We start from the raw sequence: 107143 nt of genomic DNA on the forward strand, positions 1-107143 counted from the left end.
TGTTTCTTTAGGTGTAGGTGGATGCCCTACAGTACAACACCCTCCAGTTGAACCCACAGTATCTTAATCACAGGTGGTATTTGGCACACTTAAAAAAGCATAACACTTTCCAGAGCAGTCTCATCTCCCATGCAAAGATCTCAACATGCTTAAAAAAAAATGATGAATTAAGTTTCAATACCCTTATCAGCTAGGGGGTTATTAGCCACCACTTCACAAACGGGGAAATGTTTTACACCTGCAGGGCCGGCTCTAGGCTTTTTGTCAACCCAACCAAAAAATTTGCTGCCCCAAGCTCCGAGAGCACAACTGCCCAAGCAAAAAAAAAAAAAAAAGGTGGCCACAATGCCGCCCCTGGAATTGTGCCTCCCCAAGCACATGCTTGCTTTGCTGGTGCCTAGAGCCAGTCCTGCTGTATACCTGTGACTTATCCATGATCATACTACAAGTCTGGTAGAGCTAGAACCCACCTTTCTCTGACTCCAATGCTCTCTACGCTCAATACTTAAACACAAGACCCACCTTCCTTCTAGTAAGGGTATGGTTTTCTATCACCCTCTCTTCAACCTCCAACTCCTTATGCAAAGGCTCACACACAAAGAGAATTGTGGTTTGTATTTAAAAAACAAAAAATTGCTCTCCAAGTTGTAGGAATTCCATATGTTTAGGCTCATAAAAAATATGCTATGCATGTAGCTTGTTCAGTCACTTAACACAGTAGTAGCAGCCGTGTGAGAGAGTGAGAGTGATGGGTCGTCCTTCAGGATAGGTTGTAGATCCTTGATGATGCTTTGGAGAGGTTTTAGTTGGGGGCTGAAGGTGATGGCTAGTGGCGTTCTGTTATTTTCTTTGTTGGGCCTGTCCTGTAGTAGGTGACTTCTGGGTACTCTTCTGGCTCTGTCAATCTGTTTCTTCACAGATTAACACAGACTGAATGTATGCCTGCACATAAACCACTACAGTGCTGTGCCACTGTAGCACTTTGGTGAAGACCCTACTTACATTAACAGGAGGGGTTCTGCTATTTGCATACCCACCTCCCTGACAGGCAGTAGCTACATCAATGAGAGAACTCTCCCGTCGACTTATCGCTGTCTATACCAGGGTTTAGGTTGGTTTAAGTGCGTTGCTCAGGGATGTGGATTTTTCACACCTCAGGTGACATAGTTATACCAACCTAATTTCCTCGTGTAGACCAGGCCCGAGAGTATGCACTTGGTATGCTTGCTCATGCCATTTTTCTCACAAATGTTGGAAGATATGCTCATCCACCATGACATGATGGAAGCCAGCCAAATTTAGTGTGCTGGAAGGGCTGTCTTAGTAATTTAAGCAGTCAGTATAAAATATCTATACTCCAGAACTACAGATTCAAAGCCTGATAGGGATCACCCAGCCTCCTTTGAAAGTAGTCCAAGGCATTGTTTAAAGATCAAATAATATGAGAATAGGGATTTGCCCTACTTCCTTGACTAAAATTTTCTCTCCCTCACAGTGTTGTGTAATATATGGTGCAGAGCTAAGAAAAAACTGCCATGCATCCATATGGGAACCTCTGAATAGATCAGGGGTGGGCAAACTTTTTGGCTCAAGGTCCACATCTGGGTGGGGAAATTGCTTGAAGGGCCATGAATGTAGGGCTGGGGCAGGGGGTTGGGGTGCAGGAGAGAGTGCAGGGTGTGGGAGGGGGTGCGTTGTCCAGGAAGGGGCTCAGGGAAGGGGTTTGGTGTGCAGGAGGGGGTGCACAGTGCAGGATGGGGCTCAGGGCAGTGGTGCAGGGAGGGGTACAGGATGGGGCTCAGGGCAGGGGGTTGGGGTGCAGGAGCAGTTCGAGGTGTGACGGGGCTCGGGGCAGGGGTGCAGGCAGGGGGCTCAGGGCAGGGAGTTGGGGTGCAGGGTGCTGCAAGGGATTGGGTTGTAGGCACAGGGCTCAGGGCAGGGAGATGGGGTGTGGGGTGCAGGAGGGGTTCGGGCTCCAGCCCGGCGCCGCTTACCTAAAGCAGCTCCAGGGTAGCAGCGGCATGCACTGGGGCCAGGGCAGGCTCCCTGCCTGCCTTGGCCCCACTCCACTCCAGGAAGCAGCCAGCACCACATCCCTGCAGCCCCAGGGGGAGAGGGGGCAGAGAGCTCTGCGCACTGCACTTGCCTGTTGATACCTTCCTCGAAGCTCCCATTGGCCGGGAACAGGGAACCACAGCCAATGGGAGCTTCGGGGGAGGTATCAACAGGCAAGTGCAGCACGAGGAGCTTTCTGGCCCCCTGCACCTCAGGGCTGCAGGGACGTGGTGCCGGCCGCTTCCCAGAGCACCTGCGGATGGCAATCCCATGAGCCGGATCCAAAGCCCTGGAGGGCTGGATCCAGGCCGTAGTTTGCCCACCCCTGGTATAAATACTATTCTTTTCTCTAGAATCTCAGCATTCTTATTTTTTGTTAAGTAAGACTCTAAATGTTAAGGTTGTGGATAAAAACCTCAAAAATGTGAACCAAATATAACTGATATAGAGATGAGTCAGCAGAAGGCCTGAAACAATCTTGTCATTGATCTGTGACAATTTAAACCAGCTGAGGATCTGCCCCATGAGCTCTGAGAGGTATGATCTGCCTCATTCATCTCAATGAGGTATTACCCAGTGACAATAATTTAAATGCCAACATTGTTAACTATTTCATTCCTCATGGAGTGAAATAGAATGGAGAGGGAATATCTCTCGTCTGGACAATTTACTTCTTGTGGTGTCCCAAGTGGATGGGATTTGGGAGATACCACTGCTTCCCCTCCCTATCAAAGAGCCAAGACCAAGGGCCTGTAGAGCCCCTGGGCATAGATACACAGATTTTAAGGCCAGAAGGGACCATTCTGATCATCTAGTCTGACCTCTTGCATAACACAAGACATAAAATTTTACCTAGTATTCAAACTGCATCAAGAGGGAGCCAGATTTTAAAAAGGAACCAAGCAGCACAGACTATCATATTTTGAATATCTGCAAATCTACTGTGTGTGTTGTCTCATGTTTGCGATTCATAGGATGGAGCTATTCTATTCTAAAGAGGCTCCCATACAATCCTCATCACTGTAGTATCCGAGTGTCTTCCAATAGAGTATTAAATCACATGACTAACATTTCTCATGTATTGTTTGTTCTTTCTTTTATCCTCTTCTCAGAGGGATAATTGTGTGTGTAGTGTAGTGTTTAGTACACACTGCTCTGTGTTTATATTAGAGAAGGCAGGATGAAGAAGTGCACCTTGTACTTGGAGCAGAAAGTCATGAGGTTAATCATGATCTTTAGTTCCTGTGGGTGTTTGTTTCACAGTCTTAGACCAGCCCGCAACAAAGCTTTGTCTCCAACACAAACAAGGTTTATCCTTATAATAAAACGTTCCATTGTACCAGAGGAGGGAAGTTGTCAGCAACAGTCTTCATCCTGGAGCTTTAGGCGATCTTTTAGATATGCTGGGACCAGGCCATTTAATACTTTGAAGAGAAGGACCAAGACCTTGAATTTGACTCAATATTCTATAGGAAACCAGCGAAGAGAGTAGAGAACAGGTCTGATGCATTGCTAAAGCGATGCACTACAGCATTATGTACCAGCTGGAGTCTCCAAAGGGCTGATGGTTTCCTGCCCAGGTATATTGCATAGCTGTAATCCCATGATGAGGTGATGAAGGCTTTTATAACTGAGGCCAGGCCACTATATGCCAGGAAGAGATGGAGTCTCCTAGCCACGAGAGGTGGTAGAAAGAGTTACTGAGGAATGCTGTTATGTGACAGCTTAGCAGCACCCAGCAATCCAAGAATACTCCTAAACTAAGGATGGAATTGACTAGTTGTGGGTGTGTACTTTCAAATAAAGGAGACTGTACAGTGGCTGCAAACTCTTCAAAATGTTTTCCTCTTGCTCGGGTTCATGCAGCTGTTCTTCATCCATGAGCTGATCTTATCCAAGCACTATGCCATCTTGGTCACAGTGGTGTGGTCAGATGTGGTTAAGGATAGAGTGAACTGTGTGACATCTGCATATTGCTGGCTGTGAGTTCATGGCACCTGACCAGTTTGGCTGCATGAAGATGTTGAATAGGACCAGGAAGAGAATTGATCCTTGTGGGACTCCACAAGCAAGGGATCTATTGGCAAAGGTGCAATTTCCCATCATTGCTGTTTGGGTGCAACCCTCTAGAAAGGAGTCAAACCCTTTTAGTGCATTCCCATGGACACCTGCCCCTACTCAGGTGGAACCGCAGAATCTGGATGCAGTAGGCTGGAAGAGTACTACCACATGTACCTGAGGCTGTGTGCTGGCTGACGGCCACTTGCCAACAAAACAAATTAAAGCAGAGTACTACAAAAAACAGAGAGAAAACTATCATAAAAAAATCTGGACAAAAGGCATCTTGGCATTATTTATTTACACTTTGTTCTGGTGAATACAGGGTGACAATCCAATTCTGGTAGACATTATCAGATACATGTTCTGTGAATTACTTTCAAGTCATTTATACCATACCCTCCATTTTCATTGATCTGACCAGCAAAGCACCATATTTTTTGCCTTAGTCACAAAGATTCGATTGCAGCTTCAGCTTATACAGATTTGTTGTTTTCTTGGTAGCAAAAAATAAAGATAACAGATAAAAAAAAATCAAGAAAACACAAAAGATACACAAAAGACAAAGTTATATTCCTGATCAGCTAAAATATGAGGTCAGTTTGGAGACATAATTGCAGATATTGTGCAGCTGTCATCATACAATTCTTAGGAAAGGCTGTCAGTGTAACACTCTTGCAGTTATGGAGCAGATTCTAGTATTTTCCAGTCAGTGGAAATGCAATTGCTTGGAAAACTGATCTTTCCTCAGAGCTGCTGATTGAAAAAGCAGCAAGACAGCATAAGTAGCAATGCAAGTAGACACCTGTAGAGTACAGATCAAGTTGTTGGAGATTTTCTTTCTTTATATCTATCCATCTACATACAAATTGCCATAGTGGAGCAGACCAGTGCTCCATGTAGTCCATAACCTCTCTCAGACATGGCCAGTGTGACGGGTTGTCACCCCCGGGGTGCAGTCTGGGAGCTGGGGGAACAGCTGTGGGCTCTCACTCCCCAGATGGGAGGCCTCTCTCACACTGCTTTGTTGGAGATTCAGCCAACCTCACCAAGCCCTGTTATCACCCAACACGGCAGCAGGTGGCACCACACACCCAACTGATTTACCTGAGTGCTTTACCTAAGCCACTAAAGGACATAAAAGCCAATTTCCCAGCTTCCCAGCCTTGCACCCCTGCTGGAGTATAAACCCAGAATTATACCATTTTACACTGCTCAGGGATTTGTACAATGTAAGCTCATTAATATAGTTTGCTTTCCCCTCAATGTGGGAAAGATATGCACACCAAGCTGGTGTTACCCAAGCTGATATTTTCCCCAGAAACTTCACTTAAAGACACTCAGGTTTAGATGAAACATAAAACAAGTTTATTAACTACAAAAAGATAGATTTTAAGTGATTATAAGTGATAGCAAAGAGATCAAAGCAGATTACCTACCAAATAAACAAAAATGCAAACTAAGTCTAACATACTAGATAGATAGGATTTAAATTAGCAATTTCTCACCCTGACTGATGACACAAGCTGTCATGGTTCCTTCCCCACTCTGAACTCTAGGGTACAGATGCGGGGACCTGCATGAAAAAACCCTTAAGCTTATTTTTACCAGCTTAGGTTAAAACTTCCCCAAGGTACAAACTATTTTACCTTTTGTCCCTGGACTTTATTGCTGCCACCACCAAGCATCTAACAAAATATAACCAGGAAAGAGCCCACTTGGAAACGTCTTTCCCCGCAAAATCCCCCCAAGCCCTACACCCCTTTCCTGGGGAAGGCTTGCTAAAAATCCTCACCAATTTGCATAGGTGAACACAGACCCAAACCCTTGGATCTTAAGAACAAGGAAAAAGCAATCAGGTTCTTAAAAGAAGAATTTTAATTAAAGAAAAAGTAAAAGAATCACCTCTGTAAAATCAGGATGGTAAATACCTTACAGGGTAATCAGATTCAAAACATAGAGAATCCCTCTAGGCAAAACCTTAAGTTACAAAAAGACACAAAAACAGGAATATACATCCCATTCAGCATAACTTATTTTATCAGCCATTTAAACAAAACAGAATCTAACGCATAGCTAACTAGATTGCTTATTAACTCTTTACAGGAGTTCTGACCTGCATTCCAGCTCTAGTCCCGGCAAAAGTAGCACACACACACAGAGAACCCTTTGTCCCCCCCCCCCCCCCCACACACACACACAGCTTTGAAAGTATCTTGTCTCCTCATTGGTCATTTTGGTCAGGTGCCAGCAAGGTTATCTTTAGCTTCTTAACCATTTACAGGTGAAAGGGTTTTTTCCTCTGGCCAGGAGGGATTTAGAGGTGGTTAGCCTTCCCTTTATATTTATGACACAAGCAGTTCAACAAGTTTCTATACACAGGTTAGAAATCCCTTTAGCCTGGGACCAGCACTTACCCCAGTTCAGTCCTTGTTCCTCAGGTGTTTCCAGGAGTTTTCCTATGTGAACAGTGAGGCCCAGAGATGATGTCACACCCCAACTTATATAGCTTTTCCATATGGCGGGAATCCTTTGTTCCAAGCTCAGTTCCCTGTGCAGTTTGTGGAAAAGTACAGGTACCAAAATGGAGTTCAGTGTCATGTAATCTGGTCACATCCCCTTGCATGCCTTGTTGAGTCATAGCAGCCATTATCCATAGACTATGTAGACTGACTGGCTCACCAGGTTGAGGGATAAGCTTCTCCTAAGGCCTATTGTTTCCCTAATGGCACATTACCTTGAATGGGCCCTTCACTACCAGCTGTCTAGACTAGAAGCATTTTGCCTAGTGGGTGTCACCCCGGGGTAACCACATTTGAAGTACAGATACATAGTCAATATTCATAACTTCAGATACAAAAATGATACATGCACACAAATAGGATAATCATATTCAGCAAATGATAACTTTTTCAATGACACCTCACAAGACATATCTTGTACCAGATGCATCATAATTATGTTATACTCATTTCATAATAATATCACTATGACTAATATGGGGTGTAGGGTCTCAGCCAGGACTTAGATGCTATGGGGAAGATCCATAAATCTCCTTAACAGGCAATTATGGAATAACCAACCAATAGGGGAAGTTTCTTAACTCTATAACTTTAGTTCACTTATGCCTTGGATCAAGAGCAATTACATCCCTTATACTATTTTTATGCTATTCAATATAACTGTCTTGTTTTCATTATCCTTATAAATGTCTAATACCTTGCTTCAGTAAGGAACTTAAACTGTTTCAATCTTACTGAGCTCTTGGACTCAGTGTCTTATAGTAGTGAATTCTACAGGTTAAAGATCTATTGTGTAACTGTGTTAAAAAGTACTTCCTTTATCACTTTTAAATGTGTTGTCTTTCAATTGCATTGGATAGTCTTGTGTTATGAGACAGGGTAAATAGAAGCACCTAATTGTTTTTTTGTATGTCTTTCATGATTGTATATACCACTGTCAATAGTCATATTTGTCTCATAAGGAATTCAGGGCCCCATTGTGCTAGACACGGGCAAACACTTATTAAAATGACAGTCCCTACCCCAAAGAACTTTCAGTCTATCTTCATGGATGTCTTTCAATGCCTCTACTAATTTTCATTGCCCACTTCTGGATCCCTTCTATTTTTTTCTATAACTTTTTGAGATGGGGCATAGGTGCTGGAACTAGAGGTGCTGGGAGTGCTGCTGCACCCCGCCCTACCCCCAGCTTGAAGTGGTTTCCATTATATACAGGGCTTACAGTTTGGTTCAAGGGCTCTCAGCACCACCACCCCAATAAAAATTGTTCCAGTACCCCTGGCTAGGCGTGACTAAAAGTGAATCCTGTATTTTAGGTGGTAGCATAACATCAATATATACAATAGCATTATAATTTGCTTAGAACTATTTCCTATCTCATTCTCTGTACAGTCTATCATTTTTTTTTATTTTTTTGACCACTGCTTGCACATTTAGCAGATGTTTTCCTTGAGCTGTCCAGAATGACTTCTTAGTTCTCTTTCCTGAGTGGTTACTGTTTATGTAGAATCCAGCAATGAGTTTGAGTAGTTCTAGCTAATCTATGTTTTATTTATATCACACACATCACCATGGTAGCTGAACGCATTACAATTTTTTTTAAAATGGGAGGGGGACTGACGTGGTTTATATCTTAAGTTGCTCGCATTCCCTCCTACTAAACAGGCTTTATTTCTTTGCTTTTGATTTATTATGGGAAAGCTAAATCAAACAAGTGAATTATGGGGCCGAGCCTCAGCTGGTATAAATTATCATAGGCCCATTGACTTCAGCTCACACCAGCTGAAGATCTGCCCCTTCATATGTTGCCCTGAACACCATGAGAACTGAAGTCAGTCTAATGTGATCTAGGAGTTAGTTCCACAGTTGAGAACCATCTGCCAAGGAAGCTCTGGCCCTTGCATTCATGAGTCTCATTCTTGTAAGTGACACTCTCCTTGTTCTAGCTGAGGGTAGCTGTCATCAACATTTATGGTCATATAGAGAGGCAATTCCTCATGTAACCTGGGCCAGTCCAGCAGAAAGCTATGAATATGCCTCCCATGCTCATCTTTCCATCTCTTAGCTGTGTAATGCAGAAATCTTTTAACAGCTATATAATCCAAATTTCAAATGCATCTAACATTGCTGCATTACAGAAATAAAAGAATGGAGCAAGCAATTTTGTATCATATACTCAGGGTGCAGTGTAGTCCGTGATTCTGCACCCATAGAATTTGCCACAAAATTAATCTCTTGCTGCTAAATAGTGCTCCACAATCTAATCCCTCATGTTTGTGAAGGAAACCTTGAAAACAGTGTTGTCTTCCTGAATCTACAGAGAGCCTAAACAATAACTCCAAAGAAGGTGTGAATCACTCCATTCATCCCCATTTTCCCCTTGACAACATCTGAGATGTAGTTATGATTTGTCCATACAAATATTTGCCCATATTGAAAATGGGAAAATTGGGGGCAACATAAAATAAATTAAATTTAATAACAAATGTCTATCTATCTTTGGTACTTATATGGACTCCATTACCGTAGTATCTGAGTGTCTCATGATCTTTAATGTACTTATCCTCCCAGCACCCCTGTGTGCTAAAAAAGTAGCATTATCCCCATTTTACAGAGTGCAAATAAAGTATACAGAGGCTAAGGCCTAGATCCACAAAATGGATTCAGCATCACAATGCCCATGTCACAGAATACAGATTTCACACAGCCTACAGCACAATCACAGAACCTGAGAACAACTCAGATATATTTAGAGTCTACATTATCATTACTTTCATCCTACAGAAAAAAAAAAGATTATAAACTCACAGCTGGAGAACATTAGCAATCTTCTCAATGCAGGTGAGGCCTGATACACCTGTTGTTTGTTTAACTGGAAGGGATTGGATAATCTATGGGGGGAAAATCAAATAAATCTATTTTTTGTACTGGGGTCACCATGTGGCTGTTACTGTGAAGCCAGTGTTATAATAATCACCCAGCAAAGGTTTTCTGGGCCAAGCCACCGATGCCTTCGAGAGTCCATCATGCCAGTGGGAAAGTGCATCCTACCACAGGAATGAAGTAAAATAACTGTTTATGAAGAGGGGAGCATGTAGCAGCCACCTGCCTTGAAGAACACTCACAGGCAGAGTGCAGCATGCAAACATCAGTATACAAAGAAGAGAGGTATATCATCAAATAATGGAGGGGTTGTCACGGCAAGGGGCACATCGATCTTTGCAAAGGCCAAGGCACATGTGCATCCGATGAAGCGAGCTGTAGCTCACGAAAGCTGATGCTCAAATAAATTTGTTAGTCTCTAAGGTGCCACAAGTACTCCTTTTCTTTTTACACCCAAGAGTGAATTCTTGAAATCAATGGCTTAGATCAAATTGTTGGCTGAATGACTTAGATTGTGCAATGTGAAATCCTATTGTTCATTTTCAGTACTACATGCTGTCAAGAGAGAGTGAGAGAAGAAAATACTGAAGATTCAGATAAATAATCAACAAAAATTTACCTTGAAGTAACACCATCAATGTTTATTGATTCAAAATTGTTACCATTTCATCCAGTTTTACCTCCTTTTTAAAGACATATGCGGCACTACTTACAATGAAATTAATCTGCCCTGTTTGTGTTCCTCTGTCCCCTTGTCTGTTGAAAGTCTGGAAAGCATTTAGTGCTTTGTAGCCACTTCTGTAAATAAATAATAAGAAAAATCCTCCAGATTATAAAGCTTGAGTTTTGTTTTATATTTAAAACTTAAAACTCCTTTGCAGATAATTTTTTAAAATAGCTTCTATTTTTGTAGGAGCTAAATAACTCATTTATTTATTTAGCTACAGAGCTAAAATCTGTAGCCCTTAAATTAAGCAAAACTTCACTGACTTCAGTTGTATGCAGTGTTGTTGTAGCTATGTTGGTCCCAGGATATTAAAGAGAGAAGGTGGATGAGGTAATTAATATATTTTATTGAACCAACTTCTATTGGTGAAAGAGACAAGTTTTCGAGCTCAAAGAGAGCTCTTCTTCAGGTACTCAGGGTGCCACAGCTAAATACAATGTGGAACAGATTGTTTTAGCATAAGGAGCTAACATGTTGTAAGAGACAATTCAAAGTGAAGTGGGCAGTTAACACCCCTGCAGTTGTAGGACAAAGGAGGGTTAGTGGGTTATAGATTGTAGGCTATATACTACACAGCTTTTAGCGACATGGCTGTGTCACTACAGCCGTGCCGCTAAAAGTCATGCGGTGTAGCCCCTGTTTGTCGGCTCTCCTGCCGACAAAAAACTTCCACCCCCAATAAGCAGAGTTAGCTTTGTCGGCAGGAGAGCTATGCTAAAGTGCTGCTCACACCGGCACTTGTCGTAGGCAAAACTTATCTTTCGGGGTGTGTGTGTGTTTTTTAACACCTCTGAAAGACAAAAGTTTTGTCATTCAATTACCATTGTAGACAAAGCCATAGTAATGAGCCATAAATCCAGTGTTTTTATTGAGTCCATGATTTTTAGTGCCTAACAAAGTTATGAATTTAAGCTGTCATGCTCATTTTTTGAAGGTGTTGTGCTGGTTTCCTGTGAGGGCAAGGACTGGGTGGTCAAGTATGAAATGACTGTTTTGTCAAAAATGTTCACACACAGGTGATATGATGTCTTTGCCTTTTATCATTTTTCTATGTGAGTACATTTGAGAGCGTAGTGATTGTCTCATTTCACCCACATAGTTGTTATTAGGGCATATAGTACACCGGATGAGCTGGACTACATGTTGTAATAGGCATGTGTAGGACTCATGGATCTTGAAAGATATGTTGTGGAGGATGTTGATCATCATAGTAGAGATATGTCTGCAGCATTTGCATCTTTTGTTATGGCAAGGTTTGGTGCTGCTTTGAGTTGCTGGGTCCTGGTCTGCAGGGAGTTTGCTTCTGATGATGAGCATGGCAAGGTTGGGGGGTTTGTTTAAAGGGCAGAAGAGGAGATTCAGGAAAGATTTATTTCATACTTCAAGTATGGATTGTAATTGTTTAATGATACTCCACATGAATTCCAATGCAAGGTGGGTAGGTGACAAAAAGGAATATGACATCAGAGGGGTTTTTGTGTGTGTGTGTGTGTGTATTGAAGCACACAATCTCAGGGGTATTATGGCCCGTTCCAAGATGCTATGTACTCTGGTTGAGAGTTCTTGTTTGATATATCCAAGCTAGTGCTCATATCCAAGACTTTGTTAAGGAATGTATCAAATGCTTTACTGTAGGCTGATGTATTATGCCAAACACATTTCTGGTGCAACTCCATTGACTTCAGTGACTCCATTGACTCATCAAGGATGAGTTTGCCTACATACCTCCTGCATTTGCTTCATACATGATGGGGCTGAAACTGCCCCCAGTGAAATAATGGTAAAATTCTCAACAATGATCAGAGCAGGAGCAGGCTCAGGCTATGGATTGTCCCTATTGAATGTGCATGTCAGATTTATTAATACCTTTCTTCCAGTAAAACTAATCTCTTTTTTAGCACATATAACTCTTTATTATTGTGAGGTGAACTTTAAAAGATTAACCAGGCTAAATTGACTTTTGTTTCACTAGAGGATATGCAAACATAGAGTCAGATCATAAAGCCTGGTCTACACTAAAAAGTTAAGTGGACTCAGTTACATCACTCAGGGGTGTGAAAAATCTATACTCCTGCGTGATGTTGTTAAGCCAACCTAAGCTCCGGTGTAGACAGTGCTTGGTCAACTGTAGAATTCTTCCATTGAGCTAGCTACCACCTCTCAGGAGGTGGATTACCTACACTGACAAGAGAACCTCTTCCATTGGCGTAGGTAGGGTCTACATAGAAGCACTGCAGCTGTGCTGCTGTAGCTTTTCAAGCATAGACAAGCCCGAAGAAGGCTGTTTTGTGCTTCTCTACCTTAATAGAATTCTTTGAGGGCTACACCATCTCTTTGCTAAAGTAGGGCAGAAAACAATCTTCCCATTTATAATGGAGCCCTTGGAGGGCCAGGCGGTCTAGTGAGTAAGGCACCCAGTACCGTCTCTCAGTGGGAGGGCCTTTCAGTTCAGTTCCTCACCCAAGGATGGGCTTAGCTTCACCCCAGCAGGCTCTGAGTCGGGGCTCTGTGAGGGTTAACAGTGTCTGGTACCATGGGGTGCCCTTGGAATTACCTTCCCTGGGTCACTTTCTACCATCTCTCTCTCTCCATGGCTTCAAGTCCAATATAAAGTAACAAAAGAAAAAAGACAACTAAACCTTCAGCCCCAGCTGGGCTCAGCATTCAGTTCTGTTCCTCACACAGGAAAACTTCTTTGGCACCCTTATTCAGGAGCCTTCAGGGTAGGTCTGCCTTCCTCCTGAGCTCCATCTTCTGAGCTGAGTTGCTCCCGTTTAAGTTTCCTCTCCAGTTGGCGCATGCACTGCAGGTCTGGAGGGCAGGGCTATTGACTCAATATTGTCCTTTAACCCCTTCAGTACCAGTGTGGGGTCTGTACACTCTATCACACCATCCAAGCTTTACCAGCCTAAAGCAGGACAAAATCTCAACAAATTTTTGCAACTTGACAACACAAAAAAAAAATTGGTTTGGTTCAATCAATAAGTTTTGTTTTGACATTTTCAAAATGTTATGTTTTAAGCTTGATATTTTTAATTTGTTCCACTACAATTAGCTTAAGTTTCTAAGCAAAAATGGTCAAGACAGGACAGTTTGACAATTTTAAAACCTTTTTCCAAAAAATTTATGAACCGAGAAATTTATTGAAACTGACCCTTTCCAGTGAACAGTTTCAGTTTCGACAAATCAGCATTTTAAAAAAAACTTTTTGTCAAAAAAATTCCCAACCAGCTTTACTCTGCTGGTGTTGGGGAACTGGCATAGGTTGCCAGAGGAGGAGGAGTGTGGCCAGAGCATGCTGTTCTCCAGCAATCCCCACCTCCTGTAACTGCCCCATGGGGGCTTTTGTAGGTAGCCATAAATTAGGGGATCCTTGAAGCTGCTGTAATTTATGCCAGGGATTGGCTTAGTTCCCCACAGCCCAGTCCTGCAAAGGTGGGATAGAGCCCCTTTGCCCTGCACTTCTGGTCCTGCACCAAGTGCAGTCTGTCTGGACCCTAGAGGCAGGGTCATAGACTTCTAGATAAGACAAATCTAACAGAGTTCCTACTGGCTAAGCTATAATGAAACTCACCTTTTGGCTCATCTAACTGGTCCCTGTGGACCAGAAGGGAAGTGTTTTGATCCTTGGCTGTGGGAACAGAGGTTGCACAGACTTATGCTGAGTCCAAATTTGATCCATAGAACAAGTCCAGCTACTGGATGAGAGACTTGGTTAAATTCACTGTAGTGTTTGGTCCCCAGCTGGTAAACAAAACAGTTGCTTAATGAAAAATAAAGCAACAGATTCCCTTAATGCAATCCAGAGTACTATCGCTGGGTGGAAAGTGTGGTCTAGCTTGAATAAAAGTTAATATCCCTCTGTAGAAATAGACCTTTTCCTATTTTTACTGATAGTAGATCTGACAGCTATTATCCTATTTATATTTCATGCCTCCTAATTCTAACATATGGTGACACTTCACTTCCCAATATCCAATTGACATTCTTTTGATGTATCTTTTGGGCTGCTGCCTAAGTACATTTGCAAATAGTTTAGTACTCAATTTAAGATGAATATATTCCCAGAATTCCTTCGGCAATCAATTATTTATTACTTACAAATGTTAAGATCAAAAAGAAAAGAAATAGATGTATATTTTATTCTGACAGGAGGTCTATGGGGATTACAAAACCCAGAAATGTTAATGCTAAATTTGTGTAAAAAGGGTAAAAATGGGGATTCCCTAGTCAGTTTTCTTCCCTTTAAGGGAGCAAATGGCCTGGATTAATCAGTTATTCTTCTTGTTTTTATTCAGTGGTTAGACATAAACATTGGACATTATTTCTCAGTATTATTTGACTGTATTTCTCACTATTTTCAAAGGACAATCAGGGCAAATTCTGTTCTGCTACATCTGTGTAACACTCAATCTCACCCTCAGCTACATGGATGCATCTCTGATTACCCTTCTTGTGGAACAGTGAAATGTAAATCTGCAGGAGAGCTTGTGCCAATTGCTTGGGAAGATCATGCTAGATGAATAGCTCTTTTGTTACATTTACAAAAATTGCTTTTTATAAGGGGCATAAGCTGTGACTATGTAGCATACATTCCAGTAGGGTGGTGTGGGGCGGCGCACAACAGGTGGACTTTAGGAAGATCATTTCCACTTCACTGAATAGCAGGGCAGCCATAGCAGAGGACTGAAGGACACTTTCAGAAGAGCCTTTAATTAAGGGATGATCCTGTGCCATTGACTTCAATGGGTGCAGGATCAGGCCTTTCATGAGTATCCAAACAGCCATAGAGGAATACAGGCCTGATCAGTGAATTCAGAGGGATTTGGATCAGACCCAAAATGTCCAAAATGAAATTTGACAGAGAGGTAGGGTGACCATCCATCCCGTTTTTAAAGGGACAGTCCCATTTTTTGGGACATTTTCTTATATAGGCGCCTATTACCCCCCACCCCCATCCTGTTTTTTCACAGTTGCTATTAAGCGTTTTTGATAAAGCATTCACTCACTCTTGACTGCTGAGAATCTTACATAAGGACCCTAAAATAAGTCCATTAAACCAGATTACGACCCAAATAAAGGCAACTTTTGTAGAAGTAACAAAAATCATTCTTCCAACGTAATGTAATTTTCACAAAACCAATATTCTCCCATACTAGTTAATCACTGTGGCAAGGAGCACCTATCTGTTCCACAATGAGGTGGGGCAGAGCTGCTTTAAAGGAGGAGAGAAGAGGAGTAAAGGTGATAGCCTGGCATGAACAACAAAAGGATCATTCCAATTCAGTAATGCAAAATGGTGAAAACTGGCCTTTAAGAATAGGAAATGTTTTCAAAGTATGAATTGGCACATAGACCTGATTCACTGTGATGTAACTCTATGATCTGCAGTATTAAGAATATTATTAGCAATGAAATAGAAAAGTGTCAAGAGTCCAACTATGAAATCTTCACATAGCAAATGACAGAACTCACTCAAGGCCTCAGATCCTTTTCACTAGAAGTGACATGGCTATCAATGGACTAAATTTTCTTTTTGGTTGATATTTTCTATTTTATACAGCGAACTCATCATACTATTGCTAAAATCCATGAGGTTGCATCAGTGTAATTGAGACTGTCATGAATGGAAAAATGCAGCTCTCCTCAAAGGTGAAAAGTGTCAGGAAAGATCCTGCTCAGGAAAGAGCGAATGAAACCCACTGACAGATCACGTCAGTGATCACAGAATTTTTGGAACACTGGGGCAGAGAATTGCCACATGAGACTGGAAGCAGAAGAGGTGCACCAAGAAATGAGTAGTAGTTCCCTGTTCATTCTGCCACAGGTGTATTCAGTGTCTGCCTGAAGGTTTCCTTTTTTTATTCATTCTTATTGCATCTTACTTACAGCTCTGAGATAGGCTTTACTTGGAAAGCCTGGCATTTTCTCATAGATGGGTAGATTACACACACAGAGGAAATTAAACTTTTCTATTGTGTCTCTCAGGGTAGTTCTGCTACCTAATGAATTTGGGGCTTTCAATTTGTTATGTTTGGAGTAAATGTATTTAATAATCTAGGGGTTAATTAGAAAAATAACAACTGACTTTATTAAAAGAGCTCAATTCAACACTATGAATGGAGAATCTTCTCCAAGCAGGACAATTCAAGCCCAAACCAGTGCCAAACAAATGTCACCCATACAGTTCCACCAAGCGAACATTAAGTGACAATACACATAACGAAACTCCTGTTGGAACAAACTCATTGGCAGAATGAACATTGAAGATAGGTAGCTCTTACTTAGCTCACTTTAATTCCAGTTTCTAACTTAGCTGTTACTTAACTTCTGAGGGTTGATGTCTCTTATTGACTGAGCCTTTCACAGATGTCTTTATACCCATATTATTAGATTCTTAGTGTGTTTTTGCTTCCTTAATGCTTTTGTTTCTTGCTTTTAAATACTTAAACTATATCTTTGTTCACGGAATTTATGGGAAAATGTAAAATTTGGAACAGAACTGTAATAATTCTTCAATGACCAATTGTTGATTTAAAATTAAGCTTTATTTGAAAAAAAGAACTTTTGCTGTACTGAAGATTAAATTCTGATGTCTCTAGAGCACTCAGAGAGCTGTGCTGGCCTTTTCCTCCCCAGGATCCATACTAACCACATGACCCAAACTAACTAGCATCCTTCTATTGGATTAAACTAGTTGTGACTGACATATAATCTTCAGTAGGGAAAGAGCAGAAACCAGCAAACTCATTTTGCCTAGGGCTGTAATTCAACTTTAAACACTTTCTTCGCAAGCACTGATCCAGTACAGTGAGTATCTTAAACATGGGCAATGGGAAACACAGAAACTCACCATGCAGGATGCTCACTCTGTTTTCCAAACCTGTAAAATCCGCATTGAGTGGGAGGGAGATACTCCAGTAAACAAGTTCAGAAAGAAAGAGATGCATGCCCATAGCATATGCTCTCCCTGCAGAAAAGCTATTGCTTTGGCATCTTTTGCAGCTGTAACTGCTACGCAAGCAGTGCTGATGCTGTTACATAGACAGTGCTGATGGCTCAAGGGGCACCCTCAGGCTGCTTACATGCCAAGCAGAAGCAGCCTAATTTCCTACTTCAATAAATGGAACTGCTGGTGTGCAAGGTCCCTGGACACTATATTTTTCTGTCTGGCCCTTCTGCACTAAAGGAGGATTCTATTTTGTAAAAAAGAGAGAGAAATGGAAGTGTGAATAGCCTCCTCCACTCATGCAGTATATTATCTTTCTGGGCTACTACTTGAGAAATGTGGAGGAATGCAAATAAAACTAAAGAAAAGGAGCAAAGATTGAGGGTGAAACCTTGGCTCCAATGAAGTCAATAGGAGTTTTGCTATTTACTTCACAGGTCCCAAGATTTCACCCTGAGGGAGCAAAGACAGTTGGCAGAGATGTACTGTACAAGCAGATTTAAGATCAGAGAGGTCAGTCAGTGGATGAAGAGTCAATGGAGAGCTTTGAAAAACAGCAGAGTGTTGAACTGGATAAGGAGTTAGTGAAGATGACTGCTGAAGTTCAGAGGGTAGCAATTTAGGATGATAATGAGATGTAAGCAGAGTCAGGATGAGCTCCACCCTGACATCTGGCGGTGAGTTGTGGCAAGTTGTGGAAAAGAACTTTAGGGGCTGATCTCATTTCCATAGGCACACCCACCCCACCTAGCATGAGCCCATAACTGCCCAAATGGTCACTTTGGCTGCTGTGGGATCCCCAATTTCTCTGTTATTGGGGCAGGAAGAATAAATTGTTATTATCTTGATTATGTGAATCAAGGACAGTGGAACTGTACTTGGCCTTTTGATATGATGGAGGGACTCGCCATCAACTAAATAGCACTCGCTAGATAACGGATATGGGTTCCAAAACTCAGTGAACGGAGAGAGGCTGAGAACAGCTATTAATACTTGGTGGTATGGGCCCCCTGTTGAGGGGCTTACATGCTAATTGCACTTCCTCCTCTTTCCACTGTGGAATATCAGAGCTAATTTTGATTCCATTAGGAGTCTAGTCTAGGCTGCTGAGCTGAATTCACTTTGGGCCAATGGTGCACCAGCACTGAGGCTTCCCTACTACAAGCTGAAATCACTGAGTGTTGTGTTAAGTAGTGGGGGAGCCTGAAGATATATTGCGGAGCAGTTTGCGGGACGGCTGGCAGAGCAGAGTGGCTCTTGGAGCAGAGCAGTTTGTGGGATGGCTGGAGCAGCTCATGGGGGTGGCTGGCAGAGTGGAGCAATTCGTGGGACAACTGGTGGAGCAGAGCCCCATGGAGAGATTGGGGCAATCGGCTTTGGACCACGTAAGGTGACCCTTAACCCCCCCGCCCCATCTCCACCCAGGTTGGGAGGTAAAACTCTGCAGATAAACTTTCGAACTCTGGTGCTGCACTGACCAGGGACGGAGACTTTTGGGTTGTTGGGCTTTTGGGTCTTTGGGTGACTTTGGGTTGCTGGACTCAAGAACCAAAGGGAAAGGTCACGTCCCAATTTGCTTGGGGTGGGTTTTTTTTGCTCATGGGTTGTGTTATGAATCCTGTTGGTGGTGTTGCCCCAACATAATGCCACATTGTTTCTCTCTGTTATTAAAAGGCTTTTCATAGAACCATAGAATATCAGGGTTGGAAGGGACCTCAGGAGGTCATCTAGTCCAACCCCCTGCTCATAGCTACACTCAGACTCTGTGCTTGCGAGAGGGGAAGTATTGCCTCTTGGAGGCACCCAGCGGGGGTGGTATATATTTGTCTCAGGTCACTGGGTGGGGGCTCGAGCCGGTTTTGTATTGTTTATTGGAATGAAACGCCTAGATACTGAACCCAGCCCTTGTTGCTGCCAACTCTGATGGGCAGAAGGGTTACAGAAATATTTGGGCAATAACTTTATTTGCATTAAGGTTTGATACTTGCATCATTGTCACTATCAGATTGTCACATCTGCACCCAAAGAAAAGATAATGATATTGATAATTAAATGATAAAAGTATGAATGAAGGGGTTTTTTTCCCCAAAGTAGAAGCAATGTCAAGGTAACAATGAATTTTGCTAACTGTATAGTACCAAGCACATTGTCTTCTCTACAGAATAAAAAATAACAACATGCTACAGATGATGAAAGACAGACTCATAGACTCATAGATATTAAGGTCAGAAGGGACCATTATGATCATCTAGTCTGACCTGCTGCACAATGTAGGCCACAGAATCTCACCCGCCCACGCCTGCAATAAACCTTTCACCTATGACTGAGCTACTGAAGTCCTCAAATCACGATTTAAAGACTTCAAGGTGCAGAGAATCCTCCAGCAAGTGACCCATGCCCCATGCTACAGAGGAAGGCGAAAAACCCCCAGGGCCTCTTCCATCTGCCCTGGAGGGAAATTCCTTCCCGACCCCAAATATGGCAATCAGCTGAACCCTGAGCATGTGGGCAAGATTCACCAGTCAGATACCCAGGAAAGAATTCTCTGTAGTAACTCAGATCTCACCCCATCTAACATCCCATCACAGGCCATTGGGCCTGTTTACCACGAATAGTTAAAAATCAATTAATTGCCAAAATCATGTTATCCCATCATACCATCTCCTCCATAAACTTATCGAGTTTAATCTTGAAGCCAGTTAAGTCTTTTGCCTCCACTGCTTCCCTTGGAATGTTATTCCAGAACTTCACTCCTCTGATGGTTAGAAACCTTTGTCTAATTTCAAGTCTAAACTTCCCGATGGCCAGTTTATATCCATTTGTTCTTGTGTCCACATTGGTACTGAGCTTAAATAATTCCTCTCCCTCTCCGGTATTTATCCCTCTGATATATTTATAGAGAGCAATCATATCTCCCCTCAACCCCACTAGTCTGTGTCGGGACTGGAGGGGTGTAAATTGTAGAATGTTCTAAAGTGGTGTGTTCTAAGTGCCCTGTGTAGACCCTGCTGGCATGCTCTAAACGGTACCTAGGCCATGTTAAAGTAGTTCTGTTTAAACAGAACTACATCAACTCAAACTAGGTACTTTTTAGAGTGCACCAGCAAGGTCAGTTAGAGCGCAACATTTTAGAATGTTCTCCAGTCACCACAGCCTGTAGCTCGGGCAATGAATCTGCCACCCCAAATCCCATGGAAATCGCTGCCTCTTTGCTTCCTATGTAATCTTGATTGCACAATCCGTGCACATGCCACAGAGGCTGTGGAGCAGACCTTGCTGCTGTGCTAAATACAAATTGCAAACACAACAAGTCTATAGCAGGCTAATATAAATTTGTTGTATTTGCAATTCATACTTAATGACACACACATGATGGGTGCTTGTCCCAACAACCTCTATACAAAAGCTGCTACTGGTCTGGCTAGTCCTTTGCATATCTTTCCTCCCCCGACTCTGCCAACTTTGGCTGCTGTAGATCTTCATGATACTTCCTTTCTTTCTTCCATGTTTTAATGAGCAGTGACATAATTAGCAACATTGGCATTTAAAGTATCATCACTGGACTCTGAATTAGCACCCACTGAAAGGTAGATATAATGAATGATCTTGCTACTATTTTCCACCTTTTTGCACCTGTGTAAGGAGAGGTCTTACAAATGAGCTTCCCATGTCTCCCTACAGTCTATCCTCTCTCACAACTGGAGCTACACAGCCACAAAAGATGGGCCATTCTAGATCATAAAATTGGCCCTTCAAGTCAAGTACAGTATCCTGCCCATAGCTTCTGGTGAAGGCACAGAAAAATCTCCATAATGTACATAGTTTCCTGGACTATGTTTCAGATCCCTGCAGTGATCAGTGTATGCCCTAAAGCATATGTACATCCCATTTTAGCCTACATAATTCCAAGACAAATATTATGGCTTGTAAAAATTTCCAGACCCTTTTCAAAATCAGCTATAGAAGTGAATTCCAGAGGTAAAAGCTATATGCCGCATTGAGAACTATTTCCTGTCTCATTCAATGTGTGCCATTAATTTTATTAGACAATGCCCTTGTTTCTCAGAATTCACCTGTCAAGTAATGATAGTCCCAGGATGTTGTCAGGATTAAGTCAGTAATGTTTGCAAAGTGCTCTGAGATCTTCACATGGAACATGCCAGATAAGTATGGTGTTAGAGTCCCACATTTTAAAATGAAAAGGAGAACTTGTGGCACCGTAGAGACTAAGAAATTTATTTGAGCATAAGCTTTCGTGAGCTACAGCTCACTTCATCGGCTGCATTCTGCATTTTCCACTGTATGCATCCGATGGAGTGAGCTGTAGCTTATGCTCAAATAAATGTTAGTCTCTAAAGTGCCACACGTTCTCCTTTTCTTTTTGCAGATACAGACTAACACCGCTGCTACTCTGAAACCTGACATTTTAAAATGTTACCCTACATTCCTGCCTGATGTAATTGCCTTCAGTGGGAGTTGCATGCACTTTGTCAGGGCTGCTTTTGGCCCACTGTTTCTATGTCACATGTAAGTATTTCACTCTGGCCACCAAATAATAAATTAAACATCTCCCCGCCCCCTTAACATTACTGGCCTCTGACGATGACAGAAGGTAATTTAAATAGAGCAATGACCATTCAAGGTGCGTAATTAACCCCGCCCCATGACAACCTTAACCCCACCCAAGAGCTCGCGCGTGCCGAGCTGCCCCAAGGAACCGACTCAATCGCGTAAGGCGCAACCGCAAGAGAACAAAATACTGCGACACCGCGCATGCGCAGCATGAGCTTCCCCCCCCGCCCCCGGCGAAGAGCGAGTCGTGCCCGTCTACGCTGGCGAAGTGCGCCCGCTGGGATGTGATACACTGCGCATGTGCACCGAGCAGGCGGTTGGGCGGGCGGTGCTGCTGCTGGGCCCATCCCCACCCCCTCCTCAGCACTATGAGTGACGGGTTCCGGAAGGCGGAGTCGGGCACTCAGGTGAGGCAGCGACCCCTTCCCCTGCCTGGGAGCGCCGCCACCCTGCCCCCGGGCCTGGCCTGGCCTCTCCCGCACCGCCCCCACGCGGGGCTCGCAGTAGCGCCGCACGGGCATGGCCTGTCCCGGGTGGTGTAGCGCCGCCCCCGCAGCACCATGGCCGGCCGGTAGGGGTTCCCCTTGGGCGGGCTGGAGACGGACACGTTGGAAGCCTAGGACGTGGGTGCTGCCAGCTCTGGGGTGGGAACCGAGGAGCTGCCGGCCGCGGTCTCTGCCCGCTGGCGCGTCCGTTTCTCCTCGCTGCAGACGGCATCCTGGCCCGGAGGCGGCGGGGCTGCGTCCCAAGGGCTGGCGGCCCCCCGAAAAGATGCGCCCTGGGCCGCTCCAGCCCCGCCGCCAAGTGTTGAAGTATGTGCTTAATTCCTGTGGAAGCAAACGGGACTGAAGTATGTGGCTAGAATTAAGCAACTGTTTAAATACTTTGCTGAATAAGGTGAACTGCTGAATCAGGGCCCGTATTTCCCCCCCCCCCCCGCGCGCACTGATATTAACCATACAGGTTTCAGAGTAGCAGCCGTGTTAGTCTGTATTCGCAAAAAGAAAAGGAGTACTTGTGGCACCTTGGAGACTAATGAATTTATTTGAACATAAGCTTTCGTGAGCTACAGCTTATGCTCTAATAAATTTGTTAGTCTCTAAGGTGCCACAAGTACTCCTTTTCTTTTAACCATACATGGGACTTGTCTACACTTGTAGCACTTTAGTAATGCACCTCCCCGAAAGGTGGTAGGTTGACAGAAGAATTGGGGCTGGCTACGTGGGGGGGGCTAGGTTGTCTTAACTGCTCAGGGTGTTGGATTTTTCACACCTTTGAGTGACATAGTTAAACAGACCTATTTTTATAGTGTAGACAAGGCCTCACAATAAACCTTGAGAGACTGTTGTTCACCTTAATGGTCGTGAAGGTAAAGATGAATTGTAGCCACTTAAGCACTTTTTTAAAAACTGGGAAGATTTTAAAATTGCCCTGTAAAGTTTTGCTCATAGCAATAAGGCTTATGTTTCTTTAATTCTTCATCCAGTTTTTCTCTGCCCTCCCACCACCCACCCTCTTTCTCTGACCTTGTGACCCTGACGATGCACTGGAAATCTTTAAATTTTGCAGCAACGCTTCCTCGTAGAATGTTGTGTAGCTTATAAGTAAAAAAAAAAATTCTGTGCCAAACAAATAATTCTTCAAAAATCTCATAAAACGAGTTTTGTAAAAACGGAGTGACAATGGAAGCTATAAGAGGTGAAGGTAGTAAAGGAGAGTAAGTGAATTTTTATTAAGCAAATAGCTTGTGAAAGGTAAAAATGTCTCTTTTTTTTGACTAGTGGGTCTCTTAACACTTTTTTTAATCGCTATCTGATGGTGTCCTGTATAGCATATATTACTTAGAAATGTTGCATATTATTTAATGGCACCCAAAAATGTGCTGAGTACTTCCCAGAAGACATAAGAAAAACTCTTTGAATTCCATTGAAGTACCATTAACTTTCAAGGGGACTGAGGCTCCTAAGTAATTTTGACATTTTTGAAAAATTTTCCCACTGCCCCTTCCTCAGCAAACTTACAGTTTAAGGCCCCTGTCCTGAAGCTTATGCCACGTGGGCAGATGTCTTTTGTCCACAGGGACCCCTATTTTCTACACACCAATAATCACATAAAAAGATCCACTGTGATAGAATGTAAAGTGCAATTATTCAGAAATGTATTGGAAACACATCTAGGGTACTCTCTTACAGAAAAGCCCTGGAAGGTAATCGTTTTGTGGAAAAAAGGTAAAAGTTATGTAAAGGAAGAAGTAAGCACCCATAATAAAATTATGGCATGCCAATCTCAATAGTGATCAGATGTTGCTGTATCTTTTCCAGTTTTTTCTGTTCAGTTACTTTCCTTAGCAGTGCTGTGTTAACTGGTTATTTAAGCCATTCACAACAGAAGGTAGAAGCATGTGATTTCCGTTGTTGCAGTCTGACCCTTTGATCACTACAGATATTTTACCGATGAAGTGAACTGTAGCTCATGAAAGCTTATGCTCAAATAAATTTGTTAGTCTCTAAGGTGCCACAAGTACTCCTTTTCTTTTTGCGAATACAGACTAACACGGCTGCTACTCTGAAACCTACCCTATACAGAAGAACTGTTAAAAATGTTTAAAACTGCCTATGCCAGAATATGGCCAAGAGACTAGGTGGTCACAGCTCTTGTGAAAAGTTCAATAGTTCTTTAACAACCACAAATGGTAAGGTCTCCTCTCTTGTGTCTTATCTGAACATAGTTTTGCTTCAGCATCATTAGGTGTAATATGGACAGACCTTTCACAGAGTTTGTTGCAAAGTTGTTTGTTGATCCTGCCAGGAAATCCCACGGTGCACAGCATGATACAAATAAAGCAAATGTCTGTGGAGATTCTGCTTCAAAACTAGGGAGAAAACATAAGTTTCGTAGAAACACAGCTGCATTATCATCAATGAATTGTGCATAATCTGTTCATTGCTCAAGATAAGCACCTATAGGTATTTTCAATCAAATGTGTAAGCATTCAGTTCAGATAACAGGTTCATATTTAAGCTATAATGATCAGATATTTTCTGAGGATTAATGACTGGATGAAAGGAGCTGGAGCAGTCAAGAACTACTAAATAATCCACAGGAAATGCCCTATACAGAAAGTTTTGCTATTCTAAAATGAAAATTGGGGAGGGGAAGAGTATGGATTAAAAAAAAAATGGTCCACGTTTAGCTGGTACTGAAATGGCACTTTTTATTTTAATTAATGCTGTTTCCAGTAGTCAGACTGCTTATATGTTACCTTAGCATTCAGCAACTAACTCTAAATGTGAACAATTACATGTACACGTTTGCAGAGCATTGTAAAACCGTAGGAACCTGCAAAGCAGAGGGCAGGTTTCCAGCACACTTCGTATTCTCTTGAGATTCCAAGGAGCCATTAGTTCTAAGACATACTTGTTTTTATAGTTTTCATAATGTACTGAGACTTAAAAAAAAAAAAAAACAATTACATGATTTCAACACAAGTCAATACAAACTAGGAAATGCATATTAAGATAATCTTTGATGCAGTGATATGGCAGCTTTTTAAGCGGTGCCTATGTTCAGCCATCATAGCAGGGTACTTTGTATTTGTAGAGCCGTACAAAGGACTTAGCTTCACATCTTCCATTCCTTTTAAGATGGTGTGACTAAATCCTGCACTGGTCTGAAAATCTTAGTCATAGATTCTAAATTGAATTTTCTTGTCCATGCAAAACCACTGAGAGAGTTGAATATAATTTTGTCTTAATTTGTATCAGGAGAGTTGTTGAACCATCCATGCTACTAACTTTTCCAATAAAGTGTGTTCTATTTAAAAAGTAGGGAATAATTTCAGTTTGAACACTACCAAATGTCATAGACCTTCCTTTTTTAAAAAGAAAGAAAAACTTGAACACTATACCAGCTAAACATTAAGATTGAGTTATACCCTTTTAAGCAGGGGTGGCCAACATGTGGCTCCGGAGCCGCATGTGGCTCTTCAGAGGTTAATATGTGGCTCCTTGCATAGGCGCTTACTCTGGGGCTGGAGCTACAGATGCTAACTTTCCAGTGTGCTGGGGTGATCACTGCTCAACCCCCTGCTCTGCCCCAGGTCCTGCCCCTAGTCCACCCCTTCTCCCCTTCCCTTCCCCCGAGCCTGCCATGCCTTCCTCCCCCACAGATCCTCTTGCACATGCAAAACAGCTGATTGTGGCAGGCAAGAAGTGCTGACTGGCGGGGCTACCGGTGGGTGGGAGGCACTGGGGGGCGAGAGCTGATGGGGGGCTGCTGACGTATTACTGTGGCTCTTTGGCAATGTACGTGGGTAGATTCTGGCTCCTTCTCAGGCTCAGGTTGGCCACCCCTGCCTTAAAGCAAGAACATCTCAAAACATACTTAAGTCTTCCCCTATTCATGTTTAGGGGCATTCTAGTACAAGGAATTTCAGAATAGTGGATGGGGCAGTGCTGTGATAAATAAATGCAGTATTGCCAACCTCAGAAGATCAAAAATCATAAGTCAGACTCCAAAAAAAATTTTTTTGTAAAAGATTATATTGTGGTAGGTTTTGGTCTATCTTGTTTTTGTTTTGTTTTTTAACTCCCCTTACCCATCCACAGTGTGTGTGAGAGATTTTATTTCTCACTCTTCCAAAATTATTGGGTAAGGTGATTTTGACCTCCACAGCAGGAGCTCTCACAACCACATCTGCACATCATTTCCCCAGTAATTAATTCTGCACCCCACTGTCCAAATCTATCTTATCCTGTCTGTCCCTGCATCAGTTCTTCCCCCACATCAGTTCAACTCAACCCTCGACAACCCATCAGTTCAGCCCCCACAGCCTCACCTCTGCTTCTCCTAGACTCTTCACCCTCATCTCCCAGGCCCCTTGGGGGAGAGGAGCTGTAACAGTATCTTCTTCTGCCCCTTCCCAGGCTGGGTGTGAGGCGGAGGAGCATAGGCGCTGTCCTCTTTGCTCAAAAGAATGGAGGGAGCAGAGCTGCTGGGCTCCTTCAGTCTCCTGCACTCCTTCCATGAGAATGACTTCAAGTTGCTGAGGAGAGGGAGAGAGAGCGCTCTACCTATAGCAGCTCTGATTGATTACTTTGCCAGAAGAGGCAGGCAAGTGAGGCACACAGCAAATCAGAGGGGTTCCCCCAGGCAGGGCTCAAATTTGCATAAATGGTGGAGCTTCTCACATCATCTCAAGACAGGCTCCAGGCCCAGCCAAAATCCTGTCATTCACCAAAAAAAAAAAATCATGAGAGTTGGCAACACTGTAATGTAATGCAATAATTAATCATATCATGGTTGTGCTGAGGATGCTGTGGGAGCCCTAAACACACTTTGTGTTCTGGATTTAAATGAGTCTTAAACTTTTAATAATGTTTTAATAAACACTAATACAGAAACACATCTATTTGCTGCTCCCTCTTTATGCCTTTTTTTAGGTTGAAGGAGAGTTACACAGTTGGAACTTTGCCTTCGAAAACCATACTTAACGAAAATCTAATAATTTATCATCCCAGAGGCAAGGCTGTTTATTCAGAAGTCTTAAATATATTCATAATGACTCAGCTGGACAGCCTATGTCTCCTGATGGCTGAGGACTTCTTAAGCATCAAAGTAAAGCATCCCATGATCTTGAGAGACTTGGATCTCTAAAACAGATATTCATATAATATTACTGTTCCCAGCCACACTGTTATGTAAGATTTTTAGTACACTTTATTTGACTTGCAGAATGAAGTAGACTGAGTGTTTTGTCTAGTAAGTATAGTAGCAAAAGAATGTAAGGAGAAAGAGGCTAGATAGCAGGATAAAAATCTTAACCTTTTCAATGACTAATGGTATCTTCTGGACGTATATAAAATGAATGGTTTCAGAGTAGCAGACATGTTAGTCTGTATTCGCAAAAAGAAAAGGAGTACTTGTAGCACCTTAGACTAACAAATTTATTTGAGCATAAGCTTTCATGAGCTACAGTTCACTTCATTGGATGCATTCAGTGGAAAATACAGTGGGGAGCTTTATATACACAGAGAACATGAAACAATGGGTATTGCCATACACACTGTAACCAGGGTGATCACTTAAGGTGAGCTGTTACCAGCGGGGAGGGGAGGGAGACCTTTTGTAGTGATGATCAAGGTGGGCCATTTCCAGCAGTTAACAAGAACGTCTGAGAAACAGTGGGGGAAGGAGGGGATAAACATGGGGAAATAGTTTTACTTTGTGTAAGGACCCATCTACTCCCAGTCTCTATTCAAGCCTAAGTTAATTGTATCCAGCTTGCAAATTAATTCCAATTCAGCAGTCTCTCATTGGAGTCTGTTTTTGACGTTTTTTTACAACTACAATACCCACCTGCTGAAGTGAGGAAACAGATTGACAGAGCCAGAAGAGTACCCAGAAGTCACCTACTACAGGACAGGCCCAACAAAAAAATAACAGAATGTCACTAGCCATCACCTTCAGCTCCCAACTAAAACCTTTCCAACACATCATCAAGGATCTACAACCTATCCTGAAGGACGACCCATCACTCTCACGGATCTTGGGAGACAGGCCAGTCCTTGCTTACAGACAGCCCCCCAACCTGAAGCAAATACTCACCAGCAACCACACACCACACAACAGAACTACTAACCCAGGAACCTATCCTTGCAACAAAGCCCGTTGCCAACTCTGTCCACTTATCTATTCAGGAAAAAGAAAAGGAGTACTTGTGGCACCTTAGAGACTAACAAATTTATTAGAGCATAAGCTTTCGTGAGCTACAGCTCACTTCATCGGATGCATTTGGTGGAAAAAACAGAGGAGAGATTTATATACACACACACACAGAGAACATGAAACAATGGGTTTATCATACACACTGTAAGGAGAGTGATCATTTAAGATAAGCCATCACCAACAGCAGGGGGGGGAAGGAGGAAAACCTTTCATGGTGACAAGCAGGTAGGCTAATTCCAGCAGTTAACAAGAATATCAGAGGAACAGTGGGGGGTGGGGTGGGAGGGAGAAATACCATGGGGAAATAGTTTTACTTTGTGTAATGACTCATCCATTCCCAGTCTCTATTCAAGCCTAAGTTAATTGTATCCAGTTTGCAAATTAATTCCAATTCAGCAGTCTCTCGTTGGAGTCTGTTTTTGAAGCTTTTTTGTTGAAGTATAGCCACTCTTAGGTCTGTGATCGAGTGACCAGAGAGATTGAAGTGTTCTCCAAAAGAATGAATGGACACAAATCAGACGTCAAGAATTATAACATTCAAAAACCAGTTGGTTTTTCACAGTTTTTCACAATCACAGACCTAAGGGGCCACAACAATGGTTCCCATAACCCACCCAGCAATATTGTTAATCTATCCAACTATACTCTTAGCCCAGCGGAAGAATCTGTCCTATCTCGGGGCCTCTCCTTTTGCCCCTCCACCCCCACGAACATGATACAGTTCTGTGGTGACCTAGAATCCTATTTTCGACGTCTCAGACTCAAGGAATATTTCCAACACACCTCTGACCAACATATTAACCCACAGAGACCTTCCTGCCAACACTACAAAAAGAAGGATTCTAGGTGGACTCCTCCTGAAGGTCGAAACAGCAGCCTGGATTTCTACATAGACTGCTTCCGCCGACGTGCACGAGCTGAAATTGTGGAAAAGCAGCATCGCTTACCCCATAACCTCAGCCATGCAGAACACAGTGCCATCCACAGCCTCAGAAACAACTCTGACATCATAATCAAAAAGGCTGACAAAGGAGGTGCTGTCGTCATCATGAATAGGTGAGAGTATGAACAAGAGGCTACTAGGCAGCTCTCCAACACCACTTTCTACAAGCCATTACCCTCTGATCCCACTGAGAGTTACCAAAAGAAACTACAGCATTTGCTCAAGAAACTCCCTGAAAAAGCACAAGAACAAATCCGCACAGACACACCCCTGGAGCCCCGACCTGGGGTATTCTATCTGCTACCCAAGATACATAAACCTGGAAATCCTGGATGCCCCATCATCTCAGGCATTGGCACCCTGACAGCAGGATTGTCTGGCTATGTAGACTCCCTCCTCAGGCCCTTCGTTACCAGCACTCCCAGCTATCTTCGAGACACCACCGATTTCCTGAGGAAACTACAGTCCATTGGTGATCTTCCTAAAAACACCATCCTAGCCACTATGGATGTAGAAGCCCTCTACACCAACATTCCACACAAAGATGGACTACAAGCCGTCAGGAACAGTATCCCCGATACTGTCACGGCTAACCTGGTGGCAGAACTTTGTGACTTTGTCCTGACCCATAACTATTTCACATTTGGTGACAATGTATACCTTCAAATCAGCGGCACTGCGATGGGTACCCGCATGGCCCCACAGTATGCCAACATTTTTATGGCTGACTTAGAACAACGCTTCCTCAGCTCTCGTCCCCTAATGCCCCTACTCTACTTGCCCTACATTGATGACATCTTCATCATCTGGACCCATGGAAAAGAAGCCCTTGAGGAATTCCACCATGATTTCAACCATTTCCATCCCACCATCAACCTCAGCCTGGACCAGTCCACACAAGAGATCCACTTCCTGGACACTACGGTGCTAATAAGCGATGGTCACATAAACACCACCCTATATCGGAAACCTACTGACCGCTATTCCTACCTACATGCCTCTAGCTTTCATCCAGATCATACCACTCGATCCATTGTCTACAGCCAAGCGCTACGATATAACCGCATTTGCTCCAACCCCTCAGACAGAGACAAACACCTACAAGATCTCTATCATGCATTCCTACAACTACAGTACCCACCTGCTGAAGTGAAGAAACAGATTGACAGAGCCAGAAGAGTACCCAGAAGTCACCTACTACAGGACAGGCCCAACAAAGAAAACAACAGAACGCCACTAGCCATCACCTTCAGCCCCCAACTAAAACCCCTCCAACGCATCATCAAGGATCTACAACCTATCCTGAAGGACGAGCCATCGCTCTCTCAGATCTTGGGAGACAGACCAGTCCTTGCTTACAGACAGCCCCCCAATCTGAAGCAAATACTCACCAGCAACCACACACCACACAACAGAACCACTAACCCAGGAACCTATCCTTGCAACAAAGCCCGTTGCCAACTCTGTCCACATATCTATTCAGGGGATACCATCATAGGGCCTAATCACATCAGCCACACTATCAGAGGCTCGTTCACCTGCGCATCTACCAATGTGATATATGCCATCATGTGCCAGCAATGCCCCTCTGCCATGTACATTGGCCAAACTGGACAGTCTCTACGTAAAAGAATGAATGGACACAAATCAGACGTCAAGAATTATAACATTCAGAAACCAGTTGGAGAACACTTCAATCTCTCTGGTCACTCGATCACAGACCTAAGAGTGGCTATACTTCAACAAAAAAGCTTCAAAAACAGACTCCAACGAGAGACTGCTGAATTGGAATTAATTTGCAAACTGGATACAATTAACTTAGGCTTGAATAGAGACTGGGAATGGATGAGTCATTACACAAAGTAAAACTATTTCCCCATGGTATTTCTCCCTCCCACCCCACCCCCCACTGTTCCTCTGATATTCTTGTTAACTGCTGGAATTAGCCTACCTGCTTGTCACCATGAAAGGTTTTCCTCCTTCCCCCCCCCTGCTGTTGGTGATGGCTTATCTTAAATGATCACTCTCCTTACAGTGTGTATGATAAACCCATTGTTTCATGTTCTCTGTGTGTGTGTATATAAATCTCTCCTCTGTTTTTTCCACCAAATGCATCCGATGAAGTGAGCTGTAGCTCACGAAAGCTTATGCTCTAATAAATTTGTTAGTCTCTAAAGTGCCACAAGTACTCCTTTTCTTTTTGCGAATACAGACTAACACGGCTGCTACTCTGAAACCTATCTATTCAGGGAACACCATCATAGGGCCTAATCACATCAGCCACACTATCAGAGGCTCCTTCACCTGCACATCTACCAATGTGATATATGCCATCATGTGCCAGCAATGCCCCTCTCCCATGTACATTGGTCAAACTGGACAGTCTCTATGTAAAAGAATAAATGGACACAAATCAGACGTCAAGAATTATAACATTCAAAAACCAGTTGGAGAACACTGCAATCTCTCTGGTCACTCGATTACAGACCTAAAAGTGGCTATCCTTCAGCAAAAAAGCTTCAAAAACAGACTCCAACGAGAGACTGCTGAATTGGAATTAATTTGCAAACAGGATACAATTAACTTAGGCTTGAATAGAGATTGGGAGTGGATGGGTCATTACACAAAGTAAAACTATTTCCCCATGTTTATTTCCCTCCCCTCCCCCCACTGTTCCTCAGACGTTCTTGTCAACTGCTGGAAATGGCCCACCTTGATTATCACTACAAAAGGTGCCCCCACACCCCCTCCACTCTCCTGCTGGTAATAGCTCACCTTAAGTGATCACTCTCCTTACAGTGTGTATGGTAACACCCATTGTTTCATGTTCTCTGTGTATATAAATCTCCCCACTGTATTTTCCACTGAATGTATTTGATGAAGTGAGCTGTAGCTCACAAAAGCTTATGCTCAAATAAATTTGTTAGTCTCTAAGGTGCCACAAGTACTCCTTTTCTTTTTATAAAATGAATGACATTTGTAAATATGAACCATTTGCTATGAAAATGTCTCACAGCTATGTAAAATGTGTTAAAACACTCTTTAGAGTTCTCGCATATCCTGATATTCTGGTAAATTTCACTTGGCTGCCATCATATTAACCACAGTGGAGCAGTAAAAGTCATGGTTCAGAGAAAGCAGGTAAGGAAAGACAGAAGGGGACAGGAGACTCACAAAGGGGAAAGATGCAGTGCAGGATGATGAGAATGGAGAGAACATAAACATAGGAGGGACAGACTCCATAAGCACAAGGGAACAGCAGCAGCACAGAAAATGAGCAAGTTATATTCAGTTTCTTCCCTGATCCTGATTGTACAGAATACTATAATATTTTTTTTCAGTGTAACAAGTTGCAGTGTCACTAAACTGTAACTATGGATATAACGCATTATACAAGTGTTTCATGCAGTGAACAAATGCATGAATCATGGATCCAGTATAATGTCTATTAAAGTGTTTTTATTCTACTTTTAATGAACATCTCACAAGACTCTTATCAACACACCTGAACAGAACAATTACAAAGGCAAACACATTGATATTTTATTAATGGAAGGGAATGGTACAATGTCTGTGGAAGTGGACTCGCATCAAAACCTCTTGAAGCAATTTCAGTGTCACTTAGAGTTTTTATACTACCAGTAAATGAAAACACAGACAACTGGTTTTTAAATAATTTAAATTGACAATAGCAAGGAGATTCAGAGGAAAAGTTAAGGAGTACTTGTGGCATCTTAGAGACTAACAAATTTATTTGAGCATAAGCTTTCGTGAGCTACAGCTCACTTCATCAAATATAGTGTGGAGGAGGGGGAAATGTGTGCTGGGAAGTTATGTTTAGAGTTATGTGCTGAGTGCCCTAAGGATATGGCTAGGAGAGAGATTTGATGCACTTGTACAAAATTTATTTTATTCTAAAAATCATTAATTTAGAGATTATGGATGGTAATGAAAAACTGAAGTGCTCTGTCTTCAGGACATATACTCTGGCAGCAGTGCAAGCTTTTTTGCCAATGTGCTTTAATCCATGTATGGAAGGACTTTTCTAACAGTGGTTGAAGTGTTTATTTCTTGAATTGTTGTCTCAACAAGGAGGCCAACAAATGGCACTACAGTTGGCAATGTGGACACCTGTCCATTTAAGAACTGGCCCAAAAACACCCACTTGTGTTGAACAGCAATCATGTAATGACTTTTGATCACTACCAGCCTGTGCTGTGTTTGAACAAGTGACGGTGAGGTGGTAGGATCTGTAGCCCATCAGAGTCCCACATCTAATGTAAGTTGAAATATGTAAGACGCTTTTACTTATAAATGAACTGAGGGACTGGATGACTCAGGAGACTGATAATGGGGAATACAGCCTTTCACTCCAGATCACTAGTTTGAAGTCACTGTCTGATGGCTGTTACAAAAGGACCATCTTTCTTTTCATCCTATAAAATGGCAACATTTCCATATTTCAAAGACATCCATTCTTGCAGCAGTTTTTATCTGCCAGTAACTCATTCTTGTGGTTTTGTAAATAGAGGTTCTTACATGGCACTTATCGCCATGGAATCCTGGTGCTCGTTGCTAGGAGAGATAGAAAGTCATCGTCTGTTACTGCACTGTCCAATCTCTGAGCTTGCCACGTGTATGCAGAAAGGCATTTTAAAATCAAATTATTCAGTTGACGGAGCTATCATTGAAAACACACTAAATTCTTTGGTTCTGTTGTATCTTATAAACTTAATTCCCATGACCCATTATTTTTAGTTAACACAATGTCTTTTTATCTTTTTTTTTTTTTTTAAAGCTGCTTGCACGACTTGAGGGCAGAAGTTCTCTGAAAAATCTTGAACCTTGTCTATTTGCAGATGAAGGATTTCCCATTCATGGTAAAAAAAAAATGTGTGTGTGATCTTACAAAACTGTACAGTATCAAAGTAAGTTTATGTCTGTCAGGTTACCTCGAGCATGCAAATAGATATAAAATCCTGAATTCAGGGAGAGACTAAATGTTGACATAATATACTTAGACTTCTGTAAGGCATTTAACTTGTTACCGGTACTGTAAAACATTTTGATTATGAGACTGGAATGGTACATCAACACGACACACATTAAATGGATTGAAAACTGGTTAACTGATAGGTTTGAAAATATAATTGTAAAAAGGGAATCATCTTTGACTGGGTGTGCTACTAGTGGGTCTTGTGCTATTTAGTATTTTTATCAGTGACCTGAAGGAAAATATAAAATTATAGATGACACAAAGAATGGGGGAATTGCTAATAATGAAGAGGACAGGTCACTAATAGAGAGCAATCTGGATCGCTTAGTAAACTGGGTGCAAGTGTAACCCACGCACCTGGGTGTAGAGCTCTGTACCATCTAGTGACACCAAGACCACTTAAAGAGAGAGAGTTAAATGAGTCTGCTCTACAGCCTTAGCTAACAGCCAGTTGGCCTTTCACTCATGCGGTAGAAGCTCATGCACTAAGCTCCAGAGGTCACCAGTTCGATCCTGCCCACTGACGACCAGGGTCTCTCGGCTTTACACAAGCAAATAACATACTTTTTGATATGGCCAAATGTAAAGTCATCCATGTAGGATCAAAGGCTATGCTATCCTGAAAAAGACTTGGGGGTAACAATGGAAAGCAACTGAACATGAGTTCCAAGGGCAATATTGTGGCCAAAAGGGCTAATGCAATCCTTGGGTGCAGGAACAAGGGAATCTCTAGTAGGAATAGGGAAGTTATATTACCTCTATATTTGGCACTGGTGCAACTGCTACTGAACTGTTGTGTCTGTTCTGATGTCCAATTCAAGAACGGTGTTGGTAAACTGGGGAGCCACAGGAACAGTTGAAGGATTGAAAGATGTGCCTTATAGTGAAAGATTCAAAGAGCTCAATCTATTTAGTTTTACAAAAAAAGATTTAGGGGTGACTTGATCACAGTCTGTAAGTATGGGATACAGAAATTTGATGATACAAGGGTGTTTGATCTAGCAGACAAAAATATAACAAGATCAAATGGCCAGAAGTTGTAGCTAGACAAACTGAGTCTCAAAATAAGGCACAAACTTTTAACAGGGTAAATTAACCAGTGGAACTGCTTACCTAGGGCTATGGTGCAATATCTTATCGCTGGCAATTTTTAAATCTTGATTGGAAATTCTTCTAAAAGATATACTGTAGTTCAAACAGGAATTAATTCAGGGTCTTATGGCCAGAGTTGTATAGGAGTTCAGACTAGATGATCACAGTGGTCCCTTCTGACCTTAGAATCTATGAAATCTATGAAAATAAACAGCATACATGTCAATTTGGGGACCACTATCTGGAAAGCAATAAATATGATAAACTAAAAAGACCTTGGTGTTATGTTTGTCTGAGGGAATTTAATGTCAAATTAGAGAGGCAGTAGTGCCTCTCTATATGACCCTGGTGCAACTACATCTGACTCATTGTGTACACTTCTGATTCCTCCAAATTACTATAAGTATAGGAAGAATTAGAACCAATAACAGAATGGCAATAAAAAGAATCATGATGACTGAGAAAAAGAAAGTGTGTACAGTCTAAAAAAAGATTAAGTATGGAGCATTTGTGTATTTATAGCATTTAGACTGTGTCTAAAAATATGTGATCCATGCCCCAAGATACTTTCAAACTCAATGGATCAAAGGTGATGGCTAGTTGGGAGAACAAGGCAACATCAGTAAGAGCATATGAAGGGTAGAGCACAATATGATTAAGTAAAAAAAGATTTTTGTTGTTGGTTTTTAAAGATGAAAAAATAAGTAGATGATTTAGATGACTAATTTCTTTTAGGCTTTGCAGAAGAACTGGGAGATCAACAGGAGGAATTTGAATGAGGAAGAGAGTAATGGCCTTGAGTATCAGCTCAGGAAGACTGTTCCATGATAGTGGGTAGCATGAAAGAAAGCATAAACCCAGTATGATCTTACAGCAGTTGTTGCAGCCATAATGCATGTGTATTTTAAGGATCTCAGAAATGGAGTGGCTGGATCATAATTGGGGAAATGTGGCAGCTTAAAATTGAATGAAAGAATTCATGGAAAGCTTTTAAACCAACTGTATTTCAAAAGGTCCTTCTTTGAGGTGGCTTGAGGGTAGGGAGGGCATAGATTTTCTCTATGTATGCGTGGCTCCCCCTCACCTATATCAGTATTCAGTGTATGAATTCATAACCTAAATTAAAATTTATCCAATGGTTTTTGCAATTCCTATTTGAACTGTATCAGTGTATAGACTTGTACTGTATCAGTGTATGTAATATCCATCTTCTCAACATTTACTTTTGTTGAAAGATGAAACAAATATTAAACTGAGTCCAAGAATTTAATTTTGCAGTTATTTCCAGCGTGAAAGTATTAAACAGATTCACTGTAACAGCTGCTTTTTTGGGTGCCTGTTCCAGCTTCCTGCACCAGCAAACTGTCATACAGGTGATACCGTTTGGTTCAGAGAAGTTTGAACACTTTCACAATAAGGCTAATTCACATTAGTGAAGTTTTCTCTGCTCAGGACTACTTTCTTACTCCATAATAGTAATAAAAACCATCTAGTGTAATTGATAAGTACTCTAAATAATGCTCTGTAAGGTTTGCAGAAAGGATAACTTATTTTTTTTTTAAAACAAACACAAAAAATCCCAATTACTTTCCAATCTGTTCTTTACTTCTTGAGTGCAAAGTCCCAAATGGAGATTTAGCTGGGACTATTTCCTGATGCCCCTCTCTTGATGCCCTTTTCTTTTCTCTGGATGCAAACCAAAATAAAACCAATCTTAAATTTCTAGGTAGGGCCAAATATGGCCTTCACAGAAGTGGAGTTGCACAGGATGTAAACTAGTACAGATTTTGACCTATATTAATTAATTTTTTTATGCAGACCCTTCATATTACAAGTTCATTTAAGAGTCCTGCAAGTCATTTTTAATTACCTGAGCCCATATACTTATTGTTTTGATCTTTTTTTCTAGCTATGCCGGTTTAAACCCCTGATGAAAATCTAACTTTAATTAGTTTCATTTTTGTAAGTTGTCTTGACCATGTTACCGTGTCTTATAAGTGAATTATTTCATAAGCGTCTTCACAGAAAAATTTATTTATTTTAGCATTTTATTAAATTAGCTATGCTTTTTCCTGTTTTCATTGTATTTGAAACAGAACAATATGTACTGTCATGTTTAAATAAATTATACATGATTCCATTATAGGAAACCAAATATTCATAATGTATAGTCAGAGCATCCTAAAATAGAAGCAATGAACATTTGGAGCTGTAATGATATTCCTTCCAGCCACAGTTCCTAATCATGAGGGAATTGTGCCTTTAAGGATACATCAACACATTACATAATATTTTACTGTATTCCTAAGTAGTAGAAATGGCATGAGCTTTAAAAATAATCTTCCACTACTGCCAATCAAGTTTCTCCTTACCACCTTTGAATATCAAGCTTAGGTGTGGGTGTAAATGTACAGCTCCGATTTTCAGCTTTAATATGACACCCAAAATTAATTTGAAGTAAACATTTCCTCCTCCTACCCTCACTTGCAAAAAGTAGAGAATAGTGACATCCTCTGCCCAATTTCCTAAATGACTAACCTATCATTGTCACACAGCATTTGATAGTGTGAAAGCTGCAACAGCCTAAGCCTGCAACGGTTAAGGCTACGATTTAGTCACAAGTATTTTTAGTAAAAGTCATGGACAGGTCACAAGCAAGAAACAAAAAGTCACAGCCCCTGACCTGTCCATGGCTTGTACTATAAATATCCCTAACTAAATCTTAGGTGCTGGGGTTGGGGGGAGGAAGTGCTCCAGCAGACGCTGACGCTGCTCTGGGGGGGACAGCCTGGGGCCCTGTCACTGCTGCTCCAGGCAGGGGACAGTCTAGGGCCCCGCTGCTGATGCTCCAGGCGGGGGGCAGCCTGGGGCGTCACTGCTCTGGGGCAGCCCCTGGGACAAACTGCTGGCCCCAGGCTGTCTGAGCAGTGGCCGATGCAACTGGCCCTGGGGTCAGCTGCACTGGCCGCTGCAGAAGTCACTGAGATCCTGAAAAGTCATGTAATCCGTGACCTCCGTGAAAGACTTGTAGCCTTACCTATAGTATAATACACATCACTACCACTACCAAAGTGTGATGATAGCCTGACTAGAATGGTCTAAACTGGGCTGCAGTGCAATGGAATAGTTCTACCAGCAGTTGCTAATTAGTAAAACTTAAGACATCATTTCTGCTGTATGCTTTCCTGAGATAGGATGGCTAGAACTAAGCACAGATTCTATATGAGGACATCCCATCTATTTATATAATAGCATTTGAGGGTATGTCTACACAGCAACGTAAGCCCGGGCTTGAGCCTGGTCTCAAGGCTAACTCCCTTTGCATGCACACACCAATTGTGCTACCCTAGGGCTTGGACCTAGGGTCCCAGGACCCTGCAGGTCTCAGAAGTCCTCTGGATGTATCCCAGAGCAGCAGAGAGGTGTGCTGCAGGCAGCCAGTGCAGTGGCCGAAAGCACCATTACTGTCTTCCTGTTCCAGCTCCTCCTTGCTGCTGTGCGGAGCTTGCCTGGAACAGGGAGCAAAGCTGACAGGCAGGAGGTAGCTCCTGGCCACTCGGATGTTGGGAGTCATCCCTCCCACAGCTCTGCTGCTCCCCTTCCCTGCAGGGCAGCCTCTTGGTCCCACTCCAGTCTCTGGTCCTTGCTCCCGGGCCCCCTGCCCTCCCTAGAGCTGTGTGTGCAGAGGGCACCCGGGCAGCATGAACTGTGAGCGCAGTGAGTGAGAACAAGTCCAAAAACTTCCCCATAGCCTTCCGGGAATCCCTTATCCCTGTCTTCCAGGGTGCAATGGGGGCAGAAATAAGGCTTGGGGGGGAGGGGGTGTTTTTCCTCTGAAACCCACATTTTATGTCAAACTTCAAAACAAACAGACAAAAATAAATATAAAGACAACCAAACAAAAACACCTTTATTGAACAATCCATTTTAAAAATTAAGACTTGCAAAGTTTCATTTGAATAGTTTGACAGCCCTGGAGACTGATGTCCTAATAATCCTCAGAACCTGTGCACATGGGCATTTTCCTGCCACTGTGACTCGGCCTAGCGGTGGAGAGCCCAATTCTCAGTTGAGTTGGTAGCTCACTATAAAGCCTTCTCAAACTGCAGCCATTCTACTGAGAAACCCACCAAAGCAGCTAATTATGCAGTTTATGGACTCATGCTCCGTATGGGCACCTGAGTCCCATCAACAGTACCATTACAGTTAGGAAGCAGGATGGTGAGTAGAGTTTTCACATAGTGCAACAGATTTGTAGGGCTGAAGTGTTGATGCTGGGTGGGGGGCCGATAGAAACTCTGATGTTGGGTTACTTTGATTCAGGTCTGTGCACTGTAGTGTGGATGCCAGAGCCCTAGGTTCAAGCAGGGGTCCAAAAATCCTTAGCCTAGGTTTAAAACGCAGTGTAGATGCTCACGCCCAGAGTTCCCTGACATGAGTCAGCTGACTCAAGTCTCACTAACTAGACCTGCAGTGCGTGTAGACATTACTGTAGTGGCTTCAGTGTTTTCTATTCCATTCCCTATACATCCTGTATAGGTTTGCTTTTTCTAGGTCTATTGCACTTTGAACAAACATTTTTGTTGATCTGTTTACAGTGACACCCAGATCTTTTTTTGTATGATTACAGCTAATTAGAACCAATTTGTACTTGTGAATAGTCCAGGTTATTCTTTACAGTATGCATCAACTTGAATTCAGCAGTACTGAATTTCATCTGACACCAGGCTACTCATTCACTTAGCTCTGATAGGGCCTTAATCTCTAGTCTTGATTAATCTAATAAATTTTGTTTCATCTGGAAACTTTGCCATGCCATCAGCACATTTTTTCATGTTGCTGTTCATGTACTTCGCGACTATTAGTAAATATTAGGCATCCCCAGTCGTAATATGGAAACCTTCTGTTAACCTCCTTCCATATTAAACTGGCCATTTATTCCTGCTCTGTATCTTAGTCTATGACAGTACAGTACTTCTTATCCCGTAGTTATTTCCCCTCTTTTACGGTACTTTGAGATCTACTGACAAAAATATAACAGGTGGTATTAGGGAGTATTTAACAACCTCTTGTGAGAGACTGTGTCAAAGATTTTTTGTAAGTTCAATTGTCAGCCAGTTCTCCTTCCTCTGTTGTGTCATGGTTTGCCTGCTCTGATCTGCAAGGGTGAACTTCCTCCTCTTATCTTACTGTAGCAGCTCAGTCACTAACTTCGTGAAAATCTAAATTTATAAATTATGCTATAAAGGGCTCTCATTACATAGTGGTTCTTATTGCGGGCAGCCTCTTTGATAATCTCACAGGCACAGAAGTTCCCTGCTCCTTCAAGTTTTTTTACAGTCCAAAGCGTACTTCTTTTGAGAGAATGGATGTTAACTTCAAAGTCCAATTCAGACATAAGTTGTACCTAACTGTATCCAACAAACTTCAGAAGGAGTTTAAATAAGGTGTCTTGTCCTTAGATTAAAATGAATAAACCCTCGGAGAAACTTTTAGAATAGATTTTCATGTAACTTACCATTTTTATGTAATTAAACTTTTTCGAACAGTTTATCAGATCATAACGGTCCCCAATGCTTGGTGGGAACTCTTCCCCCAGAGCAGGGCTTTACAGAAGGTAACTTTATAGGAATACACACATAAAATCCCAAAGGAAAACATCTTTTAAACTGATAAAAACAAATATTTACTTCATAGAATAACTTGTAATTTTCTTAAACTCACCATTGAGAACGGTGAAACAGTGCTATCCCCTACCTCAGCTAAACCATTGTGTAGCATCATTGTGTGCTTTTTGAACAAGCTGTATTTCACTTCAGAGATGGATGAAACAACTCTTAATGTTTAATTGACAAATCCAGTAACAGAGCGACATTCAAAATTGCCATTGAAGGCAATGGAAGTCTTGTGCAGAAGCCAATCGCAGGACCGAACATATATTTTGTAAAGCACTTTTCAGGAGAAGACAAATTTGTTCTAAAATATTTCAAAGGCTTAGAGAGAAAGAGCTGGAGGAAATGACACCACCCAGCATATTTGAAAGGACTTCTTTGTGCCAGGTTCATATTGTAACAGGGTTCTGAGATTGTTATCATGTCTTCAGCACGGTCTATGTGATACAACAGAATAATACATAATAATAATAATAATAATGCATCCGATGAAGTGAGCTGTAGCTCACGAAAGCTTATGCTCTAATAAATTTGTTAGTCTCTAAGGTGCCACAAGTACTCCTTTTCTTTTTGCGAATACAGACTAACACGGCTGCTACTCTGAAACAGAATAATAGATGCCTGAAAGTAGCAGTGTTAAATATTGCAAACTCTGAATAGGAGGGGAAAGTAAGGAATTATTTAATATACTGAATAGTCCTTGCCCTTAGTCTAGCAAGGGGTATTCAGCGCAAACAAATAAACCCTGACTGCTGCCCAGGCCCCTCTGTATAATTTTGGAAACATCAAAAATTGAGAAAAATAGAACTCCAGTTTGAAAAGAGACTGCTGAATTTCACATATTATGTATTATGGAGAGAGAGTTTCCATGTACAGCTGAAGTGGATAGAGCTGTCACATCATGTGTAAATTACTTCTAACACTTCCGGTGTGTGAAGCAAGTCTCAATTCACTGCTTCTTCGCTTGTCCCAACTTCTCCATTATAGTCTGTATGCTTGTGAACAATAATAGCCTATAAAAGTTGAGTAATGACTTGAAAAACCCTATTAATTCACACAGGCACAAACATAGTGGAACAAAACTGCAATTAATTCTCTGCTCTTGCCTTCCTCTGGAAAGCTCTTACCCCATTTACACTTGCCTAGGTCATGGAAATGCAACTGCATTTACTGTTGTGCAATTCTAATTCTGCCAGAGTAGAGCAGTTAAATGTCCACCTTACTGCACATGCTTTACCATAATGTGTGAAGCCCTACATGGAATTAGCATACACCATAAAGAGAGAATAGTAGCTTTCTAAAATGAAAAAGAGAGCAATTAATAAATAAAAAGAAAAGGAGTACTTGTGGCACCTTAGAGACTAACAAATTTATTAGAGCATAAGCTTTCGTGAGCTACAGCTCACTTCATCGGATGCATTTGATGTAAGACTGAATTTTTAGGTGTCCTTTATGTGTATCTGACAAACGAAACACCTCCCTAGTAATGGGTTATACTTACTAGGTTTGTCTTTTTAACACTTCCTTGCATTCGATAGTGTGTTTTTAATTATTTCAATTGTGGATGAAGCAGAATTTTCCAAGTAGGTTGCATCTGCCTGCAAAAAGAAAAATCCCCATTTCAGATGGCAGAAGAATAGCTTCCTAGCTCCCATGCAATCTGCAATGCCATCTTCCCAAAAGATGCAGTTTCATATTGCAAGCACTGTCTGAGAAAATATGTAATAAATCATAGAATCATAAAAATGTAGGACTGGAAGGGACCTTGTTAACTTATCTAGTCCAGTCCCCTGCACTGAGGCATGGTAATCTGCTGACATTCCCATTGTCAGTCACAGGTACATGTCGCTAGCTAGTGAAGGGGAACAAGCACATTCTATACCTGAAACACTACAGGCCTGTCGATGTTACAAAAATAGACATGTCTAAACATGACAGTGACATCTAACATGTTTTTTCTTCCCTGTGTTATCTCCATTTTTATTTTTTCTTTGTATATTTATCAGAAATAGCAGTACAGTCTTAGTCTTTTATGTAGCAGCCTCCTCTTCAAGCCCTATCCACCTGTAATGACAGAGGTGCTGCCAGTCAGTGTCGTCCAGTTGCCAGTCTTTCATCAATAGCAATTTCTTCAACACTAAGTCCTTGTCTATATGGGGGGGAGGGTTAGTTTGCACTCAGTTTGCACACCAACTAGTACACCATACTAATAGCATGCACTCAGGATAGCTGTGCCTTTTTTCAGTTTGCATTGTGTATAATGTCTGGGGTTTGGTGCATACTAAGCATGTGGCATTCTAGGATGGTATCCCATGGTCCTTTGCTTCGTTGCTGATCTATGTGCATTCTAGGATTTTTCTCACTGCACATTGTGTGATGAATAAAGGAAGCCAGTGGAATATTAGGACCTTGGGAGACATTCAAAGTATCCCATGATTCTGCTGTCTCCACCCCATGCTTCCTCTCTGTCTGGGCAAGCTAGCATCAATTTAAATTGTAGTCTGTTGGTCAGCATGGACCAGCAATGCATCTTGCAGGTTTGGTGGCAACTCCAAATATGCAGAGGCTGTTTGGGCTTTTTTTGAGCTGTTGGAGCTGGGGGGCTTTGGCTTTGGACTTCACCGACTGCACCACTGAGCAGATGATGTGTCGGCAGTAGCAGCTCCTCCAGGAGCAACAGCAGTGTTGGCAGAAGATGGAGGATGAGGAAGATGACAACGATCAACTGCAAGAAATCAGCTCTTTCTGGAGGAGCTTCACATGGTGCAGCATCGTTTCTAGACTTGGGAATTCAGTGTCGATTGGTGAAAGAGGCTTATTCTGCAGACCTGGGGTGACCAGCAGTGGCAAGAGAATTTCAGAATGGGAAAGGTAACCTTTTTTCAGATCTGTGCTGAACTAGCACTGGAGCTGCAGTGGCAGTGTACCAACATGTGGTAACACAGATCATTTGAGAGGTGGGTCACTGGTGCTATCTGGAAGCTGGCCACCCTGAACGTTACCAGTCCATAGCCAATGAATTCAGCATAGTGGCCCCAACAGTCAATCTCCCTGTCATGCAGGTGTGTGGTACTATGCATAAGGTCAGGTACTGTTGCACCAGGTTAAAAAGCTTGGTAATGCTCAGGAGATTGATGGCTTTGCACGATGTGGGATGGGTCACTCAATGATTGCCTGTTCTGTTCATTCGCTCTGAAGCACCTGGCATTGGCCACTGTTGGAATACAGGATACCATTGGTCTGATTCAGCATGGCCATACTTATGTTCTTATGCATACATGGGCTTCCCAAACTATATTGTGCCAGTTGATGGGACCCATGTTCGTAATGTTTGCCCCCACACACCAGGGCTCTGAGTTTACAAACAGAAAGGGGTATTTCTCCATGGTGCTCCAAGGCCTAATTGACCACCATGGCAGGTTCATAACATAAATGTGGGATGGTCTGGAAGGGTCCACAAATGCTCAAATCTTTTGGAACTCAGCTCTGTTGACTTTAATGAATAAAGGAGACGTTGCCCCCAAGATCACTGAGGACAATAATGGAGTGGAGGTTGGTTTGGTTATCCTGGGAGACCCAGCTTATCCTCTGCTTCCCTGGCTAGTGAAGCTGTTGGACAAAAGGAATGAACTGCTTAACTATAGCCTCAGAAGTTGCAGAATGACAGTGGAGTGTATATTTGGCGGTCTGTAAGGAAGGTGGTGCTGTTTGTGGAATAAGTTGGAAGCCTCAGAAAAAACCTTGCCTAAAATTATAGCTGCATGTAGTATTTTGCACAGAATTTGTGAGAGTAAGGGAGAAAGGCTTAACGATGGGTGGGAGGCTGAGGTGTAGAGGCTTGCTCAGCAGTTTGAGCATCCAGCAAGGCATTGACTAGAAAATGGAAACAGCCTGGGCAATACTGTCAGGGATGCCTATTCCTCTTCCTTTGAGTCTCAAGCCTGAATTTGTGCAGATGTAATCTAGCTGTTACCCTGAGGAGTGGGGAGGAATGGTTCATGGGCACTGCAGTGTCTTTTATGGGTGGTAGAAGTGGAACATCATGCCACTCCTTATTTTGTCTTACATCTGTATCTTTATACTTATGCAAAATATATGGTTTTTCTGTGTACCATTCATTGCATACTCTTTCTGAATACCCTCTTTTAATTAAACTACAGTTCAGTATGTTACAACCAGAAATAAACCTTTAATTAGAACAACAATGAAACACAGCTTTAAAATGAGGCAGTGCATTGGAGGGCAGCACATAATAACATGTGGGACCAGAGAGGCTCCAATTCATAGGCAAGTAAACATCCTGCCTCTGCCTCTTCTTGTTCTACTCCCTTCTGGTGTTGAGTGTCAGGGCTCAAAGTTTTTGGGCTGTTAGATGGCTCGAAAGAGCTGGGCTCCCAGGTGTAATTGTTCTTGCTGCCATGAGCTTGGGATAGGGAAATAAATGGCATCTGGGAGCATGGCAGTGGGGGTACAGCAGGGAATTTATGATGGTGTTCTCAGTACCTGGTATTGTCCAATGGCTGCAAAACATGGCTGGGTCCTGGCTGAGGGCACTAGATTGTTTGTATGTCCACTAGCAGCACGCATTCTGCTTCTGTATTACCCTCCAGGAGTTGCCTGGGAGGCCACGACACACCTGGTGGCTGAGCTTTGTGACTTTGTCCTCACCCAGAACCATTTCAGATTTGGGGACAACTTATACCTTCAAGTCAGCGGCACTGCTATGGGTACCCGCATGGCCCCACAGTATGTTGGCCAACATTTTTATGGCTGACTTAGAACAATGCTTCCTCAGCTCTCGTCCCCTAGCGCCCCTACTCTACTTGCACTACATTGATGACATCTTCATCATATGGACCCACAGGAAGGAGGCCCTTGAAGAATTCCACCTGAATTTCAACAATTTCCACCCCACCATCAACCTCAGCCTGACCAGTCCACACAAGAGAGCCACTTCCTGGACACTACAATGCAAATAAGTGATGGTCACATAAACATCACCCTATACTGGAAACATACTGACGGCTATACTTGCCTACATGCCTCTAGCTTCCATCCAGGACACATCCCACGATCCATTGTCTACAGTCAAGCCCAAAGATACAACCGAATTTGCTCTAACCCCTCATACAAACACTTACAAGATCTTTATCAAGCATTCTTAAAACTACAATACCCACCTGAGGAAGTGTGAAAACAGATTGACAGAGCGGGATGGGTACCCAGAAGTCACTTACTACAGGACAGGCCCAACAAGGAAAATAACAGAACACCACTGGCCATTACGTATAGCCCCCAGCTAAAACCTCTCCAGCACATCATCAGTGATCGACAATCTATCCTGAAAAACAATCCCTCTCACAGACCTTGGGAGGCAGGCCAGTCCTTGCTTACAGACAGCCCCCCAACCTGAGGCAAATACTCACCAGCAACTACACACCACACCACAGAAACACTAACCCAGGAACCAATCCCTGTAATAAATCCTGTTGCCTACTCTGTCCCCATATCTACTCTAGTGACACCATCAGAGGACCCAACCACATCAGCCACACCATCAGGGACTCATTCACCTGCACATCTACTAATGTGATATGTGCCAGCAATGCCCCTCTGTCATGTTCATTGGCCAAACCGAACAGGCTCTACGTAAAAGAGTAAATGGACGCAAATCATACATCAGGAATGATAACATACAAAAGCCAGTAGGAGAACACTTCAGTCTCCCTGGACCTTCTATAACAGATTTAAAAGTAGCCATACTTCAACAAAAAAAACTTCAAAAACAGACTTCAAAGAGAAATTGCAGAACTAAAATTCATTTGCAAATTTAACACCATTAATTTGGGCTTGAATAGGGACTGAGAGTGATTGGCTCACTACAAAAGCAACTTTCCCTCTCTTGGTATTGACACCACCTCATCAATTATTGGGAGTGGACCACATCCACCCTGATTGAATTGGCCCTGCCAGCACTGGTTCTCTACTTGAAAGGTAACTCTCTTTTCTTCATGTGTCAGTATAATAATGCCTGCATCTGTAATTTTCACTCCATGCATCTGAAGAAGTGGGTTTTTTACCCACGAAAACTTACGCCCAAATAAATCTGTTAGTCTTTAAGGTGCCACCGGACTCCTCATTGTCTTTCTCTACAGTGTCTTTTGCCATAGCAAAACTGTCTCTAGCCACTTCACAGCTTTCTCTGGATAGCTCCCTGTCTTTTTCTCTCTCTGACCTCAAATGCAATTTAGAGCTTGCCATTGGTTTTAAGTTTTTGCGGAGAGTCTGCAGTGAGATCTGCCAACATCTATTTTCATTTCCCCTTCCTAAGATTCTTCCCAGTCTTGAGCAGACTTCAGAGATGGTAAGTGGTATCTGCATGGAGGGCTAGTTTGGTATTTTTGTGTGTGCAGTGTATATTGTTTGGGTTTGTAGTTGTGCCCTGAAGGCCATGGGGGATTGGGAATTATGGCTGTGTTTGCAGTTGGACTGTGTTTATAGTTGAGCTGTGCCTTGGAGGTGCTTATGCAGTGTTGGAGGAATAAGCAGGGGACATCTGAAGGCAAACGAGACAATAATCACCTCTGCATTCCCATTAAGCTATCCTGACTCTGGATGATGTTACATTGAGGCATGTGTAAAGAATGGCCTTATTCAAAGGGGCAAAGGGCAGACCATCAAGAAAGAAGCTGATTGCTTGGCTGGTCCACTTGCCATTTTGGAAAAGGGACAGTATGGCTGGGGGAGGCAGGAGCTGGAGACTCAGAAAGGCTCGCAGCTCACATGTTACAAAGTTGACTGCAGTGTCGGGCACCTGGAACAGAAGTTTGTCCAGCAGTATGATAGGGAAGTAAATGGCATCTGGGAGCACGGCAGTGAGGGTACAGCAGGGAAATTATGAAAGTGTTCCCAGTACCCTGTATTGTCCAGTAACTGCACTGGACTTATGTGCTGAGGATCCCTCCGTAGGATCGGCCTCCTGAGTCCCAGGCTGGGTTTTTGACTGGGAATCAGGCTCACTTTCTGCACAGCTGCTCTCATGGTCTGGAGTCTGAAAGAAATCCTGGCTTCTGTGGATAGCTCTTCACTGCACTTCTCATGTCCCTCATCCAATGACTCTTGCTGCTTATCCTTGAGAGAGAAGGGGTCTGCAGCTTCCTTGGGTTCAGTAGTGGTGTAATCACATAATATCTTGTCCAGTTCCTTAAAAAATAAACAGGTTATTTTTCCATGACTGGACTGCTTCTTGGCATCCTGGTTTTAAAGTAAGTTTTCTTGAGCTGCTTGATCTTTATCTGAAACTGCTCAGTGTCCCAGTTGTGACCTGTGGACATCTGACTCGCAGTGTCCACAAACATATCTTTATTGCGGAGGCTGGCCTCAAGAGCTGATTGCACCAATTCTGCTGCCGAGATGGCAGGGAGATCTAGGGTCTCAGCACAGGTCGAAGCAGATACTTGAGGCATGTTGTAAAGGCTGTGGGAGTAATATTGCTGCAATACCAATAATACTGGAATCCAGGAACAAATGGGCTGATCCTGGCACTGTGCCAGTGTTTAAACTGGTCAACTTCACCCCATAGCAGTGGAGAGCACACAGGTGAAGAGACAGGTCAGTAATGGGCGCTGCAGAGCAGTGTGGGATAGCAGTTGGAGGACAGCCAAAGTAGCGTGCAGCATCATTGCATCCACGTGAACTGGTCAACTTCACCCCATAGCAGTGGAGAGCACACAGGTGAAGAGACAGGTCAGTAATGTGCGCTGTAGAGCAGTGTGGGATAGCAGTTGGAGGACAGCCAAAGTAGCGTGCAGCATCATTGCATCCACGTGAACAATAGATCACACTAATTTGCATCAAACTTAATATACTTTGAAAGAGGACTCTAGAGTTTGTGATAAATGCATAGTTAGTGCACTCGAAGGAATTGTGTCATGTATGAAGGCATTTTCGGACCAGACCAACTTGAGTTAGTGTAGACTAAATTCCTTTGTATAGACAAGCCTTAATTAACAGCAGGTGAAACTTAATTGTGTGTTTGGGGATAGGAGGGGGAATAGAAAAAGGAAATCACTTGATCATGTGCAGTCATCAGTAGCATATAGTTGTTTAAACTATTAGCCACAAAATGGATTTTTCAATAGAAATGTGATTTTAGTTTCTATGTTATCAAATATTACATTAACCATTGGAGTAATCATTGCAGTACATACTTCTACAGCAGCATGAAGAATTGTATTTTGCAGGGTTTAATTAGACATCAAAATTAGGCTAAATAATGCAAATAGACTGTTGGGGATTTGGTGAAAAGTCAAAACTTGGTGGTTCTTTTTAATTTCTTTTAGGAGATCTCTTTATTTTATGTTTTTGTACTGAATACCATTGACATGCATCATCACTTGAATCTGTGATGTATGTTCCCTGCTTCTTTCAAGGGCCTGACTGGGATAGGAATGGGAGAAGGGAGTGTTCTACATTTGTTCTATTTGTCAAAACAGCAAGAAGCCACGGAGCTCCCCAGGCCAAAAGGAAGAATTGGCTTCTTTTCAGGAGTTCTGATAAGGGTGTAGCAATCTCGTTTAAGTAACTAGTACAGTGGTTCTCAAACTTTTTTTTACTGGTGACACCTTTCACATAGCAAGCCTCTGAGTGCGGACTCCCCCTCCTTATAAATTAAAAACATGGTTTTATATATTTAACACCATTATACATGCTGGAGGCAAAGCAGGATTTGGAATGGGGGCTGACAGCTCACAATCCCCATGTAATAGTCTCATGACCCCCAGTTTGAGAACCCTTGAACTAGTAGATGTAGATCAAGGGGGCTCAAAATACTCTTCTGGCCTGATTTTTCAGAAGCAATGAGCGCTTGCAGCTGTCAATGTGCACTAGCAGTTCCCAGTTAAGTAAATGAATTGTGGGTGCTCTGTGACTTTGAAAAATCAGGTCAGCTTAAACCTTGAAAATGGAGCAGGTATTGCTTACAACCTATCTCATGTGCTTGGTTTTTTAATTTTGTTTTCTTTTTTTATTCTCAGGAGATGTCGTTGAATTCCATGGTCCAGAAGGAACAGGAAAAACAGAAATGCTTTATCACCTGATAACCCGCTGTGTCCTTCCAAAATCGGGAGGAGGACTAGAAGTAGAAGTCTTGTTCATTGATACAGACTACCATTTTGACATGCTTCGCCTAGTTACCATTCTTGAACACAGATTGTCCCAAAGCACAGAAGAAATGATCAAACAGTGCCTTGGAAGGCTTTTTCTTGTTAACTGCAATAGCAGCACTCAGTTGCTTCTCACTCTTTACTCTCTAGAAAACAAGTTTTGCGCTCACCCTTCTCTCTGCATTGTGATTTTAGATAGTATATCAGCTTTTTATTGGATAGATAGAAGCAATGGAGGTGAGAGCTTTAACATTCAGGAGGTGAATCTGAAGAGATGTGCTGAATTTCTTGAGAAGCTAGTAAGAGAGCATCATTTGGCCCTGTTTGCAACAACACAAACGATTATGCAGAAATCTTCAAACTCCACAGAAAGCTCCATTCCTTTAAAACTTCACTGTGAAGCTGATGTAGAGTATAGGCCTTATCTATGTAAATCATGGCAACAAATGGTAACCCACAGAATATTTTTCTCTAAGCAATGTAATTTTAGCAGTAGCAAAGCGTTTTCAATTGTTTCTTGTCACACCAAAAAAACCCATGTCATAAAATGTTCATTCAGTGTTGCAGAATCTGGAGTTCAGTTTTAACTTCAGTCTATCTCTAAAACTGTAGTAAATCTTCACATCACAGTCTAATTAGCTTTACTTTAAGTAGTTTTAAAAAAAATTCTTCTAACCTATTTTATTATCTCAGATTGTTAATGAATTTTGTCACCCACCTTTAACGTCTTAAACTCAGTAAAGGGCAGAGGAGTTTAAAGCTTTGAATTTCTGCAGAAGGTCAGCTTAAAATAGAAGAGAATGTTGAAACTTCTTGTATGTGGTTGATGCATAAAGAGATTAAATCAAGAAGACTAAAAGTTTAGGGCATCTTTAACTCCTAATATACTTATGTAATGTAACATAGAGGGTATACAACCAAATGCACTGACTTCAGCTCTGTGTCATAACCATCTTCCAGTGACTTATGCTAGTGATTGTGTTTAGGCAAATGTTAGCTCTTTTTAAATATTGGTCTTAATTCATTCCCATTAGCATGGGGCTATACACTTGGCATACATCCTTTGTTAGCAGGCACAGTTGCACCTAAGGGGTGGGATTCATCTCCTCCAGGGAAGGGTATGTAGTGTTGGTCATGGTGGTCCTAGCCAGCACTGCCCATTTGTGTCACATGCTTGGGGGAATAGGGATTCTGGCTGTCATTGTTCTGCCAGCAGTCTTCAAGCATCTGCAGCCCTCCCAAGTTGAGGGACACAGGGCCATAGTTGACTGATCCTAGGAGGTAGCCCGAGGCCCCTGTAAGTTAGTGACATATCTAGCAAGTAGTTAACATTTGAAAGGAAAAGGGCTAGAAACATCATTTTTTTAAATATAATTTTTAGCTCTCCTCCCTCAAATCTGGGATGCCATGTCACAATCAATGTGGTTTATGTTACTAGTTTTAGATTCTCATTTATTATTATGCGAGCCACTGTTTGGAAAATCAGTCTAGCCGCAGAAAAGCGCACCCAATTGTGTAAATACCTAACTTAGGGATCTCTTAGTTTCAGATGATCATCAGTCCACTACCCTATGTCTCCCTTCTGGTGTATCGGCTCTACAAAGCTATGGGATCACATGGACTATCATAATGCTAAAAAGTATTCTCAAAAAGCTCCTCTACAATTTATTTTCTTTTGATCTAGGTTTTATATCATATCCTCCAGTATTTGAGCATTCTTTGTACCATGGTATCTCCTGCACACTGTATTTTAATAAAGAGAGACACACAAGTGTAAATCATATGATTTGAAAGAGGCAGATGAGAAAACGCCTGGCTAAACAGCATATATTTCTTGGTGCGCTTTATGTTCAGAGCCGTGTGCATCAGTTAGTTTATCAATCATACAATAAGTTCCTTATTGCATAATCTTTTAGAGGTATTTTTAAATGTTACTACCCTTTTACAACTGTTTCACCTCTGTGAATTGAATTTTCATCCAAGTATAGTTCCTAGTACGAAGATATTGCAATTACTAGTCTCAGAAGCTCAGAATTCTCAATAGAGACCGATGAATTTTTGCTCCTAAAAAAGAAGTGGATAGAGAATGGAAGATTGATGATGAGGAAAGCTTGCACAGCTCCCACCCCTTATGGTGGATAGAGAATGCTTTAGTTTCAACAGCTGTAAGTTTTGGTTCCTTTCACAGACACTAAAGACTGATTTACAATGGTGAATGTAATGTACTACCACCACCACCATCTTGTTTGTGTCTGTTTAAGGGAGAATGGAGGCACCCTGACACAACTTATGTATTTTAAAATTGTGATTTGAAGGGCAGATCAAAGTAAACATAATGAGGAGTGGATGAACAAAAAGATTTATATGCACTGTTACCATGGTAAGAAACAAGGAATACAGGGAGAGGATAAGGAATCCAGAAACACTACTTAGTAAAATGAACATCATGTATACAGGAAAAACAAACAACATAGTATATGTATGAAAACTCAAATATGTCCTATAAAATTATGGAAATAACTGAAGAAACAAACTTGAGCTTGCTTCTTCCATATTTATTCAGAAACACTAAACATGCAATCCAGTAAATTTACTTCCTCCTTATGATTGTATTTGAGGAGATTGTAACCACTTCTGTATGCATTGGCCTGACAGATGCTAGTGCTCCACTCCTTCCAAAAAGTTGTGCTTCTGAATTCAGGTTCCTTTGAAACAGTCCTATCAGAACACTTCTCACATGGAAAGCAGACAGCTTTTCTACAGTGCCTCATCTCTGTATCCATTTAAACCCTAAAAAAACCCGAACCTCTGAATTATGATAGGTTTCTGTATCAACTCTGAAATGTGTGTTTCTATGATAGGTTAGGGCTGTAAAATTCATTCTGATCATATCTTGCTCAAGAAGTCTAAACTGAAGCTGTTTTAGTGTGCTAATACAGATGAATTGGACATCCCAGGAATCACCCTTCCTTTACATTGGACAATCTGGAATTCCACTCTTCTTTATCTGAAGCTTGCAAAGCAATGTGATTTCTCCCACATGCTGTCTTTCCATTTCTCCAGTGAGTTGGAGCATACCCTCTTGGCTGAATGCCAAACTCCAGCCTGGTTGGGATGTCCTCCTGACTCCAAATTTCCATCTGAACCTTTATCCAAGCTCGGGAAAAAATGCCTCCAATAGTGGCATTGCTAGTTTCTAGGACGATGTTACCTCCTCTGAGTGCCCCAGCACGTGGCTAACAGTAAGAATTCTCCATCACGTAATCTGTTTGCTTTCGTCTGTTTAGCTTTTTATTTGGCACTGTCTTGGTGTAGTCTGTACACATTTTAGCTTTTGGCTTGAGCTGAGATGTCAAATGCTGCAAGTTCCGAACAATTAAAGCACTAGAAGAAGCTCTTCCTGAATGAAGCTCAAGTAGAACATGTGTGTGCAGGATTTGGCATGCTGCATGTTGCAGCTCTGGCAAACAAGCTCCAGACCATATGGGAAATTCAGTGTAGTTCTGGCAAGGAACAACGTAACATCTATTAATCTAGAGTGCCCTTTGAAAGCTTCAAGGGGCTTTATAGGAAAAATACGATACATTATTTAATGCAAAAAACATACATTACAGTTACAAATTCCACTCAAATCAAGAGGACAAAATATGTTTCTTGCTGCAATGTTAGTTCAGCCATGTTACACAACATATATGTTTCACAGTTTAGCACACATCAGTATAATAAATTGCATATTTAAAAAGAAACACCTCCTATAATCTGAGCAAGATAACTGAGACAATGTTACAGTAAGCATTTTAACATTTTTTCATCTGACTTCTGGGGACAAAGTTTTCAAATTGGGGTGTATAATGTTAGGCACCTAAATAATTGGCTGGATTTTTTTTACAGGTGTTGAGTACCCACGTCTCACTCACACTTGTTTTCCATGTACTGCCCTATCACCCCCATTGTTACTTGAACAACCATGAAACTATGCCTGGAAACATAAATATGTGGACAACAACGATATATCCCAAAACCCTATAAACCTACTGTCATCAATATAAAGGGAAGGATAAACATCTTTAAGTCCCTCCTGGCCAGACAAAAAACCCTTTTACCTCTAAAGAAGCTAAGATAACCTCGCTGGCACCTGACCAAAATGACGAATGAGGAGACAAGATACTTTCAAAGCTGGAGGGGGGGAAACAAAGGGTTCTCTCTGTGTGTTGCTTTTGCCGGGACCAGAGCAGGAATGCAGGTCAGAACTCCTGTAAAGAGTTAATAAGCAATCTAGTTAGATATGCATTAGATTCTGTTTTGTTTAAATGGCTGATAAAATAAGTTGTGCTGAATGGAATGTATATTCCTGTTTTTGTGTCTTTTTGTAACTTAAGGTTTTGCATAGAGGGGTTCTCTATGTTTTGAATCTGATTACCCTGTAAGGTATTTACCATCCTGATTTTACAGAGGTGATTCTTTTACTTTAATTACAATTTTTTTTAAGAACTTGATTGCTTTTTCCTTGTTCTTAAAATCCAAGGGTTTGGGTCTGTCTTCACCTATGCAAATTGGTGAGGATTTTTATCAAGCCTTCCCCAGGAAAGGGGGTGTAGGGCTTGGGGGGGATTTTGGGGGAAAAGATGTTTCCAAGTGGGCTCTTTCCCGGTTATATTTTGTTAGACGCTTGGTGGTGGCAGCAATAAAGTCCAGGGACTGAAAGGTAAAATAGCTTGTACCTTGGGGAAGTTTTAACCTAAGCTGGTAAAAATAAGCTTAGGGGGTTTTTCATGCAGGTCCCCACCTCTGTACCTAGAGTTCAGAGTGGGGAAGGAATCTTGACACCTACATTTTCTAACTTGGGTGGCCCAAAGGCATCAAGAATTATGTCTAGGCATTAGAGCTGGACAGAAAAAAAAACTTCAGTTGAACCATTGTCCATCAGAGAACACAGTTCTATCCAAAGCAAAATGCTTTCCAAATTCATGTCAGTTTTATAGAAATTTTGTTTTGGCGAAAAACCTTAGGGAAAAGCTCGGTGTTGAAACATCCTTTTTTGACATTTTTGGACTGAAACATTTTTATTTTTAAAATATCTTTTAATTGTGAGTATTTTATTGTAATATAAGAAATCATAGTCTACATGAAACATTTTGATTTTACAAAACAAAATGTTTCAATTGATCTGAAACAAAAAATTTGGATTTTTTTTTTAGGAGAATTTCAACATTTTGCGGGGTTGTGCCTAACTAGAACACACACAAATTTCAAAATCTCTCAATCCTCCATGAAATGGAATTTCTATCTTCTGTATAGCTCTACTAGGCATCGAACAAAGTGGCCTGGGTTTCAGAAATTCTGAGCACCTGGGACTCCCTTTGATGTCTATGGGCGCTGCAGCCAATAAGTGATCTGGAAATGCACTGTCGTTAACCTCTGTCAGGATGATGTCAGCTGGAAGGATGAACCATAAGCATCCATGAAAGAGATGCAATGGTACTGAGACTGGGAAAAACCAATTTGCTTCATGCTCTAACGGTACATCTTCACTACCAGCTGGATTGGTGGGTAGTGATCAATCTATTGGGGATTGATTTATCACGTCTCCTCTAGATGTGATAAATCGATCCCCGAATCAACGCCTGTACTCCACCTCGGCAGGAGGAGTAAGTGGAGTTGAAGGGGGAGCCGCTGCAGTCGACTTGCCGTTCTGAGGACAGTCAGGTAAGTCGAACTAAGATACTTCGATTTCAGCTACGTGAATAGCATAGCTGAAGTTGCGTACTTAGTTCGAAACCCCCCCGCCCCAGTGTAGCCCATGCCTAAATAAATTGGGGGAGCGGAAGTTATCACTTGCAGGCTGTTTTGGCAGCTAAGTGAATTGCGCTAATGAACTGACAGAGCAACTCTGTCAATCATAGATTTATGGACCTCTGCCCTCCTTGATGTGATCAAATATGAAGATTCTCCAACAGTCAGATTTCTCATAGCATGTTGGATAAGGCCTATGAATGGGACACACATCTGGGCCATGCAAAGATAAAGGAGCTGAGGCAGGCATACCAGAAGGCAAGGGAATCAAACTGTCACTCTGGTGCTGTGTCAAAGACCTGCTGCTTCTATAAGGATCTGGACATGATCCTTGGCAGCAACCCAACCTCCACCAACAAGAGCCCCATGGATACTTTGTGGGGGCTGCAGACAGTGGCCAGCAGACTCAATCCCAAGGCCAAAGTGATGAACAAGGAAGTGGAAATGGAGGATGAGATGGGACAGGCGACGGTCGTCCGGTACTGTTGCAAGCCAGGACATCATCTCAACTCTGGAGGTTTGAGCTAGTCCCAGCACTTTGTCTCTGGCATTCATGATGCAGGAAAGGGGAGCTCTGGTAAGTGATCATTTTGAGTTGATACCGCTCAGTTACATGAGGTAGAGCTGTCTTTTGCTTTATGCTATAAGTGGGTTAAGGAATAGAAATGTGCAAGACTAGCAGTGTTTAATTCTGCTTCACATTCCCGTGTGCAGCTACTCAGTGGGGTGGAACAGTGTGTTAATGTACACCGAGATATCGCGCGAATCCTCCACAGAGATCTCTAGGAAACTTTCCTGTAGATACTTGCCAATCTTCTGACAAAGGTTCCTTGGCAGAGCAGCTTTGCTGTAGGAAACTTTCCCACACCGTTTGGCAATCACTTGTGCAGGGCCCAAAGCAGCACACAGGTGAGCAGCATAGGGACCCTATCTGAAGCCACATACGTACAGGAGATGCACCCTTGCATCCTGGCTTACACCAATATCTTACTCCTGAGGGTAACATTATTGACAGAATCTGTAACTGTATAGATCATTGTTGCAACCAAAGTCCTATAGTGACACCAAATCTTGTATAAAAGGGGTCAAATAAGGTGTCTAAGACAAGGTAATGGTTTTCTGGTTAAGATTATGCTATTTGTATATGTGTATTATTTTTGTAGTTGAAGTTATGAATATTGGCTCTATATTGTCTGTATTTCAAACCTATGCTATGCTTCTGGATGGCACCCCAGACAACTTGGTGTCAGCTCTGCCTAGCCTGCTTGATGTCCCATCGAGGACCATCAGCTATACAATTGACCTATTGAGAGAAGGCTTGTGACTCAGCAAGGTATGCAGGGACATGCCTATGGACAGAACTCTGAGGTTTTTCCATGCCATGTGATGGACAGCTTGTCCTTGGGACAAAGAAAGCAGAGACCACATGGCAAGAGACTATAAAAAGCTGCTGCAGCTCCTCCATCTGGTCTTAAATCCTGCTTCTTACCTCTGGAGAGACTTTGCTACAAATGGAAGCTCTAAACAAAGGACTGATGACCCATCCCAGCTATGGATGCACTCCAGAGACTTGATTTAAACCTGCAGTTTATTCTATCACTGTTACAAGCCTGAACCAAGAACTTTGCCTTTACTGTATGCAATTGATTCCATTCCATAATTGATTTCCAATTCTAGCTCTCATCTAATATTTTTTCTTTTATGAATAAACCTTTAGATTTTAGATTCTAAAGGATTGGCAACAGCGTGATTTGTGGGTAAGATCTGATTTGTATATTGACCTGGGTTTGGGGCTTGGTCCTTTGGGATTGAGAGAACCTTTTTTCTTTTACTGGGGTATTAGTTTAAATAACCATTTGTTCCCATAACAAGTGGCACTGGTGGTGATACTGGGAAACTGAGTGTATAAGGGAATTGCTTGTGGTTAGCCAATGCGGTAAAACCAAAGTCCTCTTTGTCTGGCTGGTTTGGTTTGCCTTTGTGTGCATAGAAACCCCAGCCTTGGGCTGTAATTTCCCTGCTTGAAGCAATTTGTCCTGAATTGGCACTCTCAGTTGGGTCCCAACAGAACCAGCATCGTTACAATTGTCTTCAATGACCCCTGCCTGTGGAAAATGGTGGCAAAATTTAAGATATTGTCCCTAGTTGCTTACAGTGATCCCCTTAAAAAAACACCCTTTGCCCCTCTTGAAGGTGTGTCATCGTCCCCCTGGCCAAACTCACCATTTTTAGGACATTGGCCAAGCTTGTGTGCTTGCCAAGGGACAGTGAGAAAGAGGTGTATTTTACTATTATGATTAGATGGTGAGAGTTCACTAACAATTGTGCTTCTGTTTGTTGTTGTGCTTTTGCAGATGTGGCCTTCACGGGAACCCCCTACACACCGATGGAGCATCTCCACCAGATAAGGAAGCAACCAAGGAGGAGCAAGGTGTAGTAGAAGAAGAGCCTGAGCTATGAGGCCTAAAATAATACCTGAGGCCGAACTAAAGTAGTAGTCAGGCCCTGCTGATATAAAACAAAGTGAGCAAAAGGCAGACTGTGAGCAGAAGTCAGGCCCTGTTATAAAACATGGCTGTTTCTAAGTTCACAGGTTCTGGCAAGGACAGGGCTGGTATTGCAAGGACACATACATTCCTGAGAAGTACTAGGCACAGGACACTCATGCAAACACATTGCAGAAGGGTGGTACCAGAACACCCTGATACTAAGTATGGTACAAACACACTCCCCAAAGATAACAGGAACATGTTAACCGCTCCTAAAGATAAGGTCAGGATGATAGTATGATGGCTAGAGATGTTTTGATTGAACCAACATCTAAGGTAAAGGGTGCTAACGATCAGTGTCAGAGGGGCAATACGTAACTTGTTTGTATCGGTGTATAAAGAGGCGTCTCAGAAGGCCAGCTGAGGAGGGAATAGAAAGTCCCTCCATTCACTGAGCTGAGCTCATTGTTATGAGCATACAGGTACTAATGTAACTGTAGACATTGATCCAGATAGCTAGGACTGTGCTTTGTTGATTATAAGCCTGGCCAGGTGCCTTTGCTACTAAACCAAGACTTGTGGTCTTATTAGGCAGTTCGATTGGAGTCTGCTATGCAGACTATCTGGCCAGAGCCAGTGCTGCACGCAGAGAGAACACACTTGCAGCCAATGACTAACTACAAAAGGAAGATGTGTTTTAGGAGGTCTCCAATGCTCTGATGGTGCAGAACAAGAATGAAAGGCAAGAAGAGAGACAGTTAATGAAAATTTAAAAATAAGCAGGGCCAGGAGCAAATGTTTGTTGGCCAGGAGTAGGTGATAAAAGTGATGGAGGAGCAAACAGAAATGCTGAAGTCCTTAATTGTGCTGCAGGCAGAATACATGTGCTTGACACCCCCTGCAGCCCATACAGAACTGTTTGCCATGCAGTCCCCAAACTCCTCACATACATTCCTTGCGTCTTCCAGCCCATTGCAGTACTCTGTTCACACCACCCCTTCGGACAGCTTCCAAAATGATAGCTGTGTGCAACTCCAGCTATGAGAGCCTCCATTGGGAGGATGCCCTTTAGTGTTAGCAAATGCTTGGTTGAAAGGGAGCTATGTCATATTTATTGCTATTTAACAAAAAAGTACCCTCTGAAAGGTAATCTTTATTTCTCTTCTACACAAGGTAGTTGCTGCTGGAATTAATACACGGTGGCAATTGGCATGCTACAAATCACGGTCAGGAAGCAATCATCAAAATTTTCATGCAAGGTGGCAAGTTAACAAAGAATGGCAGAATCCTTTATGGAAACGTATATTACTGGTGCTCATTGTCAAAATGGTGCTTCAAAGTCTCCCTTGTTTGAATAGTCCCCATTATGCCCCTCAAATAGCCCTGGTATCTTGCTGCTCAAAATCAGCTGGTAGGCAATCTATCTTCACACTCCACCCCGGGGAAACTTTTTAAACTTAGCTTTGCAAATATTATGCGGCACACAGCAGGCTCCTATGACTATGGAATATTTTGCTCATTTAGATCTAAACTGCCATAAAGGCAGTACCAATGAACTTTTAAGATGCCATACATATATTCAGTAGTCATTCTGCACCTGCTTAGTTGATTGTCGAAGTACTCCTTACTGCTGTCCTGGTTTCCTGTGTAAGGCTTCATGAGGCATGAGAGTATGCTGGGTCACCCAGGATCCCAATGGGCATTTCAATATGCCCCACTGGAATCTTCTGGTCTGGAAAGAAAGCCCCCGCTTGCAGTTTTCTGTACAGGCCAGTGTCCCTGAAGATGCGTGCATCATGCACCTTCCCTGACCACCCTGCATTATCAGTGAAATGACCCCGGCAATCCACAAGTGCCTGCAATACCATAGAGAAGTACCCCTTTCTATTGATGTACTCTATTGCAAGATGGTCCAGGGCCAAAATTGGGATACTCGTGCCATCTATTGCCCCACTGCAGTTAGGGAATCCCATTGCTGCAAAGTCATCCACTATTTCACACACATTTCCAAGAGTCGCAGTCCTTTGTAACAGGATATGATTAATGGCCCTGCACACTTACGTGCATGCAACCTCAGTGGTGGACTTCCCAATTCCAAACTGATTTGCTACTGCCCGGTAGCAGTCTGGAGTTGCAGCTTCCACACAGTGACCACCACATGCTTCTCCACAGAGAGAGCAGCTCTCATTTTGGTGTCTTTGCACTGCAGTGCTGGGGTAAGCTCTGTACACGGTTCCAGGAAGGTGGCTTTGCACATACAGAAGTTCTGCAGTCACTGCTTGCATAACAATGCCATTCCACCACTTAGTGCTTGTTTCCTGAGCACAATAGCGATGATCCATCATGTATAACTGTTTCATGAATGACAAAAGTAATCTGGTGTTGCTTCTTTCCAAGGCACACAGCATGTCAGACATCATGGATTCCTGTTCAGATTCAGAGCTCATGATATACTGCATCATTAGTCGCATTGTGTTCATAACACTGACCACAACAATAGAGCACAGTGCAGAATCCATCCTTTCAAGCAGAGATGGTGGGCACACAGTAAATGGGTCATTGAAAAATGGCACAAAACATAGAAGCCCATGGAATGATGGGACAGAAAAAAAACCTGCATTGGATGTTGAGCCTGCACCCACTGTGCTCCACTCCGCCTTCCCACCACTCCTAGCTGCAGAAGGTGGCAAGTTGTACAGTGGGATAGCAACCCATAGTGCGCTGCTCTCACTGTCAATGCTAGCGCACCAAGTGTGGCCGCACTCCACTGACAGAAGAAACGTGTGAACATGCACAAGTGATATAATTATAGCAGTTTATGATTGTCGGCGAAACTTGCGTTGACTTAAGTCTGTAGTGTAGATATAGCCTGAGTGTATTAGCGTGTGATTGCCTTTGCTCCCTGTGACAGGTTGGGTCACAGAAACTCCTTCAAGACTATCACTCAGTGTGCTGGGATAACACTGAGAACAAACCTCTCCCTGCCAAAGAAGGCTTTTCTCCACTCCCATCTTGCTGAGCTGCCACACCAGTCAGCTACAGCACAGACCAAGAGGTTGGGCCACACCTCCCTCCTGCTCACAGAAATTAAGATTCACTTAGCCTAGGGAGTTCTCAGTTAACAGGGTCTTTCCCAGCTCCCAATATTCAGTCTTTCTGGGAGCCTAAACCCCAAATGAATCCCTTTTACTCTGTATAAAGTTTATACAGGATAAACTCAGAAATTGTCCGCCCTCTATAACACTGATAGAGAGATATGAACAGCTGTTTGCTCCCCCAGGTATTCTTACTTACTCGAGTTAATTAATAAGCAAAAGTGATTTTATTAAGTATAAAATAAGCTTTTATTTTAATAAGATTTTATTAAGTATCCCAATAAGCTTCTTTCACAGACTAGACTCCTTCCTAGTCTGGGCCCAATCCTTTTCAGACCAATGTTCTGGTTTATGGCCTGGGTCCAGCAATCACTCACACTCTCATAGTTACAGATCTTTGTTCCAGTTTCTTTCAGGCATCTCTTTGGGGTGGAGAGGCCATCTCTTGAGCCAGCTGAAGACCAAAATGGAGGAGCTTCCATGGCCTTTTGTATTCTCTCTCTTGTGGGTGGAAACCCCTTTGTTCCTCTGTGCAAAATCGCAGCAACAAGATGGAGTTTGTGGCCTAAACTAGGCAAGTCACATGTCCATGAATGATTCAGCTTTTTACAGGTTGATGCCATTGATTAAATGTTAGTTTAAACTTTCCCAGGAAGGCTCAGATGTGGATTGGCATCACCCAAAGTCCATTGTCAGTTAAGTATTTCTTGATTGGGCATTTACTCAGAATAGTCCTTTCTCAAGAAGCTGACCAAATGCTTCACTGATGCTACTTAGAATCAAACATATTGAGATACACGTACATAGCCAATATTCATAACTTCAGATAGAAAAATGATACACCCAGACAGTATAATCATAACCAGCAAATTACAGCCTTTCCATAGACACCTTACTTGACCTCCTTTGTACAAGATTTGGTGCAACTAAAGGACCTTGGTTGCAGCAATGATCTGTACAGTCACAGTTCACGTCAAGAACGTTCACACTCCCATCTACGCCCTCCAAACTTTTAGCTATTTTGTTCACATAGGTTCCCTCAGTCCTTCCCTCCTCCAGGGTTGTGGGAACCTGGTTTTCAGATAGGAGTGTAATTATTACAAGCATTTATAAGGCTTAAATTAGGTCATTAGCATTCCTAGTGAGGAACCTGAGTCAAACTCAGTGTAATAAATGTGTGTAATAAATTTCTCAAACTTGTTCAAAGGGTTTTTTTCTGACTAGGAATTTTCTCTTGCCACTGCTTCCTCCAAGCTACTCCATGTTTAATTCACGGCTCCTAGATTCTCAGAACATATCCTTGTCCAGAACTGCATTCTTTCATTTATAGTTTGAAAGATGCGTCCTTGCAGAAATGCCTCTCACCACTGTCTTTAGTGCCTGGTTTGATCCTTGCAAAGGGCTCTCTGTGGGACTAATTGTGAAAGCTATCTGGAAGGCACAATAAATCCAGAATGCAGCTGCTCACTTTGGGCCAGTGCAAGCATATTACACCTGGGTTCTGCTTTCTGGCCCAGGATCTTGGCCTCTATGCCTAGACCCAAATCACCATACAGATCACCTGTGCATCTCCAACTTGCTGTGCAATCTATGCTATGCTGGATGAAGCTGGAAGCAGGACATTCTGTGTTAGCAGACCTATGTCACTGGAATTCAACCCTGCCAGAAATACACAAACAGAGCCATATTTAACAAGAGCTGGGCTCTCAGAGGACAAGCCAAATCCCTCTCCATTTTCTGTCAAAAAGCTTCAGGCAGAAAAAGTGCTGTGAGGAGTTTGTCTCTCTAGGGATGATCCAGTTCCTATAGGAGTCAATGGGAATTGGACTCAAGCTCCTAATTAGGAATGTTAATGTCCTAATTTAAGCCACAAACTGTACCAGATACCACTGTGATGGGTGCCTTTAAAATGTGTGTAATAATAAATACAGGTGTGATCAGTCCACAGACCCCCAGTTACATATTAATTGCAGAAAATTTATAAAAAACAGGATCTTAGGAGGTCCAAAAGCAACCTTCAATCTCAATAACTATTCTTTTCCCATTCTATATATTAATTTATCATTGGCTTAAGCAGTGCACTTAAGCAGTGCTCATTGAAAACTATAAAGAAAGAGCACTAGAAAGTGTTTCTTAACTGCATCTTTATCAAAGCATTCATTTGAAATTAATGCTTTCATTTCTCTATGATTTTGCTTTAGTTCAAGGTTACATCATTAAGTTTTTGTACACATTGGAACTTTGGATATGCCTTAGTATTTTAATGCTTGTTGAAGTATATGCAACCTAGAATTAAAGCAGCATTTCTAAATAAAGGGCAGCTTTTTCACCCTGGTCTGTTCCAACAGCTAATTTACAACCAATCATTATATATGTATAGTTAGGTTTATTTTTGCCAATGAGCATTACTTTGCATTTATCAGTGTTGAATTGCATCTGCCATTTTGTTGACCAGTTATCCAGTTTTGTGAGAGCCCCCTGTAATTCTTTACAGTCAGCTTTGGACTTAACTCCTTGAATAATTTTGTATCATCTGAAACTTTGTTATTTCACTGTTCATTCCCTTTTCCAGATGATTAATGAATATGTTGAACAGCACAGATCTCAGTACAGATCATTGGGGAACCCCCATTGTTTACCTCTCTGCACTGTGAAAATGAACCATTTATTCCTACCCTTTGTTTATTGATCTATGAGCAGACCTTCCATGTTATTCCATGACTACTTCGTTTCCTTAAGATCCTTTGGAGATGGAACTTTGTGAAGGCTTTCTGAAAATCCAAGTACACTATATCGACTGGATCACCCTTATCCACATGCTTGTTGAACCCCTCAAAGAATTCTAATAGATTGGTGAGGCATGACTTCCCGTTACAAAAGCCATGTCAACTCTTCCCTCAACAAATTGTGTTCATCTGTGTTTGATAATTCTGTTCTTTACTATAGTTTATACCAATTTGCCTGGTAGGTAGGGTACTGGCCTGAAATTGCCAGGATCACTCCTGCAACACTTGAAAAATCAGTGTTACATTAGCTACCTTACAGTCATCTGGTACAGAGGCTTGTTTCAGCAATGGTTACATACTACAGTTAGGAGATCTGCAATTTCATATTTGAGTTCTTTCAAGTGAATTTTGAGTGAATACTATCTGGTCTTGGTGACTTATTACTGATTAATATATCAGTTTATTCTAACATTTATTGACACATCAGTGTGGGACAGTACTTCAGATTTGTCACCCAAAAAGGATAGCTCTGATGTGGGTATCTCCCGGACATCCTCTGCAGCAAAGACCAATGCAAATAATTCATTTAGCTTCTCTGCAATGACCTTGACTTCCTGGAGTGCTCCTTTAACACCTGTGATGTCTAGTGGCCCAGCTGCCTGTTTAGCAGGCTTCCTGCTTCTGATCTACCAAAAAAGTTCTCATTGTTAGTTTTTGCACCTTTAGCAAGTTGCTTCTCAGCTTTTTTCTTGGTTTGCCTTATTACACTTTTACACTTAAGAAGGTACTTAAACTGTGGCATGTGATTATCCTCACTAGGATTTGACTTCCAAATTTTAAAAGATGTCTTTTTGCCTCTGATGGCCTCCATTACTCTGCTGTTTTCCCATAGTGGCATTCGGTTGGTCCTCTTATTGTCTTGTCTCATTTGGAGTATACATTTAGTCTTAACCTCTATTTTGGTGTTTTTAAAATGATCCCCTGCTGCTTGCAGGCATTTAACCCTTGTGACAGGCAGTTCCTTTTAATTTCCATCTAGAAAGCATCCTCATTTTAGTCTAGTTTCTCTTTTTGAAGTTAAATGTTACCCTGGTGGGTTTTTTTTTTATATGCCCCCTATAGGTATGTTAATTTTAATTATATTATGGCTACTATTACTGAGCGGTTCAGCTATAAATACCTTGTGGGCCAGATCCTGTGCTCCATTTAAGACTAAATCAGGAATTGCCTTGCTCCTTGTGGGTTCCAGGCTCCAAGAAGAAGTCATTTATGGTGTCTAGAAGTTTTATCTCTACGTCACATCCTGAGATGACATTTACCCGATCAATATTAGGCTAGTTGAAATCACCCATTATTATTGTGCTTCTCTGGTTTTGTAGCCTCTCTAACCTCCTGTAGCATTTCACAAGCACTGTCACCATTCTGGTCAGGTGCTTGGTAGTGTATTTCTACTGCTATACTCTTAGAAATTCCATGCTTGAATAATATCTTTAGAGATTCTATGGTACAGTTTGTGTTGTGTAAGATTTTTACCTTATTTGACTCTATGCTTTGTTTAACATATAATGCCATTTCCCTCACCAGTGTGACCTACTCTGTCGTTCCTCTATATTTTATACACTGGTATTATCATGTCCCATTGATTATCCTCATTCCACCAAGTTTCTGTGATACCTATTATATTAATATCCTCATTTAATGCTAAGCACTCTAGTTCACCCATCTTAGTATTTAAACTTTTAGTATTTTTATATAAGCACTTGTTCATTTTGTCAATATTCAGTTGATTGCTTTCATGTGCTATATTTAAATGGGACTCTATTTTGTTTGAGTGTTCCACTACCTTCACACCTGGCAGGCAGTTTACCATGTGGTTCTCCCAGTCATCACAAACCCAACTATCTATATTTCTAATAATTGAATCCTCCACTACTATTGTCTCTCTTCCTAACAACAGGGGTCCTCACCCCTGGAGCGATATCCTCCATGCAAGAGGATATCAGGACATCATCTGGAAGGTGGGTCCCAACTCGTTTCCCTCCACTCCAGCTTGATGCTCTCCTGCCCAGAGACTTTCAACCTCCTTAACAGCACAGGGTCATCAGAGATGAGGTGAAAGTCCCTCAAAGTCTCTTTTATGGACCTCTCTGTCTCCCTCCGTTCCTCCAGTTCAGCCACGCTTGCCTCACGAGCCTGTACTCTGTCTCTGAAGGCTCTGAGCTCCTTTCCCCACATGAATATATATTCTGCCTCTTCTCAAGGCAGGTAATCATGAATGTTGGATGTTGTACTCAGTGCAATAAACTGAGTGACCCCCACCCTGCTGCTGGTCTTCTGTCTGCATTTTTTACTCTTGGTTTTTTTAATATAGCCTAAGTTTAGTAGCCTTATTTCTGACAAGAGCAGGTTTTGATTAAGGTGATGTGTTCAACAGTTTTCAGTTAAGCAGAGGAGGCTAACTATGAAACGGTTTTACAAAAATTTGAGGAGTATTGTACTCTACATCAATATGAAACAGAAGGGATGTTTTAAACTTGAGGATACAAAAAGGTGAAATTATAGAAAAATTTGTGACTAATCTTGCAACTGCCTGATAAGAAATCAGATTGTGATTGGAATCCAAAACAAAAAGCAAAAGAGATTGCTGTGAGACCCAGAATTAACCCTTGATAAGACAAGTAGTTTTTGCCAACCAACAGAAGTTACACAGTCCAGAATGAAGTTTATGGAAGGTAGACAGTGCTCTGATGCTGTAGACATGATTGAGAATCCAAAATATCACAAGAAAAAAAAAGATCTCAGGCAGAAAGACATGTAGAGCTCAAAGTCAGAATTAAGCAAAACATGGAGCTGCACAAACCATGTCAGCCAGCACACGGCCTAGCACACAGAAGTTGCAAGACATGTAATAGGTTACATAATTTTGCAAGAGTTTGCAAGCACGAGCAGAGTGTGCGCAGCCTGGAGAAAGAGGACTATGACCGCACAACTAGCTCAGATTTATTTGTTCTAGGAGCAATGGACACGGTTGCAGCAGAAGACTGAAAGCAAATGGGACATCTATTAATTTTAAGTTGGACACTGGTGCACAAGCCAATATGTTTCCATAAAAAAGTGTTAACGTTGTTTAAAAAGCTACAGATAATGAAAAGTAAACTCAGGGCTTACAGCGGTGAGCTTATCCTCCCACTAAAGCAATATTAAAATTAAATGTATGGGAAAAGAATGAACTGGAAAAGACACAGTTTATAATAGTACCAGGGAAATGTGCTTTATTGGGTTAAAAGTGTCAAGCCCTTGTCTCATGAAAAGTGTGCACTCATTGGAAGGGCAGGGGCCCAAAACAATTTAGGAAGGGTTTGAGGACACCCTCGAGGGGATAGGGAAGCTCTCAACAGCATAAATCATAGAGGTGACACAGCCCAACTACCTGACTATTCATGCCCCTTTGAAATTTCCCCTCACCCTAAAGCAGAGGCTAGAAGAGGAGCTGGATAGTCTGATTGCTCTGGTAATCACACAGTGAGTAGAAGAACCCACAGAGTGAATACACTCCTTGGTCACTGTAGGAGAAAAAGATGGCACCCTTCACTTATGTATAGGCCCCAGAAGAATTTTACATAAATATGTAAAAAGAAAAGGAGTACTTGTGGCACCTTAGAGACTAACAAATTTATTTGAGCATAAGCTTTCGTGAGCTACAGCTCACTTCATCACTTGCATCCAATGAAGTGAGCTGTAGCTCACGAAAGCTTATGCTCAAATAAATGTGTTAGTCTCTAAGGTGCCACAAGTACCCCTTTTCTTTTTGTGAATACAGACTAACACAGCTGCTACTCTGAAACCTATAAATATGTAAAATGGCCATTTCCCACTTCCTACAAGGGGAGAAATTTTTAGGAAGATGACCAATGCGAAATATTTTTCTATGGTGGATGCATCAGCAGAGTTCCTAGAAAAACCGGGCATCCGTTTGTGCACGTTCAATATCCCCTTTGGTCATGCCATTTGGGTTGTGTTTGGCTCCTGAGATGTTACACCAAAAAATACAGCACATTTTTGATGGTCTAGAGCAGTGGTGGACAACCTGTGGTCCACAGGCCGCATGCAGCCCATCAGGGAAATCTGATTGTAGGCTGCGAGACATTTTGCTGACGTTGACTGTGAGCAGGCACAGCCCCCCGCAGCTCCCAGTGGCTGCAGTTCGCCGTTCCCAGCCAATGGGAGCTGTGGGAAGCCCACCACTGGTCTAGAAGCCACTCAGGTTTACACAGATGATGTTTTGATCTGTGGAAAACCAGTAGAACAGCATGAGCAGAGGCTCTGGAAAGAACCAGAGCAGCGGGGCTAAAACTAAACAAAACAAAAATGTAAATTCTGTGTAATAAAAATAACAGACCTGGGAGAGGAGTTAATGCAGCAATGTGTAGAGGTAGATCACAGTGAGAGTGAGGTTGTCACCAACATGCCTGCCTCAATAGACATGGCAGGGGTACAAAAATTGCTTGGAATGGCGAGCTATGTAGGGAAATTTGTGCCCACATTACTTGTTCAAACTACCATCCCGAGAGCGCTACTGTGCAAAGATGTCCAAATGGACATGGGATACAAATTTGAATAAACAATTTGAGAAACTGATGGCATCAAAGAGGTCCCAGTCCTGAGGTACTATGATAATAAGTGCAGAACTAAGTTGTACACGGATGCCTCTAAGGAGAGGGTATTGGCACACTCTTCTGACAGCAGCATGGTCAAAATTGGAGACCAGGGGCTAGACCAAAGGGATTTAGGTGCCTAATCACCACTTTAGGTATCTATGCTGAAAATTTAGATCCTCAAAAATCCCTGCTCAGCTGCCATCTAACTCTGTGAGTGCTGAAATTTCCATGGACAAAGTCCTGTGAGCACCTTTAAAACAAAACAAAACAAAAACCCTATCTGTGAGCAGGTGCACAGCTGCTAAGTTAAAACACCAAGGCCCTAGCTCACACCCAAGCACCATTGGGAACCTCAAACTAAGAGTTCCCTCATGCGTCGTGCCTGCAGGGCCCACTTAATATAATAATTAAATAGTCATTAGAACATAAAACGGGGGTCTCCCACATCCCAGGGAAGTGCCCTAATCAGTGGGCTAGAGACTTATTATCATGCTCTCTCTGGTCCAATGAATATTTAATTTTTTATATAATGTAGACCAGCAGCAATGGTGGAGATTGAGAGAGCCCCTCAGCCCAGAATAGCCCAGTGGTTAGAGCACTTATATGGGAGATGTGGGTTCAAATCCCTGCTCCACCTCAGGCAGCAGTGGGATTTGAGCCTGGGTCTCCCACATCATGGGTAATTCTCTAACCATTGAGCCAAAAGTTATAAGGGGGCCCCAACTTGTCCTCTGGCTGTGTTTTGGGGGGTGGGGTAGGGGGACCGATCTATTAGGAGGCCTCCGAGCATGCTACTTGATTGGGCCCTGCAAGTGAGATAGAGGGAAACACCTAGCCTGAGGCAACCACTGGCTGTACGCATGCTGACGGGCAGGTTTTTAGTCAGAGGTGATAACTGGCGAGGACATGCAGGATCACATGCGCCATTTGCTGCTTGGCTTGTACTGAGTATGCTCACATAGACTGAGCATGTTCAGTAACACTGCTGATGCCAGCTGCCCTCACTCTGCTGCTCTCCCCAGGCACTATCAGCAGGCACGGGTCGTCTCTGAAGTCTAGAGGAAACTTTATCAATGGAAACTTAGGCCCCTAGGGAATTTAGACACTTACAACGTTAGGCAGCAGCTGATGTGGGTTTTGAGGATCTCAATTTTGGCCGTACATGCCTGAAGTGGCAGTTAAGCCCCTAAATACCTTTAAGGATCTGGGCCCTAGAATGAATGTTATCCTGTTGCCCAAAGGCTGGTGAGAAGTGGGAGTTGGGGGGGGAGGGGAAATATCAACCTCCACAGCTGTTCTCTGCACTGAATGTGTACTTCAGTTCCAGCTGTTCAGTTATGCAAAAGTACTAGTGTGTTGTGTTGCCTTGGACTGAATGGAGATCACTTGGACTGTGAAGTAGGAAAGAGCTCCAAAGGACTGTGTGGGAGAAAGATACAAAGAAAGTGAGGAGGAAATGAATGTAGGGATGTAGACAGGACCGGAGTTACCCAGGGTCTGGAAGCCAGGGGTAAGAACTTTGAATTCTTCGCGTCTGGGTTTGCACTTTCAAGCATAGACTAATAGCATCATAGAACTAGAAAGCAGAGATGGAAAACTACCTGTACATGATCCAGTTCCAGATCAAGGCCAAATTTTCCATAACACTCAACAGAGCCCCTTTTTCAAATGATCCTAGAGTCTGGAAACAAGCTGTTGAGGATAGGAAAACTAAGTTAGTTTCTATTAAAATTCATTTTCTTAAGATAAAAAACACAAGGATGTAATGTTAAAGTTTTAAGTGGCCTTGCCAGAAGTCCCAGTGTTTTTATTCTGCTTACTGATTGATACTTGAATTCTGCTTTGCTCTTGAGCATCTGAGTGTCACTGCTGCCTCCATGTACACAAACACACATCCCTTCCATTTATTTGAAGCCAATCCCTTTATCCTTGGACTCCAGTTAACATCAGTTTCTCATTAAGTTTAGCAATGATTTAATCTTAATTACTGGGTGGGATATAGTAAAACTAAAGTGCCAATTCATTCCAAGACTAAAACACATATTTAACAGACTCTAGGACTCTTAGTGGGTGTGAATGATAACACAGCACAGATAGGAACAAAAAGGTTTTCATTTAGGCAAACAGCTGTCCTGTGAAGTAGAATGCTCAAAGAGTGCTAATAGTTGGAGGGAATTTCTCCATGGGCCCCCCCATGAGGCTCCCACTTAGTATAATGGAAATTTGAATCTAATTCAAGTTCTCTTGTTGTATCACACCAATTCCAAATTCTGTCACCATATGAAATAGGATATCAGAATCCATGTCTGCAAAAGTCCCTAATGCCAAAAGAACTCCATTAAAAAAATAGAAGCCCAGCCCCTATACAGTTTTATCTTCAAATGGGACTTAATGTTTCAATTTTTTTCGTTGGACTCTTTCTGACTAGTTGTTGGTTATAAAGCTGCAAAGCAGGCGCTGATAATCTTGTCTTGCATGATACTGTGGTTTGTAGATGCAAGAGGGGAGATGCAATGGTCTAGTCTTGATTTAAAGAACAAAAAGACAATTCTATATAATTCCACAAAAGCCTTAAGTACCTTTGTGGATGGATATTTGGAACCTCCCACTTCTATGCAGCGGTGATGCTATGTCCTTCAATGCTATGGACTCACCTTTCTCTAGTACCTTAATTCAAGAAGGATTCCAAGGTGCTTGTAGATAGATGTGCACATGGGTTGATTACTGGCCCAGCCCTGCTGAATTCCTCATTTTCACAGCATAGAGTGCACTTAGGCTTAGCGATTTGGGTTCTCTCATTTACTGGCCATGATTCTGCAAAGGCGTATGTGCATGTTTAATATTAAAAGTATGCAAGCTGTCGCAGTGAAATCAGTGGTACTATTTATGTGCTTGAAGTCAAGCATGCATATATGGGTTTGCGGGATCAGACTGTAGTTAGCACTGATGCCTGAACCCTTTCTTTAGTTACGTTTCATCTCAAAGGAATTAATATGAACAGCAGCGGAATTCTAACGCTGGCTCTATTTGAACCTGCCAAAACTATCTGGCAGACTTCATCACCACACCTTCAACATGTAAAAAAGAGCTAAAACAAAAGTATTATGTTGCAGATAAGGGCTTTGAATTTTTGTTTATTCACTCTTCACCTAATTCTTTGGTGGTTGATGCCATCAGTGAGTATGGCAGACAACCTCTTTCTAAAGCAACACCATATAACAAAGACCAAAAATGCCTAAATCTCTTTGGTCGCAAAAGCTACTCCTCCACAGAGTTAAAATTTCAGATCACTTCAATGGCTAAATATAGTCACACAAACTACAATAACTTTAATTCATTTATTGAGCATCTCCCTTTAGAACACTGAGAATAGTTTCAGACAGCCATTGTGGAAGATCACCGCCTAGCAAGGATCTTGTTACAAGCCTCCCTTGAGGCAGCCGACACAGCAGCTCACTATGTCTAAAGCGATCGTCATGCATCGTGCTTTTTGGCTGCAATCTTCAGGATGCCCAATAGAGATCCAGACCACCACAGAGAACCTTCCTTTTGATGGACGTAAGCACTTTCATGATTCCACTGATTAATCCCCCATGTACTCTCTAGGATTTGAGAACCATGCTTGATCTCTCAGGATCTAAGTAGTGCAAACAAGAGGAAATTCAGCCAGACTAAAGGCTCCACTGTTTCCACCCAAAGACTTCCGAAGTGGGTTAGGGGTTGTATTGACTGTTAATGTCAGCACCCAGGTCTGGATAACCAATTAGTCTAGCCTGGGCATGAGAAGCTTCCCTGAAAAGACCTACCTATGTTAGTGTCCTTGCTAGTGCTTTGCTCACCTATGTGTGTTGCTAGGACTTCTGGGGACATATCCCATGGCTCTTTACACAGCAGTAAGCTGAGCCTGAGTAAAAGCAATGCCCTGGGTTTCACCCACACCCTGGACCATGCTAGATAGCCTGAGTTGAAAGCACCACTAAACTCAGGACAGAGAGGTTTGTTTGTGGACAGGAGTGGGGTAGCAACAACATGCAAGTAAGAGCCTGAGTTAACCTTCTAGAGCAGACATACCCAGAGTCCAGGGGTCTGCTCTGTACCCCTCCCCCACACCTTCTGAAATATATTAAACATTCTTGTTCCTTATTCGTTGGGTGATTTAACCTAAAATCTTTCTGAACAAGTACTTAACTTCCACTAGCCACATGGGGAAGTGTATTAAACTGTGGAAGTGGTGAATGCCCCTTAGTTTCAGATTTTTAGAACTAGACCAGACAAAGCAGTCAAAAAGATATTGCAAGGGACAATCCTGTACTGGCAAGGCATGGACTAGAGGACTTGATCGGTCTCCTCCATCTCTAAAATCCAATTATGGAGCAACAATAAGACCCACAGCTGCTATTTTGTGAGCAATGTTTTAGCTTGTTAATTAAAAAGAAAAATAAATTAAATAAAGAGAGAGAAAAAAAAGACTACTTTGTGGCCTATCTTTAGTAGTTGATAGATAGTGGGCAGCCATCCAGTCTTCAAAACTTCTCCTCTGTGCTGGTACCCATGTTAGAAGGCTGTGTAATGTTCTTTCATTGATTTTAGGTTTTTTGAATAGCTGCCTTAAATGATTGATTTTTGGCCTGAGAAAACGTTTCTTACCTGGCACCTGAGTTTTGGAGATGAATGCTAATGTTCTCCTCTGACAGTTCATCCAACAGATGAATTAGATTCACAGCATGCATAAGAATGATAAATCTGATATTTTTGAAGAAATTAATGATGGCATTCATTAAAATCTTCTAGCTCCCCATCAACACCCAAAAGTTTTAAAAGCATGTTTAAGCAGGTCTTCATTCTATTGATGGAATATATGTTAATATTTGATAGCTGACTTGCACTTCTAAAAGTACTAATTAATCTCACTAGATGAAAACTGGCATACAATCGAAATTAGCTCCATCCTTCCTTACTGCGACCATGTGCCAGTTCATCTTCGAGCACGTCATGATTTACTGTAACAGTTTTAGGTCCATAACGGGGCCAATAACTAGCATCTGGAAGCCACAATGCACTTCCCCAGTGGATGCCATTCACATATAGTTATTTAATTAATTAACAGCTCCACTAGTACAAGCCAGTAAAGGCTCCATTAAGGCTTTTTTATGTAACTTCCAAAGTAAGAACATATGTTGCACTCTGCTTTCTCCTTGGAGCATGCTTTAAGCTGCAACCTGGTTATCTTTTGACTGATTTTCAAAGCCCATCGTAACCTGCTGCTTTTGCTTGAGTTTAGGATTCAGCAGAGTGCTCGCTAGGAGCAGCAAAATAACATTCTACCTGCATGCGCTCATTGCATCCTGATGTGCCAAGTCCCTGGAAAGGGTTTGGCCGCCAGAGTGCAGTTCCCAGACACCACACGTGACATGCTCTCACTTGCCCATTTCTGTGCTGAAAAGGGATGGGAGGTCCTTGGGAATAGCAGAATATCTGTGCGAAAACAAAGAATGCCAGAGCTTTAGGGAGTCTATGAAAGTATGTGACAGCCTAATGCCATATGAAATGTGGAAAAGCCATCAAGGGGCCTTGAGCAAGTAAAACTGAATTCAGTTTACAGATGAAACATGGACTTTGCTTTTCCAAACTACAAGGATTCCTACTTCTTAAAAATCAAGTGCAGTTAAATAGAGATCAGGTCTTAATGCAGTTTACTGTGTGCTGATCTGCAACAAGGTCAAGGGGTCTTAAGCACCAGCAGAGAGCAAATTACATTCTGCTCCACACTCCTGAAGTTGGAAAGAGTGGATCAGAACTGGAGCTGGAGAGCAGCTGCTCCCTGCTGCTATCCAGTCAGATGTTAATGAAGTTTGAAGCAGCAATAACTTCTGCTGGGTCCTTTTTGAACAGCTACCTCATCACTGCAGCAGAGGCAGACAATGGCAAGAGGACAGCTCACAAGAGGCACTGGATCCTCTTAGGTGTCCTGAGATATATTGACTCTTGAGACATAGAATATCAGGGTTGGAAGGGACCTGTGGAGATCATCTAGTCCAACCCCCTGCTCAAAGCAGGGCCAATCCCCAACTAAATCATCCCAGCCAGGGCTTTGTCAAGCCTGACCTTAAAAACCTCTAAGGAAGGAGATTCCACCACCTCCCTAGGTAACCTATTCCAGTGCTTCACCACCCTCCTAGTGAAAAATTTTTTTCCTAACATCCAACCTAAACCTCCCCCACTGCAACTTGAGACCATTACTCCTTGTTCTGTCATTTGCTACCACTGAGAATAGTCTAGATCCATCCTCTTTGGAACCCCCTTTCAGCTATCAAATCCCCCCTCATTCATCTCTTCCACAGACTAAACAATCCCAGTTCCCTCAGTCTCTCCTCATAAGTCATGTGCTCCAGCCCTCTAATCATTTTTGTTGCCCTCCGCTGGACTCTTTCCAATTTTTCCACATCCTTCTTGTAGTATGGGGCCAAAACTAGACACAGTACTCCAGATGAGGCCTCACCAATGCTAAATAGAGGGGAATGATCACGTCCCTCGATCTGCCGGCAATGCCCCTACTTCTACAGCCCAAAATGACCTTAGTCTTCTTGGCAACAAGAACACACTGTTGACTCATATCCAGCTTCTTGTCCACTGTAACCCCTAAGTCCTTTTCTGCAGAACCGCTGCTTAGCCATTCGGTCCCTAGTCTGTAGTGGTGCATGGGATTCTCCTGTCCTAAGTGCAGGACTCTGTACTTGTCCTTGTTGAACCTCATCAGATTTCTTTTGACCCAATCCTCTAATTTGTCTAGGTCCCTCTTTATCCTATCCCTACCCTCCAGCATATCTACCACTCCTCCCATCTTAGTGTCATCTGGGAACTTGCTGAGGGTGCAGTCCACGCCCTCCTCCAGATCATTAATGAAGATATTGAACAAAACTGGCCCCAGGACCGACCCTTGGGGTACTCCGCTTGATACTGGCCCCAACTAGACATGGAGCCATTGATCACTACCCATTGAGCCTGATGATCTAGCCAGCTTTCTATCCACATTATAGTCCAAGAGCCATCTATGGCTCTGGATGACCAAATCTCTGGCCAGCTCTATGAAGAGCCCAACTCCTCTATGGAGCCATTCAAGAGAAACTGTTTCCTACCTTTTGTGGGGCGGGGAGTGGGAGATGGGGATTAGCAGGGAGTGTTTCCCATTTAGGGGAGATTATGGCCCGTAGTTTGTATACAGGACTCAAGGCATTTTAATATTCTGGGTATTAATAACAACCACAACATTTCACACTAGGGAAATGGCAAACACTTTGTAAACATCAAGCTTTAATATTTACGAAATGTCCATCTTCCATAATTAGAGACAATTTATGCTGTTTGCCAAGTGCTTGGAGATCCTGGGATGGAAGGTGCTAGAGAAATGCCATGAATTATTGTAATATTTCATAGCTATCTCAAAAGCCACTTATTTGCTTCCTAATTTTAACAATAGGAAGGCCACTCAGAAACAATAAAAAGCCCCTCCTCCCAACACATTTTCTAGGGAGTTGCCCTGTGATACTGTAGTAAACATGAAAGGGCAGAGCTATTGGTAGAGTGGAAATGTCATTTAAGAACAACTGTCTACAATAAGCATTGATGGTATTATATGGCACAGAGTTAGAGCGCTGGTACTTGATTAGAATATATTATACATATGACTAAATGATACCACAGGCCCATGTGAAAGCATTGCATAATCATCAATACCAAACCCTTTCTTGCTCTCTTGACAGAATGTGTGTTTTATTCCTCCCCCCTGCAGCACAGCTATGAGGTGCAGGGCTTTCACCCTGCTATACTACAGTGAAAAAACAGTAAGGGACATTTGTGGTCATCACCTCTCATCTGGTTCCTAGTCTGTGATCCAAGGTAGTTTCCATTTCCCCAGAGTTCTTGTACCAATTAAACTGATGGAGTTAAATTGGTGCAACCCCCTAGTGTAGTCACAGCTACACCAGTATAAAAGGGGATCATGTCAATAAAGCTATTGCTGTAAATTATTCTGGAAATAAGCCATACCAATAGATCTGCTTTCACATTAGGGCAAGGCAGCAATTTAAGTTTTTCCAATCTCTAAACCAATATAGTTAATTTGCTACAAAAACTGCATACAAACCAGCTTTAAACCAATAAGTCAACTGCAAAATATTCACCAATGCACTTTGTGCTGCCCTGGCAATGCAAAGCAGCTGTAAGCCCAACTTAAACTTGCTGATTTTCACTGCTCTGGTACACCAGTGACTATGCCATTAAAAGTTTACCTCAGAAAAAACTATTTAAAGTTAATGCTACATCTCTTCAAATCATTAAAAATATCACAGGGGAGCTTTCTCTTTAGGTTTCTTGTTTAGAGTTCATGTATGAAACTTCTGATAATTTTAAGAAGGAAGATGGAGTTTCCATTGAAAGTATATATCAGTAACTTAAGGGTACAAAAATTATAAAAATATTGTAATTATCCCAAAATCAAGTATTAGAAACCCAAGAAATTTGGAATTTAGGTTACTATTAAAAGAAATCTGAACATGTTAAGGAAATGCACAGATGAACAGACACTTTCTGTGATAATTTTCATTTTGTCAAAACCTCAATTTTCTGTTTAAAAAAAAAGTCTCAAAAATTTGTTGACCAGCCCTAACATAGACTGTGACTTTCCCCAAGGACATACACAAATTCAGAGGCAATCACTAGTTGAATCTAGAAGTACTGACACTGAGCCATCTGACCTAACCTCTAGACCTGCCCTCCTTCTGTCATGTAACTTTACAGGAATGTCAGGTTGTCAACTTGAAGGGCTGAAAACCTTGGTATTGTTCTTTGACTCGCTCAGTTGAGGAAGGAAATCATGGATCACTCCCTGACTACTTCATTTAATAGAAACGCCAGGACTGCATGATGGCACAATTTTCCGGTTCCAGTAGTATTTCTTCATGATCAGTGAATATCCTTAAAGCTGTATGACAACTTTCACTGGACATATGCTACATATTACTATATATTGTAAAACACTCAAAGGATTAATAGCTATCAGTGGATGTAGCTCTGGCTGTGCACAAATGGTGAATCCACAAAGAGGGGATTAGATATAGGATATGAATTTAAGAAAAAAATATTACAGTGCAGCCAAGAATGAAGTCACAAGAGGGGGCTTACCCCATGATGGATCGTATTGTGTTTTATACAAAATTACTGTTATTTATTTGTACTATAGCAGCATCTGCACCCCCCTGCCCCAATAAGGGACTGGAGTACCATTATGCTAGGTGCTGTACAGGGACATAAAACAAAAAACAGTCTCAGCCCCCAAATAATTTACAATCCAAGGGCTAATCCTATAAGCGGATCCACATGAATGGAGGAGTCTGCCCACAAGGATCAATTTCCAGGGTTTAGTTTTTATATAATAAATTAATTTGATATTAATTGAGTGGTTAATGGGGGGAATTAAATGGCATTTATTAGTTTTAAACAAGGTAGAAAAATAGCAAAAGTTAAAGGCATAGTGATGCATAATAGAAGAACTGGTAATTTCTGATTAAAAAAAATATACCACACAGGAGAGATACGTCACTCTCATCTTTAACTTGAATTTATGGTAAAAATCTGAATTCTAATTTAGGAAACTTTTTTGGTGAAATATTGAATATCTTCTAACTCTTCCAAAGATATTTAACTTACCATGGTAGCATGCTTAAAATCTGAACATTTCAAAACATGGGCATGTAGCCTTCCTTGCATGTCTCATTACAAGGAGAGATTATAAATCAAACATTCAACATTACTAATGGCAGATCAACATGGGCTGTTAAGTTGGGGGTTGCAACCAAGTTTCAGGGGGAGCGTGATGGCTAGATGGGCAGTAGGGTCTTAAAACTAACTTCTGTTGTAACATGGGGTTACAACATGGAAAAGGTTCATAACTATTGGACTGGTAGGACACTACTTTTTTGTCCTTGACTATTTATACACTGATTCTTGAACACATGCTACATTTCCATGGGCCACCCTGTGACACACAGGGATAGATAAAGGGGTAAGAAAAGTGGTTGGTGCATTGGTGGTAGTAACACAAAGAATTTGGAAATCTTATTATGTTGCTGGGAAGGAGATGAATAGGGATTTCTTTCCATCCCCCACGGCAACTGCAAAGCTTGAGCAGTGGAGCTGCATGGTGGGCTGGACACCCTGCGGAAACCTGGTAGTCTCCACTTAGCAGCAGAATTGAGTGTTTCACACCCTGAGGAGTTGGGAGTCCTTTGTGGTGTAGATTGTGGAGGTGGGGGGCAAACCTTGGAAAGCCCCAGACCCTCGGGACTCCTTCCCCAAAGTAGCCAGCACCAGTTGAGAGCACAGGAAGTGAACCAAGCCTTCTTACACCAACCAATATCACCAGACCAAGAGAACCACCAGGGCACTGAGCTCAGTAGACTCACCTTCCACATGAGGAATAGCACCCAGTAGAAGGTGCTTTCACAGCCTCCTATCATCATATGCACTGTTATATTAATTTAGATGGAATATACGGGCCAAAGGTGTTAACATAAACCCTTGTTTAACACTGTCCATCATTAACACTGTTAATAAACATTGTTTAACACTGTCCATCAGGTTTGGTATAGCGAGACCACCACCTGCTTCAAACCATGGAAAACACCCCATTAAAAATCCTTTTAACTTTATATTAAAGATACAGAGAAGAAAAAACAGATAAAGCATTTGAAAGGTAAATTATTACATAGAATCATAGAATCATAGATATCAGGGTTGGAAGGGACCCCAGAAGGTCATCTAGTCCAACCCCCTGCTCAAAGCAGGACCAAGTCCCAGTTAAATCATCCCAGCTAGGGCTTTGTCAAGCCTGACCTTAAAAACCTCTAAGGAAGGAGATTCTACCACCTCCCTAGGTAACGCATTCCAGTGTTTCACCACCCTCTTAGTGAAAAAGTTTTTCCTAATATCCAATCTAAACCTCCCCATTGCAACTTGAGACCATTACTCCTCGTTCTGTCATCTGCTACCATTGAGAACAGTCTAGAGCCATCCTCTTTGAAACCCCCTTTCAGGTAGTTGAAAGCAGCTATCAAATCCCCCCTCATTCTTCTCTTCTGCAGACTAAACAATCCCAGCTCCCCAGCCTCTCCTCATAAGTCATGTGCTCTAGACCCCTAATCATTTTCGTTGCCCTTCGTTGTACTCTTTCCAATTTATCCACATCCTTCCTGTAGTGTGGGGCCCAAAACTGGACACAGTACTCCAGATGAGGCCTCACCAGTGTCGAATAGAGGGGAACGATCACGTCCCTCGATCTGCTCGCTATGCCCCTACTTATACAACCCCAAAATGCCATTGGCCTTCTTGGCAACAAGGGCACACTGCTGACTCATATCCAGCTTCTCGTCCACTGTCACCCCTAGGTCCTTTTCCGCAGAACTGCTGCCGAGCCATTCGGTCCCTAGTCTGTAGCGGTGCATTGGATTCTTCCATCCTAAGTGCAGGACCCTGCATTTATCCTTATTGAACCTCATTAGATTTCTTTTGGCCCAATCCTCCAATTTGTCTAGGTCCTTCTGTATCCTATCCCACCCCTCCAGCGTATCTACCACTCTCCCAGTTAGTATCATCCGCAAATTTGCTGAGAGTGCAATCCACACCATCCTCCAGATCATTTATGAGATATTGAACAAAACGGGCCCCAGGACCGACCCCTGGGGCACTCCACTTGACACCGGCTGCCAACTAGACATGGAGCCATTGATCACTACCCGTTGAGCCCGACAATCTAGCCAGCTTTCTACCCACCTTATAGTGCATTCATCCAGCCCATACTTCCTTAACTTGCTGACAAGAATGCTGTGGGAGACCGTGTCAAAAGCTTTGCTAAAGTCAAGAAACAATACATCCACTGCTTTCCCTTCATCCACAGAACCAGTAATCTCATCATAAAAGGCGATTAGATTAGTCAGGCATGACCTTCCCTTGGTGAATCCATTGCTGACTGTTCCTGATCACTTTCCTCTCCTCTAAGTGCTTCAGGATTGATTCTTTGAGGACCTGCTCCATGATTTTTCCAGGGACTGAGGTGAGGCTGACCGGCCTGTAGTCCCAGGATCCTCCTTCTTCCCTTTTTTAAAGATGGGCACTACATTAGCCTTTTTTCCAGTCATCCGGGACTTCCCCGTTCGCCACGAGTTTTCAAAGATAATGGCCAAGGGCTCTGCAATCACAGCCGCCAATTCCTTCAGCACTCTCGGATGCAATTCGTCCGGCCCCATGGACTTGTGCACGTCCAGCTTTTCTAAATAGTCCCTAACCACCTCTATCTCTACAGAGGGCTGGCCATCTCTTCCCCATTTTGTGTTGCCCAGCACAGCAGTCTGGGAGCTGACCTTGTTAGTGAAAACAGAGGCAAAAAAGCATTGAGTACATTAGCTTTTTCCACATCCTCTGTCACTAGCTTGCCTCCCTCATTCAGTAAGGGGCCCACACTTTCCTTGGCTTTCTTCTTGTTGCCAACATACCTGAAGAAACCCTTCTTGTTACTCTTGACATCTCTTGCTAGCTGCAGCTCCAGGTGCGATTTGGCCCTCCTGATATCTTTCCTACATGCCCGAGCAATATTTTATACTCTTCCCTGGTCATATGTCCAAGCTCCACTTCTTGTAAGCTTCTTTTTTATGTTTAAGATCCGCTAGGATTTCACCATTAAGCCAAGCTGGTCGCCTGCCATATTTACTATTCTTTCGACTCATCGGGATGGTTTGTCCCTGTAACCTCAACAGGGATTCCTTGAAATACAGCCAGCTCTCCTGGACTCCCTTCCCTTTCATGTTAGTCCCCCAGGGGATCCTGGCCATCTGTTCCCTGAGGGAGTCAAAGTCTGCTTTCCTGAAGTCCAGGGTCCGTATCCTGCTGCTTACCTTTCTTCCCTGCGTCAGGATCCTGAACTCAACCAACTCATGGTCACTGCCTCCCAGATTCCCATCCACTTTTGCTTCCCCCACTAATTCTACCCGGTTTGTGAGCAGCAGGTCAAGAAAAGCGCTCCCCCTAGTTGGCTCCCCTAGCACTTGCACCAGGAAATTGTCCCCTACGCTTTCCAAAAACTTCTGGATTGTCTATGCACCGCTGTATTGCTCTCCCAGCAGATATCAGGAAAATTAAAGTCACCCATGAGAATCAGGGCATGCGATCTAGTAGCTTCCGTGAGTTGCCGGAAGAAAGCCTCATCCACCTCATCCCCTGGTCCGGGTGGTCTATAGCAGACTCCACCATGACATCACTCTTGTTGCACACACTTCTAAACTTAATCCAGAGACACTCAGGTTTTTCCACAGTTTCGTACCGGAGCTCTGAGCAGTCCTACTGCTCCCTTACATACAGTGCTACTCCCCCACCTTTTCTGCCCTGCCTGTCCTTCCTGAACAGTTTATAACCATCCATGACTGTACTCCAGTCATGTGAGTTATCCCACCAAGTCTCTGTTATTCCAATCACGTCATAATTCCTTGACATCACCAGGACCTCCAGTTCTCCCTGCTTGTTTCCAAGGCTTTGTGCATTTGTATATAAGCACTTGAGATAACCTGTGATCGCCCCTCATTCCCAGTATGAGGCAGGAGCCCTCCCCTCTCAGACATTCCTGCCTGTGCTTCCTCACCGGTATCCCGCTTTCCCACTTACCTCAGGGCTTTGGTCTCCTTCCCCCGGTGAACCTAGTTTAAAGCCCTCTCCACTAGGTTAGCCAGCCTGCTGGCAAGATGTTCTTCCCTCTCTTCGTAAGATGGAGCCCGCTTGCCCCAGCACTCCTCCTTCATGGAACACCATCCCATGGTCAAAGAATCCAAAGCCTTCTCTCCGACACCACCTGCGTAGCCATTCGTTGACCTCCACGATTCGACGGTCCCTACCCAGGCCTTTTCCTTCCACGGGGAGGATGGACGAGAACACCACTTGCGCCTCCAACTCCTTTATCCTTCTTCCCAGAGCCACATAGTCCGCAGTGATCCGCTCAAGGTCATTCTTGGCAGTATCATTGGTGCCCACGTGGAGAAGCAGGAAGGGGTAGCGATCCGAGGGCTTGATGAGTCTCGGCAGTCTCCGTCACATCACGAATCTTAGCCCCTGGCAAGCAGCAGACTTCTCGGTTTTCCCGGTCAGGGCGGCAGATAGATGACTCAGGCTTTCCTTTAAACAACATCCCTTGTTCCCTTTCAATGGAGAGAGTTCTAAAGGGAAGAAATCCCCTCTCAGTTTGTCAAACAAGGTAGTAAAGATGGCAATAACTACCTTTTTGGGGAAAAGAAAGTTAGTTGAATGGGCTGGAGCTGTTGCTGCTGCTGTTAAAGTCTGATCCCATTTCCATTCCAGGTGATGTGTGGGATTCAACTGGAGCAGTAGAGGTGGCCAATTTATCTGGGTTCCTCACGCTGGCTCAGTCTGGTCAGGAATCTCTCAGAATTAGGTCAAAGGTGTCTGGGTCCCAGCCATTATAGTGAAGCTTGCTCATTAGCTTCCATCTGTTCTTCTCCCCACCACCAAAACTCTTCTTTAAAGGCCCATTCCCCTCATTACTTTGTTCACTAATTAGGCTTAATATCCAACACACACATTTTTATTCATTAGCTTCCCACTCCACATCCTCCATCAACTTGGCCTTTGTGGTTCAGACCAATCCAGTTTTTTCTGGTTTTCTGTGCCTATCCCCTCAACATTTCTTACTATAGGTTTATGGCGACATCTTATGAACTTACATTCACTTTTTTACAGTTAAAACTCACAGTTAGGGTAAATTTGTAGGCCCCATTATCACCACGGCAATTAGCTCTGAACTTTAGACACAACTACTCAATATGCCATACTGCCATAGTTTTTGGTCTGCTTGCATTCCACCACTCTCCTATAAGCTGCATACATTCAGCTGCCCATCCCTCAGCCTCCCTAGCTTTACCTTTCCTTTCTCTCCTTTAAACTTTGCTCCATACATTCATTCTCCCTTTACCAAACTCCCTTCTCTTATTTCAATAATCCCTTCTTGTCACTACTTGCAGGCTTCAGTCCCACCCACCCTCACTGGTCTGCATGAGCATGAATGTGATAACCTTCTGGCACTTTGCAAATTCTGTCGATATTCCCAAGCTCTTTCTGGTGCGAGTGGGTTAGACTAGATGGCAGGAGATTACTATAGGATAGTTCGTGGATTTTGCTTAAGCAAGAAACTGCTATTTAAGTGCCATGATGTATAGTGGTTTCCACAAAGGAACAGATTTTCAGTCCATTAAAACTAAACCATTAAATGGAATAGTCCTTGATGGTTAGTTATTATTTCCCACTTCCCCATAGATAAAAGGCATGATTCAGCCCCCTGATTTGTGAGTTAATCTAGGATGAAAAAAAATAAAGCAAAACAAACATTAATTTGTAATGGTTTTATTTATCTGCTTGTTAATGTTTAGCGCCTAAACTGGAGTTGTGAAAGGACATTTTTTCTCACTACAGGCGTAAATAAAGTACTGTACTGTACTGTTTTTGTAAGGTCTTAGGCTTTGCCAGAATACTGCCAATGAAGAGCAGGCTGGCAAGAGACAGGCACTGTCTCTGTTCTGTATCACGGAAGTAAGTTTAAGGACTCCTGCCAGCACCTCCCATCAGCAGGAATGCGACCAATGAAAGTCCCAGATGACTGTCATTGCATGGCAAGAGTACTTCCCTCTCATAAGCACTTACTGCTTTGCCAAACTCAACCTTCAGTGTATTTTCCTCAGTCTGGTCAGGTACTGTAATAACTAAGTCATACTGGAAAAAAATATTGGAGGAAAAGACTAGGAAAAACAGAGTGTAGGGGCAGCTGGAGCCAGCAAAGAAGGCACACAGAACTATAAGAAGCATGTGTGCAGCAATTTCTCTCTACTTCAGAGTATTTACTTCCCTGGGAGCTGGAGAAGATGGGTAATAAGCTGGCCTTTATTTTAAGGGATATCCCTTGGAGCTCTCAGCTGCATAAAGATCAGTCTTTGAGGCTATGTGGAAACAGGTGCTAACAGTCTCTCTCTTTCATACTCGGCCCGCACTCACGCCATTGAATGGCTGTGGTCCAGCAAAAAAAGCTTCTCTATCCAGAATTGGTCATCAGGCTATGAAAAAGACGAGGTGATGAAATAGGTTAGACGTAATGGGCAGGAAATTGTTATTTCTTATATAAAATGTAGGTTACCATAGCACCTCGAGACACTCGATCAGGGACCCATTCTGTTAATTCTTGAAAAATAGTTTATGTATTTACAATCGAATGCCCAGGTCCGGTAGCCAGTGCACACACAAAGTTAAGCGTGTTAATCTCATTGACTTCAGTGGGACTACTCGTATATGTAAAGTTAAGCATACATGTAGCTCTTTGCAAATTCTAGGCCTAAGAAGATGAGTGACTTATGAAAAATGAGAGGTGACAGATACAGTTGAATATATACAATGTTATAAACCTATCTACCATTGCAAGTTATTTTCTGTATTATTTTAAATAAATAAATTAAATGCCAATGATGCCCAGCTAGCCCTTAATTTGTTTATTTTTTAAAGGTGTGGTGGCACAGATGAGCTTTGAGGAAAGATTGGAAGTAGGCGAGGGTAGTGGCCTTATAGATCAGTGCAGGGAGAGTGTCCCGTGCATCCTGGGCAGTGTGCTAAACTGATCATTTGAAAAGAGTTTAGGATTTAACACTTTAAATGTAAAGGCAAATTGCCTAGATAGAATATAAACTCAAGACTGTTAGTAGGCCAGCTCAGGCATTCTACTATGCTAGGCAAACCAGACAACATTCACCCTTCCCATACTATAAGCACCTGTACAGGTAGTTACAGAATATTTTGCACCAGACATAGATGATTTCCTGTTTTACCATCATGATAGAGCTGACTGTGCACCAAACATCTTAACTTTGGTAACCACAAACATGAAAAGCAAACAAGCAATACTTCTGGTACAACCTCCACTTGGCTAGAACATTGATGATAGCTGGAATGAGCTAAGAGCAATGAAGAACACAAAATACATTTTTTCATGTGTCATTTGAAGGTTCCCAGAGAGACTCAGTCTTGTCTTATCAAGTGCTTCATGAATTTTCAAGCTAGCAAAATGTAAAGTGACACTAAGTGAAATAAACCACCTTATAATTCAGTTATAAGTAGCCCCAAGAACCATATGGCCAGATTATAAACTCCTTAATAAGGGAAACATTCTTGTTGTTTTGAAAGTAAGAAGTGTGGTTATTTTAGTTTTCCAGATAAATCTATTACAAACAATGTAATCATTATATATCTGTATTTCAGTTGTCCAATCCAGTTCTAATGGACCAACTGTTCTGCATGCATGAGCATATTTACATTGAATTCTTTTCTTGCATGTTTCATTTTTCTCCCCCACTCACCAGCAATGTAATCACTTACTTATGCTATCAAAGACATGAAGGCAAGGGGTAGGCATTTCATTACCATGGTGCTGAATTGTACTAGAAATACCTATAGAGCTTGATCCTACTTCCATTCAAGTCAAAAGAAAAACCTCCCCTTGATTTGAATGATGCAAGTTCAAGCCCATAGACAGGGGATCAATTAATTCCTTGACCACATCGGTAGAAATGCACTGTAACAAGGCAGAGTTTCTCCCCCAGTTCCCAAAGACATGCTACCACAACCTCTCTTATTTTATTGTCCAAACTTAAACAAAAACAAATGGTTTCTCAGCTGACCCTGGGCTACAATCCCTTGATGATTTTTACTTTTCAGGGTCTCACAGCTTCCCCCTCTCAGGGAACTTTGGCAGTCATCGTCCTCCTCTCGCTCCCAGACCCCCTTTTTGAAAGCCTAATCTGGGTCAGCTGATGTAGCACAGGTGCACTGGCCCCGCTTTCTCTCTCTCAAAGGGCCAGTGTCATCTTGTGACACTCCTCCTCACGTAAGGCCTTGTCCACCCTCAGGGCAAGCCTTACCATCTGTACCACCTCCTCTAGGGTACTGTCTTTAAAGCCTCATCTGCTTCTCTAGGGCATCAAGATTGCTTCATGCAGAGTCTGTAGCTGTCCCTCAAGCTCATTGACCTTCAGGATCAGACAAACACTCTTTTCTGAGTGGCCCAATGTTCCATAGTCAGCTGATCTTTCTCTTGTCAGACCATCTATAGCTAGTGTTCTGCAGCCATCGGTTGTTCTGGCAGTTCGCCAGTCTTCATGACAGGACCCATAAAACAGGTGTCCCCTCGAGCAGTGTTTTTGCCCCCTATTTCTTACCTGGGCCCCAGCTTGCTGTTCAGGTATTGTCTGGGTCCCTACTGTATATTGCTCAGCTTGAGCTTCTGCCTGGGTCTCCACAGCCTCCTGGCCAGTCTGAGGCCCTGCCTGGCTCCCCACTATACACTGATCAGCTCAAGGTTCTGCCTGAGTCCCACTATACACTGATCAGTCTTTGCCATCAGCTTCTGTTCCCTTGACCGCTTTTCTATCAGGAGCACGGCCAATTCCTGCTCCAGCATTGGAATGCTGCTGTTTCCCACTCTCTGCCTCTACCCTAGAGTGATCCTTCTTGTTCCAGTCCTATCAACTGAATCGATAATCTTCTGCCAAGAGGTGGTTACATCTTCTAGCTCTCATCAATATATTTTTAGCTGATCCTGAGACCTCTGAAGATGGTCGAGGGCTTCCTCTCAGCTACCTCCATTCAAGCTTCCAGCTCCCTCCACTCCTTTTTCAATCAACCATTCATCTTCCCCATCCTAGGTTGTTGTTCTACTTTTCCCTGCATCAGGGCCAGGAAACCCAATCTCTCCCCAGGATAATTGGAAGGTTCTTGACTACCCTGACACATAGTCAATTTCTCCTGTCCTGGACCCCCAGTTCAACCTCTGCTGTGGTGTACATGCATCTCTTGCCATGTATGCAGGAGACCTGCATATGGGGAGGTGTTGGTCCATCTTCATTGCCAACACCTTATTTTCCCATACAGGGGTCCACCTGTAACTGGAATCCATAAGACCTACTGACCAATCCAATCCCTCTGATTGGAGCTGGGTAGATAGCCTGATGCTTGCTTGGTAACTGACCACACCTGCCAGCCTGGTTAGTGGGAGCTATAAGGCTGGGAGGAGGTGGAGACCAGGATGGGAAGGTCAGGCTCAGAGGGAGGTAGGAGTCGGGAGTCTCCTAGTCTGTTGCGGACCAGGCCTGTAGTAGGCCAAGCTATTGTAAAAAGCCTGTATATAGTTGGAAACTGGTGGTGGGGACTTGATCACAAATAAAGAGCATGAGGATTGCACCAGCCTGAAGTGTCCCTGAGTTTTTAAGAAGAGGGGGAGAAGGGCCAAACTGGAGGCACATGGCATGTGCCCCATTATAGACCCCATGCCACAAAACTGGTTACAACAGCAGCCCAAATAATCACATTCCATTATGAAGCATTCTTGCTGAATATGCCTAAGCATGCTGCATCTAAAGTGCACCACTAAACTTCCCCAGATGCCCCCAGAAGTGCTTCTTCTGGATTAAGCTTCTGGATCCAATCCATGTCTATAGGTTTCTTACTTTTCTTCCAGGATATTGTAGCCATATTGTATGTTGCTAATTGTTGTAGGGTGGCCTCCTTCAGGGCCCTGACAACTCCTAGGCATCCCCGTTTTGGACTATTCATGATCCTTGCCTATGGCATTCTCTGCAACTTTCCCTTGTCTGGTCTCCTCCAGGAGGCCCTTCTTAGTCTGCCATGCCATTCAGGCTGTTGGTCTCCTTTGACTTCAAAGGCAGCTTCTGCCCATTCAACTACCAAGGCTGAAATTGCCTTGCCCCACTCTGGGCTCCCACAGGAACCACTCCAGGACCACTTTGTTCATGGTTTTCCTCTATTGAATTAATCTCTACACATAACCACCAGGCAGCAAGGTCCCATAATCTTTGAACCACGATGCATGGTCATGACCCCTGCAGGAACAATTCAGCCTGAAACTGCTGCCTGTATACATTAAGAGTCAGTCCAAATCTACCTAAGACAGCAGCTTTCACCACAGGATGGGAGCCTTCCTGCTCACTGCTTACCACCTCGTGGTCTGCCTGTGCCTCACCTGTCAGAAACAGTGCTATGTGGGCCTCCCAAGATGATTCTTCCCAGCCTGCTGCACTGGCCAATCACTCAAAGGTATGGAGGAAATAAATGATTAGGGGACTGGAACATATGACTTCTAAGGAGAGGCTGAGGGAACTGGGATTGTTTAGTCTGCGGAAAAGAAGAATGAGAGAGGATTTAATAGCTGCTTTCAACTACCTGAAAGGGGGTTCCAAAGAGAATGGATCTAGACTGTTCTCAGTGATAACAGAACGAGGAGTAATGGTCTCAAGTTGCAGCGGGGGAGGTTTAGGTTGGATATTATGAAAAAAACTTTTTCAGTCGGAGGGTGGTGAAGCACTGGAATGCGTTACCTAGGGAGGTGACGGAATCTCCTTCCTTAGAAATTTTTAAGGTTAGGCTGGACAAAGCCTGGCTGGGATGATTTAGTAGGGGATTGGCCCTGCTTTGAGCAGGGGGTTGGACTAGATGACCTCCTGAGGTCCCTTCCAACCCTGATATTCTATGATCTTCAGGAACCAGCTTCACCAGAGCTATCCTCTCTAATACCAGCTGAGCTCCCCAGAGACCCTTGGCCCAACCGCTTCTACAACCACTCCTGTTATTGGAGGTGGGCCTCCAGTCACCATTGTTGCATGGCAAATTGTGCCTCCTGTTGCTTCTGCAAACTCAGCAATAGCAGTAGCATATCCTGGGTCTGGTTCTGTTCCTGCTGTCACTGTAAAGTAGCTGACTAACAAATTTATTTGAGCATAAGCTTTCATGAGCTACAGCTCACTTCATCAGATGCATTCCTATGAATGCTTATGCTCAAATAAATTTGTTAGTCTCTAAGGTGCCACAAGTACTCCTTTTCTTTTTTGTGAATACAGACTAACACGGCTGCTACTCTGAAACCTGTAAAGTAGCTGTTGGCTTGTGCTGCAACACCACCATCAGATGCATCACCTTCTCCATGTTTCTTGGTCACCTAAATAAGGAGGGGTGAGTCCACGTTTGGAGGCTTCAGTTTCCCCTTGTTGATTCCAGGGCCAATGGCCTGCTTGCGTTCTCCACCACATGCAACAAGGTAGGGCTTCTCCTCCAGCTCCCAAAGACAGTCTCTCCAAGGCCATTTTATTGTCCAAACTTAAACAAATGGTTTTGCAGCTCACCCCAGGCAACAATCCCTAGGTGATTTCCCTCCCCCCTTTTAAAAAAAAAAAAAATACTTTTCAGCCTCTCACTGCTTCCCCTCAGGTCACTGACTGTCCTCCTGCTTTTGCCACTTTCTAGCTCTGAGCTTATCTTCACTACCAGGGTAATCAATGCTGCTGCACTCAATGCAGTGGGGAATCTATTTAGCGGGTCTAGTGAAGATTCTAGTGAAGATTCGCTAAATCAACAGCAGAGCCCTCTCTGGTCACTCCCCGTAATCTAGTTTCCCAAGAAGAATAAGGGAAGTCGGTGGGAGAGCGTCTCCCATCAACGCAGCCCAATGAAGACACCAGGGTAAGTCTACCTAAGCTAGATAGCTGGAGTAGTGTAACTTATGTTGACTTACCCTGGTCGTGTAGACAAGGCCTCTGATTCAGTAGGTGTGTGTGTGTATATATATATATATATATATATGTGTCTCTCTCTCTCTGTCCCAGGCATACTATTTTAAAACCCAATATGGGTCAGCTGATAAAGCACAGGTGCACTAGCACCGCTCTCTTAAAGGCCCACTGCAACAGACTCAAAGTTGAGTCTGTTAACTGTGGCCTTGTCTACACTACTGGTGTAAGTCGACCTAAGTTACGCTACTCCAGCTATGTGAATAATGTAGCTGGAGTCGACGTAGCTTAGGTTGACTTACCCCGGTGTCTTCACTAGGCTGCGTTGGCAGGAGATGCTCTCCCATCGACTTACCTTGCTCTTCTTGGGGAGCTGGAGTACCATGTCGACCGGAGAGTGCTCTGCCTGCCATTGATTTAGTGGGTCTTTACTAGACCTGCTAAATTTACACTTGCTGCATCAATTGCAGCAGCGACCATCTCCCCGCTAGCGAACATAAGCCCTGAATCTCACCAAGGTAAGTTGACTGTTCCCATTAGCCTCATTGTGACTAAGCAGATAAACCATTTCAATTTACGTTGTACAAACTTTTCAAGTTATTTCACAGTGGTCCAAGAATTTATCCATACATTTAACTTATCACTGACAAATTAATTTTCCACACACTAGATCCAATCCACTTGCATAGGTAACTTGTCTGGCTTCCAGGATGTTGTAATCATACTGTATGTTGCCAATTGTTGTAGGATGCCCTCCTCCAGGGCACCCCCTCATGGCCTAAGTTTGTTCTGCGTCAGTTTCTCTCTTCAATCTTTTTAGTCCACAGGTCTCTGGGGTCAGACAGGTTTTCTTGCTGGGTTGTAACTATATCAGCCTCTTTCCCCTTGCATTAGGAGTCCATAGCCCCCTCATAGTACCAGATTGGGATAAAAGCACTTTCCCTCCTTGGATCAGGAATCCAAAGCATTCCTCCTGAGCTGGATTAGAGAATAAGCAGTCCCTGTCACTCCGTCCTTGAATCATGAGCTTACAGAACTCCTGCTGGTCTGAGTTAGAGTACAAGAAGTCCTGCCTGGGATAAGCAGTTCCCCAGTCCTCTTTTCAAGGCTGAGTCAAACTATAAGCAGTCTCTCCTTGGGTCAGGAGTTTACAGCCCTCCTCTTGTGGCTGAGTCACAATTCCTGCCAGCTGCAGGCGTTGGCCAGCTTCTCTTCTCTTCTTATTTCATACTTGGCCCACTTTCCTTGAAGCAGTCAGCACATTGATGTGAGCCTGCTCCTGCCTGTTATGAAGGAGCAGGAAGCAGATATACTGCCCTGCTCTTTCCCAGGGCTCATCCTGGTTGACCAGAAGAGAAGGGATCCCTGCCTCACCTAGCACTACAGGGCTCCTGATCTTGAGCCCTTAAACAGACACTCACCTGGGTTTCCTCCCCCACCAGTTGCTAACTCACCAGGGTCACTTTCTCTCCTCCTGCTCCAGCTTCAGCCGCTCCCTAGGCATTCATTAGTTCTAATGTTCCTGGAATGGGGTCTTCTGATGCCCTGTAGGCTTAAAGAGCCAGTATACCTCATTAATATAAAGAGGTTTCAGAGACCATTAGAGAGTACTATAGTTTGGGTCTTCTCCCTTTTATTTCCACACCCCAACTATTAAACTCGGGGATGGTAGAGACCAATTATCCTTGCTGAACATAACATATGGAAATTCATACAATCAAGGGTCACTGATCCATAGAAGTTCTCATATTGCTTTCTAATTAAGCCAGAGAAACCACCAACCCCATCCTTTCCGATATCTTCAAAACGGCTAAGACTAAAACCATTGGATCTTCTGTGGGGGCTACAGAAAGAACAAGCATGCTCCAGTGCTGACATTCATCACAACCTCTATCCCGGACATCCTACACCAGATATATTATGTTCTCTGACCTTCCACTGGATGAAAATGCAAGATAGCATGGGTCTTCTTTAGGTGGTCTTAGCCAGTAACTATTACTTGAAAGTTTTGTTGTTGTAGTAGTGGTGATTCTGGAATTGAAAGTTATTAGACTAGGGAGAAAGGTAATTGAATTTGAACATATTCACACATCATACCCCATCCTGTTAGAAAGGACAGAGGTCAGCCATGCATCAAGGATGTATTTATCAATGTGAAAGAAAAAGTAAAAAACCAAAAGAAAATCATTTCGGTGATTGAGAAGCTTCCTTTTTGATCCTCTGCATATCACTACCTCAACTCTCCTGATGCAAGACAGTTTCAGTTTGTGTTACAATACATAAAATATGTTCAGAGCCTCCTGCCAAAAGTAGATATGCATTTTGTCTAATATGTCACTTCTAGTATTTGTTATGAGGGGGAGATTTTTGAAGCACAAAACGAAGTTAGGCACCCAACTCCAATTTACGGTTCTGAAGAACCCCCCTTTTGGGGGAAAAGTGTTAGATTGAATTTATGTGCCTTAAAGGTCAACACACAGGTTCTTTTTCCAACATTCCAGCAGTCCTAGGAATGCCACGCTCACAAACCTCTTACCTTTTCTCTTAGTCTTTTTCCTCTCTATCGTCTACTTACATTGCGCTAGTAGTATTGGGGAGAGGGGGAATACATGAATTAGGCACTGTTCTCTACCGTAAAATTACATAGAGAAGATCTAAGCTAAGGACACATTTTGAAAATATTAGTGTGTCATGAGTCCTGGCCATCTGATAGAATATCAAAGCTGTTTGATAAGAAAAATTCTCTGAATATCACAATCCATGTGCTTCCAAGCTTGCAGAAAAGTAAAGATGAATAAAAAAAGCTGGAATTCTCAAGCCCTTGGAAAAATCAAAATTAGAAAAGTACAATATTGGAATATTTTCTGGCTGTGTCTGAATGAATTAACATTGAAGATGGAGTTCCTGAAACAAAACTGGTAATTACATCATTGTGATTCCAGAGATTACAGCTGTCATGTTATTGCATATTCCTGGGAAAGTCCATACAGAAAAGGCTATACTGTGAAAAAATGCTTGAAAAATTATTTGGGCTGTGGCAGGCAACCAGCATCTATTCATTAAAGTCTTACGATGGTGAACTAGCCCTTCATCTTGCACTAGACCTATAAAAAAAAGACTGAGAGTGACTATAAATGTGTCCCTTGAAGCAAATTATGGAAGACATTATAGGAAGACTGGTTTCAAGCCAGCTTTTTCAGCTTAATGAATTCCTTTCAAGGAAGCGTGAAAGCTGCATTGAGACCACTGGCGAGTATAGCTATAGTCTTCTCGTAAGACTTTAAGGGGTCTGTGCAATTCTGTTCTTATTTTCTCTATTTTTGGAGAGGAGTTGGAATCTGACATGAAAATGCCAGTTCTTTTTCAGATAGCATCCCTATGGGTGCTCCACTTCAGATGTGCATGTACCTCTTGAGCCCTTGATCAGAGATTCAGTTAGTAGTCTGTTTGGCCTGGGCAAGCACCCTATGCCTCCACATGCTGGATACCAAGGCTATATAGGGGTGTGTGGGTGGACCGCCCTCAGCTCTTTCTCAGCCACCTTGGCCTAAGACTGAAATGGCATGTCCACCTTGAGCATGCCTCAGCCTTTCTAATATCTCCATAATGGTTAACATTTTTATAGTTAGTTGTTAGTATCGTTAGTTAAATAAATAGTGAGAGGATTGTTTTACTTCTTTCTCCTTGGGGAATTTTTTCCCTCAAAGCGGGGCACTCCTGGCTTGCCAGGTTTCGAATGTTGCCTCTCCTGCTGAGAGGCTATATCTGTAAGCAACGGCCATTCTAAATGTGCCCCTTGCCTGGAGGAGTCCCATCTCTCTCAGAAGTGCAACTTCTACCTGGCCCTCAACTGCAGGGTATCATTGAATCATAGAAGGTTAGGGTTGGAAGAGACCTCAGGAGGTCATTAGTCCAACCCCCTGTTCAAAGCAAGGTCAACCCCAACTAAATCATCCCAGCCAGGGCTTTGTCAAGCTGGGCCTTAAAAACGCCCCTAAGGATGGAGATTCCACCACCTCTCTAGGTAACCCATTCCAGTGCTTCACCACCATCCTAGTGAAATAGCTTTTCCTAATATCCAACCTAGACCTCCCCCACTGCAAATTGAGACCATTGCTACTTGTTCTGTCCAGAAAGAAAAACCAGGGAAACCATAACAAGAAGAGGTTATTCACTTGGTGTGGTAATGGCAGTTCTTTGAGATGTGTGTTCCTATGGGTTCTCCACTATCTACCCTCCTTTCCCTTTGCTTCAGCCTGTTCCTTAGGAGATGTTTGGATGGAGAATGAGGACCATTTGGATGAGGACCATTTGCCCATGCACCCCAATATAGTCTCGGTATCTGGGATGAAGATGCATAGGGTGCATGGATGAGCCAAATGGCCACTGCTAACTGAAAATCTCCAACCAAGGGCTTAAGATGCATGCACACCTGAAATGGAGCACTCATACGGACACACATCTTGATGAACCAGTTACAGCACAAAATGAGAAATTCTTCTTCAAATACTTTTCATTGTGAGAACAGACCTAATGTGACCCATGAAGAGTCAAAGGGTCCAATGCAAATCAAGTTGCATCATAAAAATCAGTATACAGAAAACTAGAACTTCTGCTCAAGAGAACCAAAAACACTTCCCTATGTGTGTTACAATAAAAGCTCATTTATCCTATTCGTTCACATTACTAACTTTGATGTGCACATACAAACATCAGCTGTATGTGAGGAGGAACACAGAACATTAAAGGTTAAAAAAAAAAAAAAAAGACATTTTGTCAAACGGCACATACCCTGTAAACCTAATTCTATTCTAGTATCTCTTCCAATAAAATAAAATGATAATATTTAATGGTTACAGATTAGCTACAGTGTTTCTCCATTACGACAGAGGGACAGCGACCTGCATTTAACTACCTCCTCTTGATGGGTGGAGTGCTCTCATATCCTGCCTCTAACCCTGCACACTCCCCAAGCCAACCACTGCTTAAATTCTTGCTGCCCAAGATGTGAGGACCTGAGGAAGGTGAGGGAAAGAGTGTGAGAAACATGGAGGAAACCTGCAGAAATAGGTGTGACAAGAAGGGAGGTAGATGGCTGAGGAAGTGGGAAAAAGATGGGGAGGAGGGTGCAGAAAGAACAGCATATAGAGTATGAAAAAAAATGGTGCAGAAGGTGTTTGGAGACCAGAGGAGAGAATGATGTGGAAGATGGACAGATGAATCAAAAAAGAAGGAATGAAAAATGAATCAAGATTCAATTTAAAGGTTAGTAAAAAGTGTTCTTTATTTATGTGGTTTCACCTCTGGCTGTATTAGCAGAGCCTGGTATACAGCATCTGGCTGAATGTAACAGGTACTAGTACAAACCTACATGTCATGTTTATTTAAAAAAAATACATAGTGCCAGATGAACTGTACATATTGTGCTAGACTACATCAGATTATTGCAGTTAGTTTGCACAGTGCATTGAAGCTGTAAAATGCTGTATACGTGCTAAGTATTAACAATAAAAATATAGACCTTAATAGACATACTACAGGTGTCATTACATTAAAAAAAAAAAAACAAAAAACAAAACCAGACACAGTAGGATTGTCGCTGCCTAATTTGAACTGAAGTGTCAACCTGAAGCATTTCCCCCCCTTAACTGATGAAGTTTAAAGTGTTACTTTATTCTGTTCCTCAGAGATTACATAGAAAATATCTGAGAATCAGGTGTTTCCTGCCAAATGCTACTGTAATAGGCCACATATGCAAGGCCCAATCCTGCAATCAACTATGAAAATCTGAAATAGAGTGTTGAGGCACTTCCTCTTTTTGTTGCTTTTCACATTGCAGACAGAGGGCTAAATTCATTGCCTGTGTAATTTCACTCAAGTCCATGCACAAATTGAAGGACTGCATTAGCTCAATTCAGTGCTGCTATCCTGGAGATGAATTTGGTCCAGAATGTTTTGGCTGATGGAATGTTCAGGTGAGAGTTCCATGGCAGTTGGGAATGACAGTTGAGAGCAGGCAGTAGCAGAGAGAAAGGCCAAACAAATATGTAGAGACCATGGCAGTTGTTACTTGGTGCTAGGGGGATTCAAGATCAAACCAATAATTTTGAGCACGGTGGACATCCCGAGTTGTACTTAAAGCAGTTTTTGTTTCTCCCATCATTTAAAAAAAAAAAAAAAAAAAAAAGGAGAGAGGGAATTCTTCTCCCATTGAAATCAATGGGAGTTTTCCCATTAGCTACAGTGGAAGCAAGATGAGCCCCCAGTACTTCAAAGCTTGTAATCCTCACTCACTTGGAGTCAGGCAACAGCCCAGGATTTGGCAACAAGGCAACAGAGACCTCAAAAAGGTAGCAGTGACAGGAAGCTCATTTTAAAATACAAGGATGTGCTTGTTGGACATTTAAAGCAATGAAGATTCAAAATAGAGCTAACATGAGGTTGGGAAGGATTAGAAAGGAGGGAGAGAGAATTTAAAAGCAGCTAACATTGAACAGATGTAGACCTCTCTCTCTGTTTTTTTAAATAAAACTTCAAACTAAAACCAATTATTACAGACACAATCAGAACAAAACTCAGATAGAAAAAGACGCCATCCAAACCCTCCCAACCCCAGACTCTGTCCTGAAAGAGAAGATCAATCTGGTATCAAGGACCCCATGCCGTACACCATCCTGCCCAACTCATTTGTTCCCCCCCTCCCCACACACACACACACTATTGCCAGCAGCTGAATAACTGCATAAGTAGCGTGAACTAGAGTTTCAGATCTATTATTCTGTTCCTGAAGACAGGTCAAACAGCAGTTCTGCCATAGGTAACATAAAACCATTGCATTAACAACTGCCAGAGTTTCAAGGAATACATGCATCCTTCCTTATCGAGGCAGCCTTCGAGTCCTCTGGTGCCTGAAAAGATCCAAAAGCCAGTTGTCCATAAGATTGGCCATGAAACAGCAAAACTCTCAGTTTTGAAGTTAACAAATCCCAAATATAGACATTAAAGGAGCAGAACAATAGAGTGTTCCTTTGTCTCCCTCTGTTCCAGGGCAAGCTTCCGGAGGACAACCTTTATCTATATGCATCCCTTGTAGGTTACCTCTAACATACAATTTACATGAAATACCTGCCACCATATATCCCCGGACTTGAAGGGAACACTTGTTTCCAAGCTACAACAATGCACCACTGAGAAAATTTTCTGGGCAATTCAGTACTGCTAAATGTCATTCTGAAACATATTCCTTACGCTCCCTCTGGTATAGTGCTCTCCTAAACTGTGAGCCACTGTGCTGGAATGCTCTTGCCTTTCCCCTTGGCAAATTCAGGTATCTTAAAGCATGTTGTATGTAAAAGAGAAGAGGATACAGATGCAACATAAAAGCAAAGGGATAGCAGGAATTTTTTTTATTAACATCACTTTTTCTGCCAATGTCAAGGTCCATCTCTTCTACCTCATTATCTGAGCTTGGCAAGCGGCAATCTGCATCTCCCAGTTCAACTCGACCACTGAATCACCACAAAGGTGAGTCCCTAAATATCTATAGCCCAGAGAGCGTGTCACAATTTACAACTCCTCCGGAAGAGGAGGAGAGCAACCCAAAATCCCCAACCACAAAGCCTTGCTCTTCATGTTAATAACTGCTCTGTCTATAGTATAAAAAGTGTCAAAATTATGACATTATGTCAAAAATTAGATAAAGTGTCAAAACAAGATGAACCTTTAACTAGAGTACCACTGGGCCCCGCAACCACCAGCCTGGGCTCCCTTTTACACTGTACTGCTGTGACAAGCTGAAAAGCCCTCTTTAGCCTGCACTCTCACCAACATACCTACAGTTAAGGACACATCCAGCTGAAGTTACATGCAAGCAGGCTCTCTGACCAACCCCTACATGGGAAGGCTCCAGCTAGAGTACCTCCCAGCTCCTCAGGCACTTACCTTCTCTGGAGTATAAACCCAAAATTTTATCATCTTGTGCTGCACAGGGAACTGTACAGCATAAACTTATAAGATTCGCCCCCTCTCTCAATGTGGAGAGGAATATGCAACAGTTTTCTGCCTGAGTTATGATTTCCACACATTAGTTTAGATAAAGCAAAAAACAAATTTATTAAATACAAAAAATAGATTGTGATTATAAGTGATAGCAAACAAATCAAAGCAGATTACCTAGCAAATAAACAAAAAACTTAATCTAAGCTTAATAGGATGAGAATGTGCTATTCATATCGTATCTAAGTCATGATGCAAGCAGGCTATAGATTCTTAAGGGGCAAGCCGCACTTGCTTACAGCTTGGAATCCCTGGGTGTTCCATTCATAGGCTAAAAATCCCTTTAGCCTGGGTCCAGCACTTCCCCCAGTTCAGTTTTTGTTCCTTGGGTGTTTCCAGGAGTCTTCTTGGGTGGGGAGTCAGTGAAGAACCAAGAGCATGATGTCACTTCTCTGCCTTATATAGGTTTTACATATGGTGAGAACCCTTTATTTCAGGATACTGGGCTAGATGGACGTTTGGTCTGACCAGTAGGGCCATTCTTATAATCATATTCAGAAAATCATAACCTTTCCAATGACATTTCATATGCCTTATCTTGCATAAAATACATCATAATTATGATATAATCATATCATACTAATATCGCTATGAAGCAAATGGGGTGCAGTGTCACACCTATCTTCTGTACTGCCCACCAGCACTGACATCATCAGCATGGGCAAAAATTTTCACTGACAGTGAAATTTCTTTCCCATGATTTAAACTTCAAAATCCTCTGTTGCCACTACCACAGTGAAGGGTTGAAAGAAAAACAATACAACAATGGACTCAAAGGACAACATTGCCTTCCCCCAGAATAGTTCTGTATAGCTTCTCCCCTCCACCTATTTTACTAAAGACATTCATAGTGCATGAATGTACAAGAGCCTCAACCAGTTAAACTATAGGGAAGTACCATATTAATAGTTTCATAAATGCCAAGGCCAGAGGAATCAGTGGGATCATATAATCTGATACCTTGTATAACACAGGCTGTAGAACTTCCCCAAAATCATTCGTGGAGCATAACTTTTGGAAAAACATCCAATTTTGATTTTAAAAAATTGTTAGTGATGTAGCATCTGCCACAACCCTTAGTAAGTTGTTCCAGTGGTTAATTACTCTCACTGTTAAAAATGTATGGCTTATTTCCAGTGTGAACTTCCAGCCATTAGATCATGTTATACACCTTTCTCTGCTGGAGAAAAGAGCCCATTATTGAATATTTGTTCCCCATGTAAGTACTTACAGACTTATCAAATCATCTTTTAGCTTTCTCTTTGTTAAGCTAAATACAAGGAGCTCAATCTTCTATCACAATAAGGCACATTTTTCCAATCCTTTAATTAGTCTCATGACTCTTCTCTGAGCCCTCTCTAACTTATCAACTTCCTTCTTGAATTGTGGACACCAGACCACCAAATTGAGACAGAACCAACCATAAGTAAAGCAGGTTCATTTAGCTAAAGCTTTGGCCTGATCAAAGGCCCAAACATGATCTTCCCATTCTCATCAGCCAATTTCAAATACTTCCTGCAAACTACACAAAGTGTCTGCCCCTATGCAACCTTTATTATTATTATTACAGTGTAATAATGTTCCTATTTTCCCCAAAATCTCTTGGCTAGAATAGAAGCCAAATTTTATAATCTGTGTGGAATGTTCTGATGGGGGGCTCCTTCAGTCTGCCCTGAAGAAGCTCTTCCCCTGTAGATAGATAATGAAAATGATTAGAGCAGGGGGACTGAATCATTTGTCTCCCACTTTTCAGGTGGGTTTTGGAGCCACTGGTCTAGGAGAGTCAATTTTTCCCTGTTTCTTCCCCCACCCCTTGGATAAATACTGAAATAGTAAAAATAACAACAGAAATAAAAGGGTCTTTTAAAAAGGCATAGGCCATTTCTACACACCTCCTTGCAGCCTGGTGGAGCACTACAGCTGTGACTCGCCTTAATTTCCCCCAACTGGGGTAGCAAACCTTAACATCCCAGGACAAGAAAAAGTCAGCACTCACTAACCAATAGCATATCCCCTTTAATAAGATTTCAGGACTGCAATAATTACAACAAACATTTAATCAGGACCCTGGTTCAGAGCTTCCAAATGTAGAGCTCACAAACCAAGACTCAGTCAGGTTAGGCTGGTTTCCTGAAGCCTGAAAGACAAGCCACCACACACAACAACCTGCATAATCTCTTCTTCTCCCCCCCAGCTTCCAGGTTCCTGTTTAAATACCTCAGCTCCAGGTCAAGATTTCCTTCATCATCCTCACGCTGCAACCTCTCTCTTAAAGGGGTAGTACACTCCTTCACAATCCTGATCTAACTAAAAATGCTTACAGTATGATCTGAAGCTTTCCACATTAAGGATCTGCAGGACAGTCAGGGATAAAGTGAAAATGCTCTGTTGTCAGTCTTGGAAAGCCAAGTTACAGACACTAACAACCAAGATACCCCAGAGTACTTAGGAGGCAGAGTCTTTAATAACTGATTTCTAGACCATGTAAGCTTTATAGTTAAATGTAACTACAATAGAATCTCAGAGTTACAAACACCAGAGTTATGAACTGACTGGTCAACCACACACCTCACTGAAATCGGAAGTATACAATCAAGCAGCAGCAGAGAACCCACACAAAAAACCCCACAAATACAGTACAGTACTGTGTTAAAGGTAAACTACTAAAAAAAGGGAAAGTTTAAAAAAAGATTTGACAACATAAGGAGACTGTTTCTGTGTTCATTTAAATTATAATGGTTAAAAGCATCATTTTCTTCTGCATAGTAAAGTTTCAAAGCTGTATTAAGTCAGGGTTCAGTTCTAAACTTTTGAAAGAACAACCACAACTTTTTGTTCAGAGTTCATAACTCTGAAATGTTTTTAACAGCCTCCACTCCTGAGGTATTTGTAACTTTGAAGTTCTACTGTAAAACCCAGCACTGAAGAGGTAACCAGTATAGTAGATGTTGCTCTGGTGATATATGATAGAATTGACGAAATCTATTCAAAAGGCAACTGTATTTCATATCTCAAGCTCCCAGAGGGTTCTCATTGCTTGCCCTATTTAGAGCATAATCCATCTTGGAGATGACAATAGATAACTATTAGTCCAGTGGTTAGAGCACTCTACCAAGAGGTGGGAGAGCCCTGTTCAAATCCTCTCCCCATTCTGGCAGATGGGGTGAATTGAACTTGGGACTCAAACTCCCATGTCCTAGCTGAGTGCTCTAACCACTTGGTTAATAGTAATAAAGTTGGTGCTGCTGCCTCCTCTAACCATTCTGTGCAGAGCAAGACAGATGCTTACCTCGTTCCTGCAAGAAGTAGTTTAGTTGCCTAATCTGCCTGACTCTAGACAGCACGCTCCTGGTTGTGGGTCACTAAGCACATATATCTGCCTCCCTACAGCCCAGACTTAGCACATAACTCTGAGAGGGGCAAGACCCCTGCATCACCATCTCCCAGGGCCTAACTTAGGTACCTCTCTGCTTAGCATTACTGGCTTTTGTAGATCCCATTCTAAGGCACCTGTCTCTCCCCATTTTTTGTATGGAGATCCAAGGTACCTAACTCAGGCTTTGTGGATCACAGCGATGATCCTGTGATTTTCTAGGCCCCTAAAAGTTAGGTGCAATGATACTGAATGTTATAGTACCTGAGCCCCTTTGGGTATGTCTATACTGCAGTTAGATACTCGCAACTAGCCCATGCCAGCTGACTCAGGCTTGTGGGACTCAGGCAAAGGGGCTGTTTAATTGGGATATAGACATTTGGGTTTAGACAGCAGCCTGAACTCTGGGACCCTCTCACCTCATCTACAATGCAATTAAACAGCCCCTTAGCCCAAGCCCAAGACAGCTGGCACAGGCCAGCTGTGGGTTTTTAATTGCAGTGTAGACGTACTCTCTGTGGATGTGGGCCTCAGTGCCAATGTCACAGCTGAGTGGCATTATGGATGTATTGATTGCAACTTCAGAGTTAAGGATACATTGAGTTTTGCACTGAAGAGGGATTCTGCTTTCTTTTAGGTGAATAATACAGCATATCCACCCCAAATTTACAGCATTTATTGTTTAAGTGAAGAACTGTTATTTTTGAGAACTTACAAGTAAATCTGATAATTAGTATAAGTTAAAGTTCATTTCAAAAGGGATCCTAAAGAAATTTAGCACTTACTATCAGACCTCTAGTGTCACAAGTGATCTTAATAAACAATACAGAAGCTTCAAATCACATATTGTTATTGAAATCTTGTATGCAGACTACACTTGATGCAATTAGGCTGTAATTAAGTAATTAATAATTGTATGTAACAGACTGGGCCAGGTCAATAAGTCAGGTCATTCTTAAATTATACCATAGTATTGGTTGAGGTAACTCAACCAAATTACTGCCCTTCCTCTCCAGCTCATTTGCATGCTTCAGTTTTATTGGCTGGAATAAGTCAGTTATATTAAGAGACTGTATGCATAAAAACCATGAATCTATATGTGAAGAGTTCTCAGTGATAGATTTCTTGATGGCCAGCTGTCATTGAAGTGGCCTCAACTGTCTCTGCTCTTAAAAGTTCCATGGTTGTATACTAGTCAGTTAAAAGCCAGATTCATCAGAATGCTCTGGCTGCTTTGTGCTACTCCAATGATGCAAAACAGATGTATGCCTCGTTTAACTGGCCAATATACTTCAGCTGCTTTGCACTACACCAGTGATACAAAGCAGTCAGAGCATACTAGTGAATATAGCATTATAAGATACATTTTAAAAATTAAGTAAGGCTGATACTACATATCTTTAAATCCTTTAAATAGCTTCTGTACCCAATGACTGGAAGATAGCTAATGTAATGCCAATATTTAAGAAGGGCTTTAGAGGTGATCCTAGCAATTACAGACCATAAGTCTAATGTCAGTACTGGGCAAATTAGTTGAAACAATAGTAAAGAATAAAATTGTCAGACACATAGAAGAACATAAATTGTTGGGCAAAAGTCAACATGGTTTCTGTAAAGGGAAATCATGTCTTACCAATCTATTAGAGTTCTTTGAAGGGGTCAACAAACATGTGGACAAGGGGGATCCAGTGGACACAGTGTATTTAGATTTCCAGAAAGACTTTGACAAGGTCCTTCACCAAAGGCTCTTAGGTAAATTAAGTTGTCATGAGAAAAGGAGTACTTGTGGCACCTTAGAGACTAACAAATTTATTAGAGCATAAGCTTTCGTGAGCTACAGCTCACTTCATCGGATGCATTTGCTTAGGGTGGGAAGATCCTTTCATAGACTGAGAACTGGTTAAAAGACAGGGAACAAAGGATAGGAATAAATGGTAAATTTTCAGAATGGAGAGGGGTAACTAGTGGTGTTCCCCAAGGGTCAGTCCTAGGATCAATCCTATTCAACTTATTTATAAAAGATCTGCAGAAAGGGGTAAACAGTGAGGTGGCAAAGTTTGCAGATGATACTAAACTGCGCAAGATAGTTAAGACCAAAGCCGACTGTGAAGAACTTGAAAAGGATCTCACAAAACTAAGTGATTGGGCAACAAAATGGCAATTGAAATTTAATGTGGATAAATGTAAAGTAATGCACATTGGAAAAGATAACCCCAACTATACATACAATATGATGGGGGGCTAATTTAGCTACAACGAATTGGAGTCATTGTGGATAGTTCTCTGAAGATGTCCATGCAGTACGCAGCGGCAGTCAAAAAAGGGAACAGGATGTTAGGAATAATTAAAAAAGAGATAGAGAATAAGACAGAGAATATCTTATTGCCCTTATATAAATCCATGGTACGTCCACATCTTGAGTACTGCATACGGATATGGTCTCCTCATCTCAAAAAAGATATATTGGAATTAGAAAAGGTTCAAAGAAGGGCAATTAAAATGATTAGGGGTTTGGAACGAGTCCCATATGAGAGATTAAAGAGAACAGGACTTTTCAGTTTGGAAAAGAGGAGAGTAAGGGGAATATGATAGATATATAAAATCATGAGTGGTGTGGAGAAAGTGAATAAGGAAAAGATATTTACTTGTTCCCATAATATAAGAACTAGAGGCCACCAAATGAAATTAATGGGCAGCAGGTTTAAAACAAATAAAAAGAAGTTCTTCTTCACACAGCATACAGTCAACCTGTGGAACTCCTTGCCTGAGGAGGTTGTGAAGGCCAGGACTATAACAAGGTTTAAAAGAGAACTAGATAAATTCATGGAGGTTAAGTCTATTAATGGCTATTAGCCAGGATGGGTAAGGAATCGTGTCTCTAAACTCTATTTGTCAGAGGGTGGAGATGGATGGCAGGAGAGAGATCACTTGATCATTGCCTGTTAGGTTCGCTCCCTCTGGGGCACCTGGCATTGGCCACTGTTCGGCAGTCAGGGTACTGGGTTGGATGGACCTTTGGTCTGACCCATTATGGCCATTCTTATGTTCTTATATCTTCAACTCATTAGATATTGAAGGTTAGCATGATAGCTGGATCTGATGGGGTTTCTTGTTTAATGTTCATTTATAAAAAGTTTAATAGTTTTATTTTAAAAAAAAGGAATTTTCCCCATGAAAAAATTAAGATGGAGTTAAAGGGGATGGGAAGTACAAGAATCGTGTTATAATTCCAACAGAAACATGATCAGAACAGAAATATTATCAGATCAAGTGACTACAGGGTTCTGAGAGTAAGGGTGAAGGAGTTGGGAGCGCAGATGGTGTTCTCTTCGATCCTTCTAGTCAAGGGTAGGGGCCCAGGCTGAGACAGATGCATCCTGGAGATGAATGCCTGGCTGCAAGGATGGTGTTGTCAGGAGGGCTTCAACTTCCTTAACCACGAGAGAATGAAACGATAGAGTTCGTGATTCTAAGGAATGATAGGAAGGAGAACAGCAAAATAAAGACAATGGATTTCAAGAAGGCAGACTTTAGCAAACTCAGGGAGTTGGTAGGTAAGATCCTATGGGAAGCAAGTCTAAGGGAAAAAACAATTGAAGACAGTTGGCAGTTTTTCAAAGAGACATTATTAAGGGCACAAGAGCAAACTATCCCACTGCATAGGAAAGATAGGAAGTATGGCAAGAGACCACCCTGGCTTAATCAGGAGATCTTCAATGATTTAAAAATCAAAAAAGAGTCCTACAAAAAGTGGAAACTTGGTCAAATTACAAAGGATGAATATAAACAAATAACACAAGTATGTAGGGACAAATTTAGAAAGGCCAAGGCACAAAACAAGATCAAACTAGCTAGAGACATAAAGGATAACAAGAAAACATTCTACAAATACATTAGAAGCAAGAGAAAAACCAAGGACAGGATAGGCCTGTTTCTCAATGAGAGGGGAAAAACAATAACAGAAAATGTGGAAATGACAGAGGTGCTAAATGACATCTTTGTTTCGGTTTTCACCAAGAAGGGTGGTGGTGATTGGATGTCTAATATAGTGAATGCCAGGGAAAATGAGGTAGTCAGAGGCTAAAATAGGAAAAGAACAAGTTAAAAATTACTTAGACAAGTTAGAGGTCTTCAAGTCACCAAGGCCTGATGAAATGTATCCTAGAATACTCAAGGAGCTGACAGAGGAGATATCTGAGACATTAGCAATGATCTTTGAAAAGTCATGGAAGATGGGAGACATCCCAGAAGACTGGAATAGGGCAAATATAGTGCCAACCTATACAAAGGGAAATAAGGAGAACCCAGGGAATTACAGATCAGTCAGCTTAACTTCTGTACCCAGAAAGATAATGGAGCAAATAATTAAGCAATCAATTTGCAAACATCTAGAAGATAATAAGGTGATAAGTAACAGTCAGCATGGATTTGCCAAGAACAAATTGTGTCAAACCAACCTGATAGCTTTTTTGACAGGATAACAAGCCTTGTGGATGGGGGGAAGCGGTAGATGTGGTATATCTTGACTTTAGTAAAGCTTTTGATACTGTTTCACATGACCTTCTCATAAACAAACTAGAGAAAAGCAACCTAGATGGAGCTACTATAAGGTGAGTGCATAACTGATTGGAAAACCGTTCCCAGAGAGTAGTTATCAATGGTTCACAGTCATGCTGGAAGGGCATAACGAGTGGGGTCCCACAAGGATCAGTTCTGGGTCCAGTTCTGTTCAATATCTTCATCAATGATTTAGATAATGGCATAGAGAGAACACTTATAAAGTTTGCGGACGATACCAAGCTGGCAGGGGTTACAAGTGCTTAGGAGGATAGGATTAAAATTCAAAATGATCTGGACAAACTGGAGAAATGGTCTGAAGTAAATAGGATGAAATTCAATATGGAAAAATGTAAGGTACTCCACTTAGGAA

At 42.3% G+C, this 107143-nt stretch overlaps 1 protein-coding gene and 2 long non-coding RNA genes across 4 annotated transcripts; 2 read left to right on the forward strand and 1 right to left on the reverse strand.

Moving 5' to 3' along the window:
• Positions 1-21886: 21886 nt before the first annotated feature.
• XRCC2 (X-ray repair cross complementing 2) lies at positions 21887-53944 on the forward strand. 2 transcript variants are annotated; one of them, XM_038389806.2, is made up of 3 exons: positions 21887-22173; positions 34234-34315; positions 50231-53944. In XM_038389806.2, the coding sequence occupies exons 1-3, from the start codon at positions 22135-22137 to the stop codon at positions 50944-50946; spliced, it is 837 nt and encodes a 278-aa protein (XP_038245734.1). In that variant the 5' UTR covers positions 21887-22134; the 3' UTR covers positions 50947-53944. The 2 variants fall into 2 exon arrangements, with proteins under 2 accessions (XP_038245734.1, XP_038245735.1); XM_038389807.2 differs by having other exon boundaries at positions 22146-22616.
• Positions 53945-55063: 1119 nt separating this feature from the next.
• LOC122459057 lies at positions 55064-59766 on the forward strand. Its single transcript, XR_006279489.1, has 2 exons — positions 55064-56729; positions 58507-59766. It is a non-coding gene; the product is annotated as an uncharacterized LOC122459057 (long non-coding RNA).
• A 25314-nt stretch (positions 59767-85080) lies between these two features.
• On the reverse strand, positions 85081-102741 carry LOC122459058. Its single transcript, XR_006279490.1, has 2 exons — positions 102130-102741; positions 85081-85277 (listed from the first exon to the last, which is right to left on the reverse strand). It is a non-coding gene; the product is annotated as an uncharacterized LOC122459058 (long non-coding RNA).
• Positions 102742-107143: the final 4402 nt, after the last annotated feature.

Source organism: Dermochelys coriacea, chromosome 2 (genome assembly GCF_009764565.3).
Source record: "Dermochelys coriacea isolate rDerCor1 chromosome 2, rDerCor1.pri.v4, whole genome shotgun sequence".
NCBI lineage: Eukaryota > Metazoa > Chordata > Testudines > Dermochelyidae > Dermochelys > Dermochelys coriacea.

Coding starts and splice junctions, on each gene's coding strand:
- XRCC2 (XM_038389806.2), top strand. CDS start 22,135: ATGAGTGACGGGTTCCGGAAGGCGGAGTCGGGCACTCAG. Junction 22,174..34,233: donor AGGCGGAGTCGGGCACTCAG/GTGAGGCAGCGA, acceptor TTTTTTTTAAAG/CTGCTTGCACGACTTGAGGG. Junction 34,316..50,230: donor TGAAGGATTTCCCATTCATG/GTAAAAAAAAAA, acceptor TTTTATTCTCAG/GAGATGTCGTTGAATTCCAT.